Here is a 113,084-nt window from a genome sequence, read left to right as displayed (position 1 = left end):
TTGTATATAAAATCCTGCACTGAATCTATGTCTCCTCGTTACCTACTTTTGCCAGTGAAATGTAAGTTTTTTTTTTTTTTTTGAGGCGGAGTCTCGCTCTGCCGCCCAGGCTGGGGTGCAGTGGCCGGATCTCAGCTCACTGCAAGCTCCGCCTCCCGGGTTCACGCCATTCTCCTGCCTCAGCCTCCCGAGTAGCTGGGACCACAGGCGCCGCCACCACGCCTGGCTAGTTTTTTTGTATTTTTTTAGTAGAGACGGGGTTTCACCGTGTTAGTCAGGATGGTCTCGATCTCCTGACCTCGTGATCCGCCCATCTCGGCCTCCCAAAGTGCTGGGATTACAGGCTTGAGCCACCGCGCCCGGCCGAAATGTAAGTTTTAAAATACTTTCAGAATGTATTTTTACTACTGCAAGTTTTTGGTCTTTAAAATGTCAAGTAGCATCTCTCTCTTTCTCTCGTTCTGTTTCTCCTGTTTTGTTTTGTTTTGTTTTGTTTTTTTGATTTCCATATGGGCTAAAGAATCCAAATATTTTAAAAATCTGTCTCCCTTCTCTCATAAAGTGAATTATTCCTTTTTTTGTTTTATGTAAGTGTATATATTCTGTTTTTTCTTGAAATCATTGTAATGTTAACTTTGTTGTTTCAAATATCTTGGTGATTGCTTCATTATCTCTTCAACAAAGAACATTTAATTTTGCCATTGAAACTGTAGAACGACGTCATGCTTTTATTAGAAGCAATGCTCTGTGTTAACAACAGGAATGGTGTAATTAGAATTGCAATGTGGATATTTACTGTATGACAACACATTTACAGTTCTTTAATGCAAGGATGCAGTTTAAAAATGCAAAGTAGTGATGGTTTTTGAAATAAGCTTTAAAATACAGGGATCTTGAAAGCTCCCTGGGGTAACTATTTTATAACTTAGATAAAATGGCTAGTCATATCTATGTGTTTGAAAAGTTATTTTTTTAATATTTTAAGATTACAATTTTAACAAATATAGAAATGAGCCAAACTATTTAAATTTTAAAACGGTGAGACAAAATGAAACTTAATAGTCCACAAAATTCCAGTCCTGGTTTCATGACTTACTTTAGTCAATGAATTTTCTAGGTGTACTAAACATATGGACATTTTAAATGTGTTTCTAATATTTGTGATTATCTATAATGGACCTGTCTTGAGTTCACAAGATTGGGTTATAACAATTATTTGGAAGATTAACATTGGGTAATTATTTGATGACCAGCTTATCTTATCAGTAGTTGTATTGCTGATCAGGCAAAAATAGTTTCCCAAAATTATTTTTAATAAACTATTTACAAAATTCTTATATATTACTAGTCATGATAAAGTAAATTAAGCAGTTTTTAAAACTTAGTGTGAGTTTGTTAATCATAGGTCTGATATGAGTTTAAGGGATTTTACACTTTCTGAGTTAGAGAAGTAAGACTCCTTCCTTAGATTCCTGTTATACATTTTTTAAAATGTAAAGTTTGTTTTGGAGACATTTTCAGTGCATTGTAACTGTTCTAAAGACTATGATGCCATGGGGTATTGGTTAAGTTGCCTGCTTTCTCTTTGTCCATTTTCATCATTTTAAAATGGGGGATAATAGCAGAACTTGTTTCCTAGGGCCATTGTAAGTCACTTGAATAAAAAATAGTTTTGAAGCATGAGAGTCACACAGAGTGGTCCACCTAAAAGGCATTCCTGATAATAATAAATGATTTTAAACAAGTCACATGTACAACTCATTTCATGTTAACAAAAGGTCAATTAAGAAAATAAGATACTGAAAAGATTTTTCTTTTCACAGTAGAATATGTCTCTTCATAATGATCACCTGATGACTGGGTCTTATATGTTCAGTTTCCCAGAATATGTAGTGCAAAGATTGCTGAATCATTCGCATGGGATTGCCTAGGCTGAAACACTGTGAAACTATTAGGTTCAAATTGGATGAAAAGCAGAACATCTGCTTCTTAAAATGGGCACTGAGTCTAACACCCTGTGAAAATTATGTGTATTTTAGATTCTCCCTGTCAATCCCTTCCTTGGCTTCTTCTCTAGCTGTCCAGCTAAACATTAGCAGTCACTTGCCTGGGAGGTCATGGCTGTTTGGCAGTCGTCATACTAACCCTAAGTGCTAAGACTTCTGAGTAAGCATCTTGATGCAAATCCCGGCTCCATCGTTACCAGCCGTGGGATTTGAGAAGTCACTTAAGCTTTCTGTGCTTAGTTTCCTTACTTGTAGGACCTGTACTGAGGAGGGTAGAGGAGTCTACTTGACAGGGCTTGGTCAGAGTTAATTCATGAAAAGAGTTGGCATAGAGTTAGCACTCAATCATGTACCTTAGCCACTGCTATTGTTCTATGAGAAGAGAATGCCTGAGTTGGGAATAATTGTAGCTTCAGTCTCCACTCTGCTTTACTGCTGACATCTTGCCACGATGCTCTTATTCATCTTTCCCAGAAGCCTGACCAGTATTTCACCAGTGAAATATTTGGGAATTTCATGGCTCATAGTAGCTTCCAGGTCTCTCATTTGTAGTATTCAGGAAGTTACATAGCCAGAAGTCAGTGTGATAAATCTTGATGCTTAACTGAAAAGGCAGGTAAAATGCTCAAGGAGGCAAAATCATAAAGAGTTTCCCAAAGAAATGGCTGGTGCTTCTTCAGCAAATGGAAAGCAACAAGATCTTCTGTTCCGTGCAGTGTGTGTTTGGGGGCTCCTGGTAATCATCACTTTTTCTTTATTCCTATCTTAAGATATTTTATCTTGGATCTCAATTCTGTTTTGCCAAATCTGACTTTGACTACAGGCTTCCCTTTTGTCTCCATCTCCATTCCTGGACTCCAGATTGAAGTCTTGACCACTGACTTTGCTCTGGTCAGCCCCTTTAGTACCATCCCCCAAATAAAATGCTTTCCCTTCTTTGTGCCTAGAATCATCATGTTTTCTACCTCCTTAAATACTCAAAGTCCTAAGAAGTTACCTGATACCCATATAAACCTACAGCTCTTATATCAGCTCTCCTGCGAGCTCCTTGTTAACCTAGCACTTTAAACTCATGCAAAAAGAAAAACACTTACTACCAAACCAAATCAGGTTCTCCTGCGTTACTTAAACAATGGTGCCCTTCTTCTACTTACTTAGGCTTGAAACAGAGAATCCTTGGTTTCTCTCTCTTCTTTGCATAGCATCCTCTATTGGTTGCCAAAAACTGCCATACTTTTCAGAATTGTAAATACAATTTCATTCATTAAATACCTTGTTTGTACTATAGTCATTTGATGCCTTCCCAGTGCAGTCATATGTAGCCTTTTAAAACAGAGACTAGAAGGACTGTGCTTCTATGAGAAAGTGCAAGATGAATCAGCTACTCTCCCCACCCACACCCTTGAATGCAAGTCAAGACACGGTGGACGTAAGGAGTGGGCTAATGCCTATAAAACACATCACACGATGCCTGGCACACAGTAAGTGCATAATGCATGTTTTTTTTTTTTTTTTTTTTTTTTTTTTTTTTTTTTGAGATGAAGTCTTGCCCGTTGCCCAGGCTGGAGTACAGTGGCGCGATCTCAGCGCACTGCAAGCCCTGCCTCCCGGGTTCACGCCATTCTCCTGCCTCAGCCTCCCGAGTAGCTGTGACTACAGGCGCCCGCCACCACGCCCGGCTAATTTTTTGTGTATTTTTAGTAGAGACGGGGTTTCACCGTGTTAGTCAGGATGGTCTCAATCTCCTGACCTCGTGATCCTCCCGCCTCGGCCTCCCAAAGTGCTGGGATTATAGGCTTGAGCCACCATGCCCGGCCCATAATGCATGTTTTTAAAAAGCTTCAGATGACTTGAAAGAACTGCAGGACACTGGTGAATGTACTTCTGCTTCTGCTACTCCCAATCCAAGCGTTCATGAGCTTGAGGTGTACCCTATGTCAGCTGTTCTCACTCTTCACTTCATCCCTGATCAATATTTCCCCCACCAGTACCCCAGATTAAATCTTCAGCATCACTCAGCCCCAGTGGTGTTTGTGCTTCCAATTTCTTTCCTCTTCTCTCTTTTCAAGGGTCACCAAAGAGCAGATGTGATCATGCCATTCTCTTGCCTAAGAGCTTTCTATGGTTTTAGAGGATAAATTCTAAACACAAAATCACATTTAAATACAGATGCTTCTTGACTTATGATGGGGTTACATCCTGATAAAGCCATGGTAAACTGAAAATACTATAAATCAAAAGAACATTTTCCATTTGCCGTATTTTCAACTTAAAATAAGCTTATTGGGATGTAATCTCATAAGTCTAGGAGCACACTGAATGCATATTTCTTTGACACCATCATAAAGTTGAAATATCATAGATCAAACCATCTTAAGTTGGGGGCTTTCTGTACTAATTTCCCCAATCTCCTTGTGTCCCTCATTTCTCAATTTGTGCCTTGCTCATGATTAGTTCTCTTTTTACAATGTCTTTACTCATTATCTCTTTCTTTGTAAAAATATGACTGTTTGAGGATCTAGTACAAATACTACCTCCTAGACATTTGTGTATCTAGAGCATATTGCTGTAAAGTATTCATCTATAGGTTTATGTGTGTGTGTTTCTTTTCTCTCATGTAGGACACTACGGACCAAGAAAGGTGTTCACAATTGCATGCCTATACAACTCTGGCCGTTAATTTTTTTTTTTTTTTTTGAGACGGAATCTCACTCTGTCACCTAGGCTGGAGTGCAGTGGCACAATCATGGCTCACTGAAAGCTCTGCCTCCCAGGCTCAAGTGATTCTTCTGCCTCAGCCTCCTGAGCAGCTGGGATTATAGGCACCTGGTTAACCACCACGCCTGGTTAATTTTTGTACTTGTAGCAGAGGCAGGGTTTCACCATGTTGGCCAGGCTGGTCTTGAACTCCTGACCTCAAGTGATCTGTCTGCCTCCCAAAGTGCTGGGATTACAGGCATAAGCCACTGCGCCCAGCCAAATTTTGATTCATCAAATTGGATTGCCCAGGTCATAAAGGAAAAAAGAAAGAATAAAAGTTAGGTTTTTTTGTTCTCAGCACATATTACTTTTCTGTGGCATAATTTTACATCATAGACATGATGTATGTTAGATTCTGCACTGAATTCTTTTTTTTCTCATGAGACATTGAGTGACTAGAACATCAATCATTTGCATTCACAACTTAATACAGGAAAATGAAGTGTTGAAATTTTGGAATCCCTTCCTCTCCCTCAGGATAGTGAGAGTGGCAGACAGAAGGGGTGGTGTCTGAGTATTGTGCTTCAGGCCAGCTCAAATCGTACCACCAATAATTGCATGAACCCACTTGTAGCCACCAATAATTGCCCCATATTGAAATGTAACCCCCAAGGGTTCTCATCTGTCTTCTTGACCACTGTGTGCCTAACATATAGAGCAGTAGACACTGAATATATTTGGTGTGTGATGAATAAATGGATGAATGAATAAATGCACATGTATATTAGATACCTGAATAAGATCAGACTGCAGTGTTGCCTAAAGAATTCTTTTTCTCAACTTGAAACTTTTTAACCAATGTGAAAATTATATTTGTGACTGTCACTTCATCACTGCCAAGTTCAAACACTGTAATGAATTTTTTTTTTTTAACCAAAAGGCCCATCTCTAACCACCTGAGGAAAAACAATTAAAAACCACTTATGTTTAGAAATTCAAGAAATGCTTCTTATGTTTGCCAAAATTCCCATTAGTTATTTATAAAATGTTGTAAGTCAGGCCTTCCCTCAAAAAATATCTTGAGCAACCACAAAGCAAAGAGAGTGGCATGCATCTACGAGCTTCTTCCATGTTAGGCTGGGAGAACACTCTGTAACAGGAAACCACCGTGCTCATGTGTGCCCTGAGAGAGAAGAAAATCTTCACACAAGAAGTAGAGAATAAGGAAAGAAATGCATAGCAATGAACCTCAGAGGCAACACCTATATTGTGCTGTGAGCTGATAATGTCACTTGGAAGATAACACATAAGAGGTAGTTCCCAGCCCTGCTCGTCTTATGTAGGACACGTAGGACAAACCTATGTGTTTTGCTTTCTGGGGAGAGGGTATCAGTTGTATGCCTCTCTTTATTATTTCCTCTTCACCAGTTCTGGTTTTCTAGGTTTGAGGAGTGAAATCCTGAGAAGTAGGATCTGATCTTCCCTCCAAGAAGCTCTTCTGTCCCCACCTGTCCCTGTGTTCTTTACCCCATCAATAGCTAAGGAGCAGAACCTATCACTTTTTCTTAAATGTTTTAAATTAAGCAAATAGATACATTATGAGGCTGCATTTTAAACTTTAGATTTTCAAATAAGACATGCAATATAGGCCGGGCGCGGTGGCTCAAGCCTGTAATCCCAGCACTTTGGGAGGCCGAGACGGGCGGATCACGAGGTCAGGAGATCCAGACCATCCTGGCTAACACGGTGAAACCCCGTCTCTACTAAAAAAATACAAAAAACTAGCCGGGCGAGGTGGCGGGCGCCTGTAGTCCCAGCTACTCGGGAGGCTGAGACGGGAGAATGGCGTGAACCCGGGAGGCGGAGCTTGCAGTGATCTGAGATCGGGCCACCGCACTCCAGCCTGGGCCACAGAGTGAGCCACCGTCTCAAAAAAAAAATGGCAAAAAAAAAAAAAAAAAAAGACATGCAATATAGAGTCTTAAGGTAAAACAAAAGAGCATAATGCTAAAAAACAGGCAGCAAAAAGGAAGCTAGAGCTTTGAACTAGCTAGTTAGGTAAACAGAGCACTTTGATCGTATTTTAAAAAAACACACACACCCTAAATCTTGTTTTACAGCGGAATTTTACTGTGTCATGGATTTGGAGCATATTCTTTACTTCTCAAGCCATTTGGTTTATCCTAAATTATAGATATATGTGAGACTAAAGAAGAGATTACTCACGGATGTGCCTCCACATGGAGTGATAGTTGGTGCATGGGAAATGACAAGGGCTGTTTTGTTTCATTCTCTATTCCCTTTGTGACTGTACCTTTGTATCCCTACAGAAAATCTGGGCATAGCTGAGAGGTTAGAATTGTGGAGTTTCTGCTAGCCACCTCTCTTCTGTTTACTTATTTTGTTAGGATTCAAGGGAGAGGACAGACCAGAACACTCATTGCTTTTTGGTTAACAAATATTAAGGCAAACTTGCTGATATATTTGCTTGTATAATTTTTAGAGTGTGTTTCACTGACCATCAGCATCAAAATCACCCCTGGTGTTGCTGAAAATAGAGATCCCCTCATGAATCAGAGTGACAGGAGTAACAGGCTGGTAGGGGAAAAGTACAGAAGCCTTCACTTTTTAATGCATTTCCTAGGTCATTTTTTCATACTCTAAAGTTTGACAATCATTGATAGGGTTTTAATAACTGGGTTTATTGATTATTTGGTGGTTTATGAAACTTAAGTATTTTAAGTTTGCTTTTTCATATAAAACATTAAGCAAAGATGCTAGAAATGTACCAAAGAGTTGAAACACATTGATTAGTAAAACTCCACAATGTCTGTAAACTAAGCATTTCAGAAAGTACATTGTTCCCCGTGGTTTCTATTTTCTACATAGATGTGAACTAGAGAAATACTCTTAAGGTAGGAATGCAGGATCAAGCCACATAGAAAACATTTAATAAAAAGTAACAAATTTTGCCACATAAATGCTGCTAGTCAAGATGTATGCAAAGTAAGTTGCATATATTTTTAAAAATCAGAATTGTCAAATCTCCAGAGATAAATAGAGCTAGAAATGTCAACAGCAGGTGGAACAGGTGACTGTCCAGAAGGCAGCAACTGTTTGGCATCGCTGTGCTGTTATGTGGGACCTGTGTCGGGTTGGGTAACAGATCATGCTCACTGACTGTGGTGGCCAGGAGCTTCAGAGGGGCCTGTGAATCATGGATGGGGGATGAGGGTAGAGACGAGACTTTTCAGCTTAAGAAGTGTTCCCCTGGGAACAGGGCCAACTGAAAAAACTCCCAGGCACCAAGGACGTGAGATAACTCATAGGGAATGAGAAGCTTAGAAAGCCCGAGGTGAAAGGAGTGGAGGGTGTCAATATACACAGATGTGATGCAGAGTTACCAATGAAATCAGGTAAAAGGGATTTATCCAAAGAAGTAAGAGAATAGTATAAAGATTCTACTCACATGCAAGGATGTTTGTCTCAGTGGCATTAAATATGTGAATAATTGAAAATAAACTAAATGTCCCGTGACAGGGAAGTAATTAAATGATGTATGTTACAGTACTGTGACACAATGTACCATAATTGAGGACAATGGAAACAACGATCACACACAGACTTCCTAGTCAGAAAGACGTGGATCCAAATCTCAGCTTTGTTTTTGCTGTGTTACCTTGGGAAATCACAGAAACCTCAAATTTCTAGCATATAAAATAAAGGCAAATTAGGAATAAATTATATAATTCACATAAAGATCCTAGCTTACTGCTTGACTCATCAGTATATCAATAAGCAGCAGCTATCACTGTTGTGATATGATGATGGAATATCATGCAATCATTTTATTTTGAACACTTTAAATGGGAAAAGACATACAATATAGTAGTATTTTAAAACTAGGATAGGTTTCCAAATTATTATAATCTCACATTTAATTAAATATGAGACTATCTGTAATACACTAGGATACTGAGTGATAAATCCTTGATGAAGGAAATATGTATTATTTGTGTGTTTCCAAGTTTTCATTTTACTACAAGCATTTATTATTTATAAAACTGAGGGAAAAGTTCATATAAATGAAATACAGGGCAAGAAAAAACTCATAGGCTTTAGGATTTGGGGAGCTTACAGACCTGTGAAGGAAAGACTTTTCATCTTAGCTTTAATAAGTAAAGTTTACACTGAGCATATTATATTCACAGTAAATGATTAAATTGAAAGCAAAAAGAAAATACTGTGTCATCTCACATTATCAAAATTGAGTACATTCATGTTCTTTTGGTCTTAAAATTTTACTTTAACACACTTAGGATTCGTCATCAGTAATTTGTTATGCACTATCTAGACTAAAAATAGGTATTAATTTATTAGAATTGTCAAATGAAATATTTCAAGCAAAGTTTGCTTAATGGAAACAACTTTAAGCCAACTAAATGTGTTCACTTTTTGGCAAGCTAAGCTACTCCATATTTCTCCTGTAGTAGATACAATTACAGTTAATCTTTGCACAGTGAATTACATTCTCTATGCAATATAACATAGCAGTCTGGGATGGAACCTGAATTTTGGATCCCTTGGGACCCAACAGGCAAGGTTCAGATCTGGGATCTACCACAAACCATCTGTGTAACCCGAACCTCCCTAGTCTTCAGTTTTCTCATCTGCTTTACAAAATTGCTAGAACATAGTTTTATGTAAATGTTAGGTGTTAAAATTTATTTGGTATCTACTATTTGTTAGATATGGCCTCTGCTCTCAAAAATATGTAGTCCCAGAAATGATACAAAATGTTCACAGAGATGTATTAATAAGTGCCACAAGAAATCTGTAATGGAATGTTCTTACAAATATTAAGTGTGCACACACTGTGTGATCCTTTTTTAGCAAGAGAAGTCTCAATCCTTTCACATTTTGATCACTACAGCATTCCTTTGGAATCAACAGCAAGTGTCCTCCTGTGGGAAGACAGGTATCCTGTGAGTTTCTCTCATCATTCAGGAAAGAAAGTTGTTAAAAGCTTACTCATTTTAAAATTTTAAACAGGTTATTTACCTTATTATAATAAACAAATTTTTATTGGGAATTTACCTTATTATAATAAACAAAATCCATTTCATTTCTTGTTCAATATTGTTCTGGCAGGCAGTTTAAGTTATTTATTAAATAAATAAATTGAGTCCTTTTGAGGTTTCGTAAGTTTTCTTAGGGCAGGTTTGGTGGAGACTTTGGGGCTAACTTATGTCGTATGCTGAGGGGTGGCTCCACCAAATGTCCAGAGTTTTCAGAGGAAAATCTTTCCTTTCCACTGCCTCAAACTTCAATAAACTTGCTACTCACCGAGATGCCTTATGTGCATGGGACTTTCTGTGGAAACCAAGAAATGGAGGCTGTATTTCACACTTGGGGTGATGCAGTGTGCTGCAGTGCTCTGTAGGAATATGTAGCAGAAAATTGAGCAAATCAAGAGGAAGGAAGAGATCAGAGTGGTGTGTAGGCAGAAAACTACAACAGGCTGTCTAGAATACCTAGACAGTCTAGGAGCACTCTAATATCCTTCCACACAGGGAATGGGACACAGCCTATTTCATCTGAATCTGAATTATAGGATTAACACGAGTGAGCACTTGGGAAAGGAACTTCAGGCAATACTTCTAGTAGTTAATAACCATCTTTACCATACTAGTAATACTGCAGCAGATGAAATTAACATTTTAAAGGCAATAAGATGTTTATTTTTTTCACTATAACTCTCCCTTTCTGTAAAAATTTCCTATTAGAAGAGCTGATTCAGGTTTAGTGAAGTTCAAAGTCCTACTTATTCCAGTTTGAAGGTTAGTCTCAGTGTGGCATGATATCTGAAAGAAATACAAACCTAAACCCCAAAGTTTTAAAAACACGATGCCGTTACCAGATGTCTTCTAGTAAGAAAACTAGCAGAAAAACACAGAGTTAATAATGTGTTTCTAGCAGGAAAACACAAAGTTAATACACTTATGTCATAGCAAAGCTTCTGAAAGGCAACAGAAGGCAAATTTGGTTATCTTGGGAGTGTGAAAGAATGTATTGGAAGGATATCAGAAGTTTACAGATTTGATAGGTGTACAGTGAAATAGGAAGCAGAAACAATAGATATTGTCTTATAATGAGGGCAATACAGATAATCTCCTATTTTAGTTGTCCTCATTATGGCGGTTGAAGTTTCTTTGCAAAAATGAAAGAAACAGAAATCCCAAATACCAGTCATTTTCAGTTATGCTAATGCAATTCTTATCTCATACAAAATTTTTATATAATCATCGGTTAATTTAAATTCCTCTTTGTGGCCTAACACATAGAAATTTTATGAGGATATATATGATTATAAGAACACTTCTACATAATAAAAATAATCCTGAAACCCTCTATATGGTTGATGGATTCACAGTCTCACAAGGCTGTAAAAAATAAGGTCAAAGCAATGAAATAATTTGGATGCTTTCCTGGAGACCAGAGCAGGATTTAACTTGCAGATACAACTTCATTTTCTACAGTTATAATTAGATATGCTATTTCTTGCAAGAATAACATTAATAATTTAAACCCTGCCAATACATTTTAGGTTTAAGCAGAAAAGAATAACAAAAGGAAACACTTTCAGTTTTAATCATTTTTTTAATTAAAACATTAACATTTCTAAACATTTTCTTTAAGAGAAAGGGATTGGGGATTAGACATTTGTGCCCTCTACATTAAAATATCTTTCATCTTGGAACAGCATATTTAAATAATGTTCTAAAGCTTTTGAAAAAGCAGACTGGAAAACTAGATTCATTATGTTGCACCTAATTGTCTTCTTAGCATTCTAAAACAATGCTAAGATAAAACTTAACATTATAGATGAACTTTCATATTTTCTTTTATTGAACAATGACAACGATGTTGCTCTAAAACTAAAAGTATGTTACTTTGGCTGAATAGCCAAGAAATAATAAGCAAAATTCAAGACTCAATGATAGCAATTAATGTATCTCAGTTGCCTTACTGATACCTTCTTATTTTTATCTACTTTATATTTTTAAATTTCCTAAACCTTCTTTTTCAAAAGTAGGTGGGACATGAACATTGATTAAATACACAAAATGCTTGTCTACTCTCTTCTATTATGTTAATGCCAACGAGCAAAGACCAAGATCAGGGAGCACATATCTCCCATCACCACTTCACAGCTGCCTAAGACACCAACCCCAAGAAAAGGACTGGCATTAGAACACATTACTCTCAAACTTTCTAAGAGCTCTTCAGGATTACTTATGTCATGACTTGTACCAACAAAAATCGAAACTTCTCAGGTTATCCATTGTCTCTGAAATCCTTATTCTCTCAGGTATGGTAGTTATACAATTTAACTTCAAAGTAGAACACCTTTTAGAATGAAACAGGGTGCTATTAAGAAACAGATACCTTGGAATGACATTAATAAGTCACGACTGTGTAGGACAAACTGAAATTTATGATCTAATATTTCATCCATTTCTGTGCCCTTGTATGCTTCCTTCTGCCTTCTGAAATACATAGTCTGAATCCAAAACAGTCACCCTAGACCCTTAATCTCTTTTCTGACCATTTTCTTCACCTTGTTACTGTTATTCTTGAGTGAAAAAACCTTCAGGCTACCCTCTGAGTATGACTTTCGCCAGAGACCTATCAAGTGGTGGCCAATTTTTCCTTCCCACATTCCTGGGACAGGTAGATGTCTTCCTCCCTCATCATTGTCACTGGCAATGAAGACCATTCCTCCTCCCTTCTCTCCAAAAAGGTAGTCTCACATTCTTTGGTGTGAGTGCCACTAGACCACAACACCCATCATACCTTCTTGCAGACACCTATTAGTGTCTAGAAATTAATAGACATTTAGATACTCCTCCTCATTCATTAAATATTTCAGGACCTAGTGCACTATTTTTTATTTAATTCACCAATCCACTCTGTTTTCTTCAAAACATAACCATCCAAATTCTCTGATAGCTCAACTACAAAAATCTTTTTGCACCATCTCCCTTCATTTATCTATTCTCATGCCTATATTTTTTATTTTCCAATAACCTCTAACTGTGCCACATCCAAAATTGAAATTTCAAGCATCATTATCTCTAAAAACTTCCTGTTAGCTTTCTAGTTCTCTTACTCTAGCACTTCTATTCCAAATATTTATCAAAACTGGAAAGCTCTATCACTTCATAGGCTCATTGATCTCATTTTCTTCCTTTCTCAGCTTAAATTTACTTATTCATTGCTTTCATCCATTGTCCCATAAGTCTCAATTCCCTCCCCCTTCTCCCTCCTTTGTAATCACTTGGCAAGACCCCATTACTTGATAAATGCCATTTTCTACCTACTTTGTGATTTTTACTTGAGCCCTGGAACATGGGGCCCTGGAACTCTCATTCCTGACCCACAATTGTACCCTCTTACGTAAGTTCAGGGATTTTGCAAACAGTGAGACACAACCCAGTGGAGGGACATAAGATTAATTTCAGAGGTGACAACATGCATTATCAATGAATTAGAAGACAAGAACAGAAATTGTCAGAGTATATTAGACATAGGAATGATAAGTATTGTTCACAAAACATTTGTTCCAGATTGCATATATGAATTGCAGAAGAGTTCACAATATTTTAAATATTTCCCATAATGGATTAGAGTCAACAATTCAAAACACTGACCTAGTCAATTTTCTATTTTACAACTACTCTTTTCTCAAATCTCTAACCTACCTTCCTCACTTCACACCTGATTTCACATACAAAATAGGAGAAGAAAACGCCCTTAACTTTCCACCACCAACAATACTAGACTATCAACATCTGTACCATATACACTGACTTATATCCTTTTTGAATGAACTTCTCTTCCTATTTAAGGCAGCCACTCTATTACTACATTGGTTTCTATGAACTTTTGCTTCCTCGAGACCTTTGTTCATGAAATGAAACCTCTGTCTCCTACATTGTTAATTATTCACTTTTGCCTGGATCATTCTCATTAATAAACAGAAATGTCTAATAAAAATGATAGGTATCATGTACATAGTAGTTATTATGTGCCATATCCTGTTGTAAAATTTTACACATGTTACTTATTTTTATTCTCACTCAAATTAGGAGTTCTTTTTCTTACTCTTTTATGGACTGAGGCACAGAGGGTTAGGTAACTAGCTCAGAGTGACAGTACTGTGATGTGACAGAATCAATATTTGAACTAGGCAGTCTGGCTTCTGAGTCTGAATTCTTAACCACTATGCAATTTGCTGCTTTCATATGAATAAAACTTTTTTACTAAGTTGCCCTTCAGCTATTTTTAAATTTTCTCCGGTTCCCTTTATGACACTGTCACAAATGCCTTTTGTGTGGCACACCACAACCCCTCTTCACCAGGTTGTGGCATAGCTGAGGCTGATGGTTCCTTTTATGCTGCCAGCATTCACCCACAGCACCTGTGAAGTGTCTCTTGGTCTGTGTGTAGGTACGGCCCTGGAGATCAGAAGAGTTATTGTTCCTCAGGCCCCATTCTCAAACAAAGAGGAACAGGAGTCAATGAATATGTGTCCTAGGTTCCAGTTTGTTGAGCAGACCCCCCAGTGGTTTCCCGCTTTCTAGTGTCCATGCTTTTGTGTAATTTTCTTTCTCTGGAACATGGGTAGGACTTACGAGTTGCTTTTCATCAATAGAACATGGCAAAGGTAATAGGATGTCATTCCTGTGGCTGTGTTTTATAAGACTCTATTTTAGACTAAAGAAGAAGTTTTCCTTGCTAGCTTGGAAGTAATAGCCATGTTAAGAAAGTACATGTGGTAAAATCCTCTAGAAACTCCAGGTGGCCTGTAGAGTTAAACAGTGGCCTCCAGCCAATAGCCTGCAGAAAGCAGGCCTTTGGTTATACAGCAAGAGGAAATCTGCCAAGAACATGACTGGGCTTGAAAGTGAGTCCTTCACCAGTTGAGCCTCCTGATGAAAACACAGCCCAGCCAATGCCTGGTGAGATTCTCAAGCCGAAGACCCAGCTCTGCCATGCCTAGACTTCTGTTATACAAAAACTGTGGACAATAAATATGTGCTGTTTCACATATAGAAGATTTTGGCAGCTTAGAATTACTTAGTAAAAAATTTTTGTTTCAGAATATAACTCTGAGGTGCATTCTACATCGTATCTTGGAGGGTATAGCCCACAGGATTATACTGCATAAATCAGCTCAATAACACACCTTTTATTGATTTTTATATTTTCCCATTCTCTGCCTCTGCCTCTGCCTCTGGGTTTATATTCTGATAGAATAGCATCACTCACATCTGTGTTTCAGGTTCTGCTTTCAGGAGAACCAAGATGTGACAGGTGTGAGGGAATAAGGATCTGAGAAACATCTGGCTCTGCCTTCTTTTCTTTATTCTTTTACCTAGTCTATCTTTGGCTCTGCACAGTCACATTTTTCTCATCATCACTCCAGTAAAACTTAATTTCTTGTTATCACCGATGACTTTATTCATGTCAAATCAAATGGTCAGTGTTTAGCCCTAATCTCACTTGACTCCTCAAAAGATGGTGCCAGAGTTAATTACTTCCTCTTTATTATTATTATTATTATTATACTTTAAGTTCTAGGGTACATGCGCATAACATGCAGGTTTGTTACATATGTATACTTGTGCCACGTTGGTGTGCTGCACCCATCAACTCGTCATTTATATCAGGTATAACTCCCAATGCAATCCCTCCCCCCTCCCCCCTCCCCATAATAGGCCCTGTGTGTGATGTTCCCTTTCCCAGTCCAAGTGATCTCATTGCTCGCTCCCACCTATGAGAACATGTGGTGTTTGGTTTCTGTTCCTGCCATAGTTTGCTGAGAATGATGGTTTCCAGCGCTGCATCCATGTCCCTTTATCAATGGTGAACTCATCCATTTTATGGCTGCATAGTATTCTATGGTGTATATGTGGCACATTTTCTTAATCCAGTCTGTCACTGATGGACATTTGGGCTGATTCCAAGTCTTTGCTATTAGGAATAGTGCTGCAATGAACATACGCGGTGCATGTGTCTTTATAGCAGCATGATTTATAACTTTTGGGTATATACCCAGTAATGGGATGGTTGGTCATATGGTACTTCTAGTTCTAGATCCTTGAGGAATCGCCATACTGTTTTCCATAATGGTTGAACTAGTTTTACAATCCCACCAACAGTGTGGTGCGTTCCTGTTTCTCCATATTCTCCAGCACCTGTTATTTCTTTTGATTCTTTAATGATTGCCATTCTAACTCGGTGAGATGGTATCTCATTGTGGTTTTGATTTGCATTTCTCTGATGGCCAGTGATGACGAGCATTTTTTCATGTGTCTGTTGGTTGCATGCATGTCTTCTTTTGAGAAATGTCTGTTCATATCCTTGCCCACTTCTTTTTTGATGGGGTTGTTTGTTTTTTTCTTGTAAATTTGTTTGAAAGTTCCCTTGTGGTGGTTCTGATATTAGCCCTTTGTCGATGAGTAGATTGCAAAACGTTCTCCCATTCTGTAGGTTGCCTGTTCACTTGGATGGTCGCTTCTTTACAGCAGAAGCTCTTTAGTTTCACCTTAGATCCCATTTGTCAATTTTGGCTTTTGTTGCTGTTGCTTTTGGTGTTTTAGACATGAAGTCCTTGGTTCGCTCCATGTCCTGAATGGTATTACCTAGATTTTCTTCTAGGGTTTTTATGGTATTAGGTCTAACATTTAAGTCTCTAATCCATCTTGAATTAATTTTCGTATAAGGAGTAAGGCAAGGATCCAGTTTCAGCTTTCTACTTATGGCTAGCCAATTTTCCCAGCATAATTTATTAAATAGGAAATCCTTTCCCCATTTCTTGTTTTTCTCAGGTTTGTCAAAGATCAGATGGCTGTAGATGTGTGGTATTATATCTGAGGGCTCTGTTCTGTTCCATTGGTCTATATCTCTGTTTTGGTACCAGTACCATGCTGTTTTGGTTACTGTAGCATTGTAGTATAGTTTGAAGTCAGGTAATTGCTTCCTCTTGTTGACCAACTGTCCTCTGGCTTATGGGACACCACGTTCATAGGATGCTCCTCCACAATCACTGGTGCTCCTCCTTAGTCTAGGTAGAGCTGGTTCCTCTTGCCCTCCCGACTCTAGGAGTTGGAGTACCCATGACCTCTATCTGCATTCACTGCCTAGCTTTTCTCCTCCACTCCCAAAGTTTTAAAATATACATGCCAACTGGGATCAATAATAGGCATCTCAAATTTCATATGTTCAAATAAAATCCCTCGATTCTTAGCCCAAATTATTTTCCCTCATAATATTCCCTATTTAATACTCATTCTATTCACAAAATTAGTCCAAAACCCTTGAAAGGCACCCTTTAGCCTTAGTCTTAGTCTTCTCTTTTTCTCACAATGCATCTCCAATCTATAAGCCAGTCCTGTGAGGTCTAACTTCACGTTGTATTACAAATCCAAGTTTTACTTCATCTGCCATTTGTTGCCCTCTACAACCTGTGTTCTTGCAACAACCATAAGTGATTTTAAAAATGTATAAATCAGATCATACCATCCTCTGAATCCTTCAGTGGCTTTTAAGAACACATGAGATTAAAACAAAACCTAACCTCTTTAGGCCATTGAGTTGTTTTTTATCTTTTTTTTTTTTTTTCTACTTCTTGTTCTAGTACCCCTCATTACCTCATTCTGCTCCAGCATCTGTGGGCTTCTCTGTGTTCCCTGAACATACCCAGCTATTTGGACAGGGCTTTTACATTTGCAGTTCTTTCAGGCTAGAATACTTTTACTCCAGATCATCAATCTCTTCTATCATTCAAGTCTCCAACCAAAGTTCACATCTCAGTAAACCTTTCCCAGGAAACCTCTCTAAAATACCCATTTCTCAGGCTATTTAAACTAGCTCAGTTGTCAGGGCTGTTTGGGTTTCCTAAAAGAGGTGTGTCAGACAATTGTTGTTTCAGGCATTATGCAGTCATCATTGTTAATTACATGTGGCCTGAGAACATTATTAATGTTCCAGTTGAGAGTGTGAGCTAGAAAGACAAAGAAGTAATTAAAGCTTGAGCTAAAGAAAGAAATTAAGACAAATCAAAACAAAAACAAAACCCCATAACCTCTAAGTAGAGATGAATAGAACTATTTCAAAGAGAAGTAGGGTTTGATTTCAAACTGGCATAAACCCTTTACTAATAAGGTGTTGTATTGCCCCATTTAGTATGAAGACAGTCAAAACACCTATCTTTGTTCCATGTTTAGTCAAGCCTTAGATAATCATTTTGGCTATCCAAGTAAGAAAAGAATACCAAAATAATGTGGGGATATATTTTTCTTGCTAATGACTGTGGACATCAAAGTAAATTGTGAGAGTTTTGTCTACTGCAAGCAGAGGAAAATCTTAATGGCAAGTACAGTCTATCTGGAAGTCATATAAAACATCAAGATGCAGGGATTAGAATAAATACTCTTTTCCTTCACCTGGGCAAGAGAACCATTAGAAGCTTTCTAGCCATAAATATTTCACTAAAGATAGGAAAGATCTGGACATGAATGGTTATGTGGGAGAAATACTTTCTTGATGTAGGTTTCTACTGAAACTTGCTTGAATCAAAGGAAAGATGTTGCAAGTAAGAATAATGGAGTACAGATAACAACAGTCCAGGCAGTACAAGGGATAGAACTGCAGTACATTTTGTTATGCCTACCATGAAAGAACCTCATGAAATATGCAAAGGTAGATCTAAGCCTTTCTCGTTAAAACACAGATTAGACAGATTATATAAGTGCTGCAAAGAAGGCTAAGAAATGGTGAATGGAGATGTTAGTTCTAAGTCAAAATAAAACAGTTTTTTTAAAGGGTTATTTAAGAAACTGCCTCTTACAAAAACCCAGAGACCTGAATTCTTCCAAAATTGGTCTCATCATTTCATGGGTTTTATATCTCTGTCATCATATTTCAGAGGAAGTGAAGAACCTTCAGGTTCCCAGTGGTGCACATGCTAATGGTTATGAACCACATTTTGAGAATAATTTATCTAGAGCAAGAATTGCCTCCCTGACCTGCACATTAGGGTGTCCAGGGAAGCTTTTAAATAATGTAAAACATAAAATATAGAGCCCCCATCCCCAAACATTCTGAGGTAATTGGTTTGAGGCGGATTCTGAGGTGGGGCCTGGTGGTTGGTGTTTATTAAAAGCTCCCTAGAGACACCAACATGCAACCAGAGTTAAAAAATATTCCTCTTGATGATAATGCTCCTAAATGTGTAGCTTCACTTGTGGACATAACAGGCCATAGTCAGTTCTGACCCAGGTGCAGCTGAAACTTCCCACACCTTTGAGTCATTTGCAGAGCTGGGCCTTTGTCTTTCATGACAATAAATCTTATCTTGGCATCCACAACAAAACTTTAAAGGGTCTTTTGGTTTAAAAGTTTAGATAGTAATGCTCTAGAGAAGATAATTTTGCCTTCTTCTTTCTACCTACAAATTCACCCTGTGGAACAAGAACTTTCACAGTTCTTATGAAAAGGAGGAATAGAAATAAAAATTCAAGTTGTGTTTTTAACAAATAAAAGATAATTCCATTCAAAGTGCACAAAACTTAATTTTTTTGTTTTTTTGAGACAGAGTTTTGCTCTTGTTGCCCAGGCTGGAGTGCAATGGCTCATTCTCAACTCACTGCAACCTCTGCCCCCCCACAGGTTCAAGTGATTCTCCTGCCTCAGCCTCCCAAGTAGCTGGGATTACAGGTGCCCGCTACCAAGCCCAGCTAATTTCTTGTATTTTTAGTAAAGATGGGGTTTCACCATGTTGGCCAGGCTGAAATTTCTTTTAATAAACATTTAAATAATGTATATATTATACATAACAAATAAATTTTCTTTAACATTTAATAAACATTTTTGTTACAAAACAATAAAGAACAAACAAACAACCCAATTGTACTTACAAATGGCAAATAAGCATAGGAAATATTACTCAACATCAATAGCCATCAGAGAAAATTCCAAGCACATTGAAACATAATGTCACCAGGGAAATGCAAATTTAAACCACAATGAGATACCCACAATGGCTAAAATTATAAGACTGACAAAAATCTGCTGGCAAGTATGTAGAACAACTGAAATTCACATATATTACTAAGGAAGAAGTGAGAAATTGGTCTGGTAGTTTCTAATAAAGTTGAGTACAGCATCTATCCTATGACTGGGATTTTCTACAAGTAGATATAAATACAAAAGAAATGAAAACTGATATCTTACTAATATATTCAAACATATTGTATTAATTTAAAATATGTGGAATGAAAGAAACCAGACACAAAAGCATTGATACCATGTGGCATTCAGCCTTGAAGATGGGGCCCAATGATCTCTGCCTCCTGGATGTCACTTCCCTGTGTAATGCTCTTTCCTTAACTGTGGACTGTTCCTGGTGATTTACTTCTACCAATAGAAGTCAGCAGAGGTGATAGGGTGTCATTTCTGATACTGAGTTACAAAAAGACTGTGACTTCCATTTTTGACACTCTATTTTTCTCACGTGTTCTTAGGGAAGCCAGGTATCCACGTTGTTTGATCCCCTAGAGAGGCCCTTGGGACAAGCAACTGATATCTCTGGTCAACAATCATCAAGAACTGGAGGTCTGCCAACTGCTACATGAGTGAGCTTAGAAACAGATTCTCTCTCATCCAGCCTTGAGATGAGCGCAGCCCCAGCTAACCACTTTGATTGCAGCCTGTATGACAGCCTTTGAGCCAGATATGGTTCGCTAAGCCATGCCTGGATTCCACAGAAACTGTGAGATAAGTCCTTCCTCTAAGCCACTAAGTTTTGGAGTAATGCACAAGTGGTGTCTAGTGGATAAAAACCGAGGCAGCAATAGATAACTAATTCAATGAGTGATTCCATTGATGTGAAATTCTAGAGAAGTCAAAACTATTCTTCTGTGACAGAAAGCAGAACACTGGTTGCCCCAGGGTAGGGATGAGTATGAACTGGGGTGAAGGAAATATTTTAACCTGAATGATGGTAACATAGGGATATATGTTTGTCAAAACTCATTGAACTGTACATTTATGGCCTATGGATTTTACTATATATAAATTATTACTCAAGAAAGAAGGAAATGTCAGGAATATTATTCTTTGGCCAACTGACTGGGAATAGGTGTATGGATCACCATAACTGGATCAAATGGAGAAGGAAAAATAATTTTCAAAATTATCCAGTTTTACAAGATTAAGAGGCCAGAGATTTGAAAAACACGTGGACCTACACCAAGGCAACTACATCAGACAAGTCAACAAATAATTCAAAACTTCAGTTAGTCTCTAAGCAGGAGATTTTATGGAACTTGTCAAGAACACTGTAATCTTACTAGGAGGGGGAACAAAATAGCTTTTTTGATACATGGCTACAAACCTACTCGAACTATTACTAGCTCCTCAGTTTTTAAATGTTCAGGCAGGACCTCTGTATTAGAGTTGTTTAGAGAAACAGAGATCTGGTAAAACCCACCAAAGATGTGTGTAAGTCAAGACTAGTGCTTTTCAGTTAGGGAGGGGTGTAGCTTATAACATTTGAAAGACAGATGCAGATATGAGCCTTGAAAGCAATGCAAGAAAAGAAGTGGTTATTGTTCTGGGATTGTGCCTACTCAATGAACACTAAATAGCTAATTTGTAGAAAGCTACCCGTCATCTAGAGACAAAAGATTTGGGAAACCGGGTAGGTTGGAAAGAAAAGATAAATCAAGATGAACAAATTTTGAGGTAAATAGCATTAATTAATATGTAATTATGAACTAATAAAATAATAAATAATTCTTGAGTTAAATAATTCGCTAGCCCATGGGGAGCTGGTGGCAAAAGCTGCCTCTCTGCTCCTGGGCTAGTTAATAGGCATCTAAACTGGGGAATACACCCCTTCTCCAGGCTGATGCTAAGGAATGGTCATCCTGAGCTTCTGAGAAAGAAGAAGACTGATGGGACAGTGAATCAGGGAATGACGCCGGGATCAATGACACATGAGGTCTGGCAGTCAGCCCACTCACACCTGTAACCTTCACTCTTGAGCAATGCCTTCTGAACAGACAGATGCATACAATGAGTTCCTGGAGACGTGTGAATATGCAGGAGAAACTGCAGTCTCACCCAGCGGAGAGAGATTTTTCACTCTAGAGGAAATCAAAGGGAAGAATTATGTGATGATTCTTAGATGAGGTGGACAAAAAATTCACCCTGTATCAGGGCTTGGTTATATGGCTTTCGTTTAGTTGCTATAAGAAGTTATCTCTCACACAATAGCGTTTTGTCTTTTGTGTGGAAATTACCATTCCTTCCAGCCAGTGGGAAGTTACTGGAAGATTGCTCCTCCCTCCTTAAAAGGACTGGTTGAAGAAGAGGATATTTGTAAAGGAGTCTGAAGATTTTAGTGGAGGAAGAGTAACCCCATTGTAACAGATCTTGACTCATTCATTAACAAGGAGAGACTGGAAGGGAACCTTTCTGAGCTTGGCACGCCCTATCTGGACTAAACTATTGTAATAGTGTTACTTAGACTGGACAACGCTGAATTTGAGAAATGTACAAATGTCCGACTTTTGAATGATTGTTGCCAAGGTTATAGTGAAAGGTCACATTTCTGTGGACGGGAGTGAGCTGTCTCCTGAGAGGAAGGGATAGTCCTAGTGTCAATCATTCTGGGGAGATATGATTCCTAGGAAGAGAAGTGAGGACATGAGGAGACCCACAGTAGAATAGGGGGAAGGGGAAATGTCCCTGGAGGCCAAGGGTCATTTGGATCTAGAGTTGAGGTTCTCATTGCTGTGTGGAGTAGCATTCCCATGGGATTGAAATTAGCACCAAGTGCAAATTAGGTGCTTGCCATGGGTAAATAGGTGAGAAGGAGGCACATCGGGATTCTGGGATGGCTCTGCTAGTGGGCAGCAATGCATTATTTCTAATTGACTCTTGACTTAAACTTTCTATTATCCCCAAGGCCAAATGACCAAAAAGTCATGGTTGTTCTCACTAGTGTTCTGGGAAATCTGCAGAGCCTCTAGTCACACTGCGGCTATTGATCCTAAATAATATTCCAAACATGCTTCTGAGTTCATGTCCCATGGCAGAATTCATTTTTGTGCCACAAGATCTACACAAATCTTTTACTTGTTTTTAATTCAAGCTTTTTTTTTTCATAAATTCCTCTGCTTTTTCTTGTAAGTTTGTCTCAAACATCATATAGTTGACCTGGCAGTATTTTGTAGCAGTGTTTGAGGAAGCCTACAGTTGCCATGTCACAGTCCAGGTAAGCCACCGAGATGAGTAGGTGTGTTAGACTAGCACCTGTTGGTGCTGAATTGTGCAAGGCAGCCTGGCTGGTGGGCCAGAGGTCAGGTCCCACCCCTAAGATTAGTTAGCTCTTCCATAGCCAGAGATTTCTCATAGGTCCAGAGTGAGAGTACTCTTCTTCATTCTCTTGTTTGCTTTCTGCTGAATATGTTGCAATTCACCTGAATTCCTGAAGTTTTGTTCTTTAGTCTAAAGTCGCTTCCCATTTTTGATCCTTTGTTATTGCTGCTCTTACCCTTCAAACTAAGAACATAACAAGGGAAAATAATAAATTGTTTTCCCATTTTGGGTCATTATCGTTTTAGCAGTGACTTCCAGTTGACTTTGCAGTTTGAGGGATGGGGTATTAAGATAAAGACGGTTCAGAAAACTCTTTATGCTTTATGATACCTCATGATGATTTAAAATTAATTTTATAATAGAAAGCATCCAGTTCTAACTATATCTAAACTGAAGCTCATATTTTTTTAAAAATCAATAAACTATTTAAAATCATAATTTATATGGGAAAAGTATAAGCAAAAAATATAAGCAATTTAATTTATCCTCAAGTCATATTTATGTTGTAATCTGTAAAGATTCTTCTTTATATGATAAAAATGCATTGCTTTTTATTGGGACTTAGATTAGTATGCTCATGATGGACAAACAGGAAATTTCAAAATCATTACTAATAATACCTTCAGTTATTAATGTTCATATTGCACCTAGAATATTGCAATACAAGTTAAAAATATCCATCATATGTTTTCTTCCCGTTTTTCTAAAGTAGATTCTTACAGCTTTTATTTTGCAGAAGCTAAAAATGGAAACTCACAGCAATTGTCATATTAGTCATTAGGCTTAACAATATCCTCTATTACACAGCACAGTGAAAACAACCAGAGGATAGCAATTTTAGAGTTTTAGTCTGTCAGGACAGTCCTAACCGGGCCAGACTCTTATAAATCTGAAGATAAAGTTGAAATCATAGAAAGACTAATAATAGTTAGAATAAAGAAAAACACTTCAAAGTCTTTTATTCCCTAGGTATTAAAGCCATATTACAGCACAAACGGGTTCATATGTGCAAATTCACCAAAAGTGACACTTCTGTAACAGTAGTTATCCTTTTCACACATTGAATAGATGGTTCTCCATTTCTGTCAGGATGAAATTAAATTCCTCAGCATGGTTTGTCATGAGCCATCTTTTTTTTTTTTGAGACGGAGTTTCGCTCTGTCGCCCAGGCTGGAGTGCAGTGGCCAGATCTCGACTCACTGCAAGCTCCGCCTCCCGGGTTCCCGCCATTCTCCTGCCTCAGCCTCCCGAGTAGCTGGGACTACAGGCGCCCGCCACCTCGCCCGGCTAGTTTTTTGTATTTTTTAGTAGAGACGGGGTTTCACCGTGTTAGCCAGGATGGTCTCGATCTCCTGATCTCGTGATCCGCCCGTCTCGGCCTCCCAAAGTGCTGGGATTACAGGCTTGAGCCACCGCGCCCAGCCATGAGCCATCTTTCTAACCTAATTCCCAGCCACGGGAGTTCTTCATCTAACCAATCTGAACCAACCCCTTTCTGCTTCCTTAGCCTGGGGCACTCTCACAGGTCTCTCCGGAGCTTCTCATGTCCTGTTGATGTTGTGTTATCTTGGAGCATTCTCCTACCTTTTTCCTTTGCTTTGCTGGGCCTGTCTCAACATTTTGCTTCTTCAAAGCTTTCTCCAGCTAAGTTAGATAATCTCCTCTAAAATGCCTTAACACCTCAACCCTTCACTCTAACAGTGAATTCAAAGTGGTGAGGGAGGGAGATCGGTACTAGGGTCTCCTTTACTCATCTAAGTTCAAGAAAACCATTCTACTTGGGTTTCTGAGGGCTAGCTGAGGCTGGGGCTGGAAGCTTTCCCCGAGGTCATGCTGGAGGCACGTGGAGGATGGGAGGTGAAAACGCTGGAGTGGAGAGAAGTTTGGAGAACTTTCTCTGAGACTGGAAGGGCTCTTCCATACAGAGACCTCCACTGATGGGTGCCTGGGAGATTGGCACTGGGAAGCTCAACTTAGAGTGTCTGAGCCCTTAAAACTGAGCCTCATGAATTTCAGGGAAGCCCCAGATTTCAGGGAATACATGGCTTAGACGATGAGGAGTCTATTAGACTTGAACCAGAGTGAGATGAATGAAGCTCATACCACCCTTTCATGATTACTTGGCTGTCTGAAATTCTTGACCTTGAAAGTTTTGAATGGACCTCGAGGAGTAGCATCACTTATCTGAGGGGAATTTCCTCCGGAATCCATAGGTGGGAGCTCGGGGGACATAAAAGTCAGTTTAGAGAGAAATAAGAGAATATCCCCCTAGTGTTACAAACGACATCTCTATGAAAAAGTGTAGCCTAGTGGGCTAGGAATGATTGCCTTTCGTCCCTTTCTGATTTGGAATTGTTTCCGATAGGAACTGGATTTTATGCATTTCCTTTCTTTCAGCCCCTCACACAAAGCTTGGCCGACTTTGGGCCCTGATAAATAGTCGTTGCATGATGTAGAATCTGTAAGCCTCGTTTTAGAAGGTTTCGTGTGGTAGATATTCCTTTGACCACCTGAAAAACTTCATTTTGGTACCAGTAATTAGTAAACCAATAATTTACATCTAACAACAAAGTCGTTTTTAGAAGGTGCATATAAGTCCCCCAAACTGTCAGTTAATAGAGCACTGAGTGTAATCACTCGTATTTTGGTTGCGTAAAAATGGTTAGATTCGAATTTCTTATATTTGGTTTTAATTTCTGACATGCCAAAACCTGTTTATTCATGCCATTTGGCATAAATTCCTTCTGTCGTGTGTTTTGTCATGTTAGTCAAATCTGGAGAGAATACTGTACATGTATTTTGCTTTAATCTGAAAACGTTGGCAGAATTTGTTCAGACGTCGAAGGGCAGATCCGCTGATCCAATGACAAGGGTGTTCCTGGCATCCAGCAGGGCCCCTGTCGAGGCAGGGATCCCTGCGGGCGGATTGGGGTTCTGCATTGAGATGCACCGCACAGCGCCGGCGATGGTGCCGCACTGGGACGATCTGGCCTGCCAGGGCCTCTCTGCAGGCCGGGCGGGGCGGCAGCGCCGCGGGGCAGGCGAGGGGCGTGGGAGAGCTGGCAGAGGGTGCGCCAGAGACCGCTTTCCCGAGCGCGATCGCCCCGGTGGCTGCTGGGGAGCAGAGGGGCAGGCTCGGGCAGCTCCTCAGCTGTGCCGGCGATGATAAAACTTGAGAAATAACAAGGAGTGGCCTCTCCGCGTCCTCTGGGTCCAATCTGGTTTCAGGAGTGAAGTTGCTCCCGGGCAGGCAAGCCTGAGAGAGGCCAAAGACACTTAAAGACAAGCAGCGGCGAGAAAAGCACCTCCGCGCCCCACACCTCAGCAGGTCTCGCTCTCGGCACCCTCCTGGCGCCCGCGTTCTCCTGGCCCTGTCCCGCATCCCGATGGCCGCCGCTGGGCTCCGGCGCTCCGTGCGCGGAGCCGCCTGCCGGCAGCTGCTGCTGACCCTCGTGGTGAGCCAGACCTCGCCGGATAGGGCTGGGATGGGGACGGGGGTGGATCCGCTCTGGACGCTGCGCGGAGCTGGGGCCAAAGCGGGCCGAAACGTGACCACCGCGGCTCAGATCAATGCTGCGGGTCTGGTAGCCGCCCCAAGTTCGGGCCTGCAAGAGTGAGGAGAGAAAACGCGTGCTTGCTGGTCGACTCTGGACTCAGCTTTTTGTTTTGAGACACCGCGTTCGATTGTTGGAATTCTGAGTCGCGCTCAGGCTTCGCTGCGCTCTGGCGGGCGCCGTCGCGGGTTGGGCAGGGGTTTGGGATTCACGCTCCTCCCCAGGTGGTGGAGCTGCTGGTGGTGGTGGTTGGAGGGCGCCTTTGGGTGGAGAGGGAGGAAGAGAGCTTGTTGGTCAGTATTTTAGGATCCCTGAGAGCTCAAAGCACAGACGTGAAATGGGATTTAGGGGCTGCCCCTCCCCAGCTCCGGGTCCCAGTTGACCTGGATGGGTTTGTTAGTGTGTGCAGCCGGGGCTGTGGCCCTGCGTCCCTTTGTGGGGCTGCCCCTGAGAAGCGAGTTTCTCGGTATCTCCCCTAAAGGGTATTCAGAAGCTCACGCATGCGGTCCACCTCCGCCAGCCTCCCAGCCGGGGGCGGGATGTGCCCGGGGCGCGAAGGTGTGGGAAGGCTGGGCCAGAATGGGGGTTGGGGTTGTGTTGTGTTTGGGGGATGCGGCCGAGGTGGGGAGACGGGTAGAGAGTGACAGTGGTGCGGGATGATGGATGCGGTGGGGTTGGGTAGTACTTGGAAGGGTGCGCGATCAGAGCACAGCCTGGGGTTTCGAGTCTCCGGAAACCTGCCGCCCAGGACCAAATCCTCTAGGAGAGAAAGTTAGAGACAATGCTCTGAGAACACAGGAGACTTGAAGTGTTCAGAACTCTGGCGGCGCGGCTGCACGCGAAGCTTCAGGCTTCAACAGAGTTTCATTCCGCACGCTCAGAAAGGATCCGCGGACCCGCGACTTCCCGCATCCACGGATGTACATGGGGTCCGATGGGAGCGAGGTGTATAGTATCCGCGTCAGCAGTGAGTCGAATCTGATCTCGCGGATTCTTACTGCTTCCCGGCCCTCCACCCTGGCAAGTGGGAGTGGGTCTAAGGGTTGTCCTCCCTTTAGGTCAGCGAGATATGAATATGGGATTGGTAGTTATGATCTACGATATGTTTATGCAGAAGGAATTGGACAAATAAGCGCATCTATTTGCCCGGGAACTGTTCCGACAAAGTATCTGAGCTTATGAAATGACTACAAATGCAAACTGCTTGCAAAATGTGTTCTTTTGTAACGTATTTAAAAGCTTTTTCAGCTTTTCAGTTTACAAGCATGCATTTGGGGTTTTGTGTTTCCTTTACAAAGGGATTGAGGATGGGGAACGAAACTGCGGGTGCTGCTCTCAGATTTTCTCGCATTCGCTCATGGCTTCTGGAGGCCATAGAAGACCAGGAGATGTCCTGGCAAGGCATGGGTGGGGGTGTCGGGCTGTGGCAAGGAAGAAGGTGCGCGTAAATATAAATGGAGGAAGCTTCAGCTTTGATCTAGGACATACTGGTTTAAGATATTTTTAAAAAAATAACTCCATTTAGTTTAGATTAAATGCTATATCTGGAGACTTAAATATCCGAAAGTGTACATAAAATGACAATTGCTTTCATCTGCAATTGTCAATTTACAAACACTTGCAATTTCGGACCGAATGGGTCCGAAACACTTCTCTTGACCATCTCATGTCTGTATTTCCTTCCTTTTGACTCATACGACTCTCAACTTTTCACTATAATATTAATGACATAGCATTTTAGAAACACTTTTCATTTTATAGAGACTTTAATGGGTATCTTTAAACCATTATTTATCTTTAAAACATTGCTTGTTCTAAGGAGACAGCTTTTCAAAGCAAGTCTTTAACAAGAATCTGAGACTTGTTAAATTTTAGTCTTCCCAGTAAGCAGCCCAACAGGTTGAGGAATTTTCCCATTCTGCACTTTTCCTGTATCTCCTTCCCAGCCTGTGCCCCACCACACTCTAAAGTGTAAATACAATTTCTAATAATCACACGCAGAAAGAAAAAAATGAGAGGGGAATACCAAAAAAGAAGTATATCGGAGCATCTCACTATTGTTAAGTTTTTGATTGCCTCAGACAGTGTATTTTCTTCTTTTTTTTTTTTTTTTTGAGACGGAGTCTCGCGCTGTGTCACCCAGGCTGGAGTGCAGTGGCGCGATCTCGGCTCACTGCAAGCTCCGCCTCCCAGGTTCACGCCATTCTCCTGCCTCAGCCTCCGAGTAGCTGGGACTACAGGCGCCCCCCACCACGCCCGGCTAGTTTTTTGTATTTTTAGTAGAGACGGGGTTTCACCATGTTAGCCCGGATGGTCTCGATCTCCTGACCTCGCGATCCACCCGCCTCGGCCTCCCAAAGTGCTGGGATTACAGGCTTGAGCCACCGCGCCCGGCCTGTATTTTCTTCTTAATGTAACCAGAATTGTTAGGGATGGTGGAAACTAATTTTCATGAGATCAGTTGTCTTCTGCCTGTTACAAATAATATGATTCTTTTAAAAATGTGTGTTGATACTGTTACCAAATCCACTTTAAGAATTATATTATCTATTATACATTATAAATGGCACATACTTGGACACAGCTAATCCATCATTTTGTTAAATGGGCTCCTTTCCTAAAGGAACTAAAATAGTTGAAACCTTTGAAATAACTCCCCTCAAATCTGTACTTTTCCTCTTTGGAGTATATGAACTCTACCTGCAACCTATGTTGATAAATAGGCATCCAAATTTTTATATTTTATAGGGTTAATGTGAATAATGTGAGTTCTTACCAGAAAAACTTGTGTGATTGTTTTGCTGTTGATAATAGTTGATATATTCATCATTTTAAAATAAAAGGGAGTATAGTAATTTCTAAAGACTTTTACATTCATGAAAAGAAGATTATGGCAAATAAAGGAAGTAGATGAAAACTAGTTTTAAAACTGCAAGCTTAAAAAAGTCAAAATTGTAGTATAGGTATATTTAGATTGATGCATTATCAGCTACCTTATTAAAAGGAGATTGTTGATGTTCCCATTGAGATACAGCTAGATACGGAAGCACGTTCTGAATAAATAAATGTAAACTCATGCACATTTTTTGGTCCTGTTGTAATTCCCATGTGGCAGTCCTGTTCCATAGATGGTATCTGTGGTGACCTGCAGTTAATCATACTTTCCACTGAAAGTGTGATAGCTGGAATTCCCATCTTACAATGAGTTTGGGTAGAAACAAATTTATTATACTCATCTAAGTACTGAGAATGCAGAGCAGTAAATCTTGCAATTTACTTTTTGAAGTGGTAAGAATTGGAAAGGTAATATTTCCATTCTGAAGAAGACTTATGGCCACAGGAGAGATGAAGAGTTTAAAATTCTGTAATTATTGTGTTCAACCCAGAAGATGCTCTTCACATTTAAGACATACCATAAATTTCCATTCTTTTTCTTCTTTCTCTACTGAAGCAGGGTGTCATTTTAGAAAGCCTACTTTGTGTATTTACTATAAAATTAAACAGTAGCATAAAAGTGAAACAACTGCAGACAACACCTTTAATTTTCATTCTCTCTTTGGCATTAAATTTTTCAATCAGGATTTAGTGATTTGTCTGATAAGCTTTCTATCATGCAATTAATACAATTTGCTTAGTACTGTAAAATGCAACAAACCAATTTATTTTGCTTAGGCTGCAGTAGGTAATACTTTACATTATCATTTTTAAGCTTAGTTTTTTATATTTTAATTTAAAATATGGGCACTCTTGTATACAGAAGTTATTTTTATTATAAAATAACTTTAAAGGTCATTAGTTCATCATCGTTAATATACTAGTGTCTTTACATTTTTTTACTTTATTTTATTTTCAATAATGCATCCAAACCTCACAAAAACATAATCTCAATTGAATTCATAGTTTCAAGAAACATACTATAACTGAAGTCTATATTGAATATTATCCCTTTCAAAAGTTGTCTTAATGAATTAACTGTACATTCTTTCTAATAAAGTCCTCTGTGGCAATGAAAATGAATGAACTACTGCTATATAGTTAGGAACTTTGAAAATATTAGTAATGTTCCATTTCTTAACCTTGAATGTAAGTACCCTAATGTTCATTTTATTATTTATTAAAACACACACGTATGCTATATGTAATCTTTGGTATTTATAATATATTTTAGGCAGAACATTTTTTAAAAAGGAAAGAAATGAGCAGTAGAGGGTATCAACTAAACCAAACCTCTTGAGTATAGAGAAAACCCTGCTCCAATTGAACAAGTAAAAACAGAACAGGCATAGATAAAACAATATTAGGAATGAAAAGGAAGTACAGTTTTGGAGAGAACAAAGGTTAAAAAGTAAAATAATAATATTAATAGATAATTCCAATTAATTTGAAAATACAGACAAAACAGACAACTTCTTACAAAATACACATAACCAGCATTGACTTGAGTAGGTATACAAAACCTAAATAGACCTATAACCATTAAATAAACTGAATTAGAAGCCAGATAGCTCCACACACACTTCTTTAGATCCACCAGGCCCGGGCTTATGATAAGTTAATTCTTTCAAAATTATATGGAACAGAGAGTCTGTACTTTCTGTAAATTGTTTCAAACAACAGAAAAATACAGTACTCTTCTTAACTCATTTTATGAGGATTGTATGAAGTTGAAAAATCGTAGCCTGATCTTACTTACAAATATGTGAAATGTTGAGATAAATTGAAAGCAAACCAATATATTTGTAAGCATAAATATATGATGTTCCTATAAGGCTTATCTCAGGAAAGGAAACATGGTTTCACATTAGAACATCTATTACTGTATTTTAACATAGTATCAACAGAGAAAATGTATCAACAGAGAAAAACTGATTATTTCAAAATAAGTGGAAACAGTTCATTTTAAAAGAATTCATATAATTCATAGTACACTCAGAATATAGAGAATGAACTTTTTTTTTTTTTTGAGATGGAGTATCACTCTGTCAACCAGGCTGCAGTGCAATGGCATGATCTTGACTCACTGCAGCCTCTGCCTCCCAGGTTCAAGTGATTCTCCTACCTCAGCTTCCTGAGTAGCTGGGATTACAGGCTCGCGCCACCACACTCAGCTAATTTTTGTATTTTTAGTAGAGACGGGGTTTCACCATGTTAGTCAAGCTGGTCTCGAACTCCTGAGCTCATGATCTGCCTGCCTCGGCCTTCCAGTGTCCTGGGATTACAGGTGTGAGCCACTGCACCTGGCCAAGAGTGAACTCTCTTAATGTAATGAAACATATCTAAGAAAAGTGAATGAATGAATGAATGTTAGAAGGAAAAAAGAAAAAGACTCATAATTAATGGCAAAATTATAAAAAATATTCTCTTTAAGTTAGAAACAAATCCATAATAGTCAGTATAGGTGCTTCTATTCAGCATTCCAGAAGAGGTCCTAACAAGCATATTAGATAAAAAATAGCAATAATGAAAGACTTGTAGGATTAAAAGAAAATAAACCTAATTGTCATTTTGCCAGCGACAGGTTTAACTACATAGAAAATCCAACACTATCTATTGACAGATACTAGAACTAATACAAGTAAGCAAGTTTCATGAATATAAGCTTAATATTTTTACATGATTGCATATATTATCAAGGGACAACTCAAAAATATGTCAAGGGGAATCCCATTCATACAAAAACAAATCAATGTATCTAAGATAAATGTAACAAAAAATGTGAAAGACCTTTATAGCAAAAATTACAAAGCTTTATTGAAAAGCAAACATAATTCGGCTGAGCGCAGTGGCTCATGCCTGTAATCCCAGCACTTTGGGAGGCTAAGGCAGGCGGATCAAGAGGTCAGGAGTTCGAGACCAGCCTGGCCAACATGATGAAACCCCATCTCTACTAAAAATACAAAAATTAGCCGGGTGTGGTGGTGCGCGCCTGTAATCTCAGCTACTCAGGAGGCTGAGGCAGGAGAACTGCTTGAACCCCAGGGCAGATATTGTAGTGAGCCGAGATCATGCCACTGCACTCCAACCTGGGTGACAGAGCGAGACTCCATCTCAAATTGGGGGGGGGGGGGGGCGGAGAAAAAAACAGCAAAAATGAAACATAATTCATAAGTAATTGAGAATGAATCATGTTCATGGATGGAAAGTCTCAAGAGCCCTAAATGTCAAATCCTCTTTAAATTAACATTTAAATGAAATGGAATGTCATCAACATCCTAAAAGAAATTTTTACAGAACTTGGGCAGCTGATCATAAAATTGTTTTGAGAGTCAAAGTCTAAAAAGAGCAAAAATACTACTTTAAAAAAGAAGATTGAGCAATGGGGACTTCGAAATTTTTTAGTATCTGGTATACATAAAATTTTAATAAAGATGTGTCAAATAAAAAAACAAAATTGAAGCACTCTGTTTATCAAAAGATTTTGTAATAAAAGGTAAAAAGCAAACTATGTAAAGCTATAAGAAAAAAATAAATTTAAAAAATGCAAACTTAAGTGATTAAAGGAGAAGAATAGACAATTTACAGAAAATAAATGGCAGATAAACACAAGAAAATACAGTCAATCTCACTAAAAATTAATAAAATGCAAATTAAAACAGCCGTTAGGTTGGCAACACGGAAGAAGTCATAAAATTATTTGTAAGGGAGGATATGGGAAATAGAGAGATTTAATATGCTGGGGGCATTAATAGAAATTGATATTAGTACTTTGGAGAGCAACTTCGCAATAGCTAATAAAATTGAAGATGTTCATGTATGGCACAGTAATTTCCGCTGTAGGCAGTGCTGCTCACATAGCATCATTTGTAATAGAAGAAATGAAAAACAATCTAAATAACCATCAATAGAAGAATGACTAGTAATAAACTGTGGTACATTTATGGAAAAATCTCAAACATACTGTTGGGTGAAAAAAGCAAATGGCAAAGGGGTGCATATAAACACATACTACCCAATACCAACATACTACCCAATACCAGCTTATATTTTATAGGCCCAAGCATATACTATATAAGAAAAGTATAAAATCCTACTGAGGAAGTATAAATTCTAACTTCTGAAAAAACTATTCCCTGGAGAAGAGTTGGAAATATAATAGAGCATAAGACTTTAGCCACATCTGTAAATTTTAATTAAAAAATGGAGCAAAAATTGCAAAATATTCATTTTTTTAAAGATCTAGATGGACACAGAGCATTTATTATGTTCTAATTGATTTAAATATTTCAGTTAGCTGAAATATTTTGAAAAGAGATGTGAATAAGTATATATTGGGCGTAGCGTTTTTTGGGATTCAAAAATAGCAACTATAGAGTTACAATATATTTCAGCCAATGGGTGGTTTGTTGAAGGAAACCATTTTTCATCCCAAGGTGGCAACTATATGCTTAAGGAAAATATTAAATTAAGCATATGTATGATTTTTTTTTAAAGGGCAAACAACTTATTACTTCATTGTCCCAGTTTGCAATCTGGTTATGATTTTCTGAAAATGACTTCTTGGCTTATTATATCTAAATTAAACAGCATTGTTACATGTTGGCCCTATTTGTCCATATTTTTGAGATATTTTATTTATTCTGACTAATTCAAGTGAGGGTAAGGTGAATCTTTGAGAAGTACAATAATTTTAGATCACGTATTAGAATAATTTTGATAATGTATATATTTGTATATAGATATATTTACAGTTATGTTATGTTACTATGAGTTAAAATCGTTTAATTTGTGCAGAAATCCATTTTATATTTGATTATATCAGAAATAAAATACTTCTTTGTGGTTATTATTCCATTTTATTGTGTTGAAATTACTTCTGTGAATTTGTAAATTTGACAAGGCCTTTCACTACCAATTTGTAGAAGTAACTGGAAAGAGTCATTTTTCGATCAACGTCAGTGCCCTTTTTTGTTTTAAACTGCATTATTGAAATATAATTTACATTCGTAAAATTCACCTTCGTTAAGTGTACAGTTCAGTGAATTTTAGTAAATTTGAAGAATGTGCAATCATTACTACAATCTGATTTTAGAAGTTTTTCATCACTTTAAAAATAAGCTTCATGCCCATTTACAAGCACTTCCCATGGAAACTTACTTTGTTCCTGCGTATTTACCTATTGTGGACATTTTATGTAAATGAAATCATACAGTATGTGTTGTTTTGTTCTAGTTTCTTTGACTGAGTATGTTTTATAGGTTTATCCTTGTTGTAGCATGTATAGTACTTAACAAAGTAAATTTCGTTTTATGGATTGTTTTCACTTTTTGCCTGTTGTGAATAATGGTATGTACTGTGAATATTCATGACAAGTTTTTGTGTGGACATAGGTTTTTATTTCATTTAGGAAGAGTGGAATTGATGGATCATTTAAGTTTATTTTTAACTTTTTGAGAAATTGCAAAACTATTTTCCAAAGTGTCTGCACCACTTTACATTTCCACCAGCAATGTGTAGAGGTTTCAGTTTCTCGACATCCTCACCAATACTTGTTATTTTCTGTCATATTTATTTTAGTTATCCTAGCAAGTAGGTATTGCATTGTGATTTAGATAACCATTTCCCTAAAACCTAATGATGTTGGGCATCTTTTCATCTACTTTTTGGCCATTTTAATATCTTTTTTGGGATAATACCTATTCCAATCCTTTGCCCATTTTTCTGTGTTATTTGCCTTTTTATTATTGTGTTGCAGGAATTCTCTAAATATTTTTGATACCAGTCCTTTATTGGTTTGAAACTATTTTCTTCTATCCCATGAGTTATATTTTTCACTTTTGTAAAGAAAGTGGTATTTTTCTGGAGAGCAGAAGTTTTTACTTTGAATAAGTATTATTTAACAACTTTTCTTTATCACTGTGTTTTTGGTGTTGTATATAATAAATCATTTCCTAACCCAACATCATAAAGATTTGCTCTCAAGTTTACCTCTAAATAATTTATTTCTTACATTTATGTCTGTGGTTCATTTTGAGCTAATTTTCATGTATAATATGAGGTAGGGGTTCAAATTCACTTTTTTTTTTTTTTTTTTCAGGAAGATATCAAATCATCCCAATACCATTTGTTGAATAGACTATTTATTTCTCTTGAAATTTCTGCAAGCTAACCATAAATGTAAGGCCTTGTTTCTGGCATTTAAGTTCTATTCCATTCATCTATATATTTATTCTATTGCCAGTACCACTCTGTTTTGATTATTGTAGCTTTGTAGCAAGTTTTGAAATTGGTAAATATGTCTTTCAATTTTTTTTTGTTTTTCAATTTTATTTGGGTACCTTGTATTTCTATAAAGACTAATTTTCAATTTATTCAAAAAAGTTATCTGGGATTTTTATAGAGATTGTATTGAATCTGTAAATTAATTTTGGGAATGTGTATTCTGATCCATGAAGATGGGCTATCTCTCTATTTATCTAGGTCTTTAAAAATTTCCTTCAGCAATGTTTTATCGTTTTCAGTGTATAATATTTTATTTCTTTGATGACCTTTATTCCTAAGTATTTTATTCTTCTTAATACTCTACAAATCAATTTTCTTGCTTAGTTTTCAAATTTTTCAATGCTAGTGTACAGGAATGCAGTCACATGTTCATCTTGTATCCAGTAGCCTTACTAAACTCATTTATTTAGACAGTTTTTTAGTGGATTCCTAGGATTTTCTATCTACAAATTTATGTCATCTGTGAATAGAAACAATTTTACCTTTTCCTTTCCAATTTGGATGCCTTTGATTTTATTTTCTTGTGTAATTTTCCTGGCTAGAAGCTGCAGTATAATGTTAAATAGAAGCATGGTGAAACCCCATCCCTACTAAAACTATAAAAATTAGCTGCTCATGGTGGTGGGTGCCTGTAATCCCAGCTACTTGGGAGGCTGAGGCGGGAGAATTGCTTGAAGCTGGGAGATGGAGGGTGCCATGAGCTGAGAGCATGCCATTGCACTCCAGCCTAGGCGATAGAGTGAGACTCAGTCACAAAAATAAATAAATAAATAAATATAAACAAAGAAGCAGTTAGAGCAGAGCAGACATCATTGTCTTATTCCTGATGCTAGAAGAAATAATTCAATCTTTCTCCTTTAAATATGAAGTTAGTTGTTGTTTGCCATAAATGAACTTTATCATATTGAGCAAGTCCCTTTCTATTCCTAGTTTGCTGGGGGTTTGTTATAAATGGGTGTTGGACTTTGTCAGTTGCTTGTTTTATATCTATTTATATGATTATGTTTTTTAAATCTTTATTTTCTACTGTATTAATGTGACCTTTTAAATTCTAGATCTTCAGTCTTGCTGGTGAAGCCTGCAAAAAGGTGATACTTAATGTACCTTCTAAACTAGAGGCAGACAAAATAATTGGCAGAGGTGAGAAATTTTAAAAGTCTGTTTAAAGCAGAAATTTAGTTTACATAGGCTGGAAAGAGCATGAAAGAGCATACCTTTGCCTTTTGGAGGTAGCCTGAGTCTACTAACAAGGGATGTCTCTCCAGGGAGTAAACCAGAAGTTATCATTCTTCTAAAAATGTGAAGATGAGAGAAATATGTTATCAGCCCTAAAGATGTTTATTTTACTTTTTTGCTAAATATTTCCACCTGTGACAGATTTGAATTAATGTGTAAACACGACTCATGGACTGAGCAAATGAATCCTTTGAAAGGTTGTTACTTATATGAGTAGTAATTTATCCATTTGCTTTCTGTTAAGACAAATAGTTGAAGAATGGGATGGATGACAGGTACATTTTGATGTTTATATGCATTTTATTACCCGTTACTAGAGGCCAGAAATCCCAGGGAAGAAAGACTCAATGTGGAGTTTCAGTGTGGGGCCCTGTGAAGCTTGGAACACACAGAGTATCGTGGGCCTGCAGGGGAAATTCTGTACAGAAAAGTGCCAGTGGGAAGAAAAATTCGGAGATCAGATTTTTCTTATGTGACTCTTTACCAAACTCATACACTCCATCGCTCTTTGGCTCATGACTTCTCACTAAATATAGGTCTATCTTAAACCCTCAGATTGTATTGTTAGGGAAACTCTTCTATATGTTTATTCAGGTGTGTTGGGGGCATGTAGCTAAGTTTTGTCATGATTATAACATGCCCACATCTTTATCTGGAAGGTCATTTCCATAAGTCTATTAGAAGCATATAAAGATTTTTCAAACTTTATTTAATAAAAGGTTTATTTAATAGAAATATACAGTTGATAATTATTTTTTAACTGAAAGAAAATGATTATTTTTTAAGTAATGTAAAAAAGAGGTTTAGATATCTGGTAAATGCAAAGTGATTGGCTGATTTCATCCCACTTCATGGTTTTTAAGAAGATTATATACATTATTTTAACACATTTTTTCTTCTCATGTGTTTCCACCTTATAACTTGGAAATTTTTACTTGCAGTTAATTTGGAAGAGTGCCTCAGATCTGCAGACCTCATCCAGTCAAGTGATCCTGATTTCAGAGTTCTAAGTGACGGGTCAGTGTACACAGCCAGGGCTGTTGTACTGTCTGATGAGAAAAGATCATTTACCATAAGGCTTTCTGACAAAAGGAAACAGACACAGAAAGAGGTTACTGTGCTGCTAGAACATCAGAAGAAGGTATTTAAAGTACATTAAATATTCTCAAGCATTTTTTTCATTAAAATACTCTCATTAAAAATTGCAAAGAGAAACAAGGATAAATAGGGTATTTTCCCCTTTTGTTTTCATTTTGTTTCCTTTCCTTTCACTTCGCTTCCGTTTTCTTACCCTTTTCCTTCCCTTCCATTTTTTTACCCTGTCCCTTTCATTCCTTCCCTTTTCCTTCTCCTTTCCTTCCCCTTCTCTTTCCCCTTCCCTTTCTTCCCTCCCTGTCACCTTCCCTCTCTCCCTTTTTCTATCTTTCTCTCTACCTCTCACTCTCTTGTCTCTCCCTCTCTCTCTTTCTTAACACTTGTTGAACTCTGGTTTTGGTTTTACTTTATTAAACCTAAATTATTTCTCCTCTGTGAGGGCTTCTTCCACCTCTAAACTCTAACTATTGTCTTTTGTGCACTGGTGTCGGTTTGATTATCCCTCTATTATAGAATTCAGAATTTTTTTAATGCAAAGCCTTTACAGTGAGGAATGCCATTATGAAAGTAGTCACAAAATGATGAAAGGTTTAGGCTGGATTACACCTAAGCTGTGTTAACTGTATCAACAATAAAGCTAATTTAAGTTACAGCTTAGCACTTTGCTAAATGTTTAATGCAATTATTTATTAATTAATTCTCATGAAATAAAATATCTCCCTTGCTGCATCATGAAATGAGATGGACATCACTAAAAAGTCTAATAGAACTTTCTCCCGTGATAGAGACGTGCACTGTCCGCACTGTTTGATATGGTAGCTCAATATTAATGGCTACTCTGCACTTGGCATGTGGCTAGTGCAACCGAAGGATAGAGCTTCTTATGTTATTTAATGCCGGTTAATTTAAATTTAAATAATCACATGACTTATGGTGGCCAAGGGCTACCGTATCAGACAGTGTATATAGAGCACTGTGGCAGTGAAGGACATATATTTTCTTTCTCTGACCTAAGGGCATGAGCTTTTAACTAAAAGAACAGGTAAGTGCTATCTGGAGATTGTTGTAGAGAGAATGTGTTATATATCTCTATTTGGGACAAAGCAAGAAGAGCTAAGCATATAATGGTGATTTTCCTAACATGAAAGTATAGTCAGCGTTAGAATGGTGTACAAAAAGAAATTCTCTGTTTCTTGAAACCTATAAAATCTGGATATATTCTTTCTTACCCTTCTAATGCAGAAAGACTTTATTAACTGGTTTAGCTTCAGCGTGGAAATGCCTGACACTGAACCTCTAAAGAAGGATTAGGTTTATGAGGTGTCCACTATTTTACACAATGTAGACTGTGATGCTTTTGTTTATTTATGTATTTGTTTTTCTCTAAATTCAGGTACTGAAGACAAGACACACTAGAGAAACTGTTCTCAGGCGTGCCAAGAGGAGATGGGCACCTATTCCTTGCTCTATGCAAGAGAATTCCTTGGGCCCTTTCCCTTTGTTTCTTCAACAAGTAGGTTTACATCTTTTCTGGTTAGGATTGCTTTAATTCTAAGAGTCTGTTTCATTGAGATTTAATACCTCTTTAAACATATAAAAATAAACAGATCTGATTAAAGATGTTCATGAGGTGTAACAAAAGTAAAATGAGAAATAAAATCACTAAAAACCTAATAATAGGTTTCCACTGAGAAAGGCTCTAAAGCCATTGAATGATCTTTATTTGTTTATTCATTCATTTAGCAGGGAGTTACTGAGCACTTACTCTATCCTGTGGGAGGTACTGCTCTAGGTCCTAAAGATAGAAGTAAATTTAGTCATGGCCCTTGCTCTCATGTGGTTTACTGGCCTCGTGAAGGAGACAAAAGTAGGATAATAATTACAACTTTTAGTTGTAATTACAACTTTAGTGATGAGTGCTATGATTCTAGTATAGAGCTATTTGGTGATTTGGTAACAAATGTGATGAACATTAAACCCTGAGGTAAGGTGGTAAAAAACAAGAGAAGGCTTAGAGAGGGAGACAACTGAGTTGAGTCCTGAAGAATGGAAAACTTTTCTGCAGGTGAATAACTGTAGAAGAAGAGGGAAGTACAGAAGTGAGAGCTCCTTAGAGGAGCTCTGGGTGGCTTAGGCTTCCAAGTTGTGATGGAATGGAGCAGGTAGATGAGGCTGAAGAAGGAGGTAGGGATCAAACCACTATGGACTATGTGCATTCTACTAGTAAGTTTATCTTAATAACAAGGAGAAATTCTTAAGCAGATTACTGACATGATCAGGTTTACTTTTCTCATTAAGATCCAAATGGAACATGCACAACTGAAACCATTGCTGAAGTAGGGCTGTGGCCTTCTGCTTGCCTTTTTCCCCTTAAATTTCCAATAGTGTACTTGATATTTAATACTAATGGTGTAACCTGTGTACTAATTGTTTCAGTTTTTAACTATCCTTCCACCGTCATTCACACTTACTTTTTATTCTACCCCAGTGCTAGATATTTGTTTATTCTCCATGAATATTATAACTTGAACACTGATGAAGCATGTTAAGAAATGATTTCTAATTGCCAAAGCTGTGCCAATCATAGCTAGTTTTACCCTTTGCTTTGCAAAACCAGTCACCATCTCAGTCCTCATTTCCTTGACATATTTACATTTGACATAGCTGACCTTTCCCTTATTTTGGAAATGTTTCTTTATTTGGCTCCTAGGACACCACTCATCTAGTTTTCCACTTACTTCATTGATCACTCCTTAGTAGGTTTGGTTGGATCTTCCTCATCCATCCTCCCAGCCCGCTGTCCCAGTCTCTAAACTTTGGAGAGCTCCAGGGCTCAGTCAATGAATCTTATCTCTTGTTTCTTGATATTTACTCTCTCAGTGATCTCATCAGATCTCCTAACTCTACATGCTATTTATACACTGAATACTTAAAACTTGGCATTTCCAGTCCAAACTATCTAATTGATATTATCACTTGGAAGTTTAATAGGGTTTCAAACTAAACTTATGGAAATAAAATGCTTGTTATTTCTCCTAAAAACAGCCATCTCAATTAGCAGAGTTCAATCCTTCTAACTCTCTGGGCATTGGAGTCTGATTCATAAGGTTTAAGCTGCAGAAAACATAGTTCTGTCTAAGTTCTTAACAGATAAGGATTTATTACCATTTATTAAAGAGTTTACAGAATTGTCCAGAGGGCTGAAGAAACAAACTTTAGGTTGAACTTTCAGGAACAAATCCTCAAGCTAGCTACACCACAGAATCTACAACCAAGGGAAATATTACTTCTCCATGATAGAGAAGACATTATTTCAAGAACCAAAGTGCCACTGGCACAGTGAGGAAAACACCATAGCCATATTCCTCCTCATGCAACTTCAGAACAGTCTCTGAACTGTGCCAACCAGCATCAGTGAAAAGATTGATCTGTATCTTATTTTGTAACACAAAGTTGGCGAATATCTAGTAGTACATATGCTATTGCAGAAAAGGAAGGAAAGAAGGAAGGAAGGGAGGGAGTGAGGGAGTGAGGGAGGGAGGGAGGGAGGGATGGAGGGAGAGAGGGAGGAGGGAAGGAAGGAAAGAAGGAAGGAAGGAAAACAAACGCATCTGAACTGAGATGTCAGAAAAAATAGCAGAAGTAGCAAAAATGAGACACCTGCCTACCTCAAAAAAAGAAAGAAAGAAAGAAAAGAAAGAAAGAAAGAAAGAAAGAAAGAAAGAAAGAAATGCAAACTGTGATGCCAGCAAAAATAACAGAAGCAGCAAAAATGAGACACCTGCCTACACATCTGACCATCCATGTTTAAATCCAGAACTCTGGTTTCAAGAGATTCTGCAAAATTTGGGGATTTTGGTTTATTTTTGTTTGAACATTTCTAGCATCTGCACTATGAGAAGACACTGTAGAAGGAAAATGAAACAGATATTGAGCTTCAATTTAGCCTATATGTCTATTCTTCTCATAGTTATTTGATTTCTGTATTATACAGTATTGGCATAGGTACATTTTACTGAAATCCCAAATAATAGTGGCTTAAGCAAGACAGAAGTTTATTCCTTTCTTGTAAAAGTGTGATCTGGTAAAAAAGGCTCTAATTTGAGAAAACACCAAGGACACAGGTTTCTTTACTTTTTAGCTTGGCTGTCCCTGCAGGTTCCAGATGACTCACCTCTGTGTCCAACAGGGAGAAGACACTTTCTCACCTTCTAGAGCACAACTGGATTTTGCACATATCATTTCTGTTCGTGTTCCCTTGACCCGACCTTTGCATGTGGCTCTAACTAATTGCAAGGGTGACTGAGAAATCCTTTCTTCTGGGCAACCCTGTGATCACTACAAATTCAAATACTAAGGAAGATGGGAAGAATAGATATTAAGAGATACTAGCACCCTCCGACATAGCATCCTTGACTTCCATCTTTATACCACACATCCAACCCATCAACAAATTTTGATGACTGTACCTTTAAATTATGTCCAGAATCTAACCACTTCTCACCACCCCTATGGCTATCATGTTAGTCTAACTAACTACAGTCTCTCTCTGGGTTTTTGCAGTAACTTCCTCAGTGGTCTACCTGCTTTTTCCCTTACCCATCCAACCACATCTAGTCATGCTTGACAAAACAGCAGGTATTACCTGTAAGGATATAAATCAGATGATGTTACTCTTGTCTAAATTCTCCTGTGGTTTTCCATTTGACTCCAAGGATAAGGCAGCATCCTCGAATTCTCCAATGTGATGTGGCCCCTATTACCTCACTACCTCTTTATCTGCTACTTCTTTTTTCCATGCTCTTTCTATTCCAATCACAGTGACTTTCTTGCTACCCCTTGAACATGCTAGGCAAAACCCCGGCCTGTTCCCTTGCACTTCCTATTTTCTCTGCCAGAAAGATCCTTCCCTGTTTATCTTCATAGCTTATTCTTTTAATTTTTGTCAGTTTTCTTCCTAAGGTACATTCCAATTGGGATTCCCTTCTTCATATGAGAATCCCTGTTTGCCTTACTCTTGCCAACAATGGTTATTATTGTTCTTTTCTACCTTTTCTATTGAAATTGTCTCTTTAAAATGAAAAGATACATCGGCTGCGTTTAAAAAAATTATAATTGAATTTAGTTTTAATTGTTTTCATGCTTTTTTTCCACTTTTAGGTTGAATCTGATGCAGCACAGAACTATACTGTCTTCTACTCAATAAGTGGACGTGGAGTTGATCAAGAACCTTTAAATTTGTTTTATATAGAAAGAGACACTGGAAATCTATTTTGCACTCAGCCTGTGGATCGTGAAGAATATGATGTTTTTGATGTAGGACTTTTATTGATATGCCTGACTTTAAATTATTAAACTATGTTTCTTCTGATGCTTACTCCAGCTACTCTTTCCTGTCTCCTTGCACTCCCTTCTTAGAGGGTATCTTAGAATCAAGGGGAAATAGAATGTGCAACATTTTGGAATACTTGGTCAGCTCTTTGTCTCAATTGCTGTTAGGTAAGCCTGAAATGAAGCAAAGAGGTTCAATACTGGAACGTAAATTTCAATGTATTTAGATGTAAATGTCAGTAAATTTCCAAACAGTTGGTTTTGCTTATGAGATAATCTCTCTCTCTTTCTCACTGGTTACTGGCACCTTTTCCTCACTTCAAGGCATGTCTACAGTTGATTGGAAGAATCCTCTTTCTATACTGCTCTTACTTCCATTTTTGTCTTTCTTCCACACAGATGATTATTTGATCACATCTGAGAACAACATAAGAAAGTGAAAGTGGGAGACCAAACTCAAATAAGGGTTAATAAGCCAGTATTCTGATCTAGATGAGCTTATAGTCAATGGGAAATAACTCAGATAATTTTCAGTATGATATGGTAAATGCTGGGAGGTCATGTGTCATTCCTGTGATTCCGATGGAATGATTATTGGAAAGAGAGATTCTGTTCCTGCAGAAAGAGAGAAGAGATGCTGTGTAAACAAACATGACTGATGTCCCCCACGTGACATGCTTTGCATTTGCTTAGAAAATTTTCAATTCAGTGTTGTGATCACATGTTGAATAGAAATACATCCTATTTGACATTACATTGCCTTTAATCAGCAATGGGGAAATTAGTACATGTATTTCGTCAGAAAAATTCTTACAAATATGTGGTCTATTAAGTAAAATAATAACAGCTCAGTAGTTACAAATTGGGCATTGCTGCTTTATTTAGATAATGTAGTAGGAATTTTTCCCATTGCAGTGAGTTTAATTGTTCTCTCCAGCATAATTTTCTGATTATAGAGAGAATTTATATTCACATTTAATTCCTCAGTCTAATGGACAGAGTCAGCCCCGACTTCACTGTACTCTGACCTTGGTTTTATTTGCGATAGCCATTTCCACCACATACTGGATGATCTTTGCAGTAAAGTGTTTCTCCATTTGGTGCTTTGATAATTAAAAACAGAGTGAATACAAAAACTTCAAAGTAGTTTATTATTGAAAAGATTTCAAAGCAGGTAGTAGAGAAAGCATCTTATTCTGTCTTGCCAGAATCTGATATTAATGGAACTTTCTTCTTGCTGTTTTGCAGTTGATTGCTTATGCGTCAACTGCAGATGGATATTCAGCAGATCTGCCTCTCCCACTACCCATCAGAGTAGAAGATGAAAATGACAACCACCCTGTTTTCACAGAAGCAATTTATAATTTTGAAGTTTCAGAAAGTAGTAGACTTGGTAAGTCTGTTTTTAAGAATAAAAAGAATCATTTTAAACATGTGCGTGTACATTTTAAAAGACATTGAGCTTTTTACACTCAAGGCCAGATCAGCCTGAGATAACGCTGAACTAGTATCTACTTACCAGAAAACACTTAATCCCATCACTTTCAATCAATATGTGCCTTACCCAGATAGTACAGAAGTTTTTGTCGTTGTCAATATGATACTAATTAACTGTAAAGGCAGCTAACAGTTATTCAAGCTTTGTGTGATACTTAGTTTATGTATTTTATTTCATTTCCTCATTATGTGAGTGTTTCATTATTCTCAACTCCAAGAGAGGACATGCAGGGCGGAATGAACAATAAAACTAAAATCGGTATGGTTTTTTTTTGGGGGGGGGGGGCTTTTATTTAGGAAGGTGTTAAATGGTTTCCACTGAGGGTACAATTTTTTTTATGTTCCTATTCATATTCTCTTCTTTTAAAACTACTACCTCACTACTTCCAATTTAGAATGAATACCAGAATAACTTCAGAGAAACTTACATCAAATGTTCTCCATTCTAAACACTTGCTCTTACCTGTGGAAAACTAAGTATTTTAGTTTACCTGGCCCTTAAAATGTGGCACTTATGATGGCTTCTGAGACTTGTAATATGGAGAATAACTACTCACAATAAAGTTTAAAGGAGGAGGATTCAGTCATAAAGGATGACTTTGCCAATTTGCTTTTTAAAGGTTCCAGTAGTTGCTTAGATCTTCACTGCAATATTATATCTGCTTTTTCCCTCCATGTTTTCCTTTGTTAACTTGATGTCATAGATGTTAACTTCTATGGTACAGTTTTAAAATTTTTAAAAAATTATTGGTTTGGAGTTTAGGAAACCTAGTTTTGTTTCTTTTTAAATAAATTTTATTGTGTATACACTATTGTGTATAGTGAAGGTTTACAACATGATGTTATGGAATACACACAGATAATAAAATGGCCACTATAGCATAGAAAACATAGTTTTTGATGTAGGGTCTGTTACTAACTCACTGTGGAAACTCATGGAATCCCTCTGAGGTTTCTTACATGTAAAAGGAGCTCATTACATTAGATGACCTATAATGTTTTTAGCCTCACAATTCTATGACATTACATTGACATTATATTGCCTTCAATTAATTAGCAATGGGGTATGCTTTCCCTTTTTCAAAAAGGGGTAATTGGTTTCAGGCTTTCTTGAGGATTCTGTTCTCTTCCCTAGTGACAGAGAAAAATAAAGGACAAACACTTTGATGCGCAGCTTAACCCAATGTACTTTAAGCACATTTTATCAGTAGGTTCAGATCAGTTGAGGCTGTGATACTAAACTGGTTTATTAGAACAAATCAAATCAGGAAGTAGCAAAAAGATTATAGAAAGGAGAGGCTGGACTACTAAAGGTCGATCGATCATCTATATTATTACTGCATACCCCTAATCAGTCTTGATTTAGCTATCAATCAAAAGTCCAATTTTTAAAAAATCTGATTATTAAGGACACATGGTTTATTCCTCCAGCTAGGTTTGTTATTGAAATATGTGCAAATATGTATTCAAATTATTTTTGATTGCCATTTAACTAATTTCTTTAGTAATTTATGATCAAATGTGTTAAACTGTGAGCAAAACAAAAGTATACCTTCATTTTCAGCATCAGTGTTTTGTGTGATAATTTGAAGTTATCTTCATCAGTCCTATCTAAAGATGAAATAATACTCTGGTAATAAATACATTTTAAATTAGGTTTCCACCATCATTGTTAGCATTTTAAGAATTTTGAAAGCATATTTAGCAATTCTGAAAATTAAAGGCTCTTTTATTTTTTAATGTGTAGGTACTACAGTGGGCGTGGTTTGTGCCACAGACAGAGATGAACCGGACACAATGCACACGCGCCTGAAATACAGCATTTTGCAGCAGACACCAAGATCCCCTGGGCTGTTTTCTGTGCATCCCAGCACAGGTGTAATCACCACAGTCTCTCATTATTTGGACAGAGAGGTAGCTCACACACTCCATAGAATTTCATTTCGCTGAGGATTACGCTTCCCTCCCCCATTTATTATAACTTGCTATCCTGTGGATTAATAGTTTAATTTTATTTTAGGCATAAGACAGTACGAATTCTTAACATTTTTTCTGTTTTTTTAAAAAAATATTATTTCTATTTCCTTATGTTAGAGTAGCCATAAGGACTCGAAATGCAGATCAATTGGCATTTAGAAGGGATGAGGAAAGAAAAAATTTCATTATAAATTTTTTTTTTCTTATGTGTGGCTAGTTGGTTCCAGTTCAGCAAAGGTCTCAATTTTCTTGTAGGACAATCAGTTTTGCTTGTTCTATGAGTGTAGATCATGCCCTGATTTCTACTTTAATTATTATAGATATATATATTTTTTTAGTGGGAAAAGGATTAGTTGAAATAAAATTGATGGATTATTAAAAATATGTAACACTTTTTTGGATGATTGTAATAGCATATTGTCATGTATCTAGTACTTTATATATTGAACTTCTTAATGCATACTTTTATTTTCCCTTTAGAATATTTTTGTTTGACTAGATAGGTGTTATATCCAATCTGTAAAGGAAAAATGTGACAGAAACCTTGATTGACTTGCTCAAGTCAAATTATTGCACTGAATCTTATCTTTAGTTTTTATTGTTCTATTTTGTCAGTAATCATGCATTATTGACTAAGGCAGATGAATCAATTTTATATGCACAAAATAGCTTTATTGGAATAGTTCAATGTTTCCCACTACAACTAGAATACCTTATACAGAAGAGTCAATATCACTGGAAAATATAAGGAAGAAATCAATGGGATTTGATGACAAAGAAACAGGGAGGGATGGTGGGAATCCCTGAGAAGTAGTACAAACGTTTTAATTATCGTTCTTTTTATTTTCTGTGGGGCTGGAGCATTTTATGTTATAGATAAAATACATAAGGATAATAATAAGTGGGAAAGTTTTAAGGAGAAAATCCAAATGTGCTTTTGTGTCTGTGGAGTATGTAGAGATGATGTGGTAATCAAGTGAATAATCGAAACTTTGCAAGTTAACAGATTTTAGTCATCACATTTTTTAAAATGAAGTTTAGAAAAATTAAATTTAGGGGTCTACAACTTGTAAGATACAGTTTTAGGATTAAACCCAGGTCTGCTACTTTCCTGATGAAGAAAAAATCTACCAGGATTTTATGGGCAATAACCATGGAGCGTTGAGGGGAACAACATGAGAAGTAAAAATCATGGGAGATTAAAAAAAATGAATTTAGAGGAAGATAAACAGAATATCAGGGATTCTTAAAGCATATGGGAAGAGCGTTTTAAGTTGGGAATATTGGTTTACTTTCTCTGTTTGTATTTTTTTTTTTTTTTTGAGAGGGGGTCTCGCTCTGTTGCCCAGGCTGAAGTGCAATGGCACAATCATGGTGTACTGCAACCTCTACCTCCTGGGCTCAAACAATCCTCCCACCTCAGCCTCCTGTGTAGCTGGGATTACAGGACGCACATGGTCCTGTAAAAAAAAATGGCTTTTTTTTTATTGTTTGTGGAGACAGGGTTTTGCCATGCTGCCCACGCTGGTCTAGACTCTTGTGCTCAAGCAATAAGCCTGCCTCAGCCTCCCAAAGTGTTGGAATTTACAGGTGTGAGCCATGGCCAGAATATTGATTTTCAGTATGGAAGGGAGTTCAAGTAAAATAAAGACTGAGGGAAGAGATAGAAGGAAACAAAAAATGAAGAAAAATAAAAGAATAAAAACGTGACTAAAGAATAGTAAGACAAAAGAAGAAGGACACAAAGATGATTGTACCACAAATTAATGACTTCAATTCACTATCACCACACCATCTGCAAAATTTCATTGCCAAATCTAACAGCAACCTTAAGTCCCTGTCTATTGCTGACACTTGTTAACACTCTCTCTTCCCTTAGATTTCTGGTCTTCCTCCTGCTTCTGTGATCTTTCCTTTTTAGTGGCCTTTGCATAGTCTTCTTATTCCCTTCATGGTAGGAATGCTGTAGGTCCTTATATCCTAGGCTCTTCTCATCTGCAACCTCTGCTGAATTGAATAATCTGATTCCTGCCATAATTTCAACCATTATCTACATACTGATGACTTCTGGATAGACATTTCTGGCCATGATCTCTTTGGTACATATGAGGCCATATATCCAGGTGTCTTTTGGACTTTACTCCTTAGATTTCCTTTTGGCACATAAGATTCAACATACGCAAAACAAAACTCAGTATTTCTACCCCTTTGCCAACCTCAGTAGTGTTTACTTCCTCCGAGAATTGTTCTCCTGAATTTCCTGTATTGTTTGGTGGTGCCCTTGTCTTCCTATCTCTCCAAATGGGACACCTGAAAATCATTCTCGATCCCTTCTTTCTCTCTTGATTTGTATATAGAATTTACTGTTAAGTCCTACTCCATTTTAACTCCCAAGTAACTTTCCTGCCATCCTTTCTCTTTGTCCTCATTGCTACTGCCTCAGATTTGGGACACCTGCCCTATTTATTTATTTGTTTGTTGTTTAGAGAAGAGATCTTGCTCTGTTGCTCAGGCTTTAGTGCTGTGGCGTGATCATAACTCACTGTTACCTCAAACTCCCACTCAAGGGTCCATCCACTTCAGCCTCTCAAGTAGCTTGGGAGTACAGACACATCACCGTGCCCAGCTAAACTTTTATTTTTTTGTAGAGATGAGCTATATTGCCCAGGCCTGAGTCGCACTCGTGACCTCAAGCGATCCTTCTACGTTGGCCTCCCAAAGTGCTGGGATTACAGGCCTTAGCCACTGCGCTGGCCCAAGCCATCTGTTTTAGACGATTGCTGCAGGCGAGTTTCAACTAATTGCTTAGATTTTTCAGCTTACTCCAAATTATGCCAAAACTTCCTTAAGAATATATTTTTTAAACACTCAAATGTTCTGGCCGGGCGTGGTGTCTCATGTCTGTAATCCCAGCACTTTGGGAGGCCGAGGCGGGTGAATCATGAGGTCAAGAGTTTGAGACCAGCCTGGCCAACATGGTGAAACCCCGACTCTACAAAAATACAAAAAATTAGCCGGGCGTTGTGGTGGGCACCTGTAATCCTAGATACTAGGGAGGCTGAGGCAGGAGAATCATTTGAACTCAGGAGGCGGAGGTTGCAGTGAGCCGAGATGACGCCACTCTACTCCAGCCTGGGTGACAGTGTGAGACTGTCTCAAAACAAAACAAAACTAAACTAAACCAAGCTAAAATGTTCTTATTTTGTGTTGCCCCTACGACTTCCAAAAACCTTTTAGCTATTTCCTGTTACTTAAAGCATAAGTACTATTTCTGAGTACGGGTCTTTGCAATTTATTTATTTATTTATTTATTTATTTATTTATTTATTTATTTATTATTTTTTATTTTTTGAGATGGAGTCTCGCTCTATGCCCAGGCTGGAGTGCGTGGCGGATCTCTGCTCTCACTGCAAGCCTGCCTCCCGGTTTACGCCGGCCATTCTCCTGCCTCAGCCTTCCTCAGTAGCTGGGACTACAGGCGCCCCGGCCACCTCGCCTCGGCTAGTTTTTGTATTATTTTTAGTAGAGACGGGTTTCACCGTGTTAGCCAGGATGGTCTCGGATCTCCTGACCTCGTGATCCCACTGCCTCCCAAAGTGCTGGGATTACAGGCTTGAGCCACCGCACCCGGCCATGGGTCTTTGTAATTTAATCTCTGCCTGCCTCTTCAGTTTTATCCTTGTCTACCACATTGCTAGAGTCTGTGCAAATATGGAAAGCACAGACACACACAGATGTGTGTGCATGTGAGTGAGTGAGTGCAATTAGGTTTCACTCATAAATCTAACAAAAATTTTTCAAGACTAGTTAAATATTTGCTTTGTTTTCAGGTTGTAGACAAGTACTCATTGATAATGAAAGTACAAGACATGGATGGCCAGTTTTTTGGATTGATAGGCACATCAACTTGTATCATAACAGTAACAGATTCAAATGATAATGCACCCACTTTCAGACAAAGTGCTGTAAGTATATAATATCAAAATCTACCTCTGTCTTATCTGCTGTCTTTTTTTATTTAAACTGAATTAATAAAATTAATACTTCATAAAGTATCATACTTTGAAGTATATATATTTTATGAGTAAAATTAAAGTTTAAACAAATGATATGTAAATTTATTTTATTTATTCATATTAGTGCTCCTATTATCTCCCTTCTGTTAAAGGGCAGTAACATCAGTCTTCATTTGTAATGAAACTTCTTTTATTTACAAGATAACCCTTAATGAAACAATAGTGTTTATGATTCATAGTTTTAAAATAATCTATATAAAATTATAATGGAAAGTATTTTTGGAATGGAAGAAACTTTATTTTTTTTTTGTAAAAGTTGTCTATAAAGTAAAATTTCAATTTTCAATGACTTCTTTCTGTTTCAGTATGAGGCATTTGTAGAGGAAAATGCATTCAATGTGGAAATCTTACGAATACCTGTAGAAGATAAGGATTTAATTAATACTGCCAATTGGAGAGTCAATTTTACCATTTTAAAGGGAAACGAAAACGGACATTTCAAAATCAGCACAGACAAAGAAACTAATGAAGGTGTTCTTTGTGTTGTAAAGGTACAGTAATGTGTAATTGACAACTTAGCAAATTAACAGATTTTAGTTAACTAATAATTTAATCAACTAGTTTCAGATCATAGACTCTGCAAGTTGGAAGAGAATTTAAAATCTATTTAAACCACTATTCCAATCTCATGCTTGTCTGTCTTCTGTAATTTTATTGCCGATTGCCAGTCACCTAACTTTTGCTTGAACACTCTCATTTATAAGGATCTCCATAGCTCCATTGGCCACTTATTCCACATTTGAAATGCTTTGGTTCTCAGAAATGCTTTCTTCTACTGTGCCCAGGTTATTTTTCTTATAACTCATGTATTTGGTTCTGATTCTTCCTCTAATGCTATTCAGAACAGGTATAATTCTTTTGAAAAGGCTGCTATGTTCATTTGAGACTTACCTTCTGTAAGATAAATATTCTCAGTTTCTTAATTCTTACATGATGTGACATACAAGCCCATATTCTTCTCGTTTTCTCTATAATATATGCCTGGTTGTATTTGATCCTTTTAAAGGTGATATTGACAATGAAATTTAGTGTTATCTCAGACAGCAATGAACGAACTTATTTTTTGTTCAATATCTTGTATATTTGGTTGTGCTGGTACATTCTAGGGTCCAGGGTAGGAAGAGGGTAGGAAGGGATCTGTTTGAAAAGGATTATTGGTTTTATACTTCCTGCCCAGAGCAAAAAAAAAATTAATATTGTCCTATGGACAAGAATAGGGGTCATTCATTGAGTGAAAGAGGCTTATCTGCCAAAAATAGTATAGTGGCATCTTTGGTACATAAACCCCTCTATTTGCAGTTATTCCTCCATAAAAATTTCCAAGGCTCATATACTAAGACTTGGCAAGTTCTGTCCAGATGTGAAGAGTCAAATATCGACTCTTGACATCAAACCTCCCTATTTCATTTTTCTATAATATGATCTGCTCAAATTGAATACTAAAAACCAAGTACTTAAGAAAACCACTCTGCTTTACAGTTGACAGTAATAGGAAAGGAAATAAGAAAATACCGCTTATTGCTTTTGTTTTTTATTAGTCCAAATCAATCTAGTCTTTATTTGAACTCTCCAGAAAGCAGAATGCAAGACAAAGACCTGAACATGGGTAGATATTTACGAAGTGGGTCCCAGGAAGCCAATGTTAAAATGGGGAAATAAGACAGGAAAGGAGGAAAAGCCAATCCAGTCTGCGTTATTGAGCTCGTCATCTTTGGTGTTCATCCATTCAAGAAACCATGTAGAACTTGCCTCATAATTATCCCCTCAAAGATGGATACTTGGGGCATTTACCCCTCACATCCCTTCTCAGTACCCAGACCCCACTGGTTGAAGGTTTCCCCCAGGGATCCTTAAATTCACCGCACTTCCGGATTGGGCTGTGCCTGCTGTCTGCTGAGGGAGTCCTCTGGTTTTAGGGGGACCCTGAATCTGAAGAGCCAAATCTTTCAGTGCTTGAGATGTAAATCTGTCAGCACTCATGGGAACTGGCTGAGGGGCTGTGGTGTATAATTGTTCTGAAAAGGGCTACCGTGTATCTCATAGTTTTCAAGGCTGAACACTTAGGTAGTACAGGCATTTGTTTCGAATTGATGTGACTGCAACAGATGTTTTGTTAAGTGTTCTCCTGGACACCCTTCTCCCCTCTTCCTCCTGATGCAGGCGAATCCCAAAATTGGGCCTCAGCCCATTCCTGGCTTCACCCAGAAAAGAATTTCAGAGCAAGACAACAGAGTAAAGTGAAAGCAAACAAGCTTATTAGAGCAACAGACAAAGGAAATTGGTGACTCCACAGACAGAGCAGGGCTACTCCCTAGGCAGAGTAGCAATTGTGGATTGCTGACTAGCTCTATTTATAGCTACTCCTTAATTATATGCTAAATAAGGGGTGGGTTATTGATGAATTTTCTAAAAAACGGGCAGGAGTTCCTGGAACTGAGGGTTTCTTCCCTTTTAGATCATATAAAGTAACTTCTGGACATTACCATGGCATCTGTAAACCTTCATGGCACTGGTGGGAATGTCTTTTAGCATGCTAATGCATTATTATGAGCATATAATGAGCATTGAGCCAACTAGAGGTCTCGTTCATCATCTTCTTGGTTTAACTGACTGTGGCTGGTTTCTTGACTGCATACTGTTTTGTTGAGATTCTGTTTTAATCAGCAGGGTCATGACTGGTGCTCAGAAAACAAGTCCTGCTGATCACCTACCTCACCCCCACCAAGCCTGGGCTTCTCCTGTAAATAAGTCAAAGGAATAGTTTAAGATTTGGGGAGGGTGGATGATGCTAACTACAGTAGCTTCTGTCAGAGACCCATGCTCAGACCTTTTGGTATGCTGTCCATCTGTTCCTTGGTCAGAAGGCAGCTCCTCCAGTCTCTCTCAAGGCCGTTACTCAAGAGCCATATGGAGAAACTCTATTATTATCATTATTATTTAATATCAGTGGTTTTGTCTTGCTTAGAGGAGATAAAATTTAAATACCATTAGGAATTAAATTTCTATTTGTAAGTTTTTTTGACCAATACAACATGAGCTCTAGTAAATTTTTTCAAAAGAATATACTCTAATTTTTAAAAAGGCCTAATCAATGAGTATATATACTCAATGGTCTTTTGTATGTTTTTTTGTCCAAGGAGTTCTGACCATAGAGGTATTAAGAAAATATTTCCAAAGATGATTGGAAATTATAACCTATATCATGGAATATTTCTCATTCCATGTGACTGATACGCATTTGTTTCATTTCTGGGTAGCACTCCAGGATTCTCCAGAATGGGGAGTAGTTAGATAAATAATGCTTTGTTTCTGGTTCAGATTAACCTAATTTCACATCTGGAGAATATCAAAAATTTCCCTAATACATTTATATACGTTTGCTTCCACTATTTTAAAACATAATATAGTTGCCCTTATATTTGATATTACATCTTAATTTCTGCATCAAGGAAATACTTTTAATATTTTTAGAATTTTAAAAGAAGTTACCATGAATCAAGTTCCTTTTATGTCACAGAAAATGCTAGGCACTTTACATAAGTTGTACGTAGTTTTCACATCCCCTATATGACAAAGTGTTATTATCCCTATTTTACATTGACTAAAAAAACAAAGCAAACCCCAAAAACACAACAACCACCTAAGGCTGATGAAGGTAAATAACTTCCTCAAAGTCAAGCATATATTAACTGTCCACCCTGGAGTACAAACCTGGTCTGTTTTGTTCCTAAATTAATTATCTTTCCATTACCGTGTGCCATGCCTCATTAAGCCCACATGGCAGTTTGTATTCAGTATGTCATAGAATCTATTATATCTGCAGCCCCTTATCATGAAATCCAATTATGTTCTCAGATTCATACTTCATATTAAATGCAAATTAACAATAATGGCTAACATTTATTATTTACTAAATGCCAGACACTATGCCAAGTGCTTAACCTGTAGTATCTCATTTAATTGTTTTAAATGTCAATAGATTATTTATTACATTTATTCAATAATAAAAATAATAATTTTAAATTTTTCAGTAAGCAGTTCATTAGTTCAAAGTTCAAAAGAACAAAAATTCAAAGTTCAAAAGAAACAAAAAGCATGGTGTAAAACGTCTCACTTTTACTTGGTCTGTCAGCCACTCAGCTCTCCTTGGAAGAATTAATACATGCCACCTGTTTCCTGTATATTATTCAAAAGATATTATCTATACACACAAACATGTTTAGGTAATCTTATCATGTTTCTTTTTTAAAAACAAATACGTTTCACTTCAATTAGCATATCTCTTGAGTTCATTACATATACATTGGTAATATTTCATGGTATGGTATGGACATATCATATTTTTTTAACCAGTTCCATATCTATGGATGTTTAGACCACACCCATGGATATTCTGTATTCTTTATTCTGTGCTCTTCTTCATTCAACAACCTTTCTCTCAAGTCATTACATATTGGTATGTAAATAGCTTTGCTATTTTTTACAGCTATCTATTTTAGACATTACAGTAAAATATCCATCATATGAATGTAAATTATTATTTAACTAGTTCATTATAAATGGAAATTTAGACCATATCAATTGAAATTCTAATTTATTTTCATTATTTCAAAATATACTACAATGAATATACTACAATTTAAATGCAGGATAATTTTCTAGAAATGGAATGGTTTAGTCAAGGACATGGCTATTTTTTCTGTGGTGAATTTATTGCCTGATTGTCCTCCAGAGAGGTGGTGCATGTTGACATGCTCACCAGAAATGTACACACATGCGTGTTACAGTACAATAATTGCCAATGATATTTTCAAGTTTTGATATTTATCAGTCAAATAGCAAAAAAAAAGGTGTTTCAGTGTAGCTGAGCATTCCTTTTATGTGAAGACACCATTGAATATATTTTAGATCTTCAAGCTCACTAGTCCTGTCTTTTAGCCACTTTCTGTGTTTTGCTCTTCTCATCTATTAACTATTCATTTATAGGAGTTTCATGGTAGGAAATATTTTTGCAAATATTTTTACCCATTTTTATTGTTGTGTAAGTTTGCTTGTGTTGGTTTTTGACCTCTAGGATTTGTTTTGTTGACAGGGTTTGCTTGTTCAAGGTCACAATTTATCAGGGGCTTCTATGGTTATGAGATTTGTGTCATTATGATGGTATTGACATTATGAAAGTATTTTATCTGAAATTCTTCTAATTTATTATTGTTTAATTATCTATCTATCCAGTTAAATTTTTGATCTGTATGAAATTTATCCTAGAGCAAATGTGATGTGAATCCAATTTTAGTTTTTCTATCTGTTCCAACACAATTCATGTTTTGACATATTTTCATTGTCATAAAACAAGATACATGTATATTTGAGTTTGTTCTTGACTTTCTCTTTTGTACCATTAATTCATTGTTTATTAATTAGCATCTATACGCTACTGTATTATTGCTAGCTATTTAAGAATATCAAATGTATAATATGCATTTTAGTATTTGCAGTGTTCCATGCCATTCTTACCTAGTGATCTTCCTTTGTGGATTTTGTTCTTATGAATATCTTGCTTGTTTGTTCTTCCATGTGAACTTTCAGATCAGCTCCCAAGTTTAAAAATATTCCTTTTGATGTTTTTACGATTATATTAATTTTGTAGCAAGAGTTGGGGAGAATTAGCATTTTTCTCATAAGTCATACCCAAGATCGTAATTTCATTTTTTCAGCTGTTGTGTCTAATATCTGTCTAGGATTTACATCCATATCCACAAAAATGATTTATCCATAGTTTTTCCTTTTGTATAATTGCTATTAAGTTTTTACTATCAAGTTTTCACTTGCTTCATAAAAATAATTTATTTTCCTTATTTTTTTTCCATGCTCTGAAACAGTGTCCCACAAAACCCCCCAAAAACATTGAATTAAAAGATTTATTCATCCTTCCAAAACAAGCCCATGTGGTTATTACTCTCATTCTTCTCATTTGCAGATGAGTAGACTGAATCAAAGAGAAATAACATGCTGCAGCCCATACAGCTAGGATGGGTGATTTGTACCCCACAATCAGGTGTTGAATGTCCAAACTATCTAGGAGAGATAACTCTGTTCGTACATCCAAGATACAAATCCGGATCTGTCTGATGCAGAGCTCTTACTCATAATTCCTGGGCTATTCTCCTTCTGGCTTGGTATCCTTGCTTCCCTTATGTCGCCTCTTTTCCATACCTGAGTTACTTAGCTTGACAAAGCCATTACTTCATTTGTACAAGAGGATCTTCTCTTTTTGGAACCTTAATTCATTTCTACTTTTGGGTGTTTCCTTTTTAAATTATATTCTTCTTCTGACGTTACTAGCTCCTTTGCTAATCGTACCTTCTCTTTTCCTTTGAGTCATTCATATTATTTGGTAACATTTTGATTAATAAAATTTGCTTTTGCCATGTTATGTTATCCTTTTCATATTTTATCCAAACCCTTAGAAAAGCTGAATTATCACAAAGCTCCTTTGATAGCCATGCTAGTCTTTGAAAGTATCTTATTCTTTTCCTTGGGAAAGAGTTGTGATTGTGTGGTTAAATCATGTCTTTAAGTATTTTTTTTTTTTTTGGAGATGGAGTCTCACTCTGTCTCCCAGGCTGGAATGCAGTAGTGTGATCTTGGCTCACTGCAACCTCCGCCTCCCCACCTCCCAGGTTCAAGCAATTCTCCTGTCTCAGCCTCCCGAGCAGCTGGGACTACAGGCGCACATCTCCATGCCCAGCTAATTTTTTGTATTTTAGTAGAGATGGGGTTTCACCGCGTTGTCCAGGCTGGTCTTGAACTCCTGAGCTCCGGCAATCCGCTCGCCTTGGCCTCCCAAAGTGCTAGGATTACAGGTGTGAGCCACCGCGCCTGGCGTCTTTAAGTACTTTTTAACCTCAGTGAGTCACCTTTTATTTGAAAATCAAACCCTATATAATCAGGGTGTTCGAAACCCATCTTTCTGTCATGTAGGCTATGTACCTAATGATGAGTAACCTTTTGCGTGCTGATTAAGGAATGACATCACTATGTTGTTAACTCGAAAGGAATCTTCCTCTTCCAATGCCCTGGTTCTTCCTTGCTAGTGAGAATTGTATTCAGGGAAAGAGTGCACCTTATTCATTCCTTTATGCCTCAAAGAATTAAGTAATCAGTAGGCCAAACCAAGAATTGCTCTGGTATACTTCTTTTAGCTGAATAAAGCTTGCAAACATTTTCTTGTTAGTTAGCGTCTCCTTTTGTCGCATTACATTGGCTGTTAACAAAAACATACATCATTTACTCCCTTCATTTGCCTCTGCGACAGCTTGAGAGATTACTCAGAATTTAGTGTAAAGCACTTATTTTATGCTGTAGTGTTAAATGTCATTCTTACAACAATTTCACAGAAGAGAAAAGTTAAAGAGACTAAATAACTTTCCCAGTGCCACACAGCTAGGATGTAGTGTAGACAGAATTTGAACCTAGCTCTTTGACTCTAAGTATACGCTGTCAAGCACTATGTTAAATTGTTTTCCACAGCTATGTGATCTTGGAAAGTTAGCCTCTGTGTTATCTGTGAAATGGGAACAATACTTCTCTCTGCCTCCCTAATAGCTTTTCAAATATAATATTGAATGTAAAAGCACTTGGTAAACTGTAGGATATTATTATTTTATTTTAAAAAGTTATACTATGTCCTTGAGACTAGTGTTATACTGTTCCATAATAGATAACTTTTCTGTAACCACAAAGCATGAGTGATACGGCCTTTTGCTGAGTTCTGGGTAAACTCATTCCATCTCAGTAGCTTCTGTCCATTTGAGCAGCAGCAGTGATGCATATGGGCTTGAGTGAGGATGATATTATTCTTGGTCATTCTCAACATGGAGAGTCCTCAGCTCCATTTCCACAGCTATCCATTTTCTAGGGAGTTGTCATCTCAGTGCAGATGTGGGATATTTTTAAACACTTTTTTTAAATGGCGAAACAAAAACGTACCCTGAGGTGGAAAAGAATTTACATCCTTTCCTATTAATTAATGGAATTAACTAATCTCGTTAATCTTTGGGATTTCATCTCACCAGATTTTTAATTTTAGAGAGTTTTAAGCTACTAAGACAATATCCATCTTAAGTGTTGAAAAATGGGACAAAGAAGCTCCAAGGCTTCAGTGAGTGTTTTTGGATTGAGTAGTTGCACCTCCTCCAGTGCAGCCGCTGTTCTCTACATTTCCATCCATTTCTCATTGCCAGCAGTTGCTCTTACTCTCCATGTGATCACACCAGCGCATGAAATTTGTGAAGCAGTGTTCATCAGCATCAAATGAACAGATATTAATATTTTTTTCCTTGACTCTCCAGTTTCTGGGATACTCAAACAAAATATAAAAGATTTTACATACATTTTGTAGATTCTAAGATTCAGAAACTTTCTTGACTTTTTAGTGGACTCGTGATATTTGCGTCTTACTCCGTTAATACCTAGGTGTGGAGAAAGATTTAAAATAATTTTCTTCACCAGTTTTGATTATGTTCAATGTTTAGCCAGTGATTGTTCTGATAAGCAGAAAGAGAAATTGAAGAAAAAGTGCTTCAACTTTATAATACAGTGTAACATAATGTTTTATGGGTTTAACTTGATTTGTTATCTAAAACTGAATTTAATCAAAGATTGATTTGGAAATCTTTTAGAGACCAGTGAGCCAATTAAGCAGCACACGATAGCATAGGGATTATAGCGTGGGCTAAGGAAATGGGCTCAGGTCAGCCTACCTGGCTTCAAACTCAAGCTCAAATGATTATCTTTTGGCCTTAAAAAAATAAGTTTATCTCCTTTTCCCATTTTCTGCTCTGTAAAATGAGGATGAGGCCAATAATACTTAGTTCATAATGTCATGAGGATTTAGTGAGTTTATTTTCACTGTTAGAGCAGTGCCTGAGATTCAATGTCATTGAAATTATCACATTGTATTTCCCTTATTCCTCTGTCTATCTACTGTGAAAATTTCATTGGATGAATTATAGACAAAAGCAAAGTCTAATTCTCAAATTTTCAAAAATTTAATTTTCATAAAAATAGGTAGTGGGCATGGATGGATAAAGGTTTTCACTCATTCATGAAGGAACCAGAAAAAAGACAAGTTGATTCCTAAGAAGAAATGAGCCTCTGGATGGATTTTGATAAAAGCAAAAGCAGAAATTAGATGGCTCAGTTAGATGCCTTAGAGGGCAATTAAAACAGACATCTGGGCCCGGGCATGGTGGTTCACGCCTGTAATCCCAGCATTTTGGGATGCCAAGGGAGGTGGATCACCTGAGTTCAGGAGTTGGAGACCAGCCTGACTAAGATGGCAGAACCCCATCTCTACTAAAGAAAAAAATACAAAAATTAGCTGAGTATAGTGGCACGTGCCTGTAGTCCCAGCTACATGGGAGGCTGAGGCAGGAGAATTACTTGAACCAAAGAAGTGGAGGTTGCAGTGAGCCAAGATTGTGCCACTGCTTTCCAGCCTGGGTGACAAAACAAGGCAAGACTCTGTCTCAAAAATGAAATAAAATAAAATAAAATAAAATAAAATAAAAAAACATCCAGGCATTGGGAATATCTTTTCTATGAGACCGAAAATGAAATCATTGCACCTTTTGGTTTTGTGAAAGTCAATATCAAACTTTACAAGAATTATAAAATGCCTGGGCCATACTCAGTAGTAACTGATAAGCCAAATAAAGGCACCTTCCCATACTCAGATGACCCTTAGCCCAGCCTGTTAGACAGTGCTCCAAGGAGGGCCATAAGAATACTGTCATCTGTTTGCATTATTTTTTGAATCAGAATCATTTTCCTTAGTAAGAGTGAAATATAAAAATACTTCAGGAATTTCTTTTGTCCAACTCTATAAAACCATCTGCAGAAGCTTTTGAAACATTCTTGGTAAAGGCTTAACACAGGATTCACTCTCTTTCTAGCAAGGGATAACAGTCAGTATTAACAAAATGTGAACATAGAATTTATGCAACACTGGTCAGAATGACAAATGTTCACTTGTCATTTGAAGTACCAAATGTATTTTACACTGATAATGACATACATGGACTTTATTTTAAAGCCACTGAATTATGAAGAAAACCATCAAGTGAACCTGGAAATTGGAGTAAACAATGAAGCACCATTTACTAGAGATATACCCAGAGTGACAGCGTTGAACAGAGCCTTGGTTACAGTTCATGTGAGGGATCTGGATGAGGGGCCTGAATGCACCCCTGCAGCCCAATATGTGCGGATTAAAGAAAACTTAGCAGTGGGGTCAAAGATCAATGGCTATAAGGCATATGACCCCGAAACTAGAAATGGCAATGGTTTAAGGTAAAAATAAATCTATAAACACATACTAATAATGTATTTGTAATCATTGAGATAGTAACTTATTTGAAAACGTTTTCTAATGCTAAAGATTATTATTATTTTTTTATTAACAGGTACAAAAAATTGCATGATCCTAAAGGTTGGATCACCATTGATGAAATTTCAGGGTCAATCATAACTTCCAAAATCCTGGATAGGGAGGTTGAAACTCCCAAAAATGAATTGTATAATATTACAGTCTTGGCAATAGACAAAGGTAAAAAATGAAGTTTTAATCTGGTATTTTATAAAGGAATTAGAGAATAAAATATAATTATTCTTATGCAGTTTTTTTGGTGGTAAGTATATGGAATTCTTTGAAATTAAAGACTCTTTCTGTCTCTCTTAATTATCTAACAAGGTGAAACTGGTGGCAAGAAGCCATGTTTTATTTATCTTTATATTCCCAATAGGGCAGGACCTTACATTTTTATATATTTCTGTGCTAGAGGACAAAATTAAAACTGAAATCTAAAACTAGATAAAATGGTCTCATCAGACTTCCACATCTGTTTGTGCCACTTTAAATTGAGCTTTAAATTGAACTATATGTTCAGCCGAATATTACGTCAAAGTGATCCTTTTCTTGAATTCTGTTCCTTAAAGTAACTCAGAGTTTTTCAACCTTGTCTTCACATTAAAATAAAAATAATACTCTGTAGATACTTTGTTAGAATAACTGAATCAGAATCTCTGGTTGTGGAGCCTGGGAATCTTATATTAAAAAAAATCTTCCTAGTGGTTTGAATATATCCTGGGATTGGAAATCTTATCTGTAACCACTTTACTGCTCATTAACACCTGGCACCTGGAACCCCCAAAAATAGAGATTGAAATTGAGACATTTATTTTTATTTGGTAGTAATTCTGGTAAAAGATTTATTGGCAGGTGTATCTGATATTATCAGTAGCAATAGTCATTTCAGACTAGCTGCAGATTCTATTTATCCATCTATGTTCTTATTTATTTATCATTTCCTTTAATAATCACTTTATTTAAAAACAGATATCCTATATAGAATGAACCTGGGAGGCGGAGTTTGCAGTGAGCCGGAATTGTGCCACTGCACTCCAGTCTGGGCAACAGAGCGAGACTCCGTCTCAAAAAACAACAACAACAACAACAACAACAAAAACAAGAATATAATTGAATTGACTTTGAATTGACTTTTTATTCTTTAAGAAACTATAAAAGAATTTTAAAATAACACTAAACCTTATTCCTCTGTCCTTAGATAATAGGTCATGTACTGGAACACTTGCTGTGGACATTGAAGACATAAATGATAATCCACCAGAAATACTTCAAGAATATGTAGTAATTTGCAAACCAAAAATGGGTTATACCGACATTTTAGCTGTTGATCCTGATGAACCTGTCCATGGAGCTCCATTTTATTTCAGTTTGCCAAATACTTCTCCAGAAATCAGTAGACTGTGGAGCCTCACCAAAGTTAATGGTATTTACTAAAAAATAATGATTTATAAACTCTGAAATAACTAAGAATAACTGGAGGATAGATTGACTTGCTTACCTACACAAAGCATGAAGTAAAACTGAGTCTCATTAATATATTTTAGAAGGATAAACTAACCTTTTTATAAATATTGTATGGGGGCTCTGTTATATATAAAATGAAAGAAGTTGTAATTTTTATGAAGGCAAAATTTACATTTACAACAAAGAAAAGTTTTGTTAAAATGTTGGGCAGCTTATCATTAAGACAAACTGTGTGTGTATGTGTGTGTGTTTGTGTGTGTGTGTGTGTTTAAAAATAATACCGGTGGCTGGGCACGGTGACTCATGCCTCTAATCCCAGCACTTTGGGAGCCCTAGGTGGGTGGATGACTTGAGGTCAGGAGTTCAAGACCAGCCTGGCCACCATGGTGAAACCCCCTTTCTGTTAAAAATACATAAATTATCTGGGTGTGATGGCGGGCACCTGTAATCCAAGCTACCGGGGAGGCTGAGGCAGGAGAATCGCTTAAACCCAGTAGGCCGAAGTTGCAGTGAGTTGAGAGATGGTGCCACTGCATTCTAGCCTGGGGCACAGAGGGAGATTGCATCTGCTCTCTTCTCACCAGTGAGGTGAGGAGAGAGCAGAAGATGTGTAGTTTAAATTGTATTGTAAGCTGACTCTGGAAGTGAGGAGCTCAGGTGTATAGACTAAGCACTCTAGGGTATCCTGGAAGTGAACTTGGCGGGATATGGGAAGGGATATGAGAAGGACTGTTGAGGGGCTGCTGCCTATTGTAGCAGTTTATGGGGGGTGTCATGTTCTGTACTTCATCCATACTTCACTCTGTTGTTACTGCCATGTTCTTTCATGCAACTGGGCTTTTGTGTGGATAGCCCTATCTACATAGAATACCTCTTTTTCCGATTCTTAGCTTGATATTTTTGAGCATGATATTTTTTTCATGATATTTATGAACACCTACTATCTATTAAGCACTAGTCCAGATCCTGAGGATTTATATAGAGATGAACAAGACAGACACAATCCCAGCTGAGATGCTCCACCTCTGAAGTTTGTCTTGAATTGGAAGGAGTGGCACCATGACCCTTTGCTACCTGCATTGCAGTGCCTTTCCTGTTGTATTAACATCTGATTACCTCTCCCTTCCAATACATGAGTTTCCTAGAGCGTTTGCAATTCATCTTTGTACTTCCAGCACCTAGCCTAATGCTTAGTAGATACTAACTGCTTCATAAATGTTTGCTTGTTCAATAATTGATTAGTAATGTGCATAAAAGAAGAAACATACCAGAAGAATTAGTACATCCATGTCATTAGAGTTTAGAAGGTTTTAGTAAGAATGCCAAGAGGTTGGGTGGAAGAAAGGGTGGAATCTGGTGGTGAAGGGCCTTGTGTGCCAGGCTGAGAGGACTAACCTTGGTACAGTAGGCAACAGCAGTTATGCATTGGGAATGTGCAAGTAAGGCAATGCCATCCCAGGATTTACATCTTTTAAAGGTGACACTGGTGACAGGAGGACAATATGAAGGGAGCATAGGTGAGTGAAGGAAAATCAGAGGCAAATACACTACTGTAAATAAGACATTACTATGGCTCCACTTGTTGTCTTGAGGGAGTGGAGGGATTTCAAGGATCTTACCTTAGATACAGTGTGGTATTGAGTGGTCCTAAGTAAACCCAAGTGGTAATTCATATTCCTCTAGGGAGCCTTCAGGTACGAGGTGCAGCCAAAATCTTTGAAATTCTTACAGCTACAGCAGAGCATTTAATTAAGGCTTAGGAATTCCAGATGACTTCCAGGGTGTGTTTTATGCTACTTTTTCATTTTACTTATTCTATTATAAAAACTCAAGGAGGTTGTAACTGCCATTGAAATTCTGTGGAGCTTTTGGTTAGTTGATAATATGGTCATTAAAATAATAGACCAAGACTATTGGGGAAAATTGACTATCACAGTTGGTAAAAGTGAATTATTATATAGACACTTCTGTTTTGTGTAAGTCTTATAAGTAGCCTGAGTGACATTAATTAGCTTCTGGTACTAAGATTACTTCCAGATACAAGGCGTTAATTGTAAACAATCTATTGTGCTTTGAAAAAATTACCTTATCCATATGAATAATGTGCAAATACTAGAAGGTCAGTGGATAAGAGAATGTGAACTTCAGAAACTATTTGTGTGTACCTGTAGATACATTGGTACTGGAGAAAAATGCTTGAAGTGTATGTTAACAGCCAACCTAACATTATTAGTTTGTATAGATAAACATTACTAGAACACTACTGGGCCACTCCAATGCCAAATTATTTCTTAAGGGCTCCTTTCTAAGGAATTACAAAGGACAACATATATAAGATAATATTAGAGTTTGAAAGGGTTGAAGATAGTCCTCCATTTTTATTTACTTTCATGTGGCAGGCAGTTCCTTGAGAATGATGCCTTCAAAAACAAGCGTGATGAAACAAATGCTAAATGATAAATGATCATTAAAAAATAAACTTCTTTTATTTTCTTTCAGACACAGCTGCCCGTCTTTCATATCAGAAAAATGCTGGATTTCAAGAATATACCATTCCTATTACTGTAAAAGACAGGGCCGGCCAAGCTGCAACAAAATTATTGAGAGTTAATCTATGTGAGTGTACGCATCCAGCTCAGTGTCGTGTGACTTCAAGGAGTGCAGGAGTAGTACTTGGAAAATGGGCAATCCTCGCAATACTACTGGGTATAGCACTGCTCTTTTGTAAGTATTTTCACTTTCTTGAACTTAAAATATATATAACAAATCTAGGTGCGGGAAAAGATCTTTAAAAAATAATCTTGTCCAAGCATCCGTCAGGTGTGAGTCTCTTTCCAAGTTCCTTTTGTGTTATTACCTGAGTTCTGTTTGAATATTTTCTGTGAAGGGAACATGATCCTTCTTGAGATAAAAAACTTTATGCTTAGACATAATTTTTGAAAATTCCTTAAATTTCACAAAATCTGACAAACAGATAGCCTTTATTTCTTGGTTCCAGTGCCATTCCTTTTAGGGCTAAATAGAATAATCTAAAATTTCTGCCTTAGGAAAGTCCACTAAAAACTACTTTCATTCCGTATCTTTTTTTTTTTTTTTTTGAGACGGAGTCTCGCTCTGTGGCCCAGGCTGGAGTGCAGTGGCCAGATCTCAGCTCACTGCAAGCTCCGCCTCCCGCGTTTACGCCATTCTCCTGCCTCAGCCTCCCAAGCAGCTGGGACTACAGGCGCCCACCACCTCGCCCGGCTAGTTTTTTTGTATTTTTTAGTAGAGACGGGGTTTCACTGTGTTAGACAGGATGGTGTCGATCTCCTGACCTCGTGATCCGCCCGTCTCGGCCTCCCAAAGTGCTGGGATTACAGGCTTCATTCCGTATCTTTTTACCATTCAGCCGCAGAGTTATGGGAGATGTTCTGTTCTCAGCCGTATCTCTTCTTGGGTATATCTTGCCAATTTTAAATTCTGTTAACCTCCTCCAGCCTAGATTAGCTTTGTTTTGTGGTAAGAGTAGAAGTTAAGCGCAAAAAACTCAGGAATCAGACTGCGTGGGTTTGTACCCCGGCTTCATCGCTTGTAAGCCATGTGACCTGGGACAAATTACTTAAGTGTGCTTCAATTTTCTCGTCTGTAAAAGGAATAATTGTAGTAGCCTACCATGTGGTGTAGCACTGAGTATTAAATAAGGTAATGCATGTGAAGTACTTGGAACAGTACATAGTAAATTTCTAATATGTTCATTATTTTTCATCAAGTCAAGAAATAAACATATATCAAATACCTACTGTAGGCGGGAAACTGTTCTAGGTGCTTAGGAAAAATAGGGAAGGTCAAACAAACAAACAAGCAAAACCAATCAATCTGCCTTGTGACAGTTAATGAATAAATTAAATGCTATGGAGGAAAAAAAAGAGAGGCAAATAATTAGGATCTGTAGTGCCATGGAGTGTGTTGGTGAGGGGGGTATTGGTGCCAGTGATTGCAATTTTCAATAGAGAGGTCAGGCCTGAGAAGATTATTTTTAATGATTTTTGGAAGAGGTGAAAGAGTTAGCCAGGTGGAATGCCTGGGGCAAGAACTTTCAGTCAGAGAGGGAAGTCAATGGAAAGACCCTAATTTGTGATTATGTCTGGAGAAACCAAGGAGTGGCAGGGAAACCAGTGTGGTGAGAGTGGACAAAGGGAAGAGGATTAGGAAATGGAGCCAGAAAGGTAGTGTGGGGCCATGTAGGATAGGCAAGAGTTGTCACACTTTTTCTGTAAAGGACCAGATAGTATATATGTCAAGCTTTGCAGGCCATGTGTTTTCCATTGTATCCAATCAAATCTGTCCCTGAAACAATAACATTGCTATAAAAATATATAAATTATGGGCATTACTGTGTTCCAATAGAACAATACATATGGACTATAAAATTTGAATTTCATGTAATTTTCACATTATAGACTCTTATTCTTCTGAATTTTTTCAACCATTTATAAATACAAAGTCTTAGCTCATAGGCCATGCAAAAATATGTAGTGGTCTGGGTTTGGGGATTTTGCCAATGCACTATAGGGTCTTTTAGACTGAAAGAATTGTTGTTATTATTCTTAGTTTAATTATCATGTATTTTCAATCTCCCACAATTATGATTTAGAATAAGAATTCTTAATAGGCAAGATGCAAAGTAGGTTCAATTAAGATAAATCTTTTCTAGGAAAGCAGTCTGTCTTTTTCATGTTTTTTTGTACACAATTCTCTTTTTACATTTTCATGTGGGGAAATTATTTTGGGGGGAATCAGTAAATTTTTTCAAAGTCTTTGTCTTAAATGTTGGTGATTTCTTTTCTTTATGTACTGTTTAACTCATAATTCTAAGTACTTTATTTTGATGGGCAGAATTCAAGCAATTAGAGAGATATAATAAAAAAATACAGATGATTGCTCCTGATTCTAAAATCTAAGCTAGCTGGTGACATGTTAACAGAACAGCCAAGATAATTCATGGGAAGCCATGCTTAGTGGCTTTATCTTCTACTTTGATCCTTAGGTCGTAAGAAATAAATGATGATGATTTTATTCTATGTATGCTAAAATAAGTTATTTTATTTTTATTTTTAAATTCAGCTGTATTGCTAACTTTAGTATGTGGAGTTTTGGGTGCAACTAAAGGCAAACGTTTTCCTGAAGATTTAGCACAGCAAAACTTAATTATATCAAACACAGAAGCACCTGGAGATGATAGAGTGGTAAGTAATTTTTAAATAAATATGCATTTGTATCTCTGATAATTTATTTAATTCATCCTCATAAACTCATTTCAGAATTTAGGAGTTAATTTATATTTTTAATTGAATCAGATTTAGTAGGCATAAATATTGTCTGTCAATATGCAAATGTTTATATAGTGGTAATTTATTAAACTTTGTGATCCAGATGTATTGTTTTAGTTATCTTTTTTGCACTCTAGTGTTATAGTTTCAACTTGTTCTTTGATGGTGAGAATTTATTATAGCAATAATTTGTTTTGCCTGCACTCTACAATGTATATTTCCAGATATAATTTGTTCATGTAACTTGTTAACCATTTATAATGGGGAAAAAAGCTTGCTAAAAGTTCTCAAGTTAACTAGGAAAATATCAATGAGATATTTCTAAAAGAAAGGGAGAGGGGTTTGGAAGACTACCGCCACTCTTTCCTTATATATTTCTTAGGACTTCTGAGGTGCTTTTATGCTTCTTGTTTTGTGTGAAGTGTATATATATACACAAAAGTACTTACAAGGCATGTTCTCTCCTCAAAAATATGTCAACTTATTTATGAGAAATAGATCCCACTTTTATGGAAAAGCAAAATAGGAACATGACAATAAACCAATATGATAAAGCACTGTCAGCGTTCAAAAATTCCTGTGATACCTAAGTGTACTCATGTGGTTTGGATCAACCAGAAAGGCTAGTGACAAGAGGTACAGCTTATTTGGTAACTTAAAGAATAAGAAGGGTTTGAAAGTGAAGAGATGGTGAGAATAGCTAAAGGAGAGGAAAACAGCATAACCTGTAAGACTTTTACTTAATATTTGTTCTTTGCCATTTAATGTTAGAGCTGATTATATTGAGTGGCCACTTCACAATATTTACCTGTTCTGTGTTAGGAACACTTCTAAAAGGAGCTTGGAAATATTAATTTATACAAAAACATAAAATTTCTTCTTGAATCTATAAACTTGCTTTAATACAATGAGTAAAAGTGATCATTTTAGCTTTGGATCTGAATTTCATTTGAAGGCATGCACATGGGGTTAGGAGTTGGGTGAATAATCAGGGCTGGAAAAGTAAACTTGGAAATTATTGACATGGATAAGGAGTTGTTGATACCCTGTGAGAATGAACTTTGGGAAATGCGGCTGTAGGAGGACAGAAAGGAGCAGAGAATAGAAAATATGAAAGCTGGCTCTGTAGGTTCAGCATTGCTTTAGTTTGTTTTAAATTCCTCTTTTATCCACTTAGAAATATGATCTTTGAACTTGTGTTTATTACAACAAAACTGTACCATCAAGAAGATTTAATAATGAGGAGAGCTTTTTTCCTTTTTTGTAATTGAATTTTATTGTAACAGCAACCTAAGTAAAAAAATATAGGGTAGCACTGCCACCAAATGGCTACTTTTCAATTTTTTTTCCTGGTATTTTTTTCTAAGGCAATATAAATATGACTTGTAGATATATTTCAGGTTCATTAAATCATCTGCACTTGAAAAATCTTTCAATTTAGTTAAAGACTGCATTTTAAGTAGAAAAATATTTAAATTGATAAGAAGGTGGCACAAAGGAACCTGAATGTAATGGAGGTTCTTGCCCTGAAAGTAATGTAACTGTTTGTAATGAAAACCGACATGTCGAGGTTACCACTGTAACTAAACTTCTGTCCTATAGCTCAGAGGGTTGGAGTGAAGTTCCAGTATTAAGCTAATGTTCAATGAAGACATTTTCATTTTAAAGCATTTCCTTGACTCTTTGTCATCCTCTAGTTCCCTCCAAATCTCTCTTTTTCTTTCAAACTGAACTTTTGGAAAGAAAAAACTATATTTGATTTCTCTATGATACTACTTCCTGCTTACCCAGCACTCCTTGGAAATTCTTTCGACAAAGATGATCAATGGCTGTTCTTTCACTTAAATCCAATGGACACTTATACTTTAATTGAACCCGTTCTTACCTTGCTGTGATTTTTCTGTTGTTGTTAACATCATTGGCTGCTCCCACTCCTTATCATATTCTCTCTTCATGGCTTCAGAATCCTGCCTCTTTGGTTTTCTCTGTTGTCTCAGTGGCTACTCAGATCTGGCCTGTCACAGCTGTCTCTTACCCACCCCATAACATGTGATTTTTCTTGTGGTTCTATCCTTAGCCCTTTTTTCTTTTCATTGACAATTTTCTCGGGATTGGTCTTCTATTCCCATGGCCTCAACTATCACTTATTTGGGAGTGACTCCCAGAGTTATATCTCCGGCTCAAAGCTCTCATCTGAGTTCCAAATCCACATATTCATATATTCATCTTGGACATCCCACATGTTTCTAAAGTTTACCGTATCTAAACTTTAGTTGCTCACTCTCCTCTTGCCCACAAGCACATCTTTCCTCCCTGTTTCAGTGAGTTGTACCATCTACCTATTTGCCTTCATGGAACACAAAAGAATAATTTCTGACTCTGTCCTTGATTGCCTCATCAATCTAGATACTTGTAGACTCTCTGTGGAGTCCACCTACTTCTTTCAATCATGACTGCTTCTACCTTGGCTTAGATCCTTATCATTTTCACCTGGAATATCAGATCAGATCAGATGCAGTGACCGCCATCTGACCTCCATGACACTAAATTTGTCTTATTTTTCTTCCACATTATTGCCGAGAATGATATTTTTGAAATGGGTTTCTCTCTGTAATGAGTTAAAATTCTTCACAGTCCCTATAATCCTCATAATAAAGTATTTTTTTTAGCATGGCATATAGATCTTTATATATTATGGCCTTTTATAAACCTCTCCAGCCTCCCCCCAACGCCAGTCTTATGTGGTAGCTGTTCTCAACTGACTGAAGTTGGGGACCCCTGAAGGACATTGTTTGCCTTTTGCCTCCAGAACCTTCTGCAGTGGTTGCCTTGTTTGTCCCACTCCTCCTAATCCCTAGTCTCTTAGCTCAGAGTTTTTCCAGTCTATTTCACTTACCCTGTTTGGATTTGAATTTTAATGCTCTACTTCTGTGCTCCTGTAACATTTTGTGCTCACCTACATAGTAGAGTAATCACATTCTTAAAGTATTTGTTTTTCTCTCTCCTTGGAATAAGAGCTTCTTGGAGCCATCAAGAGACTATGCCTATCTTTATATCCCTAGGGTTTTGCATTTGCTATGGGTGAAATTTGTCCCTAAAAGCTGATGTGTTGGAAACTTAATCCCCAATGCAACAGTGTTGAGAGGTGAGACCTTTAGCAGGTGATTAGATCATGAGGGCTCTGCTCTTACAAATGGATTACTGTCCTTATCATGGGAATGGGTTTATTATCATGAAAGCTTATTGTAAAACAAGTTCAGTCCCCTGTTGCTCCTCTCTTTCTCTCTCCCTCTCCCTCTCACTCTTGCTCTTTTGCCTTTCCACATTCTGCCATGGGATGGGCCCTCGCCTAATGTGAACTCCTTGATCTTGGCCTTCCCAGACTTCATAACTGTAAGAAATAAACCTCTGTTCTTTAAAAATTACCCAGTCTCAGGTATTCTGTTATAGCGGCACAAAATGAATGAAGACAGCATCTGGGCACATAATCAGAAACTGATAAATGTCTGTTGAATGAATGAATGAATAAAAAGGTTGAATAAATGTCCTCTCTCCTTTGCCTTCTCATGACAACTTAGAATCCATTTCCTCTCAACATGAATTATTTTATTTTATTATTTCAGTGCTCTGCCAATGGATTTATGACCCAGACTGCCAACAACTCTAGCCAAGGTTTTTGTGGCACCGTGGGATCAGGAATGAAAAATGGAGGACAGGAAACCATTGAAATGATGAAAGGAGGAAACCAGACCTTGGAATCCTGCCGGGGGGCTGGGCACCATCACACCCTGGACTCCTGCAGGGGAGGACACACGGAGGTGGACAACTGCAGATACACGTACTCGGAGTGGCACAGTTTCACTCAGCCCCGTCTCGGTGAAGTGAGTTTCCTTAGGTGTTTTGACCCTAAAATTTAAACTTCTGAATGGAGAAGAGTAGAAAATTCAAATTAACATATATTTTCAGAAACTGCTTTTCTGTATTTTTCTGTGGGCCCTCTCTTGCTTGCTCTGTTCATTTTTCTGTGCTCTTTGATTTTGTTACATTAATTTAAAAGAGATTTTATTTCACTTGTCATATTTCACTTAATTTATAAAATCCCATAAATATTGGAGGTTTTTAATATTCTTCACTAACATCTCACTTTTAGTTGTGTATTTACCTCATTAACCCTTTTGATATAGAAGAATGTGAAAGCAATTCTACTTCCTCACAATGACAAACTTTTCAAATGAAATCTGTATTTCTCTGTGAAAACACAAACATTTGAATGCAGTTTTAGCATAAAGATTAAATAGCATGATTTATATATTTTTTATTTTATTGCAAATTGACAAAATGTAACTGAATGTGTTTATGGGGCACAAAGTGATATGATTTATGTCTGCAATGTAGAATGACTAAATCACACTTAACATACACATCACCTCAAATACTTATTTTTTTGTGGTGAGAACATTTGAAATGTACTTTCTTTGCAATTTTGAAATATACAATATACTATTATTAACTATCATCACCATTGCAGGGCATGTTTTAAATATACAAAGCACCATGCAAATGTAAAGTGTTTTATTCTAAGGAAAGCAAGAATGTGAAAGAAAGAAGGAATTAAAATAAGGAATTCTCTGTTCATACCAAAATCCCCTATGAAGTGGAAGCTTTTTTCTTTCTTTTCTTTCTTTCTTTCTTTCCTTTTTTTTTTTTTTAAAAAAAAAGACAGGATCTTGATCTGTCGCTGAGGCTGGAGTTCAGTGGTGCAATCTCTGCTCACTGCAGCCTTGACTTCCTGGGCTCAGGTGATCCTCCTATGTCAGCCCCCTGAGTAGCTTGGACTACAGGTGTACACCACCACACCTGGCTAAATTTTGCATGTTTTGTGGAGAGGGGGTTTTGCCATGCTGCCCAGGTTGGTCTCCAATTCCCAGTCTCAAGTGATCTATCCACCTTGGCCTCCCAAAGTGCTGGGATTATAGGCATGAGCCACTGGGTCTGGCAAAATCCACTACGAAGCTTTTAAAATATACTGGTGTCTGTGTTCTACTCTAAAAGATTCCTATTTAATGAATTTGGGTTTTCTTGTTTGTTTTGTTTTTGTTTTACATTTCTGAGATGATTCAAATGTGCAGCTAGATAGAAAGCCACTGGATTAGACACTCTTCTGAACTAAATTTTTACCTCTTTTATCAGAGGATACCAGTGCCATTGCAGGACAAACAGTGGACCTTTCATCCTTGGATGGAATGCAAATGGGTGATACTCTGGTATAGGGCTGTAGGTTATGTATCCATAGCATTTTGGAGGGTCAAATTCAAGTGTTAATTCTTTTTCTACTTCTAGACAGTCAGTATTCATGTAAGATCAGGTTGAGATGGAGTGAAGCTTAAGACATAGTCTTAGGAGGGTTCCTCAATTGCACACCAGGTAATGGGAGGTAAGGCTAACAACGTCATAAAGAAAGAACGTAAGTCATGCCAATGAGCTCCACATAGGCAAGGAGTGGGCACCCAGGTGAGGAAAAGGAGGAGACATGGCAGTTGATGAGTTGGCAGACAGGCCAGTGGCAGACAGGGTAGATGTGGCTGAATGCCTGGCTTCTTTATTACAAAAGCCCCGTTTTTGCAATATGGGTTATGTTCATTCTTTTTAATTTCATTGAACTTTTTGGTGCATATATGTATTTTGCCATGTTTTGGGTATCTTGGAAACTTGATTCTGAAGTTAAATTGGTAAATCCTACCTACTTTATGACTGCATATAATAGTGATTCCAGTTAAAATGTATTTTACATTTAATATGTGCTGGGCATAATATGTGTATTATGCATTATTATTTTGTCATTAATTTCTAAAATAATCTCGTTAGGTGGTCACTGAGACTAAAGGATATTTGGTGACTTGTCCAAAATCATATAGCTAGTTGGTAAAGCTAGAGCTTTGACTCACAACCAAGATTGTTTGGCATCCAATCTCAAACTCCCAACCAGTATGACTATTATCTCTATTTTTTGGACTAACCTGACCTCTGTGTATAAAATTGAGAGATAAACGTTTAATGATAACTTGAATGTACTTAAATATAACACTTGTATACATAATTTTTTACTTATATGGATAATTAGAAATGTAAACTATACTGACTTTATGGTATGGTTGTAATATAGACCAATCATGTGCATTTTTTGTGTGTAGGAATCCATTAGAGGACACACTGGTTAAAAATTAAACATAAAAGGTAAATAAAAATAAATTTTATGTTCATATATTTAAGTTGTTTAAAACTATAATACAATTCATTTTTTAAAAAATTTTACAGAAATTGCATCGATGTAATCAGAATGAAGACCACATGCCATCCCAAGATTATGTCCTTACTTATAACTACGAGGGAAGAGGATCTCCAGCTGGTTCTGTGGGCTGCTGCAGTGAAAAACAGGAAGAAGACGGCCTTGACTTCTTAAATAATTTGGAACCCAAATTTATTACATTAGCAGAAGCATGCACAAAGAGATAATGTCACAGTGCTACAATTAGGTCTTTGCCAGACATTCTGGAGGTTTCCAAAAATAATATTGTAAAGTTCAATTTCAACATGTATGTATATGATGACTTTTTTTCCTCAATTTTGAATTATGCTACCCACCAATTTATATTTTTTAAGCAAGTTGTTGCTTATCTTTTCCAAAAAGTGAAAAATGCTAAAACAGACAACTAGTAAATCTCAAGCTGCAGCACTGGAATTAAGGAATTAAGCATCTGCTCTTTTTTTTTTTTTTTTTTTTACAGATATTTTAGTAATAAATATGTTGGATAAATATTAGTCCAAAAATAGCTAAGTTACGCTAATATCACATTATTATATATTCACTTTGAGTGATAGTTTAAAAAATAAACAAGAAATATTGAGTATTACTATGTGAAGAAAAATTTGGAAAAGAAACACTGAAGACTGAATTAACTTAAAAATGTTGCAGCTCATAAAGAATAGGGACTCATCCCTACTGCACTACCAAATTCATTTGACTTTGGAGGCAAAATTTGTTGAAGTGCCCCATGAAGTAGCAATTTTCCATAGGAATATAGTTGGAAAAAAATGTGTGTAGATATATTATTATTAATCAATGCAACATTTAAAATGAAATGAAAACAAAGAGGAAAATTGTAAAAACTTGAAATGAGGCTGGGGTATAGTTTGTCCTACAATAGAAAAAAGAGAGAGCTTCCTAGGCCTAGCTCTTAAATGCTGCATTATGACTGAGTCTGTCAGGAAATAGTTCCTGTCCAATTTGTGTAATTTGTTTAAAATTGTAAACAAATTAAACTTTTCTGGTTTCTGTGGAAAGGAAAGAGGGAACTCGATGGAACAGTAGGTTTGCTTTGCAGTCTGTTTCAAGATTTCTGTATCCACAAGTTAGTAGCAAACTTGGGAATACTCGCTGTAGCTGGGGTTCCCTGTTTTTTGGTAGCAAGGGTCCAGAGATAAGGTGTTTTTTTGGGGAGCTAATAACAAAAATATTTTAAAACTTACCTTTACTGAAGTTAAATCCTCTATTGCTGTTTCTGTTCTCTCTTATATTGACCAACATCTTTTTAATTTAGAACCAAATAACCATGTCCTCCCAGAGTATAGAGGCTAGAGGGAGCTGAGGGGCGGATCTCACTGAAAGCACCCCGGGGAGATTGAGTGTCCTTAGGCCTAGGCCCCACAAACTTGACACCTGATCAGGGCCTGAGAGCTACAAAACTTCATTTTTCTCTTTACCGCCGTTCTTCTGAGTGGTATTGGCGTGAATCAAGGAAAGCCAGGCCTCGTGGGCCCCCTTCTTTCAGCTTTCTGCTAACATTGTCAGCAACGCCTCCAGCAGAGATTCCCTTAAGTGACAAATACTCCAGGTTTTCCACCATCCTTCAGTGTGAATTAATTTTTAATCAGTTTGCTTTCTCCAGATAAATTTTAAAATAATAGAAGAAATAGAAACTTTGAATGTATAAAAGAAAAAGATCAAGTTGTCATGTTAGAACAGAGGGAACTTTAGGAGAAAGCAGCCTAAGTAAGGCATTTGGAAGTCAGAGGGCAACATGAAGACGCAGGCCTTCCAGGGCAAGGAGAGGACACAAGGACTATGGGTGAGAGTAAAGGCAACATCATCTGCTTCATACTTTTTCCTAGGCTTGGCACTGCCTTTTCCTTTCCCAGGCCAATGGGAACTGGCATTTGAGTCCACTGAGGGATCAGCCAACCTCTTCTCTATGGCTAACCTTATTTGGAGTGAGAAATCCAGGAGACAGAGCTGACTGAATGATGAGTTTGAAGGCATTTGCAGGATGAGCCTGAACTGGTTGTGCAGAACAAACAAGGCATTCATGGGAATTGCTGTATTCCTTCTGTAGCCCTCCCTCTGGGCACTAAGAAGGTCTATGAATTAAATGGGTATCTAAAATTCTGATTTATTCCTACATTTTTTGTTTTCTAATTTGACCCTGAAATATATGTGTTTTAGATTTACACTTTTTATTTTCCTTTTTTTTTTTTTGAGACGGAGTCTCGCTCTGTCGCCCAGGCTGGAGTGCAGTGGCGCGATCTCGGCTCACTGTAAACTCCGCCTCCAGGTTCACACCATTCTCCTGCCTCAGCCTCCCAAGTAGCTGGGACTACAGGCGCCCGCCACCACACCCGGCTAATTTTTTTGTATTTTTAGTAGAGATGGAGTTTCACCGTGTTAGCTAGGATGGGCTCGATCTCCTGAGCTCGTGATCCGCCCACCTCGACCTTCCAAAGTGCTGGGATTACAGGCGTGAGCCACCGCGCTTGGCCTTATTTTCCGTTTAAAGTTTTCTTATTTTAATGTAATCATTTTGAACATGTGTGAAAGTTGATCATACGAATTGGATCAATCTTGAAATACTCAAGCAAAAGACAGTAGAGAAGCCAGGGGGAGAAAACTCAGGGCACAAAATATTGCTCTGAGAATGGAATTCTCTGCAAGCCTAGTTGATGAAATTGTCTACTGTAACCAGAAGCCAGTTTTATCTAATGGCTACTGAAACACCCACTGTGGTTTGCGCACTCCCTCACTTGCCAATCAAAACGTGCCACCTCCCCAAGACCTTACTAGGGCCGACAAACTTTCTCAAAGAGCAACCAGTATCACTTCCCTGTTTATAAAACCTCTAACCTTGTCTTTGTTCTTTGAACATGCTGAAAACCACCTGGTCTGCATGTATGCCCTAATTTGCAATTCTTTCATCTCAAATGAAAATTTAATTTCAGGGATTCATTCCTATGTTTTATGTGACTTTCCCATATGTAGTATTATTATTTCCTTATATGTGTAAAATGAAATTTATGGTATTTGAGTGTGCAAGAAAATATATTTTTAAAGCTTTCATTTCTCCCCCAGTGAATGATTTGGAATCTTTATGTAAATGTACAGATTGGTTTTTTCTTATTTTTATAAGGAAGCAGCTGTCTAAAATGCAGTGGGGTTTGTTTTGCAACGTTTTAAACAGAGCTTTAATATTGCTGTTAAAAGAAGTTCCTTTGCTTTTAAAGAAACGTGGCTGCTTAAAATAAGCAGAAATTGGATGTGGAAAGTAATATTTACAGATATGGGGGGATGTAATAAAACAACATTAACTTGGTTTCTTGTTTTTGCTGTATTTAGAGATTAAATAATTCTAAGATGATCACATTGCAAAATTGTGCTTAAGGCTGGCATGGAAATAGAAATACTCAATTATGTCTTTGTTGTACTAATGGGGAATATTTTGGACAATGGGTCATTGTCAAATTGTCGGCATCATTAATATATATTGTAATGTTGGGAAGAGATCACTATTTTGAAGCACAACTCTACAAATGAGTATCTATGTATACATATGTATAATACATTTTGATTGGGTATTAAAAGTATTAGAAGGTGGTTATAATTGCAGAGTATTCCATGAATAGTACACTGACACAGGGGTTTTACTTTGAGGAGCAGTGTAGTCAAGGGAAAACATGCGTTAAAAAGAAAAGCAGGCAATATTGCAATCTTGATTCTGCCACTTACAGGATAGATAACGCCTGAACTTTAATCACAAGATGATCCAACCAAAAAGGTGCTCTGTGCTTCACAGTGAATCTTTTCCCAATGCAAGAGTGTGCTCCCCCACAAGCATAAGACTGATCATTTCAAAAATGTATTAGTTATATCAAAAGCCTTAAAATTTAATATAGGTTGAACCAAAATTTCAATTCCAGTAACTTCTATTGTAACCATTATTTTTGTGTATGGCTTCAAGAATGTTCATTGGATTTTTGTTTGTAATAGCAAAATATTGGATAAATTTCACATGTCCCTCAGTATTGATTTGGTTGAATGTTGGGTCATAATGGTTGAGAAGCATGGACGCTAGAGCCAGAATGCTTGGATATGAATCCCGGATCTGTCACTTACTTTCTGTGTGACCTTTGAAAGGCTACCTATTTCTTCTCTTAGCTTTCTCATTAAAATCAATGAACAATGCCAGCCTCATGGGGTCGTTGGATGATTAAATTAGTTAATATACTTAAAGTACATAGAACCCTGCCTGCACATAGTAAAATAATTACAAGTGTGAGTAGTTGGTAAAATTATGTAGTTGGATATACTTCCGAACAATATCTAATCTCTTTTTAGGGAAATACAGTTTGTGCATATATATACATATACATATATGTATACACACACAAATATACACATATATATATGTGTGTGTGTGTGTGTGTATATATAAAATCCCAAAACATGATTTCCAGACAATGGAATTGATAATTTATTCTTTCTGTATTGATTTTTTCACAATGAACACTGATAACACTTATTTTATTTTAAGTTCCAGGATACATGTGCAGGATGTGCAGGTTTGTTAGATAGGTAAATGTGTCCCATGGTGGTTTGCCGCACCTATCAAGCCGATAGCATTTTTAATTTAAGAAAAAGGTTAATACCAGCCTAGACAGTTTCTCTTGGCTCTTATACTATTTAGAATTAGGCTCAGTTTCTAATTGGACAGAAAAATTAAATAGTATTCAGAATATGTTTACAGGCTTCTCTATTCGACAGATTATTTTGATTGCAAAGGTTTGAATCTCAGAACCTTCTTTTCCCTTTACTTAAAAAAAGTGGTAAAATTAATAAAACATGGTTATGAGTGGTTAAAATTCATCATTTTCACCATTTTAAAGTGTATAATTCAGTGACTTTAGTACATTTGAAATGTTGTGCGACTGTTACCACTATCTAGTTCTGGAACATTTTCATCACCCCAAGAGGAAACCTTTTAAGCCGTCATTCCCCTCTTCCCCTCCCTGTATTATTCCCTGACAATCACTAATATCTTTTCTGTCTCTATGGATTTGCCTATTCTGGACATTCATATAAATGAAATCATACATACGTGGCTTTGTGTGTCTGGCTTCTTTCACTGAAATGAGGACGTTTCATGCATCTCTTTACTTGGGAATGAAATCCTAGAATATCTTAAAGGACTTGTTCAGGCTTTTCTCAGGGACAAATATGATTATCAGTCTTCTCTCAAATTCAAAATGCATATTTTTAAAAGGAACGTCAAATGAGATAAAGCAAAAATCGATCTGACAATAAGTATAACAGTATGTACAAATACTTGTTATTTGTGCAAGTATCATATCTTCTTGGCAAAAAATTTTCAGCTATAAAAATTGGTTAGCATAAATGGTCACAAAGAAACCTGACAATGCAAATACTATGAATGGTTTAATTTTATATAAGGGGCCGATCAATCAAATGATTCAATTTTTATTGTAAAATATAGGCAGAAAATAATTCCTATTCAAAGAATTTTAATGAAATAATTTTAAAAATTAGTTTACCTTTGCTTTGGAAAAATTAAAATTGTTTAATTTTATTTAAGCTTAAAATACCTTATGGATAAAAATTTATAAATCCAGGCATAATTCTAATTATGGTATCTATACTCAAAAGGGTAAAACCTTCTAAAAAGTTGAAACTTGAGTTGAAAATCTGCTGTTGTTCAGATCTGAACTATCTAAATGGATCCATCTTTCTGTCAACCTGCTCTATACGTTAGTCAGCATGCTGTCTAAAATAGAATCCATTCTGGAGGGTAATGTCTGCTGAAAATAACATGCTACATTCCTGTGCCAGAACGCGTTCTGTGTAACACCACTGAACATCTTTAGGGAGTTCTTGCCTAGACTTTTTACATTCATGACTGAGAGTGGCTTGCACTAAAATACTAGCCTCTGCTCTAAAATAAATTTGCCAAAAAAGTAGCAGCATCAAATCTACTTAGAAATGATCACATTTGCCTCTATATAAGATGATCTTTCTCCCAGACTGTGCTTTACTGAGTCTCAAGAGCCCCCCCCAGCCCCCCCCACCCCAGCAGCTTCTGTCCCTGTCTGTCGGCTGCCCAACATCTTACCTTCCAGAGAACAGAGAGACCACAGGATTTAGTATGGGCTATGGGGTAGACCTGGGAAGATGGGGAAGAAATTAGTTTTCTCCTGAAAAGCATGAGATTGTAATACACACAAATATTCTGTAACACTTTTATTTTTCCTTTTCTGGTGTTTGATTTGTTCTTATTGCCCAGCTCCCATCCCATTTAAGCAACTATGCCTCTCAGTGCTTGTTAGCTACTATGTAAGTAAACCATAAAATTAATGTGGAAATTCCTGGTCTGAAGCTCCCAGGTGACCCTGACCAGAGTAAGTGCTGCCTCAGTGATCACCTGTGTAAGTTTATGACCAAACACCAGATGCCGTCCTTACCCAGAACTCTTATCACCCCATAAGAGTAGGCAAAATTTACACTCAGTCTCAGAAACATCGGGGTGAAAATAAAATCCCAAAAGACTGAGATTTATCTCCACTACTTTGATTCAATTAGGACTCTAAATAGAAATCGACCAATAGAAAAATAAAGGAAGCTAAATTTCTGGAACGTAGGAGAAGTGAACTGAGATTCTTACCCACTAGTCAAACAAGAGAACAACTGGAAATTAATGACAGAGAGGCAGAAACATTTCCTTTCGAGATAAACTGGTTTGCACTTTTTGTTGTTGTTTTTTTTTATTTTTGGACGGGGGTGGGTTACGTAAGTTCCACGTGAGTCCTCCAGGTGGAAGGGCCTTGTTGTTCTGCCTTTGCCTCTGGGCACCAGTGTGCATGGCTCCTTTTCAAGTTTCTACAAGAAAGTGGGGGACACACCCTTCAGTGACTCAGACCTCTCCCATGCCCATGAACAAACAGGAATAGACACATGGGGCTGGACAGACACATTGACAGTGCCAGGACCGTTGTTACTAAAGACGACTTCAAAGAGAAAAGGGTCTTCAGAAACCAATTTGAAGAAAGCTACAGCTGCAACTTACCCGTTCAAGAATATGCCTCTGCCTCCCATGCACAATGCAACCATAGTGGGAGGAGCATACGCACTGTGAACGCTGTAAACCAGTGTTTTTTATTGGTTCAAACTAATAGATGCAATATGATTCCACAAGGAATCTGAGTATTCTACTACTGAATTCTCATGTAATTTATATTGATTTTGTTGTTTTATTTTCCAGATACCTTAAGGTAAATGTGTGTTGTGCAATACAAATGTATAATTTATTTTATTAAAAGATAGATTTTAGTTTTAACCTTAATAGATTCACTCCCTGTACATATGTAATCTGATTCTATATAAATTGCATTACCCGTTATAGAATTGTGTTGCGACATTAAAATTATGGCTCATAGACTTTTCAAGTTTCTGTGACATAATGTGATGTGTTCCAAGCTAAAGAAGACTTTCACAGAAATTTCTAATATGTTGAGAGCTCTCAGTTTTTTTTTTCTTAATGTGAATCATCACAGACACCTTAAAGCAGATATATATTATATAAGTTTATTTGGGGAAAGATAAAAAAAGGTCTTAAGCATATAAGGCATAGAAAGAGAAAACAAAAGTAGAGAAGAAAGAAGTGACATGAATTTTCTTAGAATCATATTGGTTTAGTCACATTTTTATTCTGTGGTTCTACCTTAGTGAAGTGGGATATCTCTGATCCACAAAGCGATGTCTCAGAGTAGGGTAACATGAATACCTTTCTCAGTGTAACTTTGAAATGCTGTACTCTTCAAAAGAAAGCAAGTCACCTCATGCTCTTGATCCAGAAAGATCACATATAATTTAGAAGGAATTAGATTTTATTTATGTATTAAGTTAGACTACAAATCACATCATCAATCACAAATTCCGATGTAGAAAATATGCCATTATTTTTTCATAACTTTTGTCTTTATCTTGACATCCTCCCCATTTAGGCAGGTGGCAAGAGTGAAATAAAAACATAATTTTATTAGGTTAAAATTAGGGTTCTCCTCATTATTCTATCCACAGATTGTGTCTGAATTTCAAGGATTATATGCCCCTTCAACTAACTGGAAATCAGAGTGAAGGATTTCTGCCCTTGAGATCTTCAGAGGGAGGACTTCTCACATTTTTTAAAATACTATTTTATACTAGTACTTCAAAAAGTTGTAATTTTTGAAACTAACCAATCTTTCTCACCAGATTTTCCTGGTAATCCAATTAAACAAATTATGTCAGTGATCTAGAGTAATTTTCTATCTTCAGTCTATACACCCACATGCATACCAAACATATTAACAACAGAATCAGATTATTGTCTTGATAGATGAGGACAAGGCAACAAGAGAACAATGATCCAAAGAGAAGAACAACACATAAACACACATGCGCACACACACACTCACACACACACGCACACACAGAGACACATGCATACATGTGCATGCACACGCATACACAGACACACACGGACACACACACGCACACAGATGCACACACGCACACAGACATGCACACGCACACAGACACATGCACACATGCACACACACATACACACACACAAAATATAAACCAAGTTTGAGTGCAAGTTACGTTCTAAACAGATACAATAGCTGTTTGGCTCATTATGAGAAAAATGTTTAGCTTTCCAAGTGACCTGGGTAAGCGACTTAGTTTCTCTGAGTTTCACTTGGTTGTCTAAAACAGGGCTCTTCGTTCAATTGCTCAGTTATTCAGTTATTCAGGCATTCAAATTTTGACAAATATTTCTTGGTGAACTATCACATGCCAAGCACACACAGTTTTAGAGGCTAAAGATGTAGCGGTGAATAAAATGGTCAAAATCTGTGTTCTCTTGTCGAATGCATCCCAGAAACAAAGGGGAGACAGGTAATAAACAAATATACAAATACATGTATAATACATCGTGTAGCAATAAATAATATGAAGAAAAATAAAGCAGAGTGAGGGGCATAGAGAACAATGGCAGGTTTTTATTTTATTAAGAATGGTTGACGGATGCCCTTATGAAAACGTGGCATTTGAGTAGAGACCTGAAGGAAGTGAAAGGAAGTGAGGGAGCAAGCCATGCGGGCATGGGGTAAAAATGGGCAGAGAACTTTTGAGGAAAGGAAACAGCTAACTCAAGGGCCCTGAGGTGCTATTTTGCTTGATATGTTCAATAAAGTGGATGCAACTGAACTTGACTGAGAGCGAGGAAGAGTGAGAGGAGATGACAAGGAGGCAACAGTGGGAAGCCAGGGTCTGTAGGGTCATTGACTATGATAGCAGATGGGAGTCCAGGCATGGTGGCTCACGTATAAACCTAGCGCTTTGGAAGGCTGATGAGAGGATTGCCTGAGATCAGGAGTTCAAGACCAGTCTGGGCAACATAGTGAGACCTCATCTCTACAAAAAATTGAATACATTAACTAGTGTGGTGGCACATGCCTGTAGGCCCATTTACTTCAGAGGCTGAGGCAGGAGGATCACTTGAGCCCAGTAGTTGGAGGCTGCAGTGAGCTATGATTGTGTTACTGCACTCCAGCCTGGGTGACAGAGTGAGATCTTGTCTCAAAACAGACAGACAAATAAAATTTAAAAAGTAATAATGATATGGGATCTCACTTCAAGTAAGATCTATTGGATGGTTTTGAGCAGAGGAGAGACATGAGCTATAATAGTTTCTGCACCATAGGTTAAATGTTAGTACACATATTTTCTTGTTTTTTCCCTTCTCTTCCTTTTCATCTTCTTTCTTTGCCTTCTCTGCTTTTTAAAACATTCTTTTATTTTTATTTTTTTTTGAGATGGAGTCTCATTCTGTCGCCCAATCTGGAGTGAAGCGGTGTGATCTCAGCTCACTGTAACCTCCATCTCCCAGGTTCACGTGATTCTCCTGCCTCAGCCTCCCAAGCAGGTGGGATTACAGGCACACACCACGCCTGGGTTATTTTCGTATTTGTATTTTTAGTAGAGACGAGATTTCACCATGTTGACCAGGCTGGTCTCAAACTCCAGTCTGTTATTGGGATTACAGGTGTGAGCCACCATGCCCGTCCCATTCTTCAATTTATATGAAACGTTTCACAAAGTTTGCATGTTATCCCTGTGCAGGGGTCATGCTAATCTCTGCGTCATTGATGTAAAATTTTAGTATACGTGTTGCAGAAGCCAACACTCTTTTTATTTTCTTTCCCCGCTATCCGCCTCCCTCCACCTTCTCCTTCCTCCTTCTTTTGTGTTATTTTTTCTGCTTCATTGTTCTAACCCACAGTTAGAACTGAGTTTGCATCCTGGCTTTGCCACTTGCCAGATGCCTTATTTGCATGTCATAGTGGAGGCCCTATGTGAGTGACTCTGGAATATCACAGGGAATATATAAAAAGACACGAACCAGCAAGTGTTCTTGAGAACCTAAGCTGCCAGGATCAACATTTGGCATCTTGTTCTAACAATGGGACTCTAACTTGCCTTCTAACATACCTTCACAGCAAGGAGCCTGATCTGATTTCAGATCTGATGTCCAGCCAGCTTACATTACCTTTGAATGTTTTGACTCCACCTCAAGTCAATCCACTCTTGTTACAATGCTTGGAAAACATCCCCTTCACACAGAGCCCACATAGCCTTCCAAACCTTATGCCATCTTTTGGTCCCTCAGTCTAGGTTTCCTTTTGATCTTTGCACCAACAGTTCTACAATTTACACGGTGGTAAGAAAGGCAAAAGATATAAATATTTAGGCTCCGAGGAGCCTGTGAAACAAATATATGGATCAATCTTCCTTATGATTAAGCAGATTAAAACAAAGTTTTCAAGGTGATTAAATTTGGAAATTTGTGTAACTTTTATAATAAAAATCATATCAATTGTGTCTACTGACATTCTCTATAAATAGACGTAAGGTCACTTGTCAAATTGTTTTACTAGGGAGTTAATTCTACCCCTGAGTTTATGTATGTGTCTAAGTAACATATTTTAGATAGTTTTTGGAAGGAGTCAAACATGACTAATGTATGATATGGTAATTATTGATCCATTTATTATTAATTACTTCAGCTGTACCTTAATTCATAGTTAATACACTGTTTTATTTTCTTTACTTTTCCCTTCTTTATTTAAAACCAGATGCTTTATTTTACACACCATAAAAGCTCAGTGTAATTTAGGTGTGGTGGGTAGATATTTGTAAGTGCTTTCTTCCTGCTGCTTTTACACGAATTGGCCAGGCGCAGTGGCTCACGTCTGTAATCACAGCACTTTGGGAGGCAGAGGTGGGTGGATCAGTTGAGGTCAGGAGTTCGAGATCAGCCTGTCCAGCGTGGTGAAACCCCATCTCTACTAAAAATACAAAAACATTAGCCGGCGTGATGGCGCATGCCTGTAGTCCCAGCTACCTGGGAGGCTGAGCCAGGAGAATGGCTTGAACCTGGGAGGTGTAGGTTGCAGTGAGCCAAGATCGCACCATTGCACTCCAGCCTGGGTAACAGCAAGGATCCATCTCAAAAAAAAAAATAATAATAATAATAAATACATAAATACATAAATACATACATAAATAAATGTACTTGAGATAATTTCCATGATAAGATTTATTTATTTTCCATAGCTTGTCAACACTAGACGAAAAATCTCAGTTTGGGATTACGGCCTATTTTTTTTTTTAATTCTGTTAAAAATTCTGTAAAGTTGATGAGGTTAAGATTTCAGGATAGAGACTGATCTAGGCGACTTTTTGAAAAATACATAATATTGTTAAAATGGCAATAAACCCTAGATTGATTTCAGATTCAACACAATTCCTATCAGAATCCTAGCTGGTTTCTTTGTAGAATTTGACAAACTGATACTAAAATTGATAAGGAAACTCAAGGGACTTACAATAGCCAAACCAAATGAAAAAGAAGAATGAATTTGGAAGATCACACTTTCTGATGGCAAAACTTACTCTAATGCTTTTTTCACTTGTGGATATTCAAGTAATGTTGTTAGGTGCTGGTAAAATTAGCCTATTACCTCTTCTCTCTCCCTCGTTTTTTACATCTCTTCACTACACAATTTTAGTCGATAGTATTGTCTTTCATAGTGTTTACCTCTGTACTTTTAAATATGCTGAGACTTCTGTTACTTGAATTGTCCTCTTTACACGATATATTAAATATTTTGAGTCTCAGCTACTATAGATAAGGGAATTGGAATGTATGTTTTATTTTCCTCCTATTTCCCTTTTTCACTTCCATGTTTTAAAACAGATTTGTAATTTTCCTTTAGCTCTTTGGGCACATTTAAGACAGTTGTTTTAAATTTTTTTGTCTGGTAAGTGTGCTGTCTAGACTTCCTCCCAGCCAGTTTACGTCAATTTATTTTGTTCCTTTGAATGAGTCATGTTTTCCTGTTCCTTATTTACCTGGTGATTATTTTGTTGTCGTTGCAAATCGGGCATTTCGTTATTATAATGTAGTAACTCTGAAAATCAGATTTTCCTCATTCTTCAAGACTTTCTATTTTTTAATTGTTAAAAGCTTCAGTAATCCATCTGTTTTGAGACATTTTTAAACTATGCAGCAATTATTCTTCTATATGGACTCATTGAAGCCTCTGTTCCTTTAGCTCATGTTCAGCAAGTGCTTTGAAAGAGATTTCTTGAATGCCAGGAGTCGAAATAGACAAATAAACAAAAACGTCACCCTGCCACACACACACACACACACACACACACAGACACACACACACAGGACTGAAAAGAAAGAACAACTACCTCTCCCAGTCTACACAAACTGACTTCACGCAGGGTCAGCCATTCATCGGTTAGCTAGGCTCGCTCTGAGCCTAGGTGTTACCTTGAGATGAAAGCTTAAGGTCTTCTCAGGCCATTTCTGAGTGTGAATCTTGGCTGGACATGCACTTGTGATTCTCTAAAATCCCCTATGTATGTAAACAGTGGCTTTTCAATGTCCTAATTTCCCAGAGTCTTACCCCAGCTTCTCCTCTGGGCCTTAGATGGTCTATTATGCGTGATCTCTTATCCCAGGCATGTGTGGGTCTGTAGTTCCTTACAGCTTTTACGAGGATCTCGTTCTTTGCCTGTATTCCAAATTATGAGAGAGACTAGTGCATCAGTTCTTCAAATAACCTCCAAACGGTTAGAACAGATATGCCCAGTAATTTGCAAATAAGGTGTGTTCTGCTCCCTTCAATTTGAGGATGAGAGGAACTAGAAACTGAGTTGCTTTTTCCATGACCAAGATTACCACTGGGCCAGGGACGGAGTGGAGAAAGTAAAAACACCACAAAAGGTTTCCTGCTGTTTCTGAGATACCTTATTGATTTGGTGTTTGCTTGGTTGCTATAAACCTTTGTTTTCAGAGCTCATTCAAAGTTGGTTAAGATCATTTGAGAGTGTTTTGTTGTTGTTGTTGTTATTCAACGTTTCTTTGGAGGAAAAGCATTTGGAGCTTTTTAGTCTGCCATTCTGCTGATGTTGGATTCTACAGAATTCTTAACTTTCCAAATAATTCCATTTGTTTTCATGTTTATATGCATCTTCTGGTATTTTATGTGTAAAAAGATGTGATCAGAATAAAATAATCAAAGAATGCATTGTTTATCGTCTAGAAGTTTAGCTTTATTCCCCACTGAGCCATGAGTAGAATGTTAAATCCTAATGACTCAGGCTCAATGATAACATTTGTCTGTGGAAATTATTTATAAAGTATTTCCTGATTTTGGTAATAGTTATGTAAAACAGCTTACATTGCTGTGCTTGATTTCCCTGTAGAGCTGGTAAATATACTTCAAATACTTTATATATACTTCAAATATCACTCATATTTATTTCAAGTCATAAAATTATTTGCTTTTATTTACAAATATATATATATCTGTTGGCTTTTAAAAAATATATTTTAAAATACCTAGTAGTGTTGACTTTGTTTAAAATCCTTTTTTATGTTTTTAAGGATTTCTTGTATTTTTTCTTTTAGAAGAAATGACACTCTTTTTCTGAGGAACTATAATGTGTGGACATAGGAACTGTCTTTGTGAAGGTAATTTTCAAAATCATGTTGACTTAATCAACTCAATTAATGTTGTAATTATGAAATATCCTCACAAGTAGGCTTTAAAGTTGGTTTTGCTTCCAATTACATTCTCAATTAACTAAGAAGTGCTTTGTGGATAAAAATGTGTCCAAATAAGACCTTTGAGAATAAAGAGGTCATTTTGGAGAATGTCAACCAAGCACTTTCAAAGGATTATTTTAATAATGACACAAGGGTAAACATTAGAGAGAGGTGAGCCGCTCTACGGTGTTGACTGCCCATAGGAGTATGCTAGAATGTCAATGCCCAACCGAGTCAATAACCACTTAATATCATGATAAATCTTTCTACATGTATCTTTTATAAAAAACAGGAAGATAAAAATGTGTAACGAGATAATCATAATGTTCCTGTTTTTTAAAAGGTATAAGGAGATAATCATGTTTCTGTTTTTTTAAAAAAAGATATTATTATAATAAAATGATATATACTTATTCTTAAAAATGTAAACATTGAAAACAAGTATAAATAACAAAACATGTATCATCCCCAAGTTCCACCAATCTGAACTATCCCAGTTGGGGATCCTTTGCATTCTTATGATAGCAAAGTTTCATCCTCCACTCAGCCTAGTGCCTTGAAAGATGAAAAGCTGTGTATGATCTTCCTACCTACGCTGAGGTCTCCAGGTGAACCTTGAAAACTTCTGCTTCCAGCAGTTTCCTACTCTCGGTGGTTTTATCTTTGTAATTTTCCTCACAGCCGCTGTCAGCTTATCTCAGAATTGAAGGCTATTGGTAGGAATATTCACGATTTAAAAAATAATTTCTATTCTTTCCTCAGTACTCTCTCTTTGAGGTGGGATGGAGGTCAGAAGCTGTGCTACATGTAAAACCACAAGACTTTGTTTATTTATTTTGGTGTTTGCTTCTTTTCAAAGTTTGGGGGGGGAGGTTGCACACGACCAGGCTTCATTTCTTGTTTGATTGCAACTGGTAAATTTATTTTAACTGGTTTTAGTCTACATTATGATGAATTCAGCTTGAGATAAAACCATTATAGATTTATCTAGATGCATACATATTAGGCTGTTATACTCTAGCTTTGTGTATCAACATCAAAAATCTGGGTGGTAAAAGTAAAAGCTAATCTTTTACCTCTTACCATAACCACATATATTTTATTGATATCATGTCAAGAATCCGTATGTTTTCAATACTAGACATTAAGAATTATCTGTCTTCAGTTCATGAAAACAATGGTAGTACTAAGAAAATTACCCCAATTTTTAAAATATATCAAGGATGAATTATACACTTATTTAGCACCTACTTAGTCTTTTATTTTTTTTTCTTCTTACTTACTGTCTCTAATTTATATACAGATGTTCTAGCTGGAGAAAATAATGACAAAAATCTTAATGTTACAACAATATTTCTATATAATAAATATTTTCTTCCAAAATTAATTGCAAATTTAGACAGGATTTGTTTCCATTAGAGAATACCAAAGAAAATGTTTAAAAAACATTAATATAAATAATTGTAAATATTTTAAAACTGTACTTAAGATTTTTTGTGTAATGCAGGAGTTTTCTTTTCCATGAAAGTATGGATTTTTAATTTCTGTGTGAGAATAGTGAAGAGGGAAAGAATGTCTAGACATTCTTTCCATATTAATGAGTAGTGAATCATTATATGACTTGGTTTTTTTTTTTTTTTTTTTTTTTTTTTTTGTGGGAGGTGGCCAAGAATTTCTTGAAAAAAAAAAAAAAAAAAAAAAAAGGCACCATACCTGAAGGCAAGGGAAATGGCAGACAAATATCCTAAAAAATGATTCTGTAAACCAAAACTGTAGTCAAAAATTTATTAAGTAACCTAATACATATAGACATCAAAATAAACTAGGCAAAATTCTTACCTAGAAAGAAAAAAGTCTATGTCAGAATTTGGAGAAAGGAAAGAAAAACCAGAGCTCTAGAAGCAAAAGCATTCAAGCGAACAGTATTCAAACTAACGATTTAGATTATTTTATATCATGGTGGAATTTACTGGAGAAAAGGAAGGTTTTACTGAGACACCAAGGAAAAACATTTATCAAGAGAGGCAAAATGACAAAAATATGAGAAAACGAGAGGTAATACCAACTATAATTTAAAATAAGATGATTTTCCAGAACCTTAAAATGGTAACTGTGTACTCATGTGTTGATGTGGTTGTGTCTACTTGAATCAGAAAACAAGGTGAGGAGAAACAGGTACAGCTATCATAAAATCCAAGTATGGAAAAAGTATGGAATCTAGTGGCAAGACTTTATTCAGTGTGGATAAGAAAAGGAAGCAAATTAATCTAGTCGACAAATCAGATGAGGATGCTGCATCCTATTTGTGATACTGATTGCAAATGCTTCTTCAATTTGTGTCTCAGCAGCTGAAGGACAAGATATGTATCTCTATATTGGACCAGTAACCTCTTCTCCAGGTCACATTGATTTTCTCTTCTTCTTGTAAATTTGCTGAAGGCAAAAGTAACAATTGCAACCACCTGTAATTTAAACAAAATGTGACTTTTAAAAAAACTTAACCTAAAGTTAGCAGGAATGGATCTCTGTGTGTCATCACAGTCCCATTTTATACTCCTCTGTCTTGCTATTTGCTATATGGAAATTAATGATCCAGCATCTTCTCTAGGAATGCAACTAGAAAAAGGAGGAGGTGAGAAGCTGGTACAGTGATGGTGAAGGGACGTGGCCACACAGTTCTTCGTCTGGTCATGCCAAGAGTTACTTTGAGTCAAATTCAAATGTCTGAAAAACTATCACTCAAATTGATCAAGCACTGAAAACATCAATTCCCTATTCCTTCTCATGGACCTTCCTGTAGTTTATAAGCCAGAAATGTAATATCTAAATTTCTCAGCCTCATTCGCATTTAGGGTTTTGGCCGCAATTTAGGTTCCATCCATCAGGTGCCTTTGTACATGCCCTACAACTCAGAAGTGAGGCAGACATCTGGTTTGTGTTTCTCATGTACTTCTGAAAAGAACTATTTTGGAGGTGCCTTATTTTCTGCAATTGTTTCCTGCTAATTTATGCTTCTTGGTTGTGACTTTGTCCCGATGGGGGTAGTTTCATAAGTGTAGTAGTAGTGGTTTACTCCTGGAGCTAGTTGCTGTAGAACTATCCCCATGGTGACATTGTTCTGCAGTGTGGCTCAGTTACTTCCTACATATTCAACTTAGAATGTGTTTCCTCAGACTTCTCAACAAGTCTGTAAACAATTAATACTCTTAATTAATATTTTTGCTAAAACTACTTGAAATATAATCTGTTCTCCTTGAACCCTGACCCATACTGTCTCCTATTCATTGGTGAGTTCAAATATCTAACACTGGTTCAAACAGTACAGTTAAATATTGACAGTATTAAATACTGGCTAAAATGTTCATAGCATTGAAAAGCTGGCTGCTGAAATGTGTGCATTGGCAGGTATTACTAGTGTGCATGGCTGGCAGCGAGATAACAGTGTCCACTGCTAAACCATTTCCCAGCTACTGCTTTGGATTGAGACACAGGACAATTTCTCAGGTTTCAAAGACATGGTTGATGTGTCATTCCAGTTCAGATGTCAGATTGCAGGCTCTCTTGTGTGTATGAATGTGTGCAGTAGGTGGTTAAAGTAGGCATTTATGATAACTACAAGTCTCATCAAGAAACCTATTCCTTTTGTGACAGGAAGACCTCTAAGATGGTCCTCAGTGATCTCAATATCCTAGAATTTAGACTCCTGTGTAATCTCTCTTTGAACGCAGTCTGGACATTGGGACTCTATTCTAACCAACAGAGCATGGCAAAGTTAAGGAGGTGTGACTTCTGTAATTTGGTTACAAAATATTGCAATTTCCATGTTGTTTGTTGACTTTACTGCTTTTTCAGCTTCTACTATTCGATGAAGCAAGTTTCTATGTTGAGGATGCTCATACAGCAAAAATCTGAGGACTCCCTCCAGCCAACAAGTTAGAGAGAAACTGAGGCCCTACCCCGAGAACCCATGAAGAACTGAGTCCTACCCGCAACCATGCTAGCTTGGGAGCAGTTCCTTACCTGGTTGATCCTTGCAATGATTATAGGCCACTGGCACCATTATTATAGCCTGTGAGAGACCCTGAAATAGAACAGATTTCTAACTGAAAGGAACTGTGAGATAATAAATATGTCTTATTTTAAGCCCTAAGTTTTGCCATGATTCGTTACTCGGTAATGGATACTTGTGGCTCAGTTTTATTTAGCTGTACTAAATTGGTATTTTGTTCATTGGAAAAGCACCTGATGTCTCTGCTGGCAAGCAGGGAGTGTGATCACTTCCAACCGTCTTAGTTTAGAATTGCAAAGATTAAAAATATTTGAAACAAGATGGAGAGGCTTCTGTCATTTTAGCGAAGCATTTGAAAATTGTAAGCTCTATTGGTTAAGGATTGGTGAAGAATATTCACTTTGAAAAAGACCATTCTCTTTCTCTCTCATTTCCGCTGGTCTCTCAGGTCAACTATCTCAAAATTGTCAATGGTATGTTAGCATTATTTTTAATCATTATTTTCCGAAATATCTTTTCTGCTTTCACATGATAACTATGCTTATATTTCCCCAGCTGCTTTTTAACTTCTTTCCAACTGAACAAGTTATGAAAACTCTACTTTTCTACCCCACCTGCCACTTTCTGTCTCCCCCTGTCTCTGGCTCTTGCACTCTGTGCCCATTTCTCCCATCTCTGGCTGCAAGGAAAGAAGATATCTTAGTCCTTGAAGGGAGAGTCACTCTAAGCCAGGATAAAAGCATCCGTAGCAGGCCAGCATCATTTTGAGTGGGACCACTGTGAGACTGAAGAGCTGACCTCAGGTGTTTGGGATTTATGAGGAGAGACTTCCAGGTGCCAGCTGTGTATAGTGTCAGCATAGGGAGGTCATGTAATTATATCCAGAGTCCCCAACTGTCTGCTGTTTAGTTCCCATTTAAGAGGAAATGTCGCACTGCTTGCTCCAAAGTACCTGCATTCCAGTTCCAACGTGCGAGGGGTAGCTACAAATGTCTTAAGTTTTCTTGACAGTTTTTGGTTATCTTATGAAGATTTCTGCTCCATAATGGTTGCAACATCTGAATCTCTTAGAAGACTCCTGGACACCTGGTGAAGTGGGTATGTGGTTGAAAATGGACTCTCATCTGTACTTTTGGGGTTGAACTGGGTAGTTTGACATCCTCAGCCTAGGGAAAAGAGACAGTAGGCTGGAAGATAACCAAGCCTGAATTCCATGATGAGATATAACATAGTTAACACAATTGACTGGAAAGAAATACATATCCCAAAGTGTTCTCACTGAAATAGTCCCAATGGACTGCTAAGGAATGATGATATTAGTGTTCCACTGACCTAGCCTTATGAGGTCAAGCTCCTCTCTGCACAGACGGCTTTGTGTACGGTTTCTCTTCTACTTGGAATTCTTCCCATTCTCTTTACCAGCCTTTTATTCGAGCTAATTTATATTAATTATTGAAGAATCATCTTAACTTTATTGTCTTCCAAACCTTTAATCCTGGGTTTTATTTTCCTGTGAGCAGTTACTCAAACTGTGTAAGTGGAGAAAATTCACCATCGTTTCCTTCAATACCATCACCATCGCTACCTATCGCTCACTTCCAGGTGTGTTGCTTGGTTAGAAGAAAAAGTAGAAGAATAAAAGACTTATTCTGACTCCCTTTTATGTAAGAAAAAAAATCAAAAATTCCATGTTCACAAACCTAACCTCACATCCAAAGGGAAGACCTCCCAGTAATTTTAATTTCAGAATGTCTGCTGTTGTTTTTATGTAGCTAAGACAGTCATCAAAGGGTGTATGGCTCTATAATGTACCTAATTTATTATTTGTTTTATATGTGTCAGGAAGCCTTGGAACATAGGCTTATAAAAAAGAAAATGTAGTCAGGCATGGTGGCTCCTGTAATCCCAACACTTTGGGAGACTCAGGCAGAAGGATCCCTTGAGGCCAAGGGTTTGAGAGTAGCCTGGTAACATAGCAGGTCCCTGTTTCTACAAAAAACAAAATAATAATAATAAATAAAAAACCAGCTGGGCATGGTGGTGAGCACCTCAGCTACTTGGGAGACTCAGGTGGGAGGATCCCTTGACCCCAGAAGGTAGAAGCTGCAGTGAGCTATGATCGTGCCACTGCCCCCCAGCCTGGGCAGCAGAGCAAGACCCTGTCTAAAAAAATAAAGAAAAAGAGGTTGGGCATGGTGGCTCACGCCTGTAATCCCAGCACTTTGGGAGGCTGAGGTGGATGGATCACAAGGTCAGGAGTTCGAAACCACCCTGGCCAACATGGTGAAACCCCGTCTCTACTAAAAATACAAAAATTAACTGGGTGTGGTGGTGGGCACCTGTAATCCCAGCTACTCGGGAGGCTGAGGCAGGAGATCATTTGAACCCGGGAGGTGGAGGTTGCAGTGAGCTGAGATCGCACCATTGCACTCCAGCTTGGGCGAGAGGACAAGACTTCATCTCAAAAAGAAAAAAAAGAAAAATGAAAAGTAACAAACGGAAACCACCACTATTCTTTGGGAGACAAAGAATGTTGCCTCTATGAACAGTGGAAGGGGTTGTTTTAGGAAAATACATCTTTTTCTTATTGTCAATTTAAGTTTATGCCCCTGAAAAATTGTGTGTGTGTGTGTGTGTGCGCGCGCGCGTGCGTATGTATGTGTGATGCACCTGCTTGTTGGGTTTAATAGTTACCAGCTGGATGAATAACTAGGAAGAAGGAAGCGTCTTTGAATACCTCCCAGGTAGACAGTCTTAACTGCTATGGGAAGATTTGAAAAGTCAGGAGTTTTCTTAGAGAAACATGGATCCAAGGACAGGGAGGAACTGCTAGGAATTGAGGTGCATCCAGAGGTGTCTGCTATGAAGGATGTAACTCTTGGCAAAAATTTTTTATTACTATGGTAATGATCATGGTTAACATGCAGTTTTCTCCTCTAGGTTGTAACTCCTTTTTCTTTATCCCCCAGACACTTAGTACTATCTTACGTGCCCTTGTGGTCTTTTGGTTTGGAATTTTGAGACACAAAGGAGGAAGGCAGTAAAGTGGGTCCTCCCACATTTACTGAGTTCTTCGTGGAGCAGCAACACCATATTGAGTGGTGGTGGGTGATTCGTGCAGTGACCAGCAGGGAATAGACTTGGAGAAGCAGCTGCTGGTGCAGAAGTGGGTAGACATGTGAAAACTTCTCTTCCCTAGTATGTTAAAGGAGGGTGGTTTTTGAATGAGTAGAACTGATTCTCATACTCCAGTGAAATATTTTTTTTGCATATAATTATGTGTTTACCATTTATTTTTTCCCATAGATGTCCCATGAAGCAGAAGTTAGATGTATCTTGTTTATCATTTACTTCTACTTACTAGCATAAAAGACACCAAATAGTTTTTTACAAAAGTATTTGTTAAATTAATGAAACAGTAACTACATTTAGGGCTTGGCGTTGGAATATTTTATCACTTTTGGAGCTGACCACAAGCTTAATTCTAGTTAGTCACAATTAGCTGATATTACAACTATTATTTCTTGTAAAAGGCAGTGTGACTATCATCAATTGAAATGATTAGAACATTTATAAATTAAATTGCATGTAAACAGCCAAGTGGGAATGTGTATGGGTAGGCAATTCGAAGGCAGTCTGACATTAGATCTCTTAGAAGTAGTGGTTAATTATTATTTACTCTTAAGATGCTTGCAGTAAATTTTGAAAAGATGGATAAAGGAAATGAAAATTAAATAGGTTTCCTAAATAAAGTGGTCCCAACAAATTGAACTGTTATCTTAATGGAATTGTAATAAGTTAGTTTGAATTCAGAGATTATCTACTCTACAATTATCTTTCTGGATGTAATCACTGCAGTGTGGCTCTTTTGAGGCAAAAGTCCACTCCATTTTCATATCCAAAGTGTGATTTAAGAAATGGCCACTAGATGGCAATATATATTGATACATTCAATCATTTTCATGGGTCAAAGTTATACGACGCACAATCTTCACAAAAATCATTTAAAAATAAATAGAAGGACTCACATTAGTTAAAATGTATGAGAGACTTTAAAAATAGAATTAAAAATTATTTCAGGAATTTTGGAATTTTTGAGGAGTTTTTTGATTAATAAATATTATGAGTAGACAGCAAAGTAGATTGAAAATTCAGTATTTGAGATGTCAGCATGTCTGTTGTATGTGAGATATTATGGATCTTGAAAAGTAATAGGAACATTTTGGCTTATATGTACTAAATGAGTATTTATTAGTGTATGTTAATAGCAGGGTTTAAAAGCCTAATATTAATGTCTATATCCCTTCTCTTCAAAAGGAAGAGTGTGTAGAACTTCCCAAATGGAACTCTTTATAAAACATTTCCATACAGCACATTTTTTAGGTCAAGTGCTGTTCTAAGTGAGGATGTTTAAGCATGACAGATAATATCATTTGAAGTATTTGTAGCCCCATGAGGAAACAGGAAATATAAAGTTAAAAATGTATATGGAATAGGGATATTTCAAATCCAAAGTAATTTTTGAAAGATAATAATTTTTAAACTTTGAAAAGTACCTAAAATTAATTGGATAGTTCATCCAGCTTTGAAATAAATTATATCCTGTTCTGCAGTGAATAATGGGGAAATAAAAAAGCCTGTATTAATGAGCCGAAATAACTTGATATAATCAGGATGAAGTTTTGCACATTTTAATTTTATCATTATAAATGAGGGAAATGGGAACAGAGACAAGAAACTGGGTATTGCTTCCTAAAAAAGAAGCTCTAAGGCTGTCATGGATAGATCTTTTACATCTTCTCTAAAGCTATACTATTTCTCACTACAAATCATGTTCAGATTGATAAAACTGTGATGCTACAGGATACTATAGCATGAAAGGCAGATTCTGTTATGCCCGTTTTACTGGACTAAATTGAGAAATTTCTTGGTGAGGTGTCATTGCAACCACACGCACGGGGAGAAGTAAATATCACCCACACTTTCCCCATGAATGAATTTGCCACCACTTCCATGTGGTAGGCAGAAGTCTGATTAATAACTGCTGGTGGATGTTTTTGAATTTGGCAATCAATTGTGATTTATCGTCCTATGCTGCCATCCTGTGGTTACCTGAGAAATGAATAAAGTGGAGAAATCCAATGTTTAAAAAAATGGTTTGAGCCATCTGCTTCCGCGGCATAATAGAAAAAAGAGACTCAAGCAGACATGTGCCTTCTGTCTCTAGAAAGAATGACATTCACTGGCATTCCTTCATTTATTTTTCTCTATCTTCCGCCCCTCAGAGATAGGCTGAGTTTGAAACAGTTGCTGCATAACGTATGAAGGAGAAAAATCCTGAGAGGACTTAACCGCTCTGAGAAATAATTGTCTCTTATTCTTACATATTTCCATGGGGGGGGGGGAGGGAGGAAGGACATTTATTTTCACCTTAATTTTCGTTTCATCAGGAGAACTCATTCCTTTCTGAACAGTTTGTCTAAACTAAGCTTTGAAAAATATCCATCATATCCACATAGTAATGAAAAAGTGAATGCTCATCAGCGCAGTGCTGGGGTGATTTATTTTGGAATGCCACTACTGCAGGTTTTATCTTTTTTTATCTTAATGAAACATGCTGCTATTATGCAAGTGTTCTTGCTATTACCTGCAGAATCATCTACCCTGTAATGGAATGAAAGTCTCTTTTAGGCAATCCAATGTAGAAATACTTTCCCTTATTCACAGCAGATAATGAATTATCTTCTAAAAGAAGGATAGCTTCTCATCACCTATTTATAATTTAAAACAAATGACTCGCTCTTTCACAGTTGCATTTAATGAAAAAGTAATTTTAAAACACTATGTTAACAATGAACTTAAATCATATTAATATTCGTCATTGTATTAATTGTTAAACCAATTAAAGTCATTAGTATATACCAGGAAGTTTCCTGTTGATAGTTCTAGTTTACATAGCTATGATGAGGTTTAGTATGTAGCTCAAAGTCATAAAGGAAATAAGTGGAAAGAAAGGTAGGATTCTGAACTATCGATTCAGTTTTATGTTTAATTACTCATTCATACAACCCTGGATATTACATTTCAGAAAACATTAATTATTGTAATTTTCATATTAAGTATTTATTCCTGGCACTTTTATGTTAAAATATTAACAAACCACGACTTTGCCTGATTGAAAGGAAAGCCGTGATACAAGCTTGCTCAAGTTTATTTTCCCTCATTTATGCCTTCTAGTTACCTACTAAATGAGGACATTATTTGTTAAATACTACTGTGTTGAAAATCTAGCTGGGAAGAATATTGCCACTAAATAAGCCTTCTATCTTTGGAATACAGGTTGAATTTAGTAAACATCATATTAAAATGCAGTCACCTTATCAATTATAGGTACATAGTTACAATCATGACTTCAAGTTATATTTAATTTCCCTCTAGGAGGAAAAAGTTATATACGTAACAAATGAAAGAGGTAAACAACGACTTGCTAAGTAAATAACATAAAGCAATTCTCCATCAAAGCCTCAGTAATTACTTGGTGGAGCAGGCTGCCCTTAATAAAACAATTAATTAATTTTTCCAAATGAATTATGCAAGCCAATATTTTTTCTTCATTAATGTTTTGTTGAAGTAATTAAGTTTTATTAATGAATAACAAAGAAGGAATTGGGTCTTTATTCTAACTGATAGATATTAATGTGCTTAACTTGAACTAAATGTGTTTCCAGTATGTAATCAAATTTGAATCAATCAAGTCAATTTACCAGTCAAATGTCCTTTTGGAGCTCCAGCTGCTTCCTGTGAAGGCTCTTCACAGAGAACATGCAGAAAGTGACCCAGAAGATTCTGTGGTTCTGCCAAGTATCACATCAATTCTTCATTACAATCCGCTTGATTTTCTAAAGGACGCTACTGGTGCCTCAAACAGAACTCTATTATCTGATTCGAATTATGATGAATTTGGAGAAAAGCTTAAAATTCATCAGTGTAAAATAAATGACTATTAGCTGAGATGTCAGTTTCCTCTCCAAAGAAGTAAGAGGACAGAAAAAGTCATGCTAGTCTTAGTTCTACAAGAGTATGAACGCAGGCAGGTATTACTATTCAATTTCCACGAGATGTAGGGCCTACAATTCTTAAAAGGGTACCTGAGGCTGGGTGCAGTGGCTGATGCTTGTAATTCCAGCATTTTGGGAGGCCAAGGCAGGCAGATCACCGATGTCAGGAGTTTGAGACTAGCCTGGCCAACAGGGTGAAAACCCATCTCTACCAAAAAAAAAAAAAAAAAAAAAATTAGCCAGGCATTGTGGTGCGCACTTGCGGTTCCAGTTACTCTGCTCGGGAGGCTGAGGCAGGAGAATTGCTTGAACCCGGGAGGCAGAGGTTGCAGTGAGCCAAGGTTGTGCCACTGCAACTCCAGCCTGGGCAACAGAGTGAGACTCCGTATCGAAAAAAAAAAAAAAGGGTATGTGAAAAAGAGTGACACAACTCATTTTGTTTATATATCATTGCTGTCTACCTGGAAACGAAATATGTTGGTTACTGAATTACTTTACACATGACATCATGAAATAGTCTTCCTCCTGAGACAAAGCCTGAGCATACCCTGATATAATCTGTGGAGTATCTGAACAGGAACATATTCTCCAGATACCTGTATTAGTTAGTGGGTATGTGTTGCTTAAGTACCAGTATTTACTGATAACTGAAGTTGTTTTACTTGGCAGTTTTCAAATAAAATCAATGGATTTAATGCAATTCCTATCAAAATTCCAGCTCTCACATATGTATACATCTGTGCATGTGTGTGTGTGTTTGTGTGTGTAGACATAGACAAACTTATTAATATAAGATTTTTATGGAAAGGCACAGGCACTAAAACATCTAAAAATATCTTGTAGCTTTTCCATCTCGTGATTTACCTAGCGGACAGACTTCATTGCTACTGCTCCTATGAAGGTTACGTTTTGCCATCACTGGGCTCTGAGTCTCTTTCCATCTTACTCTCCTTAGAGCAGGCCAGCATTCTTTGAATCAACAGAAGCTCCGCTCTACAGAGGTAACTGTAACACCAGTGATATTTCTCACTTGTCTCCATTTTTTAGAAAGAAACTTCCACATTTCTCATCAATACAACTTTCTATTTTCCAGCTTGGTAGTCCTGAAATGAAGCATCAAAAGTTTTTAATTATGGGGCACCACACAAAAGATGATGATAGCCTATCAAAACCAACATTATGCTTCTGAAAGAGCAATGAGTGCTTTGAGGTTCATTTAGGAAAGCTTGAGCAGTTCAAGTTTGGTTGTGTTTATGTTCTGACATTTATAATGACAAGCCATCTGGATAAAAAGTAGAAGTTCTGTGAATTAACCAGATGTGTCCAAATATCTGAATTTGCAGCATCAAAAGACTGACAGTTAATTAGCTTCTTGCCTGACTGTTAGATTAGAGGATTATTACACCGTCAATGGTGTGCATCTCTCAGGTGACATTTAGCCATCATCCCTTGATTGTAAAGAGTTGGTAGAGAGCCACTAAGAGTGGGGCCTTGGGAGTTAGACAACACCTGGCTTGAATCCCACTTGTCTCACCTGTTAGCTGGGTACCTTTGAGCAGGCTATGCAACTTCACTCTTCAAATTATGAAAAATGTACAGTACAAAGATTTTAATCATGAATACCTTCTAAAGTGGATATGAGACTTAATGCAATATAGGCATCATCTGGCATAAAGTATTAAATATGAGGTATAATTATTGTATGCATTGGCTTTTTTATGTGTATAGATTTAGGGGTATAAGTGTAGCTGTGTTACATGGATATATGTCACAGTGGTGATATTGGGGTTTTTAGTGTATCCATCACCCACATAGTGTACATTGCATCCAAGAGTGAATGCATTTTTTATTATCCACCTATATTAATGTTTTAAATGGCAAGGACTAATTTGATATGTTCCACAGTGCCTAATATGCAGAAAGTACTCAGTAAATATTTGCCATATTTGATAAATAAGTGTAATACAATGCTATGTTACATCAGTTACTCCTTTCAATATAGATTAGGTTTTTAAGTCCTCCAAGTTCCACCTCTGAGAGCTTCCATAAACTGATTAGTGATGTCTTCTTTAGATAAGAAAGTCACAGCAGACACATCTTTTAGAAGAGTAGTTGAGAAAACTCAAAAATTTTCAGTCTCAAAATTAAAAACAATGTCAAAATAGTTCATTTCACTTTCTATTACTGTGGATATATATACTGTCGATGAGAACAGTGGGGGTTAGAAATTTGCTGAAAGTTGCCCTGATAAGAAATAGAAGTGGGATGTGAACTAGGTGTTGTCTAACTCCTGAGGCTCTACTTTAACTCCTGGCCTCTATTAATACCTCATAATCAAGAAGTGATGGCTAAAAGTCATCTGAACGACACATGATTAATGGCATAATAATTCTTCAATCTTACAATCAGGCGAGAAACTAATTATCTTAAGATAAAAATTTAGTCAGTCTTTTGATGAAAATTTTGATATTTATAAATTATCACATTTTATGGCAAAGGCACATCTTCTAGGTTATAGAACATATCATTTTAACCAAGTTTAAGAAAAATATGTATGAATTTTACTTTATTCCTTCATGTATGCATTCCATATGTACTTATGGTCTCTGAAGCTCTGGAGATGCAGAAGGGAATTACATGCTTCTTGCTTCCAATTTGTAGACTGATAGAAAGAGGCAGGCATAACAACAAATAATTAGAATACAACTATAATGTGGTATTGTAGATATGCACTAAATATAAAAGTGGCAAAGAGATGGAGTGATGAGGTCTACCACAGGGAGGTAAGGGTAAGGTCTGGACAGGCGTAACAGAGAAAGTGATGCTTAAATTGAGTATGCAAAGAGTAGATCTTCAGCATCAGGACCAAGAAGGCCACTGTGGAGAGAGAGAGCATTAAAATCAAAGACGATGGCACAAAACCCCATGGTCCATTTGATGAACTGCAAATAACTCAATTGGTTGTGACACAGAAGAGTACAAGGGGAGTACAGGTTATGGAAAGAAATGGCCTTGGGTAAACAAGCAGGGGGCAGATGTTGAACTGTGCAGACTCAGTGTTGGAGACAACATCAGGCAGTGAAAGTTCTTACATACAGATTTTAAGCAAGATCACTCTATTGGAAATAAGGAGGGTTGGAAAGACTGAAGACAGAGGAACTAGTTTAAGGACTATTATAATCATGTAGTTAAAGGGTGATTTTGGCTTAGATAAATGGTTCTTTGTTCTGGCTACATAATGAAATGCCTTGGGGATCTTTTTAAAATTACTGATTCCTGGGCTCCACTCTGGATGAATTAAATCAGAATCTGCATGGGCAGAACCTGGCATTGGTATTTACAAAAAAAAAAAAAAAAAAAAAAAAAAAAAAAATCCAAGGGATTGTAATATGCAGCAAGTTTTGAGAACCCACGGCTTGGCTTATGATAGTTACAGCAGAGATAAAGAGTGGGAGTTGAATTTGAGGCATTTTTGAGGTGTGAATTTCAGAGCAGTGTATATACATTACTGTATATAAGAATACCCAGAAGATCTTCAAAACTACAGATTCTGAGTCAATAGGTCTGAAGTGAGGCCTGAGTTTCTGCATTTCTAACAAGCTCCCAGGTGATGTCAAAACTTCTGGTCCTCAGACCATATCTTATGGAGGAGGATTATGCATTTTGCATAGGGGAGAGAGGGAGTACAAACTTTAAGAATGATTTATTAATTCTGACTTTGGTGACTAAGGGAATCTGATCATAAGAATTTGGAGAAAGATCATGAACTCAGTTTTGAACATATTGAATGTAACTGTGCCCATGAAAAATCTGAGAGAATATGCAAGTTGTAGAGCTTGGAGGAGGTGTCTGTACAGGAGACAAAGATGTGTGCATCATCAGCCTTCTGAGAGTAGTTGAACCACAGGAGTTGATCAAAATGCCTGGGTATAGTGTGGAGTGTGAGGTGGGCTAAAGACAGATCCTGAGAAAAGTAAGAAGAGAACACTAAGGTGGAAAAATAAGATTTTCCAGGATATAGGAGGATAACATGTCATAGAAGCCAAGGGAAGAGAGAGGAATTCAATAAGACAGCAATCAACTCAGATAAAGTCTTCTTGAGAGTCCCCATAAGATTACTGAAAGAGGCTCATGCAATATCTCAATAAAGAGGTCACAGATGAACCTGGTGAGAGTGGCTCCAGATAGCTGTTCTGGAAAGCTGACCACTGTGAGTGAACAAGTGGATGAGTATCTGGAGGCAAAGAAGTATTAAAAATAGGACAATATTTCTTAGCCATGCTTCCTGGGATGTGGAGGGAAGAGGAAGAGATAGATGGTAGAGGTAGTCTCGGGCAGCTAGGGCTAGGGAAGGTTTCTTTTTACTTTCTTGTTTTTTTTTTTTTCTTTTACCAACTAGATTTGGCATTAATTTTGATCATCTCTCTTTCTAAGAGTAGGTTTATTATCTCTTTTTAACATATCAAAAATACATTTTTATTTGATTTTGGCCTGACTCATTATCTTAGTTTACACTCTGCTCCTAGTTGAAGTCATTAAATACATCCTTAACATCTTCCTGTTACTAATTCTGTCCTTAGTTCCGAGTATAAATTGTTCACAAGTGGCCTTTAAATTCTTTCAACATTGACAGTCTACCCCATTCCCTGGTTCCCAGCTTCCCTATTTTTGATTTCTCTTCTCATGCAAGTCCACCTCACAACATCTGTTCTCAGTACCTTCTTCGTCTCTACTGAACCTGAGCTGGTAGTAATTTCCTTACTCAGGACTGCTCCTTTTACCCAGAGTTCTATAATCTAACACATTAGAACAGATTTTTGTCCTTGATTGTACATCAGAATCACTTTAAAAATACAGATGACTCGGCTTCACCCGAAGTCATTTAAATCAGAGTCTCTGTGGGCCCCAGCATGTATTTCTCATGTGTGGTTGATGTGGTACAGAAAGTGCTACCCCAAAATAGGGCTCTTTGGCATTTGAGGAACCAGCAGAAGCAGGAAGGTCACTCTCACTCTTCCTCCTCCATTATCCCCTGAAGCAGGTCATAAGACCTAGGAAACCTCTCCCATCTACTCCACTGCTTCTCCTCTGAACGGCCTCATTTGAAAGGTGTCCTGCCCTAAAACCGGAGGAAAGGCACGTCACTCAAAAACACCGAGAAGGATCTGGACAAACAAATCTTGTCAACTTCCCTTCAATTTCTTACCATTCATACTTCCGCATGACTGTCCATAACAATGCATGCTTTTCCCTGGGTCTTTCTGTCTTCATTTTTGAAGGCTCCCATGACATGAACAACTGCCTTTTGCCGTGAGGAGTCAGTCATGCACCTTATGATGGGTGAGAAATAAATCTGTTCTCCTCTACACAATTAGGTTTGAGAAGCACTGCTTTATAGGCAGTGAAATGTTGTTTCTTCTGCACAATTTGAAGAAAACCAAAATACCTATTTTAACCAAGTTAACAGATTTCTTCATCTATATCTACATGAACATATTGATCTTAGGAATGTTATTTTTATAATGTCACAAAAACTTATTGAAGGAAGACAGAATGATTATAAACAGAAAGTGTATGACTAGGATAATTCCTGGAAGGAAGTGTGAATTAAGACAGGAGGCGGAAATGAGGGAAACGTCTGGAAACAATGTCTGAAGATTGAAGAGACTAAACAGAAGCTTGGAAAGATACTAGTGTCAAACCACAAGGAGCTGGAAGAGTGACAGTGAAACTGTAGCTAGGATAGGGGTCCAGGGGAGATAGATGATTTTGTAGAATTCCATATTTATAATAGCGAGAAGCAAGTTAGCTTAGGTGGCTGTTAGGAAAAAACAACTCTCCTCCAAACAGGAAGTTATATCTGAATCACATACTGATACAATTTTGCTTTCATCAAGAACTCAAGAATATTCAGGCTGGAGCTAAACCATGTTAGGAAGGAGAAAGCAAGGTTTTTCAAATCCTTATCACCTGGTTCTTTTCTAATAATTTGCCAACATATATCTTTGTACCCTGAATGCCTACTTCATTGACAAAGATAAATCCTCCACTCCTTATGGTTAGTTACTCCTAATGAAAGAGTAATGAGAAATGTTGAAATAGTAAGCTGAAATCCAGGGTGAAACTAAATAGAACTTCCTGTATTTCTTTGGATGACCATGGCATCTATAGGCTAGGAAGAACCATTGTTTTGAAGATTTTGGAATATACAATTTTTTTATTTTGTAGACAACATTTAGGATACTTGGAGATGAATGACAACTTCTCACTTCAGGGTGTAATGATTCATATTAATTTTATGATTGGGATATAGACAGTTTAAGCGAACTATGTCTAAACTTCTATTTCTGGCTGTGCTTGTGACCGTTGATTAATTTGAAGAGTTTGTTTCTACTATGGGCATAGATGACCCACTAGTCAGCTGCTAAATGATCAGTGCAATTTATACACAGACACTCAGAATTGTATTTAGTAAGTACAAATGACCAGTTGAAATCACTAAATTTAAATGGTCTTTCATGACTGAACAATTGCTTAGTTCTCAGTGATATAAAAGCTGAAAAAGTATAATCAACTGGATAAAAGTTAATTCAGGGCAGAACTAATGGAGTGTAGTTTTGCTCACAGTACAATCAATTTTAGTAGTTTTCAGTCTTTTAACATTATTGAAATTAAAAATTAGGAAGTTTTTAAGATATCTTTTGTTTCCTTAATAGCAATGTTACAATCTATCAAGGATAGATGCTAGTAGCTCTTACAATTACACCACATTTATCACAGTAATTATGAACATGCTATTGTGTTTACTGTTGATTAATTTGATTATAAATGCCAAAAATGGTTTTATGAAATACTTCTTTGTTGGTAAGGAAACATTTCATATGAGTATATTGAAACATCATAATTTGTCACAATGTTAATACATAATCATTATAAGAGTGAAAAGTTAATACTAAATAAATGAACAACAATTAAGTCTAAGGTATTAGAATTTATTAGATGGATAACTATAATTTACATTGACATAAAATAATTTAGCTTAGAAATTACTACTTATTCATTTGGAGAAAAGATTTTACTTCTCAGAATTTTTTTTTTTTACTCTAGAAAAAATGCTTTTTTGTTTGTGAAGGAAATAATGTATTGTATCAGCAGTCCCCAACATTTTTGGCACCAGGGGCCAGTTTTGTGGAGGACAGTTTTTCCACGGACCAGCGAAGGAGGATGGTTTCAGGATGACTCAAACACATTGCATTTATTATGCACTTTATTTCCATTATTATTATATGGCAACATATAATGAAGTAATTATACAACTCATCATAGTATAGAATCAGTGAGAGTCCTGAGCTTGTTTCCTGCAACTAGACAGTCCCATCTATGGGTGATGGGAGACAGTGACAGATCAGTGACAGATCATCAGGCATTAAGTTCTTACAAGGAACGTGCAAACTAGATCGCTCACATATGTGGTTCACAGTAGGGCTTGTACTCCTATGAGAATCTAATGCTGCCACTAATCTGACAGGAGGCAGAGCTCAGGTAATGCAAGCAATGATGAGTGGCTGCAAATGCAGATGAAGCTTAGCTTGCTGCCTGCAGCTTACCTCCTGCTGTGCGACCAGGCTCCTGACAGGCCACAGATCACTTGCTATACTAGTCTATTGACGGTAACTAGTCTATAGTCTAGAACTGCCCTGACCAACACTAGTGCCACATGTGACTTTGAGTACTCAGCATCTGGCCAGTCCAAATCCAGAAATGCTGCTCCAGGTTGTTTTGAAGACAGCATGGCAAAAGGGATGTAAAATATCTTACTCCTATTGTTATGTTGATTTCATGTTGAAATAATAATATGTTGATATATTGATGTAAATAAAGATGAGAACAAGCCTGCAGAGGTGGGCAGCAGTCAGAACAGGACCTGAGAGTCATGGGAAGGATTTTCAAGTTTTTTATATTTTGAGACAGGGTCTTATTCTTTTGTCCAGGTTGGAGTGCAGTGGCACAATCACAGCTCACTAGAGCCTGCACTTCATGGACTCAAGGGATCCTCCTGCCTCAGTCTCCAAGTAGCTGGGACTATAGGTACGCACAACCACACCCGGCTATTTTCTTTGATTCTTGGTGAAGATGAGGTCTCACTATATTGCCCAGGCTGGTCTCGAACTCCTGAGCCCAAGGGATTCTCCCACCTTGGCCTCCCAAAATGCTGGATTACAGGCATGAGTCACCATGGTGAGTTAATTTTTTCTTAACTAAGAAGACATTGACAGGTTTTGAGAAGATAGTAACAGCATCAGTTTCTAAAGAAGGCATCTGATTTCTGTGAGAAGAATAGAAAGGGACAGGGGTGAGATCAATGTAAAGAAACTGAGACTGTTGTGTCAGTCCAGGGGTGGAGATGAATACAACTTACAGCTTTATTTTGAAGGTGGAATCAAAGGAACTAATGACAGAAGCAATGTGATGGTGAATTTTATGTGTCAGCTTGACTGGTCCATGGAGTGCCCAGATATTTCATCACACGTGCTTCTGGGTGTGTCTGTGAGGGTGTTTTTGGATAAGATTTTATTTGAATTGGAAGACTGAGTAACACAGATTGCCCTCCTTAATGTTGGGTAGGTTTCATCCAATCAGCTGAAGGTTTGAACAGAACCGAAAGGCTGACCTTCCCCAGGTAGGAGAGAATTCTTCCTTCTAGACCGCCTTCAAACTGAGATATCAGCTTTTTTCTGCCTTTAGACTTAACATCAATTCTTCCTGGACCTTAGGCCTTCTAACCTGTGGGCTGAAATTAACCCATTGACCTTCTGGGTCTCCAGCTTGCCGACTCACCCTGCAGACCTTGGGACTTTCTGGCCTCCATGATCATGAGAGCCAATTCCCTAGATATAATACATTTTATACACACACAAACACATATAAACAACCTATTGCTTCTGTTTCTTCGGAGAATCTTTATATAAACACTAATCCCAAATGTAGTTATAGAAAGATAGACCGAGGAAAACAGTTCGTTCAGCACGCAGTGTCCAAGTTTGCTCTCTCTATTGACCCAGCTTACTATGAATCTCTTAAAGCTCAGTGTGTCTAAGTATACAGCATTGCAAAATATCAGAAATTCCTTAGTTGGATTTTAGAATATCAAAAACATCCATCAGAAGAGCCTCTACCTTAAATGTCTTCTAAAAGCATAAGGTCATCACGAGAACTCACTGACCCTACTTAATTACTATCATAGAGAGAACTGTATTTTACAGAGGTGAAGGTGATTTTTCATGTTATGCTATTAATCTTTATGAGCCCAATGAGCATCAAAATTCAACAAGAGAGTAAAACTAATTATCCAAAGATGTGGGGGGAAAGAATGTGTGCTTTCGGTGATTTATATGTTCTGCCCATTAGGAGTCTTTGAATCCAGGCTGCAATCTCACCCAATGGCATGCTTAGGAAAACGAACACAACTCAGACATTTTTACTTTGAGAGTCTCAGTTGCTATTTAACATTCCATCTTCATATGCTGTCTACATTGTTAAATTGGCTGAAACTGCAGAGCAGTCAAGCAGTACACAAATTAAGCCACAAAGTAATCGGATTTCAATCACTAAATATTCACAGCTCAATTAAGTTATTTACTGAGATGTTTGTCTTAGCTGTTGAAATCTTCACATATTTATAGCCACTTCACACTAACTTTTTAAAAATATCCTGATGTGAAAATAAAAAGCCACATTTGTTTTATAAGGTAGGTTAAAGTTATGGCTCCAGGTATTTAAAAATAAATAAAAAGTCAATTACTTTCAAGTTTTCCAAGAGTATGATTTGGTATCTATAATAGAAAGCTGACTACAAATTGCCTGATTATGCTTTTGTTTCCAAAAGAGAATATTTTAAAAAATTGTGATCCAAGTTACAATCTAATCTTTGGTTCTTCCTTCCATTTTGTGAAGTTATAGATGGATCGTATTTCCCAGATTGAGCACTTCTACATTCTGCTTCATATTCAACCATAAAATTCTGAGCGTGGCTCCGGATAACTTTGTTCAATTCAACTGTCAAAGTTTCATTTTCCTGGCAGCAATGAGGGGAGGATAATATCTACCCAAGACAGGGTTGTTCCAGTGTTCCTCTGATAATATTATAGTAAAAAACACTTCTGAATTTTTGGTAAAGATATGTGCTAATATGTGATAACAGTGACTAATATTTGTCGCAAGAATTAGACACCTTTTAAAGTGCATTGCAAATATCACCTTTGATCATTACAAAAACCCTATTTTTCATATCCATTCTACAAATAAGAAACATTTAGTCTTCAGGGTGTTAATTATCTAGCCTACTATTACACAAGAGTCAGAGCAGCATATTCTGACAGGTCTGCCTGCACTCAGAGCCAAAGCTCTTCAATATTGCACTTTCTTGATTCTCTTATACCAAGTAATATGACCCACTGCATTCATTTCTTATAGCTGCTGTAACAAATTCCTACAGATTTAGTGGATTAAAACAATGCAAATTTATTATTTTAGAGTCTACAGGTCAGAAATCTAAAATAGGTCCTATAAGGTTGAAATCAGAGGCTGAGTTCCTTCTGGAGGATACAGGGGAGCATCCATTCCTTGCTCTTTCTATCTTCTACAGGCTGCCAAATTCCTCTGTTTCTGTGTTCCTTCTCCTTCTCTGACATGACCCTCTTGCCTCCTTCTTAGAAGGACCCTTGAGATTACAGTTTGTCCACCCACATAATCCAGTAAAATCTCCTTATCTCAAGAGCCTTAATTTAGTTGCACCAGCAAAGTCCATTTTGCCATATAAAATAGCATAACCACAGGTTCTGTGGATTGGCATCCGTGGGGGACCACTATTTTGCCTACCACACTCACATTGAAATTTAAAAAATGCATTTTAGTTTTGGAAGAATGGCTGCTGACTCCATGTCTGGCAGTAGAATATCCTATTTGGAGTGATACAATTCAACTGGTATTTTTAATGAATGCAAACCTGAATAAATGTGATCACTACACTCTATGGTTCTGTGGTTTGCATATTTTGTCCAGCATGAATTTAGAGCTTTACCATGCAAGGTTCCTGCTAGCAGACAAATGCATTCAACCAAGCACCATCTGTCTGGGGCAACTCTCTATCAGCTTACATTCACCAGACTGAGAGAACTTGTTTTATAATCAAATGTTAGAGTCATATCACACATCTAAAATTTACTATACAAAACAATGCAAGTGTAAGGACCGTGTACTTTATTATGAAATTATAGTCATTCTGGAAAAAAATGTCATTTAAGGTAAGAGGACAAGAAAGAATTGAATTTTTATATGTTTTTTATGCCTCTTAGAATTAGAAGGTATTTAGAATGTTGGGAAGACATTTAGAGTATTAGAAGATACTTACAGAATTGAAAACATAGTAACTTAAAGATTTTTTGTTTGTGTTACCTAAAAATAAATATAACATACCCAATCTATTATTATATTTTAAAAATGATACATATTAATTTCTCCATGAATGGTTCAAAGGGAAAAGATTATCGCTATCATCATTAGTCTTTCGAGTTTAAGCCTTAACTTCATAGAGTAAATTTCTGTCCTTATCCCATCCTTCAAAATATCAATACAAGTAACAACCTTTTTGTTACATTCTGAGGGGATAATTTTATTTTTCTGTATTTTTCTTCTTTCTTTTCTCCTCTTCCTCCCATCCTCCCTTCCCCCTTCCTCTTTTTCTCTCTTTCCCTCTTTTTCTTGCTCCCTTTCTCCCTCTCTCTTTCCCCTTCCTTCCTTCCTTCCTTTTCCTTCCTTCTTTTTCTTTCTTTTTCACATTACCTCTTCTTGTGACATGTTTAAGAGTATGTTACAGTATAAATGCATATGGTCAGAATCTCTTTATGTCCTCCTGCCTAAGATTAACGACATTAAACTTTTCCCCAAATTTAAATATGGAAGGATATTTTTTTCTCCCACCCCGTCCCGTAGCTGGGGCATGGTATGTGCCAATTCTAATTCTGGCATCAGGCAGTTTACAGGTTAGAAACAGTAAGGGAGGAGAAGCCTTTTTGCCCCTGAATGTCATTTGGAACAGAGAGACAGACAACTTAGCACAATGCACAGAAGAAATTCCTCCAGTACAAGCATCTAAAGCCCTCTTCAGCATCAGAGAAGGTAAAAAGAGGCTGAGAGAAGAGAAGGAACCTTGAAGGGTGGGTAGGAAGCAGAGAGAGAAAGAGTGTGAGCTTCAGAGACCAATGGGGAGGGTGTTACAGAGAACCCAGGACACTTGAGGGATGACAACCAGGCCTGCTCACCAGTTGAAGGCCAGGTGGGTGAGTTGCAAAATTTCTGTGTCTAGGGAGGATGTCGTACATGTGTAACCCATGACATGAGCCTGGGGTTAAGAGATTTTCTGAATCCTTTTCTAGACCTATTTCTGTGCTACTGAGAAGTAAAATTGAGGTTTGTTGTTGTTGTTGTTTCTTTACAGGAAATAGACATGCTGTTCTGACTCTCTGATGTGAAGTGTATAACGAAGGAGTTACATAAGTATTAAACTTATTATATTTCAAAGCAAAAATGCTTTGTCAGGGAGGGGATTGAAACATGATTTCACCTGTTGGTGAAAACAAAAACACTATTGTCATATTTTCTGCTTTGAGGCTGACAGCACTGGTTAGTTCTGATAAGACAAGAAATGCAGAAGCTGATGAATGGATGCTGGTTTTCTGCATCCCAAACTGCTTTCTCTGTTGCCAAATCATCTTGTTATGCTATTAGCTTTTCTTTCTATAAGATATTCCTTTTTTTTTCAGAAGTAATGAAGGTTCCTAACCGGAGCTTAGAACATTTTAGAATTTAGAATGAATGTGTGTGTTTGCTTTCTAAACTTTCAGTAGAATGGTAACTGAATCTGTTATAATTATTTTCCTCTCTCAAATTCTATGCTTCCCCATAATGAGGCCTAACCCGCCATTGGAACAGTGGCTTCACAGCATCTACTTGCTTTTACCACACCATTAGACTGAGAACAAGGACTGAAATTTTAGTATTTCACACACAAGATAAACTAAACAAATATCTCTTGGATGAATAATTAAACAACAGCTCTCTTTTGGTCTCAGATGTGCAAGTTAATAAATAGACTCTATT

The 113,084-nt window shown here is 37.2% G+C and overlaps 1 protein-coding gene and 1 non-coding gene across 3 annotated transcripts; one reads left to right on the top strand and one right to left on the bottom strand.

Moving 5' to 3' along the window:
- Window positions 1-26,275: 26,275 nt before the first annotated feature.
- DSC3 (desmocollin 3) lies at window positions 26,276-78,862 on the top strand. 2 transcript variants are annotated; one of them, XM_009192564.4, is made up of 17 exons: window positions 26,276-26,617; window positions 36,991-37,075; window positions 38,113-38,312; window positions 39,660-39,779; window positions 43,427-43,582; window positions 44,846-44,990; window positions 46,842-47,008; window positions 50,902-51,036; window positions 51,453-51,638; window positions 61,244-61,500; window positions 61,614-61,756; window positions 62,775-62,999; window positions 65,540-65,764; window positions 68,144-68,265; window positions 71,973-72,230; window positions 74,541-74,583; window positions 74,665-78,862. In XM_009192564.4, the coding sequence occupies exons 1-16, from the start codon at window positions 26,549-26,551 to the stop codon at window positions 74,565-74,567; spliced, it is 2,520 nt and encodes an 839-aa protein (XP_009190828.2). In that variant the 5' UTR covers window positions 26,276-26,548; the 3' UTR covers window positions 74,568-74,583; window positions 74,665-78,862. The 2 variants fall into 2 exon arrangements, with proteins under 2 accessions (XP_009190828.2, XP_009190826.2); XM_009192562.4 differs by lacking the exon at window positions 74,541-74,583.
- A 5,945-nt stretch (window positions 78,863-84,807) lies between these two features.
- On the bottom strand, window positions 84,808-84,917 carry LOC116271517. Its single transcript, XR_004180146.1, has one exon. It is a non-coding gene; the product is annotated as a U6 spliceosomal RNA (small nuclear RNA).
- Window positions 84,918-113,084: the final 28,167 nt, after the last annotated feature.

This window comes from Papio anubis, chromosome 19 (genome assembly GCF_008728515.1).
Source record: "Papio anubis isolate 15944 chromosome 19, Panubis1.0, whole genome shotgun sequence".
Classification (NCBI taxonomy): Eukaryota; Metazoa; Chordata; class Mammalia; order Primates; family Cercopithecidae; genus Papio; species Papio anubis.
This window is presented reverse-complemented; position numbering and strand designations above follow the sequence as displayed.

What these genes read in the sequence shown, in the direction of transcription:
- DSC3 (XM_009192562.4), top strand. Translation starts at nt 26,549, where the DNA reads ATGGCCGCCGCTGGGCTCCGGCGCTCCGTGCGCGGAGCCGCCTGCCGG. An exon ending in TGCTAGAACATCAGAAGAAG is followed by an intron (nt 38,313 to 39,659) that starts GTATTTAAAGTA and finishes CTCTAAATTCAG; the next exon opens with GTACTGAAGACAAGACACAC. An exon ending in AGTCTTGGCAATAGACAAAG is followed by an intron (nt 61,757 to 62,774) that starts GTAAAAAATGAA and finishes CTCTGTCCTTAG; the next exon opens with ATAATAGGTCATGTACTGGA.